Source organism: Tetrao urogallus (genome assembly GCF_951394365.1).
Source record: "Tetrao urogallus genome assembly, chromosome: 9".
Classification (NCBI taxonomy): Eukaryota; Metazoa; Chordata; class Aves; order Galliformes; family Phasianidae; genus Tetrao; species Tetrao urogallus.
In genome coordinates, this window is record NC_136822.1 from 1,305,823 (window position 1) to 1,450,001 (window position 144,179).

Sequence of the window (144,179 nt, forward strand, 5' to 3'; positions counted from 1 at the left end):
ACTCCTACTTGAGTGGATCTCCCTGGAAAGGGATAGGGCAGATTTGGCTAGGAGATCTGTTAAGGGGTGGGTGCTCCATGAACTTAGAAAATAAAGCTTCTTAAAGAGAGGGAAGGAGTCGTTTGGTTGATCTTGAAAAATCTTGGTCATGCAGCCCATTGTGTGAGCACTGAAAGGGTGTAAAAATCAGGAGTTTTAAAAATAGAACTTAATGACTGGAGCTGTCACTTTGAACACATACAAGTTCTGTGGTACACAGGATGTCATAGCAACAAAGTGACTCTAGCTCCTGGGTGCACAGTTGTTCTGCACTGGAGGAGGAACAGAATGAGGGCTGAAGCAGTATGCATTGCTGATTTCTGGATGTTCTGACTTGTGCAGTGATGTACAAAGGTGCAGTTTGGGATGGTACTGTTTGTTGCACCACTTGTGCTCTGCTGCAGCCCCTTACTGCTTAGAACTAGATGTGATTACTGAGAGCTGTATTAGGGCTAGCATTGGGCTGTGGCTTGGCCTAACAAGCCAGGCCCTGCCTCTAATGCTCACCACCCAGGAAGGATGGGAAGTGATTCCTGCTTAGGAGCATTTCTTTTTCAAGTGTTTGTTCTGAATCCTTTCCAGGATTCTAAGTCAGTGCAGACTGGATATTTCAATGAACATCGAACTGCGTTAGAAATGAGGGAGAATTGAGAACAAAGTGCAGAATTGGAAACATGGCAAAGAATACTTTTGTAACGGACATGTTTTTTAACTTCACCAGGTCTATGGCTATGGCTATGGTCAGTACCATGGTGCATATCCCACTGTGGGTCCTCACGTCTTCTATGCCTCCACTGGACAAGCCTACCAGTATCCATACCACGGTAATCACTACCAACCATATTCTCCATGGTGGAGAAACCTGAGTAATTGACACTGGGGGTTGGGTTCAGATACCACGTTTTCAAGTTCCTTTACCATCTGCTGCTCCTGCACAACAGTGATGGAAAGAAACCTGACTTCTAACTGGAACCAAAGCCCCCTCACCCTTTCACAACAAATTGAGCTCAGTCAAATTTGTATTAAGTGTTCTAATGCCCCAGCTGTGATTCCAATATATGTAAATTGCTTTACAAACTCTTTTCAAAGCACACAGAACTCTTTAACTGCAATAGTCAGCACATTTTGTAAGGAAACATAAGAAAGTTAGAGCAAAATTAACTTAGTACTCTATTGGGTGAGATGGAAATTTTGATTCATCTTATTTCAGCAGTGGGCTTAATTTTTACCAACACTCATCTCCAGCTATGACCTCAGAATTAAATGAGGACGTTCCAAAGGTAGCTTTGTTCTCAAGGCATTTTCTGTTTGCTGGGGTTGCTGTAAATGAGTATATTTATATTTAGCCTTGCAGTCTTCTATAGCTCTCAATCTCAATAAAAGAGAAAGAGACAAAGGTTTACGGTATGCTGTTAGCTTAGTTACCTCAATTTAGGTTTATCTTTGCATATTGAACCCGTTCTACAGAATCAGAGGCTTAGTCTAGCATGGATAATTACTAAGTCTGTATGCTCTGGCTCTTTTTTTTTTTCTTTTCACTTTTGAGGGGGATTTTTTAACCATTTGACAGGTTACTTCATTTGCCTTTTCCATTTTTTTTTTGTGACAAGAGAGGTGCACCAGCTGAAAGATTCTACAGCTTTCCTCATCGAAGTTAGTGAAGACCTAAGGAACAGATCACACAAACACACAGAGTTCTGCAGCATTTGCACAACTCTGTTGCAGAGCAGGGGTTAATTGCTGGTTTTTAATAGTCTTAGGTTAGTTCTTCACTGCTGGGCCAGTCTTCATCTGAAAAGGCATGTGGCAGCTGTCACCGTGCCACAGATCAGTGCCTGATGCAAAGGCTGAAGTATTAAGGAGCAATTAGAGCAAATAACTGATACACATTTTCTGGCAAACCACTGGCTTAAAAGCTACTGAAGGACTTCACTATTTGTGTTAATTTCAAAGTTGGCTAAATTTTTAGACCCATGTCTTACATTAAGCCACCAATCCTGACGGAATGATGCAAGTCATTCATAGATTCTTTGCAAATACAGATGCAGACTGTGTTCAGCTTTACATTTGTTATGAGCTTTTCTCTGGGATGTTAACTTTTTATAAGGCTAGGAGTCTTGCTGGCTTCCTGTAATTTTTCTGTAATTATGGAGGCTGAACCCAAAACAGGGATGTTTCTGTGATTTTGTGATTCTGTGCATTCCACCTTTCTAGCTGACATCATCATAGCGTTCAACAGAAGGAAGAGAGGGAAGGAATGGACATGTTTTGAAATCCAAATGCATGGTATTATGATCTACATTCCTTCTGCCCTCCTTCTAATAATCTCTTACTGCCTAGGACCATATGGCCAACCCCCTGCAAACCACATCATCATTCGAGAGCGTTACCGTGACAGTGATGGAGATCTTGCACTGGGCATGCTTGCTGGAGCAGCGACTGGAATGGCTCTGGGATCATTATTCTGGGTCTTCTAGACTTCTCATTCCTTATCTTTGTAGTTCCAAAACCTTTATTGTGTGCAATAATATACTGGCAATGTTGTTTACTGTTAAACTTTCAAAAATGCAATAGTTATTTTCTAGTAGTGACATCTTAATAACTGATTCTTAACTGTCCAAAGGAGAGTTTAAAGGCACCAGTTGGTTGGAAAAGGCATGTGCTGCTCTTCGATCTTTTCTGAGACAGTAGGTTCTGTAGGGGTGAGGATCAATGTGAGCACCAGTGTAACATGGTCAGAGTCAGCAGTAACCTTGTGAACATACTGCTAACATAAACACCAGTGGAAAGAAAGGCGTTGGGTTTTTTGGGGAGGTCTAAAATCCAGTTCAAATAGAAGGTTTATAGAAGACCTGAGTTAGCATACATATACTGCTGGTTACTAAACATCCCCTGGACAAACATCCAGCTCAGCAGAAACCCCTTGGCATTAGGCAGTCTGCCATGCTTAAGGACTTGTGGTTTTTAAGCTTGTCTGCAGATGGTAATGCATTTCCTTAGATAGAATCCTCTGCCTGTCTCTCTCACCATCTAGGCAGAGTTGTCTGAGCACATATGAAGTGAATGGCTGAGAAGCAGCAGTGGTCTTTTCTTACTATCCCAGAAACGTGAATGACCAGTGGCAAGGAAGACCAATATTTATTGTTCCAGTTCCTCCAATCAGGGGAAAGTAAAGGATCCTTACCTTTGCAAGGGATCTTTTTTTTTTTTCTGTAGAAGTCAGACTCCTCAGACACTGTAACCAACTGCGCTGCAGAGGAAGAGGCCATTGTTGGTATCTCTGCTCTTAATGACTGCTGCTGCTCTGCAGAGTCTGCAGGAGAACTAACTTGAAGAACTTTGTCAGAATCCCTCTGCATGCAGTATTAGCCAAGAGACACAAACAGCACTAGCAGACCTTGCAGACAGGAACTTTGAAATCAGCTGCCTTGCTATGGCTGGGGTAGTGTCTGCCTCTTCTCAGCCTCCAAGGTGTCCTGATCCACGTTCATTACCTGCAACTAGGTTCAAGCACAGCTGAGACTGGGTTTATTCCATGCACACTTCCCCCTCACCTCTCACAGGCTTCTTCTTCCCTTTCATGAGTTAGGGAAAACACTCCAGGGAACCTGGCTGGCTCTGCTTTTATGTCTGGTTCCTTACACAACATGCTCCTGCAAGCTGCTGCGTATGGGCTGTAACCCAGAGGGCAGCTGTTGTGTGTGTTGTGGCCTGGTTCATTATCCTGCTGTAATCCATGCTGAGCTGTGCTTGGCAGAGGAAGGAAAGCTGAGAAGAAATGCACGTGGCTTCCTTAATCAGGTAAAAGAGGCAGGGTGCCCAAGATGAGTTCTTTATAGTAAGAGGTCTTATTTTTATACTTCCACTTTCAGCTTCCTGTGATCATACTGTTTTAATGTTAAGGCTTCTTTATATGCTTTCATTCAGAAGGAGATTCATTCCTTTCAGGTTCAGAGGCTTTCAGGTATGTCACAAAAGATGAAAATAAATGAAAATTTGTACCCGCATAAATTTATCGATCAAGCTCTGACCTTTTTCATTTCATCCAAAAGTCGTTGTGGCTGTATCCTACATATTTAAACAATAGAGGTCTTGGACAAGAATGTGGATAGCAGCCAGGCAGAAACGTTAAGTTTTCCTGACTCTTAGGACCATCTCCAACAGACTGAAATAATGGGAAGGAAACAGACATGTTATCTTGGCTATATTACTAAAAGTGAGCCTAATCCAGGGAATGTGAATTTTCTGGAAACGTTGGCTTGGAGCCATCTATCAGTGTCCTTTCAGAGGTGAATAAAGATGCATATGATCTGCCGATGCTGTGCCCTAAAAGGGCTTCACTTGCTGCAGGTTCAAAAAAGGAACTAAAGCAGAAGCTTCCTACTGATAAACACGAAAGGAATGAATGGTGCTCTGCTTAAGTTCTCACAGAGGCCTTGTACCTTTGAGCCCAGAAGGAGGTGGTGACTGCCTGGAACTTTGGCAAAGAAACATTTCTACAACTTTTAAGCCTTGAGATCATTGATTATGTGTCTACACTGCTGCCTAGTTGTGCTTCTATATAATTAGATGCAGAATGCTTCCATCTCCTCCTTCTGTGATATTTAGCTTGTAAGACGGGAAGAAAATAAACATAATTCTGATTCCTTTTGAATTTCATAGTGATTGTTAAAGAACAGCACAAAGTGAATTAGCTAGTAAGTTCAGAGGGTTATTTTTCCTTTTGTTTTGTTTTTAAGAAAAAACAGCTGTTGTGCACAGCAGGAGAACATGTATATTGTGTTTTCAAGAGCTAACTGTATTTGAGAGCCCAGCTTCTTCAAGTGAAGTATTTAAGACAAAGATATTGGTCTGGAGAAGAAGAGGCTCGGGGGAAACCTTATTGCTCCCTACAACTCCCTGAAAGGAGGCTGTGGTGAGGTGGGGGTCGGCCTCTTCTCATAGTGATAGGATGAGAGGGAATGGCCTCGGGTTGCACCAGGGCAGGTTCAGGTTGGATATTAGAAAAGATTTATTCTCTGTAAGAGTGGTCAGGTGCTGGAATGGGCTGCCCAGGGAGGTGGTTGTGTCACCATCCCTGGAGGTGGTGTGTAATGTGGTACTAAGGGACATGGTTTAACTATTGGTAGTAGGTGTATGGTTGGACTGGACGGTCTTGGTGGTCTTTTCTAACCTCATTCTATTCTATGATTCTTGGGTTTAAAATCAAAGCAAGAAATGATCTACTTTTAACGTTCAAAATGAATCAAGTTTCCATTAAAGATACAGCTTTATGAAAGAATTATGAATTTCTCAGTGCAAAGAAAATACAAATCGTTCATTTTCAGAACAGATCACAATTATAGTCCTCAACATGTGCTTTTTTCAGCTTCATGCTGCAGCAGTGCCAGTTTCACCTGTAGAGCACCAGGCATGTACCTTCCTAGCTGGGGCCTAACACCTCTTACAGCCATGAGAACCCCACCTCCACTGCAGTGTCACTCTTCTTCATAATGCATACTATCTGTTAATGACACAATCTGTTCCATAGCAGTTAAAGTCTGTTCAGAATTACATGGCAGGGCTCACAAAGTCTACACATTCGCATAGAGACTCAAAAGCCATGGATGCAGCCAAGCTTTTTGAGAATGAATTGGAAGCTCTCAGCCCTCTTGTATGCCAAACCATCTTAAAGAACTGAAGCAGGGCTGCCTGCAAGATTCTTAGTGACATGTGGAAACATATCAGCTTGTGCTGCTTAAAGGAGAGGGTCTGAGGAGCTAGCCTCTGTGAGAGGGTAAGGGCTTAGGAATAACAATTCAATACGTGAAGATTCAACCAGCCGAGCAAGTTGAATGAAGGCAAGAATACACAGCTGCTTTCATCAAATGTGTCTGTGTCTTTTCCTCCTCATGATATGACCAAGATATATGTATATGTCATGGAGGGTAGCATGCAGGAAGTGCTTTTCCCCCCCACTCTAGATCATTCTTGTTTTTGCACACTACCATAAATGCTGCTTTTCCTATACATCCTTTCTAATTTTTAGCAAAATATCATTAGCAATAAAATTCATATTTAAGTGTGTCTTGTCTTTATGTCTGATTATTCCAACAGTTCTCACGTAGGTAGTTTGTGGATGAGTGCATGTTTTCTTTCCGTAGTCAGCTTACAGGATGTCTCCATTGCAAGGTGGTCAGAAAACAGTGCTGCGATTCATCCCATGCCCCTCCAGTCTCTCCTGAAGGCCTGAGTTACAAAGGCCAGCAAAATGGTAGCAAAATGCAGCTGGAGAGCTGTGGCTGTTGGAGCTGAGCTCAGGCTGACGAACCTTTGCGCTCACCACTCAATAAAGATGATGCGATATCTGCACAGCGACCAAGTAAGTGCACTAACTCCACTATATTGAGATTAGAATTAAGGCCTATTTCTTTTTTAATGGAGTTGAAGGCTTTGCCTCAGAAATGCTTAATCTTGGATATATGCAGAGCTGATCCAGATTTACCATTTGACACCGTTATCAAATCAACAGATTTGTGCTGTTTAGTATGGAAATAAGCAGCTTGAAGCACAGATGTTGCTGTGGGCAAAATGCTACTGTTTGCTCTATTGGTATTTTCTGTTTATAAATTGCTTTTAGTGGAGTTGGGCACAATCAATATGTTTGTGTAGGCAAAGAAATTACATGACCACAGTAAATCCGCTACCTAAAAGCAGAATGGGAACTGAACTTGTGCTTGTTGGAAGGACCACAGCACACTTGAAGCACCACCCTTTCTTTCTGCACATTTTGCTCTTACTGCCTGAGAAGCAGTGTTTTGTTAGCCACTAATCTGGGAATGAAAACAGAACTGCTGTTTCAGCCAGTCGGCTGACAGAGGAGTGTGTCTTGCTTTTCTCCCCAGCTTGCTGTGCTGGCTTTTCTAATTTCACTGGTGCTTGCTTGCATCTGATGTATTCCCCAGCATAAGCACGCTGCATTACATTCACCCTGCCCACCAGAGCAAGGCAGTGAGCTAAATCTGCTGAGCAGGGCTTAGCTGCTCCACGCTGCCACAGACGTACAGCTCAGACAGCAGGCTTTGCCTCTTCTACTGCTTTCCTTTCTACCGCACCTCCTGTCCTGTTTGTGGCCCCTATTTATGACAAAAGTAATTAATCTAAGCTGTATTCCTTCGGGTTCCTCTCACGTGTTGCAGCTGAGATGTGCGGAGCATTGCAGAAGTGGGAGCCGTGCTGCCATGTCTGTGGAATTGAAAGGTTCCTTCATTACGTTGTCAGCACCTATTAGAAATCAGAGCTTGGAACAACAGACTGACATTAATACGCTGGTTTGGAGGCTTCTGGTTACCACAGGCTATCTCATCAGCTTTCGGAGTCTCCGAGGCATTTCCAAAAGACTCCAGACTCACCAGGCAAATAAAGCCTCCAATGTATCTGATAGCAGCCTTGCATTATATGAACGAGAGCTGCGGGAAAGAAGGGGACAGACCCTTTAGCAGAGTCTGCGGTGGTAGAACAAGGGGACTTGGCTTCAAGCCTAAAGAAGGGAGATTTAGGTTGGATATGAGGAAGAAGCCTTTTACAGTGGGGGTGGTGAGGCACCGGCACGGGCCGCCCAGAGCCTGAAGGCGGCGGAACGGCGCCGACACGCACAGCGCCTGCACGCAGCGGCCGCCAGAGGGCGCTGTGTCACCGGCCATGGCGGAGCGGCTCCGCCGCCCGCTTCCCGCCGGCGCCCTGCTGGGCGGCCGCACCCACCGCCCCGCTCCTTCCTACAGAGCGCCTCCCGGGCAGCGCGCTCCAAAAATCGGGAATAGCAGAGCGCACGGGAAATCGCGCCCAGTCCGCGGCTGCCCCACCAGCGCTTCCCCTCGCTGCACTCAGAGCTGCGCGGTCCCACAGCGTTCTCCGTGCCCTCGCGGAGCTCTGCCGCACTCCCGCCTCGCAAATAACAGCCTGGGCCAATGATAACCATCGCGTTCACGCGCAGCAGAACCGGTAGGGCTGCAGCCTCTGCAAGACAACGTTTTCCAGCTCTGCTGCTGCTGAAATGCAGCTTTTCATGGGAATGCTTGCTGACATTATTCTGGAAGGCCGTTTCCATGCCAAATTTCCACGCTCACATCCCTAGCTGCTGCAGCTGATGAGCTGTTTATGATAAAGTCACGGGGTTTTTCTTTTGCTCTGGAGGGATCTGTTCAGAGACTTTTTGTTCTTATCGACGTGAGCATCATCAGCACGTAACTCTGCTTAACATCTCCACACGGCTGCCCGGTTCAGCAGGCGGAGTGTGGCTGCCAGGCCTGTCGGGCCATGCCTGGTAACTGTACACTCGATACACGGACTGAATCACAGCTCTCTAGTCAGTAAATTTGTTTGCTTTTGCCCTGACCGGCTGACTAAGGGAAAACAGAGGCAGAAATTTGTTCTTCAGCTACTCTGGAAAAACTAAAGTAAGCTGTCTCGCTAAAATTCCTCCTGATGCAGAGGTTTGCCATAATGCCATGTGGGCATGGATGGAGGCAGATAATCAGAGGCCTGAAGAAAAGACACAGAGGTGCCCTGTGACTGGCACGTGGCTGTTGGCTTGATTCTGGAACAAATCCTAGTACTGATTTCTCAGCATTTACCAACACCACAAGACATTTTTAATTTCCACGTTCCTCAGCCTGCGGATCTGACCTACCCATCTCCTAGTCTCAGCACAGCAGACACTTTCCTCTTCCCAGACAGGCTCTGAACAATGGCACCTCTTACACCTTACCCCAAAATCAGTGTTCTCAGTATCAGTTTCGGATGGTTGAGAAGTAATAAGGAAAAGTACTCTGGCTTCCTATACCCTGTAGTTTTCTCCAAAAGATATTCAATCACCCCCTGCTGCTTTTCTTTTTTCCTTTCTGAAAACTTCACCATTGTCTCGCTGAGCTAAGAAAGCAAAATTGTGTAAAGACCAGAATAATCCCATCAATCAATAGCTATATTTCTACCTGTTTTAAAACCAGTTGTTTCAGATGTCACTATTCCAAACGGCTTTTTTTTCCTCATCAATATCTCTGTCAGCTGTGCAGATAACCCATCAGTGGAACTAATTGTTAAAGCTGCGTGCCTATGAGTGCTCAGACTGGGATGTGTTGTCCTTCTGTGAGTGCAATAGGAAAGCCGGAAATAAATTCAACCCAGGCAAAATGCAAGTTCTTTCTGGGGTGGGTGTATGTCAATTGAGTTGAACAAACATTTCTGATGTCTTCTTTGTCCTCAGCACAAAAAATAAATGCAGAAATGCTTGCTTATTTCAGCTGTGTCAATAGCCTGGCCCAAGCAGTCAATGTGCTCTACTTTGGGCACGGAAACAGCTCTGTTGACTTGAGTGACACACACACACGTGCATCTTCAAGGTCTTGTGTCACTGGATAGGCCAGCATTTCTGTAAAAAACAAAGCCTGTGAGCATTTGAGGGGAGGTGGATTTCTCTGTATGTGGTGCAAGAAAACAGGCCAAGCTCTGAACCACTGTAAGAGAACACTAGTGAATCCACACGTCAGCTTGCACCCTGTTTTATTGCTAATGAAGGATCTCAAAGTTCCATTTCAAGTAAAGGAAATGCCTGAGCTGGAAACAAAACAGTCTGCTTTTCCTTTCAACTGAAGTTTGACCAAGTGTTTCAGAAGTGACCCCAATATGATCTTTTCCAGAGGCGTCAGCATAGCCCTTTGTGCACAGAATCATCTACAGGTGCTGCACACTGCACTGTATTTTAGTGAGTCTCGGGGAAAAGAAGCTCAGGGCTACATTTGGTTGTTTCTGTTAAAGACCACATGGCAATGTGAGCTGGGAGGTATGGCTGTGGTTTTATTCAAATCCCTGCACACCCCAAGTGAAGGAGACACAGGGATGAGGATGCACTGGGATGAGGCGTTCACCTGTTGGGCTATGAGCAGCAGCAAGTGCACCTGAATTGGGATCTTACCGCAGATAAAAGCAGGCTTTGGTCACTAGAACCACCCATTTTATACACGGGCCAGATGTAGTGAATGATACTCAAAGCTCTCCTGAGGATCTATCCTACATTTCCAAGCACGGTTTTCACTGTTCCACTGACCATTTACAATGAAGGCATAACAATTTCTCTTCCTTCCCCGCCCCGAAAGATCAGCGTTCTGTACAAAATAACAAAGATGGACTTTTTGTGGTATTTCTTACAGGAAAACCATTCTTCTGACCAGCTCTCCTAAAAGCGTTACTTAGACATGCAGGTGGTCCAGAGATGAACACATAACTCCCACCAGCTAAGCTTACTTTCCTATTATCCAGCAAGATTTCTGCCCGGCAGCTTAAGGAGATAACTGTAATACCATGTGGCAAACCCACAGGTTCACTCCCCTGCTGTCACATCTGCTGCCTCCACCTCACTTAACTCTGCTCGGTTCTGTGCTGCGGGAGGCCAGGTGGCAGGCAGGGCTTCTCACAGGACACAAACAAAAGTCAGAAAAAGAGCAATATTTTAGTATGATCGACTCCTGAGGCGAGGTAGAATGAAATCCTTCATCTCCTTCTTACATCTGATCTGCTTTTTTTTCTTCTTTTTTTTTCTTTTCTATGATATTCCTTTAATTAGGCAGCTGTTCTCAGGTGCAAGCCATTTGAAAGCAGCTTCATACCACCGAGTTTGTGATATCTCATTTATCTCCAAAGCCACCTGCTGAGCACCCTGCCAAAGCTAACTTAGTACAGCCTGGTGGGCAGGCCTGCAAGAACACTGCAGCTCACTACATTCTGGTAGTGGGTCCTTACTGCAGCAATTTCCATACCTGAAATAGAGACCCACAGTCTTAGTAAATAAAGTATCTTTCATCATGAATGAAGATCCTTTCTCCAGGACTGTCTTATCATTAGTTCCTTTCCTGACACCACCAAACAACTGGTCTGCATCCACGGGTTGGTTTCATTTCTGCGGTTGCTCACTGAGGTATTGCAGTAGGATATCATGAACAGCACAGTGCTTTACTTGATACAGAACCATTGGTAAGCAGCCACGGTTTGCAAAGCTGCAATTACCTCAACTGTTAAAACTGGGAAGGGAAGTGGAGAGCAAGACTTCACATTAAGTGAAACCAATTCCAGAACATGTACCTGATGCTGAGAAAAGTGACTGTTCTATTTATGTTGTTATATAAGTGAGAGACTGAGCAAGTTCTTCCACTTTGCCTATCTGTTGGGCTCTATCATTTCAGTCTACCCCTTCGGGTGATCTCCAGGGCTTCAACCCGTTCTTATATCCAATACAGTAGCAAGCAATGTTGTAAATACTGTTCAGGCATAACTAGAGGATAGGGACCTTCAAATGCTGCTTTGCGTCATCTGTGTGAACTCGGTGCCACTTTCCCAGGCCTGACTCTGTTCTGAGTGGGACAAGCAAGCTGAGCACCAGCACCCCTCTGTCCCCACAGCCCTAGCTTTGAGCTAGATCTTGCTTTTTCTGTGATTTTTCAAGACCACTGGATACAGGATTTTGATATGGAGGTTTTGAATCCTTTTCTCTGAAGATTATTTGAAGCAGAAGGATGGTTCAAAGAAAGAAATAGAAGCTTACATGCTCAGTTGGTTGCATGCCCAGAGCTGAAATTCCTGTGCACAGGCCAGCAAGTGTTTGCTACTGTCAGCAAGCTTTCTGCAAATTGCTGTGCAGCTCGGCAGGAACAGCTTGGTGCTCAGATTTGCTGTCGTGATCATGCTAGTTCTTTCTAAGCTGGAGCAGGATCTCAAAACAAAGCAGGAGTCCTGCTCTGCAAGCCCTGCTTCAAATACAGCATGGAATGAGAGGCTCCAAGCACCACCAGGTAAGAATTTTTAAACATAAGAGCAATGCCTGCAAATCAGTCCATTTCAGGACAGCGTGATTGATCTACACCTGTTCTGGGATGGCTCTGCTGGATGAAGGAGACACGACGTTGATAGAAAACAAGGTGTAGAGTTAGTGCTCCTTGCAGGTGTGCCACTGAGCACAGGTAAAGGGCACCTGGAGGTGCTGAAGGCAGGCAGGGCATGTGCATGCTGTGCACGTGCTGTCGTGGTGGGGGTGCTCTGCTTGAGCCAGGCCTTATGAATACACATTATTTCCATTGCTTCTTCAGCTCCAGTAGGCACAGCTTTACCTCTCTGCATGACAAATACACACTGGGCAGTGCTTTCTGTTATGAGTTTAGCTTGCTTGACTACCACATGCATCAAGGCCACGACCAGGCATCCCGGGGCTGCCAGTCTGAGCGCTGAACCATGGGAGGTTTTAAGATGAGAAAGGTGGAGGTGGGAAGCGCCTCTGAAGGATGGTAAATCCATAATCGAAATCAGAGAGTAAAGGGCCAAGCAAATAGGAGAGCAAGAACAAAGGGAGAATAGAGACCTGGGCAGAAGTCTTCGGTGGCTCTCAGAAAAACGACCGCCCTGTCGTCAGCCCAACGCAATGAGCGGCCGGGGAAATGAGTCAGTCTTCATTGCACGCAGCTGTGAAAAACTTTCTTGGGCTTTTCTGTGATCTTACCCAGCTCCCCCATGCTGGAAACAATCTAACAATCTTCCTTGGCCTTTTATTTTTGTGCTTTCCACACACGTAAGTAATTAAAAACAAAAAAGCGCTAGGCCTGACTGCGGTGGGTGAAGGAAACAGCTGGCGCACATGTGAAATGGCAGGTCTCTTCTGATCCAGAATGCTTGCACTGCAGGAGAGAACCATAATGGAAGCCACTAATACAGCACTTTAATGAAGACACCCCCGTGCAACATCTGACTGTGAGCAGCCGTGCTTAATGTTGACATGCTTTGGCAATTCTTGTTTATAATCCCACCTACGGGAGAAACGGCGCTGGAAATGTAGCACTGGTGCTTTGGTTACAGACTGGAAAACAAACAAAATCAACATGTATGTAAATTAAGAAGATAATTTCCTTGTTATGTTTTTCTAAGTTGAGGGGAAACGTGTTCTACTCCTGGGCCCTGAACAACAGGAAAAATGCCAGGCCAGGTAACTATGTGATATCTGCTGTAAAGTTCTGGCTCTCCTACAGTGTCCTAATGCTCAAATTGCTAGGGACATCAACGAAGTCAGAACACTCTGTCGCTAGGAATCAAGTCATTACTGCCAGCTGAGAAAGTGCTCTTTAGCAAATGCATTGACATTCTCATAAGATGAGGTTCTTTATCCTCCTCAGACCATCAGAACATGAATAAGCCAACCGGAAGGCTTTCATCTTGTTCCATAAGTCTGGAGGTGCACTTCAAAAAGTCTGTTCTGACACTCAGCCACATACAAAGGGGACGGCACAGCAGAGATGATGCAGAAATGTCAGAGTTCAGGGTGGCAGACCAAAATGACTTTCAGTGCGAGTTCAAACAGTAAAAATACCATAGTGATAAGTGTTCCTTTCCACTAGATTTGCTCTGAAGTGTTAGCTCATTCATCATTCTAGCAGTAGCTACCACGTTTGCCCCGTGGTAAACTACTTTATCAAACATAATGCGTAAAGCCATCAAAATTAAAAGACATCTCACAATAGAAGACAGTCTCCATTGATTTCCTTGTGTAAGACAGCTCAGTTACCTACTCCTGAAGCTAGCTGATAGACTCACCTTTCATTAGCCCCAAGATTTTAATGCTGATGATAGGGAATGCAAATGCTGCTTGTGTTAATTGCAAAAAAATAAATTTGATACAGTAGAAAATGCAAAATAACTTTGCTCTAGGATCAACCAGTGTGGAGGAAACTCAGTGTAGAGTGGGAAAGCACTGGTGCAGTATTTGTTACACCGTCACCTTTCATCATCAGCAGGCACTGCCATATGTTCTCTTGGAACACTGGCCCAGAACACCGTGCTTCTTGGTGTCTCACTCAAAACACAGATTGGTTGATGGTAACATCCCTGCTGGGACCCAATGGCTGCCTCTGTTGGAATGATGAGAGTGCAAAGCTATTTGGCTTACTTCCCTTGTTGGGGATTTTGTAGGTTCCCATGAACAGGGGAAGTTTCAGTAATGACTCCTACACACACACACACACACACACACGACTCCTTTTTGCAGGAGCTATAGGATGAACCAAAGTAGCTAATTTTTATGGTTTGGATGAGAAACAAGATGAAAGCCTGTACCTTCCAATGCATTTCAGACACAGAGTTTAAATCAGCACCCAGGATTGAATGCAGACAAACGCTCAGCAGAAATCTAGGCATGTCTAAAACAGTGCTGTGTATTTAGTCCAAGCTCAGACACTGCACATGCTGCTACAAAGTAAATGAAGTAGAAAATCGTTCTCAGGATTGGTCATGCAAAATTGCACAGCTAGCGTTGCCCTTTGTTTGCAGCAGTTCTCAGCATGAGGCTGAGATCAGCCATGTCAGCTGCATTTCCTGAAAGAAGGGAGATGTCTGTGTTTGTCCAGCCTGGAGCTGGCAAGATGCAGACCCATGCTGCTGTGCAGCTCTTCAGTTGCTCACACCACGCTATTCACAGCGTAACTGAAAGTCCACACACATTCCAGGGGAAGGAAAGCTAGCAGCAAAACGTTCTCTTCAAGTTTGTAGTTCTCAGCCATAACCTGTAAAACATTAGCTTTTTACAGTGAGCCCTTCTGTTTCCTTACAGCCCCAACCATGGGCTGTCACGTACAGTGCGAACTGCCCCGTGTCATCTGGTGGACATTCACCACCATTACTCTGCCAGGAGCTGTGGCAAGAGGAAAAACAGTTGTTATGAAGCAGCTCGTGTCACACAACTTTTGTACCATTTCTTGCCTGCTAATTCAATTCCTGCAAGCTCCTTACTAATCACATTTCCAAAGCAGTTGGGATTGCAGTAAAACTTTTTTTTTTTCTTCTGAATGCTTTTGGTGAGATGTTCTGTAAAATAAATCAACTGATATTTCTAAGCATTGTACAGTTTTCAGAGTTAGGCTTCAACAGAGCACAGGCTGAGCAAGCCACCAGTGCTGTTGGATTGCTTAAATGAAGGTATCCCTTGTGTACCATGCTGGACTCTGGCTCATGCTCTAATCACTCCACCACAAAGGTCATATTCCTAGCATCTGTTCCAATTGCATTCAATGTCTTCTACAGGACAACATGCTTGCAGAGCATACACAGACAGTAAGGTGGTGTTTATTTTTTAACTTAATGGAAAGTAAATATGTTTTAGGAACAAGCTAAGGAAAACATCTCTGGAATCAATGTATTAGGTTCAGTCAACGTCACAGTCCATTAGCAGTCCAGTACCTACTGCTAAGCCATTTCCTCGCTTAAAACTCTCAGCTAAATTTTCCTAATATTCATTTGCAAATAAATCTTATTTGGGACAATCACAGGACAACCCACAACTCCGCCTCTTCTCCATCTCTAATTCAAGTATTTCTGATGATCAGCTGCAGACCGTCCTCCAGTCATTCTTTCCTATCCCTTGCCAGTTCAGCTTTATGATAATCTGACCACATGAAAGGCCAGATGGGAGGTGAACCCATAGACACTGAAATCACTGATTTCCCCCACTCCACTCGCAGCTGTAAGCTTTGTTGCTCTCAGCTTACTCTACAAACTAGTGATTCGCTAAGCTTTGCAGGGTGTGCATGGGCTGAGCTTCAGACAGGATCAGTGCTACCTTGCTACTGCTTCAAGTGATTGTCTGGAAAGACAGCTTTTGACATTGCAGTTGACATATATATAAAGAAGAGCCCCTTTTTTACCTTGCTAACTTACATGAAAGTAGGGTTTGCACACAGGGAAGTTTACAATATTAATCTACTTTTCTCATCAGTACAGAATGTAGCCATTGATTACTATCACCTGGTGTCACTTACAGCTAGAAGTTCATCTTACCATGTGCAGTAGCCCCTGGGGAGTACGTACCACACAGGGTGCTTCCTTCACACCCACTCTGGGATAATTTTCTGCGAGACTTCAGAGAAGAAAACCATTAGGTGTAGATGAAGTATTGAATGTAGATGAAGTACTGAAGGACATGGCTTAGTGGGCAGTAGTGGTGATAAGTGGATGGTTGGACTGGATGATCTTAGAGGTCTTTAGAGGTGATTCTAGGATTCTTTGATTCTATGATTTCTTGCATGAAAGAGGCTTCACTATGAGTGTAAAAACAGTGGGAAACCCTAAAAGGGGAAAATTCATCTTGAAAACCAGCGCAGCGTCCAAGGGAAACAATTTGAAATAGTCTTAAAATAATAATACTCCCACCTGTGTTTTTAATATACATAAAAAGTATCACAAAAGAGAAGGAACACAAGTGAAACAGTAGACATAGATGCTCTCTGGCATGGAGCAGTCCAGTACCTGGAGCAGCCCAGGGGCCTGTACCCAGCCCTACTAGCCAGCCCAGGGCTGATGCTCACAGCAGCCTACCTTGCCCTGTCATCTTCTGCTAGGAGGATGCCTCAAAAACCTGAGGGAGAGTAATTACCAAAATCAGCACTTTTCACAGCTTGCTTCTGGACCAAGATAATAGCACTGGGAGATAATATGCAATATAGTGCTGAAAATGCCACTGAACAGAAACATTCAATCAATGAAAGTGGAGAATGCAGCAAGGAACCAAAGCTGCAATAAACAGAGACATTTCTTTTTTTTTTACTTTCCTTACTGCAGCTTCTTATAAGGGCTGAAAACACAGCCCTTATATAACTGACCTCTGCCTGAATGCAACTGGAAAACTTGAGTCTAATCACTTGCTCCCATCCAGTGGAGCCTTCTGCCTAGCTCAGTATCCCTCCTTTGCCTGTCTGAGGGGCAGCATCTGTTCCCTCTGCCCTAGTGCTGCTCTGCTTGTGATCCAGCTTCACTCAAAGACAATGATCGTCATAAACAACAGCCCTTCTGGATAGGCCTTATGTACATTGGGGGTAAGAGGCAAGGAAGACAGAAACAAAGCAGAAGAGAAAAACACTTCAGATGACAATAACTGAGAAGGAGAGAACGGCACAGCATCCATCTAGCTGCATAAGATCCATCACGCACGGCTTAATCATTTTGTTCTAAATTTTAAAAGTCATCGAGAGTGCTGTTTGAATTCATTGGCTTACAAGATATTTAGCAAGCAGCAAGCTGTTGTTATCACTGCGAGGCACTGAGGGCTGTGGGATGGCAGGCTGTGCAGCCAGGAGCTGTACTGAGTGCCTGCTCCAAGCTGGCCCTGCAGCTGTGGTGGCCGTGGGCTTTGAGGCTTCCCTAGGCTGCATCTCACAGCATGCCTGCTCTCTCAGAAAAGCATCTCGCAGTGCAGATCAAGCACAGCCTGCTGTGCACTGTGACCCAGAGCGTGGCCAACACTTGCCTGAGCACCAGGACGTGCCATGCTGCACAGGAACATGCAAGGACTGGCAGATTTGTTTATTGCCCTGCGGCGCTCCTTGAAGCAGTAAGAAAACCTCAGCAAAGGTATTTAATTAGCTGGAAATCAGAGCTGTGAGCAGAAACGTTACTGCTCATCCTCACCACAAATGGGGTGCGCCGAGGTGGCCAGGAGCAGCGCCCTGCACACAGGACTAGCATTTTGCCAGCAGTGGCACTGCTTCCTGCTCACAGCCGTTTCTTGAGCAGTGAAACCATGCATATCCTTAAGATACTTAAGCTGCATTTTGTGTGATGGTAATAGCTCCCTAATGGCATTCATCTATCACCCATTTTCAATACCCTTGCTCTGCTCACTTGCCTATCTGCAAAGGCTCCACTTCTCATCAGATGCAAATATTTCTGAGATGTTTCAGAGAGGCACATTTTGATAAAAATAAAATATATAATATATGAATGCGTGGGAAGAACTAAAAAGAGAACTTCCTAGGAAGATCTTAGCATATCAGTGGGTCCATGGGTGCAACTGAGTGAAATCAGAGCTGCCTCAGATCTGAGATTTAATGCCTATCCAGTAATCTTGTCACAATGACTTTATTCCCTTCTTACATCCATGGCAAAATCCATAAACAAAAACCAGCACAGAGATTTCAAGACATCTGGTGCTTAGCAAGCATCATGGACAAGTATCACAGTGATTCCTATTCCATTTTATTTGGTCCACCTGCCTCCACTTCTTCAATTCAAAGCTACTGGCATGAAGAAAGACCCCCACAGACTTGAGTGGACTTCGAACCATTTATAGAAGGGGGGGAGGGGGAAGCTGTAGTTAAGCTTTATTTCTTTCACAACATACAAAGAATTTTAGATCTGATTTAGATTTTCGATCCTGCATCTGAAAAGAAGATGCTTGCAATTTTATTTGATTCACAGCACAAGAGAATTATAGGGATTATGTACAACAAAAATCCTCAGCACTCCATAGGATCAAAGCACTATTTGAATATTAATCAACGCTCAGAGAAGATAGCTTCTGTGTTACTATCCTCACTTTTGAGAGTGAGAACAGAATACACGACTTGCCCTTCACCCAACTGCAAATCAGATGAACAGCTGATCTTCAGATGGAAGACCATAGAACCTGCCATGGGGAGCACAGCACTTCTGCCCAAGAGGACTGATGTTGGAAACAGGCTCCTAGCTGCCAAAAGGATCCTCCACCCTCCTGGTACCCAGGCCAGATGCTGTGCTATTAAATGCCTGTGTCATGAAAACCAGGCATCCTCTCTAGACTGTCCCACCTCTGGACATTCAGGTGCACTGAATGGCATCCTTTTAGGTCATTATGCATGCTTGAGGCAGTGCCAGTTCATCTGCTTTGGAAATAAGATACACACAGCACTGCTCAGGAGTCTTAGGTAATGCTGGCAAAGTAAAACCAATAAACATAAGGAAGGAGGAAGAATACGGATGCTGGTCAACCAGCTTTACTGTGTTTGCTTCAGCTGTGAACTTGAATAAACAAGTTCCAGAAAGCAGAAAAACCAGGGAATCCAATCTGTTGGACTGAACTGTGCTACAGACATTAAAAAAAGATAAAAAGAAATACAGCTGAAATCCAAATATGGGTTCCAGTCACTGGAGACCATCTCCAGAAGATGAAATACTCCTTAAATGATGAAAAATAGTAATTCACAAGAATAAGACTGCCGTGAATGATGGGATTTCCCCTTCCAGGAAGTTAGCAGAAATATGATTCTAAAATTTAACCACACTCATTCATCACCAATTCCCCTTAAAATGATTTACGGAAATACCTATGTTTTATTATTATTACTTTTTTTAAAACGCTTTTATAACCCTGAAATTCTGGTTCACCTGTAGATGACACGAGGGAAAAGCCAGGCCTGGTTCAGCAGCCTGGGTCCCAGCGCTGGGGGGCTCCATGTCCTCCCATGCCCACACATCTGCACCAGAACCAACACGTTATGAGCTGGTGGCCAACTACAGGATTTCACAAAATCTCAGTCCAGGGATGTTTCTGTAAATCAAGGACAGGGAGTTGGCTTGGGTAGAAACTGTGTTAATAACAGAAGGGCTGCACAACTTCACGGTTCATTAGGTACATCAGCAATGTTTCCTTTTAAAGCTGTAGATTTGACTTACATTACATCCAATCTCGCTGTGGACTTCTGCCAAAAAAAAAGCCCCACTCCCATCATGTGCTTCAGCAGCTTCCCTTGCCTCAGGTGGTGCAGCTGGGCAATGCCCATGCCCAGTTCACTGAGCTCATAGAAAAGTAACTCACCAAATAAAAACAAACTTTCCTGCCACATCAGCAAGCTGGTCTAACTGGTGAGCAGTCACACAAGAACTGGAAATGGCAGATGCTGAGCACACAGTGGGAAGCTGTGACCAGACGTGAGCAAGGGAAACTCTGATCCTCTTCCACCTTCACTGCAGCCTTTGTTACTGCCTAACGCACAAAAGTTCACGGATCATAGAGATCAAAGCTTCCGTCAGCTACACAGCACTTCAGTTCATAACCTTCACTTTTTATGCACACATGCAGTATTTGTAGAATTCCCTGCTTTTCCTTCCCAATGAATGCTCTTCATGTGTGGACACAAAGATCTCATCAGACAACTGCATCAATACACTGTGCTTTTTGGGCTAGAAGTGCTTAAGTGGTTTAAGACACACACCCTGACAAAAAGCTACGAGCACATCTTTCAGTGTAGGCCAGATAATGTGTCCCTGCTATATTCACCACTGCTTTCTGATGAAAACCTCCATTTCTAGATACGTTGTCAGCTAGAGTTCCCAATCAGCAAGATCTGCTTGGCTGTATGTGTATTGATATTTATGAAGTTTGAGGCCCATGCAAAAAAAAGACCAAGTGTTTAATTTTATTTTTTATTGAATACTGTAACACAAGTTGGCAAGAAAACACACAGAAAAAAAACCAACAAGCTCCCTTAATGTTAAATCAATGATTCATTTACTCTTTTCATGATTAATTGCAAAGTAGTGGGAACTCTAATGACTTTTGTGGATGCAGTATCATTTAATCAAAATGAAAAAGATCTGAATGGAGATAATGGATTTTTTTCCCCCTCCTCCCATGTCAGTAAACAAGGAACTATTTGCCCCACACTCCATGTCCTGGGGAAAGATGATGGAATCAGCATGGAAGCCTGGACACCACAGCACAGGAACACCATGGCTGTTTTTCTTTTAGAAAGATGCATCTGTCCCCTTGCTGCTGTACAAGTAACACCTGGCCAAAGTGATGGACTAACACTAACTGGCTAAAGCTGGCCTCCATCTCAGGCTTTCCAGAGTGAAAGGGAACTGCAGATGCTCAGCTCTTGTGGTATCTAGTTTTAAAAAACAAACAAACAAACAAACAAGCCACAAAACATAACACAACAGATGACAAGGCAGCAGATGCCCCCAGTAGCTCGCAGACCAACATCAAGTTTTAGCATTTCTCTAGCTAAGTGCAAGCTACAGTTGCCCCCTTGAGCCTCCCTGAGAGCTGGACTAACCCTGAGAACAGGGCAAGGGCCACCACGGCCAAACGAGGACACAGCAGACAAAGCTCCCTCAGCTCTCTGAAACGCTGGGGCTGCCTGGGACGCCAGTCAGAGTTGCCTGCTGTGTTCCAATAGGAAATGGTCCCAGCACATGTTGCAGATTGCTTCACAGAGGAAGACAAGAAAGGAGCAACGCTGTTTTTAAATAGGCCTCTCTCATGTTTGCCCACTGCCAGTCCATGCTGGCAGGTGAGAGGAGGAACAAGCGAGGACTTCATCTGCTGGAGCTCAAAGCTGGGAGAGAGGAGAGCGAGGATGCCAGCTTGGCTCTGCACCACGTGGCAATGCGGTGCCACTTGCAGCAACGCGACTGAAAAAATGCCAGGCATCTGTGCCCCCGCTGTGCAAACCACAAGCAAGAAGAGCCAACTATTTCCCTTCCCAGTGAGATCTACAAAAATCCCGTGTTATCTGACACCCAAAGTGACAGCCTGCTGTTGATTATTTTTAACCTAATTTAGCTGATGCTAATTGTTCTGGACCTCTATAATTGTGCACAGAGCTTCGTAGCAGCAGTAGGACACAATTATCACCAGCTTCATAGGGATAACATTATGCCAGTATCACATTTGGTCCACATTTTCAACGTTGTTGAATGTCTTCTGAATATCAGAATATACCAGTATTCATCTCCTGGGAGCCTCAGTTTTCATTTCCTTCCCCTTCCAAGCAGTACTACAGACACTCCCAGCCCACCTTTCAGCTTCACGTCAGACCAGTGTCTCAACACTGTGTCCTCTGTCCCCCCTGAGGAAAGATTCACCTCCACACAGCCTTGACGTAGCTCACCCCATCTCCTCTTTAGATATGTGCAAGAAAGGAAGTGTCATCTTGTACCAGGAGGGCCAAGAAGCCATGGTTCCTTTTCCAGAGAGAGGGGGAGAATCAGTCGCTCCTTGCAGCAAATTCACTGAAAATATCTCAGCAATTTGTGGAGCGTAGCAGTGACATCTCATATACCTCTGCTGGATGCATGATGATGGCATGAGGCAGGAGTCAAACACAGCCCAAACCATTTAGGGATGAACAAAACGAGACTTAAACTCCACTTGGCAACCAAGAGAGAGAAAGCACAGACCAGAGAGCCCTAGTCTAAATGCATCACTTAATAAATGGACAGAAATACTGCACGATAAATGAAGTTTGCAGATAGTGGTCCCAGGTTTGGACTCTGCTATGAGCCACTAAATTATCTAGTGACTCTAGAAACATCAAATGCACAGATAACAGTGCTGCCTTTGAACATTTTGGTACATTTTTCTTTAGTGACAGATGAAAGAACTACCTGCTGTTAGCTATACCTGCTGGTTCCAAAAATATTTTAGATGCTAATATGTCTCTACATTGTAAAGTGGAATAAAAAGCACAGTCTGTTTGCTCTTAGCAGCAGCACAGATACAATCTCTGCCATTTCTCCCAGCAGACTTTCTCAGTTCACCATTTCCTCCTCCCCTCCAAGTCCAATGCAAGGAGAATCTTCTCCCATCAGCCCAAGCAAATGGCCAGCTTGTTCAGCTAAAGCTGAGCTCAAAAAGCTTAAATGGGAGGTACTGTAAGGCCCACAACTTGGTTTCTTGAACTGCAAAGTTAGCAAAGTGGAGAGAGAGAACAGAAAAAGAAGAAAAAAAATAATTTGATATAACTATTTTTTGGACGCTGTAGGCTGGATATTTCTTCCTTTTTATTCTAGTATTTTAAAACACGCCTAACTACTCATTGTAGTCAAATGCATAGAGAAGATGTATGCATTAAGGAAAACCAGGACTTTCTTCACAGAAGAGGCAAAAAAAGCAAAAAAGCGTAGGGAAAGGTCGCACCCCAGACCTACTTGGCTACTTAGTGCATGACCTGGAGAATGCAATAGGTGAGGTGACCTCTTCTTTGTTAGTATAACTGTGTACGGACAGGACTCCTACAAACAGGATCAATTGTGCTTTTAGGTACTTTCTAATTGAGTCTATGAAATCTGAAGAAAGAAATCTTGCTCTGAGCCTGGAACTCACTGGGGTCCTGACAAGCAGTGCGCTCTCTGCAGCTACCTCTACCCAATGGGGGTCTTACCTGGGGCCTCCACTGGCACTGGAGTCAAAAGTCATCACAAGGTCAGAAACCTGTACAGAAAGAATGGCTAGAAGGGAGGAGGCAGGAAGAGATAAAGATGCCCTTTTCCCCATAGTAGTTTCTATTTATTTTCATTTGAAACCACTCCTCAGGATAGAACGTTTCAGGCCACAAAGTACCCGATCTAATCCAGCTCCTTATGGCTCATGGTAGAAGGCTACTGGTGGATGACCTGAAGTCTATGAAGTCAGTACATTCCTTGCCAATGAGCGCAGTGACTGCAGGATGAGCAGCCAATGACTGCATGGTGAACTGTCGAGGCTGAACTAATACTGTGTGCTTCCACAAATAGATTGCTAACGTGTAAGCATGGTTAAATGCCTGCTACATTTATTGCATTTAAGATTTAGAGGAAGAAAACTCAAGAAAAAACATTCTGTTTCAGAAAATAAATGTTAACAATCCACCCATCCACATTCTCATCCATCTCACCGCTTTGGGGCTGGCTTCACATCATCCACTAGGAGTTGTGTCTCCCCTCTTAATTGAAATAAGACCACAAAGGATCATTATAAGGAAAGCAGGGACTGGAGCACTTCACATAAAAAAAAAAAAAAAAAAAAAAAAAAAAAAAAAAAAAAAAACACACAACACATGGACAAAAATACCTTAATTTCATATCAAAGGATAGACTGCTATTCATTTCCCAGTCTCTGCAGAACTGCAAAGAATCACCTTATGGAAAGCGGAATGTAAAAATATGGAATGAAAGAAGTGAAAATCCTGTTGTTAAGGTAATCTCATCTGATACCCCTGTGTTGTAGTTACTGGAAGTAATGCTCGACTTTAAGAACGGTATAAAGGAATTTTAGAGAGAACAAATAGATCAAGTGATGTTTATGCTTGGAATGCATTCCCATAAATTTTTGGAGAAAGTGTAGCAAAGATTAATTGAAATATTAAATCAGTTTTATGGCAATAGAGGAGAATGCAGTTCATCCCTATTTGTCACTGTACTCAATAAAGCACTACAGCTTAAGACTTTGATTTACAAATAGTGGAGGAAAGGACCCGAGCACTAGCATACTGCTGGGAATCCCTAAATTACAGGATCTGTGTGGAAAAAAAAAGTAGTAGTAATTCTTATCTACTGCTACTAGACTGGCACTGCATTATAAATCTAGAATATGTAAATAATAGAAGGACACATTTAGTGAGATTTCATCAGCTCTTGCACACGGCCTGGTTCTGTTCCCTTTGCATTTCTAAGGCATGGAGAGCTACACCATGCTCACCATATTTCCTACACTCATGCTTTATTTTAGAACTGCATGTCTCACGTTTTATCTCCTTCAATGGATGCTCTGCACAATAACCTACAAGGTTAGAAACTACAACCACAGGCCCATGTCCTCCATTATGGAGGACTGCATCATTTTCAGTGAACTGAGAAATTATATATTGGATGTGAAAGCAAGACCCATATTGAACCACAATTCTCATATGTGACAAAATGGTTTGAAAAACAGCTGGGGCACACTCCTTTTTCACCCCACTGTCATCTTGCACCTGCTGGCGTTGCCTCATTAGCACCAGCGCAGTATTTTAAACCATGCTGGTCAAAAGACTTCTGCTTTTCTTCTCTGGTGTGCCTGAAACCTTTTCAAAATCTTCCATTAACCTTAATGGGCTTTGGAGTCAGCCTCCATAGCTGCAGCTAATGTGAGGTCACCCCTGGCTCCTCCCAAACCCAACTTTACTCCACGCTGCTAAGTAATAGGTTGTACATTTAGCAACTGTGCTTTAGCCTCATTGCGGTGCAGGAGATTTCTTGGCACACAAGAGTGCTAGGACCGCCACATTCTATGCCAAAAATAATGTATTCAGCACAAAAGTCTGAGGTTGAAGCTACCCGATATTAGAAATAGCTATTAGCTTTATTCAGTTTGAATGACCTTTAACAAAACACAGCTGATTTTCAGTGCATCACTTGCTCCTCGGTCTACACTGAGCTTTGCCCTGACAGGGCAGCCTGCCACAACAGCACATCAGTACAGCTCTATTGCTTCCAGTCAGAGCAGTGCCCATTTATCACAGCCACGAACCTGCTCCTCTATTCCATCTGTGTGCTGAACTGCAGGTGGCTGAATGAGCAGTCCTGACCACACCAAGAAAGTCAGGGAGAAAAATGTTATGATACAAGATCATTTAACATGGGTGAAAACTACCAGACCTATAAATACAGTTGAAACAAATTATTCCTGTCTCTGTATTTTGTCTCCTATGTCGTGGTCCTATCTAAGTGCATGTGTGAATTAAGCTGGCAGAGCTAAGCACTCTTAGGAGGGGATGATACAAAATGAACAACTCCCATGACAGTGGGCTCGGAGTTCACAGTTCTATTTGTTAGCCAACCTTTGCAGGCAAGTACTGCAGATCAGAAGCATTGGGAAATGTCAGGAGCTGCCACGCATCAGTGATTTTTGTTGAAATACGGGCTAGAAGGGATGCCTAGCCATGTAAGCAGGCACAAAGGGGAACCCGAAGCTTTGGCCACATGCTGATGACCTGCTCAGTCTGCAAGACACCATTAGACAGGATAGGTATCCAAGGTTTTGGTTGCTGAATTCAATAAATTCAATAAAAAGGCAGCTGAAGAGCTAATGTTGTAAAATATCTTCAGATACCTTACTACAGACACCTCTATCCTTCAGTCACACACAGCTCAGCCAAAAGCAGCTTTGAGATGGGAGACAGATCAGACCAACAGCTGTGTGTCCCAGGACCCCTCTTGGTGTATTCATAACAGTGTGTCTGCAAAGGGCCTCTGGTCGTCTGGCCTGAGCTTGTTTGCATCCTGGCTGCCTAACCAGGACCCACAGAACATACTTATTTCAATAAGGTTATCTTCTATATGAGCTGCTAAATCCATAGCAGGAGATTACTTTTTGGCCAAGCAACTTTTGTTTCATGACCTTAAAGCTTTCACACCAGTTTCTAGTCACAGGAGATTTAGAAAAATCACAACTCAGCAATGGGCGCATGGTGTAAAGCTTCCACATGGCTGAAGGATGAGCTCCTGGGGTAAAAGTATTTTCTACCTTTCTTAGGAAAAAGAAAGGCTGGTCAGTATGAGGGGGCTCAGGACTGTTTTGTATCTCTCATAACAGAGAGAAAAAAAAAAAACTGACTGCATTTTGAAATAAAACTCCAGAACTTACTGTCCTATGGGAAACCTCTTGGACAAGGTGGAGGTTTGGTTTCTCTCCTCTTTCCTAGGTGTGTTCCTTAGCAAACAGAGTGCATTATGGAAAGCAAACCTATTGCCAACAAGCTCACAAGCAACAGCAACAGTTAGGAGCAGGCATTTCCACTGAGAAACCCAGAGTGTTTACAAGAGTTAAAAAAGAGTCCCTGGGCAGACAGGTGACTATGGGGAGAGAAAAATGAAGTGTCTCCAAGAGTTTGACGATCAATGCTCAAGAACATTTCTGAATTGCAATAGTGATGCTTAAACAATGCACAAGTCCTGAAAGACAGCTTAGCTGCCGTATGTTGGATACAAGGGATGGAGCCCCTGTGAGAGGGGTCCAACCTAGGTCTAAATTACATTATGTTCTTGCTGATTGTAGGACAAGAAACAGCCTTGAGTTGCAGCAGGGGAGGTTTAGATTGGATATTTGGAAAAATGTATTCCCTAAGAGTCATGAGGCATTGGCGCAGGCTGCCCAGGGAGCAACTGAGTCTCAATACCTGGAGATATTTAAAAGACGTGGATGCAGTGCTTAGGGATGTGGCTTAGTGACAGACCTGGCAAAGCAGGCTAACAGCTGGACATGACAACATTAGAGTCCTTTCCCAACCCAAGTGATTGGAGGATTCTTTCCTGAACTTGAGACCTGACAGCCTCAAGGTGCACAAATGGCATCTTTAAATGGACCCTTCCAGCAAAGCATCCCTTTAGACACCGTACATGTTCAGGAGCATCTTTCAGAAGAGAAGCCTCTATCTATCTCTCCTGTGCTGTAATCCCACCCACCACTGCTACCAGCAGTGCTCTGAAACTGCTGGGAAACTACCCCGCCTGGGAAATAGCCTGTTTTCATTTCAGAAAGCCCTGGGATGAGCTTATAAGTGGAAAAAACCTGTGATATAAGGCATTTTCTGCCAGGGCACTTGTGATTGATTTTTAGCACATTCGTGATTTTTGCCTTAAGCATAACCCACATGCACACCCTAAACTGTGTAATAGCTTTAATTGACTTCGTGAAACTATTCACAGCACAGAAAGTGAAAGCACAGCTCTTCCTTTCCAATGCTTTGGCACTCAACCTAATGATGTTCCATGACTGCACTAGCTACTTGCTGGGTCCAAACCAGCACATCTTTATCACAAAGCGAACGGACTCATTCTCATTCATGCCAAGTGAGATATATTCACTTGAGACAACATTAATGTTAATAAGAATAACAAAACTCTGGGAACAGGACCCACATACAAACATCTATATTTTTTCCTAGTCTTCACATGTTTGCTGAAAACACTATCAAATGTTAACAACGTATGGATGAGAGAGGGGCTTGAAATTTTCATGCAGTCTCCTCAGCATTGCTGGAAAGAAAAATGAGAAACTCTGCACCGTCTTCAGCTTACAGCAGCTCCAACTACATTTTAAAAATAATAGCTTGAGAGGCTCTGCATGGAGGGTACGAGAAATGTTCCACATGAGGTGATCTATCAGAGGGAAACCTTGAAGCCTGAGAAGGAGGGAAAACAATAAATCCCCAGGATAAATTTTAAAAGAGGAGAAAGGAGAGAGATTTCGTTTTGTGGCATCATTTGACATCATGAGCATGCACAGGGGAGAGCATATGTTTCCCACAGGATTGGTTCTGTAAACAAATGGATAGGGGCTAGAAAATCCAAATTCCAAAGAGAAAAGGTCAAGGCAAGACAGAGGTGAATCTCAGACATAGTGGCCACAGCTGATGCCTGGTTCGATTCCTTGCTACATTTTCACTGCTTTATGAATGGGTTATGCAAATTCCACAGGTGCTGGAAATTTGCAAGCAACATCTTAGATTTGCTGTAAAGTGATCCTGACGCAGCAGCAATGCTGTGATTACACTGGAGATCCTGACACTTTTGTTTCAAAGCCCTGTATTCCATCAGTCAGAGTTTTCAAGAGAGGACCTTCCCATTCCTTGCTCTCTATGTCTGCCTGACCTGTTCTGTGGCACGCTGTTCTTGTTTTAATAGCACACAAAGTGGGTTGGCAAAGAGGATCTACCTACGTTCTTTTGACTGTCAAGTGCCAGCCCTCAAATTCAGACGTTTTCACCAAAACGTGGTTAAGTCCCAGAAATGACACATTGAGGATTCTCCAAAGATTGGGTCCCTCTCCTCATCGTAAGGCAGCTTTTAGTGCTACTGCTTCTCCTGCAGCAGCACCTGGAGACAAATCGAATGCCATACACCCTGGTGCAGAGGAATTCTTCCTATGGCACAAAGCACAGTTTACCCTTTCTCAGATTTTCTTCCCTCTATTTTCTCCATTTGTAAGTCACTGTCTTTCACCATTATATTCTATTTAAATGAGAAATTATTTTGAGGAACCTCTCAACCCCATGAAATGCTGAACAGAACAGTGTCACATTCTTACCTAGCATATAGCCACGTCCATAAGAAATGGTGGAGACAAGCATTCACAATGCATCTCTTATGTCACTGTAGGCTTAATTTATACACACTGAAACATCCTATTGGATTCCAGAGAAGTACACATAAGCAATTAAATTTAAATATGTACTCTGGATACCGTATGATCAGAAAGCATGTATACAGATCCAACATTCAGTTCCATCAATTTGATAGAACAAAAGGGAATGGTTTCAAGCTCGAGGAGGGAAGGTTTAGATTGGATTTCAGGGGGGAAGTTCTTTAAAGAGAGAGGTGAGGCGCTGGAACAGCTGCCCAGAGCAGCTGTGAATGCCCCATCCATGGAGGTGTTTGAAGCAAAGTTGGATGGGGCCCTGGGCAGCCTGGTCTTGTGCCAGATCTGGAGTTAGCAGCCCTGCCTCTGGCAGGGAGTTGGAATTTGATGACCTTTGGGGTCCCTTCCAACCCAAGCCATCCCATGATTCTATGATACTGTGATTCAGTGTGTTGTGCTGTGGGCACATCTTAAGCTTCACCACCCAAACCAAAGAGAACAACACCAGCACAGAAATGTTTATAGCAACTATTTTCTCTGGTCCTCTACGTTGCTATTGTAAAAGCTCTAATATATTATATAAATAAAACAGAAAACAAGTAGCATATCTCATCAGAATGCATAAGTTGAGACAGAGCTTTTTCCGTTATTTTGCTAATTTTTCTCTCTTACTCACAGTCATGCATCTCAAAGGACCAGTTGGTTCTGTGCGTGTTATTAATGAAGCTCATCAGGCAGAAGGTACCAGAGCTTTAAATAACCCCTGCTCACAGAGCTGCCTAACTACAAAGTCCTTGCTACGATTTTTCACATAATATTATGTTATGGTCTCATTTTAATTAGGTAGCTGAACGTGGTTTTGAGTGAGAGTGGACTACCTATACCAAAAACCCAAGCAGGGAAATAGCCTTTGCTATTGCTACACTAGTCACATAGAAGTAGACAGTCTTTCAGAGCACTGTCAGGTAACATCAAAGTGCTTCTCTGGGAGATAAAGGATTGATTAAAGTCCCTGCACTCTGGGATATATATCTGCATTCATCTTAGAATTATTTGTCAAACACTCAAGATCCCTGCTCTGATTTGTGGAATATATTCATAAAGTTACCCTTTAAAATGAGTCCTGGTTTATTTTTTTGCATTACTTTTTTTTTTTTGTTATGAAAGCAAACACGGAAGCCACTTCTTTGCCCTGAAATCAAGCCCTGTTATTTTTAAACACAGCCTTGAATTACGTTTAGTGCATGTTGCTGGTCATAAAGAATGCAGCTGGGAAAGCTGGAAGTGGGCATTAATGCACCTTTAAGCAAGTTCATAAAGCACAGCCACTGCTCCAAACAAAGGGTTGCAGCCAAGCTGGCCCTGACAGAACCAGCCAAGCAGAGGGAGCCAGCAAGAGATGAAACAGGACCCACTGGCACAGCATTGCCCAGACAGAGGATGGAAACGGAGAAGCATACGATGTGCTTAATCTTGCCATACTCTTTAAGTAAGAGAAGAGAAATAAGCACATTGCAGTTGTTTTTCCCCAACTTGTCATACCTGATGGTAGTCATTCTTGTTTGCACAGGAGAGGAAGACATCCTGGATAGCCTGGCTGCAGTTCCATAAGCAAGCTGTGGTATATATTCTCATTCGAGACACCAGGATTTTCTGGTTTACCAAGCCCTGCCAGATTAGTCAACAACCTGCATACTGTGAGTGATGGGAAGTTGGAAACAATGGAGATCACAGATAGAGTAGCAGGACCTGCAGGGAGCTGGCTGACTTGCTGGGATGAGGATGTGTTGGCTTCTTGCTTTTGGAAAAGTCAGGTCTCATCAGCAATGTGGAAACATGGGGGAGAGCTACCTTAGCCAGAGGCAATCACCAGTGCACAGCTGAACACAGCCTTCAGCCTGCTATGAAGAAAGCCCAGGCTTGGAACATGAAGCACCAGTTAGGGATCATGCAAACACAAATCCAACCCTGCACAGGAGGTAAGACCGTGCAAGCCTTCCACTAAGGACAAAATACATCCCAGATGAGAAGTGTAGGAAGATCCAGCACAGGGAGATTCAGCTGGGACTACAGGAGAATTTGCATCAGCCGCTATGGCCCCCTTTTCACCTCGGATCAAAGTTCAGTCTGCAGTCAGCTGCCCCAATCTAATTGCAGAAAGGTGAAGGCATACTTGCTTTGTACCTGATCAGTTTGAAGAGCAGCAGTTGTTTGTGATGACAAAAGGCAACACCTGCAGCAGGATTTTAGGGGAGCAGAAGGGGCATCACCCCTTCCCCTCTATGGAGCAATTGTCATGTGAAGACCATGAGCCCTTGCCAGACAGATTTCCTGCAGAAATGCAACTATGCTAAAGAATCTGCGGTCATCTTCTGTAAGGTGGAACAAACAAGAAGCCCTCCACATGACCTTCCTCAGAGACCACCAGGATATCCTTGCATTTCATTTCAGATGGCTGCAAGGACCAGCACTGAGCTCACATCACAGTCTACAAACCAGTGGCTGTTTACAGGCTGGGCTGAGAGGAACTGCTTAACTGCAGAGATAGAAGAGCTCTCTGCAATGCACAAGTCGCCTTCAGTCATTCAGCCTAATGAGCTTAACTAATAAGGCAGTAACTAGACTGCTGGCAGAACATAAATAGTCCTACAGCACAATAATATCCAGTAAAAATAGTATGTCCAAAAGTATTGTAAAAATTGTAAAAGTATAAGAAATCACACTGCTTCACAATAATCATGAGTTTTGCAAGCCATTAAGGAAAAACTACTGTAATTTTTTAAATCATAAGTCTTGGTAATTAAGAAATCATCCATAATTTGTGGTTAGATTCCCCCCCAGAGCAAACAGATACTAATGCAAGTCTACAGCCTTCTTTTTATCTATTGATGATAATTAACTTGCTCTTTTTCTACTAAACTGACTTTGGGCATTTCCTTGGGTTTACAATCTGCCCTGTTGCAGCGATTCAGAGAATTGCTGCTGTGGTATTACCCTGAGTTTAGATCACCATAATGAAGCTTCTCTCTTCAGAGGTGCCCAAAACAATCAAAAATAGTTCAGGATTGATGTACTTACTCCCTCCCCCCATGCTGTGGGGCAAGGTCTCTGCTAACACAGACCTCCCTCCACAGGACATCCCAAGGGCTGGCACTGGAAACACCTTGAATTCCCATAGCTAACACAATAATCTTATGCCATTAAACCTAGCTGCCTCACCATGTATTATTTTCTTTTATCCATTGTGTTTACATAATGCTATGAATTAAATGAGCGATGGGACTCCCTAAGACTTTTTTTTAAGCATTAGCAACCTTGGGTCAAGACCAAGAAGGAATAAAAATCAGAGTTTTCAACACAGCCCTGCTGAAAGAAGTCATCAAGTGTTCTGACACCATTTATACTCAGTGGTTACCGCTAGCATTAAGATACGTCAAGTAGGAGTTCACCATGCTGGGTGCTATACAAGTACACTGACAAGCAGAATTTCAAGGCCTCGTGCTGCAATTTGCTCATGTGAGACATCAACCATATCTTAAACTTTCATTGTAAAGCCACATTCCTGTACATTACTTTAGACTGTTAATATGGTGAGGGGATCCCCCCAAAAGAGAGGAGAAGAGACCTCAACCAATGGCAAATGACTGCAAGTGTCACTGTTGGTGTCCCTGTGCTTCAAGGTACAGGTGAGGCCAGAAGGACAGTGTGACCAGTACCTGCTTGAGCCCACTAATTCCTCACCCACCTGTTACTGATAAGAAAGTATGTGTGAAGTCATCTGATCTGATCTATAGGAACTGCATCAGTATGGAAGAATCAGTGCCCCAAGAAGGAAGGAGATGTTATCTAGACAGTGCTGCAATGCACAGAAAACCTAATTCTATACAACCTCTTTGCAAGTGTCTGATTTATAATTGATACTCTATTGTTTCCTTTGGAGACCTGCATTTATCACTGACACTTGGCTGCATGGAACAGCTGGAACACTTCTACCTCCTCTTCCAATTGCTGGGGCAAACTGTGATGACAAATGAGTCCTGGGAAGGCATGATTTATGGCTCCATTGCTTCAAGGTGCACTAAAGATTCTTTTGTAGAAATTAAACTCTGCTTAAAAGGCCTTAGATACCTGAGGGTGACCTCTCTTCTTCCTTGCCACAATTCCCACTACAAATCACTGAAACTCTCCATGCTCCTTATGAAAACATTATTTTAGCTAAGAGCCTTATCTCCCCATTTATTTTTCCTTCAAAATTGCATTAGTCTTCAGCCACCATCAGCTCAAAGTGGATAGACAACGTCTAGCCAATAACAGCATTACAGAAGGAGAAAAATGCCAGTTTCCTCATATCAAGCATGCCACCAGAAATATTGCACATACACAGCAATGGACCATATCTCATCGCTCCCTTCTTTGCGCAAGCTACTACTTAAAATCACAGCCAGACACATACTGAAAATGATCATCAAAAGGCACACAAGTTGCCAGAACACCTTCTCCCCCCAATACACAAAGTTAACCATTTGTATTGCTGCAACGTGATGGAAAGTACATCAATAACAGCAGGACAGCAAAGTCTTTAGCTACTGCAAATGAGGACAAGTTCAAACATAGCAGCTAGGAAGGAAGGAAGGAAGGAAGGAAGGAAGGAAGAGTCCTGCTTACCTTTAGAAGACTTCAAGCAAACAGGGATCTCCAACAAGATACCCTCACCTCCATTGCCAGCCCTTAAAAGGGGCTGGGAAGGGGTGAATCCTGGTTCCACCCCTTCTAGTCACTCAGGTACATTGCATGCACCTGAGCCCTCCTGGGTTGGCCCTGCCTTCCCACCAGGTGCTCAATCACTACTTCAGGCTGTGACTGAGCATTTCTGCTACACTATTGCAGCATAGTGACCAGCTGCCCAGGCTGTGCCTTAAATGCTGTCCGTAGGCATTAACAGCTGCAGTTGTAGCTGGTGACAAGGATAGCAGTGAGCCCTTGAGTCTGTTTTGGTTTTGGCACTCAATTGCCATTTGACTTTGGCAAGATGATCAAATGAGAAAAGCATAAGGTTTCCCATCTACAAGTTTGCTATTTTGTTCAAGTTCACTACTGTTTCTAAGTTGCCTTGAAGTTTCTCTATAGAAAGTGCTATATAGTAGGAAGTATTTTTATTTGTGTACTGCAGCAGATTTTTATTAGGGAAGGCAAACAGTTCTCTGCAGCAATATGAAGCTCTGCAGCACCACACTGAGCATGGTTCTGACATGGACCTGACTACACCAAGTATAACTGGTGCACGGCATGACATACAGGCACAGGAAGGAACTCATACAGGTACTCTCATAGATGACTGAAGACAGCTTTTGAGTTGTAGGCAGTGCCTACAACTTTCTCCAGGTCAAGTTAAAGGAGTCCCACTTGAGACACCTTAACATGTAAAGAATTGTATACAGTATGAAAACAAAAGGTTAGGTTCAATATGAATTGCTAGCACGTGAAGCCATAGGCAACTGGGGTGCAAGACTGCATTTCTTTTCCAGGAAGGGCTCACACAGGGTTGGGAAGATTCCACGTGTGAAACAGTGGAGGCTGAGAAATGAATTGTAGAGGAGTCACTGAACTTGATGTCCCTGTGAAGTTGCCCTAGCAACACTTGCTTTGTTTTCCTCTCCTAAGATACGTTTCTTTCCCATTAGCGCAGGTTATTGCTGATGAGTAACAAGTGTGAAGGACCTGTTTCGAATCCAAATCCAAAGCAATCCCATTAGCAGGTGCATTTTAGGACACCGGTGAATTATGGGCAGCAGAAGTGTGTAATTAAGCCATGAAGTGTTGTGGGACTCTTCCTGAGGATAAGGTGTTGTACTGCAGTACAGCCCTTGTATTACAGTAATAATACCACTGGAAACGATGGATGTGAAGCGCTTGGAGGCAACCACCAAATTCTCATCTAATTTTTGTTAGATACCTGTGATGTGAGTCATTAGAACAGCTGTGGGCCTACATGCAGCAAGGCAAGAACCTGTACTCTGTGAATGCAGCTGAGGACAGAGAATCCTACGATGAAGGAAGGGCATCATTTCTATGTATGGCTCCATCCTTGTACCGTGCTCAGACTAGGAAGTAAAATGGACAAATGAATAAATGATGACACCTTTCAGTGGACAATATTTGGCATAAATCATGCAGCATTCTAAGCCATAAATGCAGATAAATTTGAATATCTAGCATTGTTTCCCAGGAGCCCACAAGGGATTTTTATGCCAGCACAAGACGTTAACAAACAAAGAAAGGAATGGGATATTTGTATGGATGACAAAGATATTAGATCCCATTTATTTATTTTAGAAAGTATACCATGTGCCACCAGTAAGGGTTAAACTAGTCTCTAATGACAAGCAATTAGGTTGATTTTTTTTTTTTAATATGTTGCTACATGCACCATCACCACTGGGTACAGAATGACTTGTGGCTTTAGCTGCTGCAGGACCTTGGAAGGATGGCTCACACACAGCTACATCTTGCTCTCTGGAGGGATCTGAAGGCAAGTGTGGTGCTCAGCCCTTCCAATTATCGTTCCTTTTTCTGCAGTTTGCACTGTGGCAGCGTTTGGTGCACAGCAAAATGAGTCTTGGGCTTTTGCACAAGGGAATGCATGGAGTCTGGAGGATGTTCTGCAGCAACTGCAGCATCCTCTGCTCAGACCAGGCTGGGGAACTGCAGCAAATGTGGTTATCTGTTGAAATGCAGTGGCTCCACCTGCTTGGATCCAGGCTAAGCAATGTACTGAGAGTAAAACCTGCCATGGCTGATGTGCATCTCTAGTAATAATTTCCAAAATTTCACAGGCTGCTACATGGTTCTTTTTTTCTATCTAATTCTATGTTTGAGAGAATGCAGAGAGTGGGTGGAAAGCACAGATCTGTTCCAAAAGAGCCAGCCCCTTCCATACACCCGACTCCACATCCTCCTCCACATGTCACAGAGCCAGATGCCTGTGGGTTTGAACTGCCAATAGGGCTAAAACTTGGTGCACTGGATAGCTGACAGTGGCTGCGGGGTGTACTTGACCACCTCACTCACCTGGAGTTTTGCTCTTCTCTCTTGGAATGATGTGGTGATAGGAAACTTTTCCTGGGATTAATGGCTGGGGAAAGGAAGATCCAGAGTATAAAGCAGTGAGAGCTCCAAGGTCTCCTTTCATCTTGGACTATTTTTGCAAAAAGAACTGTCAAGATGAATTTCTTGGGTAGTTACATGCACATCATATAGATGTTCACTCGAGCCCCACTGCAATTTGGCATTAGTTAAATGTACCATTAAAGAAAAGCATTAGCTAAAAAGCTCCTTGGTAACTCTCCACCCTTGAAAAGCATTTACTGACATGGTATTATGTTCTGGATTGCCTTCACTGTATTTGCTGCGGTGTTGTCTCTTTAGCTGATTGGAATTCTGAGATAAAAGAAAGCCTAAAAAGAGTTGTGCTTTGACTTCTTTGGAGCGCGACCTTGAGAGTCAAGCTGTTGTACGTCATAAATAATGAAGAATTAGATATATATAGGCTAAAACAGCAAGGAAAGTATTTTGTATGATTTTCAAGGGCTCTAAGTCCAAAAAGAGCTGATGTTGATCAGACCGTTATATAAATAGTCTTGTAATGAGGAAGAGCAGATAAGATCCAAGATATATTTCTGCTTTTTAATGAGATGGGAGAATATATTACTTCAGAATTTAAAGCCTAGTTTTCTTTTGAAAATTCAGATCTGACTTTATGAATATTTTATTTAGAAAACCCAGACGATGGCAATAAGTTTTCTAATGCTAGGACTTTTCCCTCTCACGTGTAAGTACGTTGTTGACAAACCTGATTCTTTCAGAAAAATCACCTCAAAATTACAAATATATATTTTAAAGGAAATTCAATGTCAGTTCATGGACTTTTCCAGCACAGGAGCCTTCAGCCATCGCGAGAAGTTACAAGAAATCACCAGTTGCCCAACAAGAATAATTGTTCCTGTGGTCCCTGCTGGAAACTAGTCAGGAGGACAACCTTGCACCACGACTGTGTTTTTTGAGTGAGCTTGCATTGAAATTCTCACCGGATCTTCTGCAAAGAGGAAGCACTGCCTCATTTAGCAAGTACCCTCAAGTCTGTTCGGTGATTGAGATAATGTTTTATTGCGTTGTCAACTAAGCTTTCACTGAAAACTTATTAGGAAGTATATTTTGTTGCTTTACTGGGAATTCATTTCCAAAGGATTTCTCTGGTTATAGTCAAATTAATAACTGCATCTTGCAAAATATGAAGATATTCTTTTCAGTCGGAAACAGATGAGGTCGCCTCAAGGCTAATTTCAGCTGCAGCCTAAGGAAAATGTTAGAACAAGCAGGCTCTGGATTCAGCAGAATGAAAGACTGATCTGAAAATAATTAGCCATTTCCCCGGATGTGTAAGAGAAAAAAATCATTTTCAAATTGTTTAAATGCTAATTGTAATTACAACTAGCATGTTCTGGCCAGACACCTCCTGGACAGAGTGCTGACAGGAGCTGTGTACTGGCCCCTGTTCAGCCAGCGTTCCCTTGTCTGAACTCAGCAGTTTCTTTCTTCTTAGCCTTGCTTTGCCCATCTACGAAATGGCAATGATTAAAGCAAAGCTGTGAGACTCACTGTGTGACACTAAGAGCTTTATTGTTGCTTTCTCATGTTCTTCTTACTATTTTCTCATGCTCCTTTCTACTTGTTTAGTCACTGACTGAAGCGCATCGCTTTCAGGCCAGTTTTTCACCTTGTGGTACAAATACACCAATCCCCTCTCTGCAACCACAGGAGACTTAAAAACTCCATCAGAAATCCTGGATTTATGTGGTACACCACCACTGCTGTTTTCATCCCTAAGATACGATGCAGGTTGATCAACAGTGGAAGATAAAGAGATCCTGTACTTTAGGCTTTCAACATTGTTGACTGGAGAAATTCAATGCACAGATCACATTCTGTACCCCTGAAAATCTTCACAGAATAAACTTGCACTGTGTTTCAGTTGTACAAGGCATCCCTGTGTCATGGGGAAGCAGGACCAGCCACTGAATGTCCCTTTCTGAGAAGCAGCACTGCCCTGCAAATGCTTGGTTTGGTGGGAAACATTGGTGGTAGGTGGACAGTTGGACCTTGGAGGTCTTTCCCAACCTCGGTGATTCTATCATTCTGTGCTTTCATTTGCACCAGGCTGCTTCTCTATTCCGGTGCTGCACGTCATGCCCAAGAGACTCATACTCCATCATGTGCAATTTGTGTGGCTCGCCTGCACCTCTCCTCAAGCCTTTCTGTACACCCTCCGCTGCCTTCTCCTGCCCAGACAGCCTTGCCTTAAGTCAACAGACCGATGTTTCTCTTCATGAAAAAGTGCTTAATAACATCTGCTCCAAGTCTGCTGTTCTGTAATTTCCACTTGTGCTTCTGGTACTATCATCTGGTAGGCATTATCTACAGCAAATTAAGAATTTATATACTTCAGGAAAATCTTGACTGGAGGCTCATTGCGGGAGGCTGAATAGGAGCTTTCTCATTAAACTTTTTCATTTCGCTTAAAGATTGAAAAATGTATGAAACAGCTTCTCTGGGGAATGAGAAATTTCTAACTCTTTAATAAGCACTATTTATCAAAGACATATAATGCGAACTGTCTGCCAGATGTAGAGTACATGGTCAGGAAATTCTTGTGTATGAGCTGCCTGAAGGCACAGATCTGCCTCTGTTTGCGTGCTGTGTCTGCTGCATTCACCTCTTTGCGACAACCAACAACCCTAGGGAAGCTGTCCGCCCCCATACACATGGCCACAGCCACCACCTTCACCAGCATCTCCCTTTCTGACACCACCAGGACACCCCGGGGTGTCACAACACAGCTGCCATGTTTGTAGAAGCAAACAGGCCCGGTGTGGGAGCGTCATGGCAATGAGAATGTCAGCGTTAGGAGGAGACCATGCAGGAGAAGGCCATGATTAAGAAATCACAGAAATGAGCACTGAAGGAAGTTGTAAATCTAGTTTTCATCGAACTTTTTCTTTCTACCAACCTTATATATCTTTATGGTGGGTATGTTCGTGGAATGGATTTACTATAGAAGAACATGTTCTTACATAGCCATGGGAAGTATTTGTATAGCTCAAATCTGATTGAATTGACCCACAAGAGCTTCATTATATTTCAAGAATTAGGGTCTCGGCATAATGGAAAGCTCCTTCCATTGCTCTCACATTTTACTCAGATTAATTATCTAATCTTCCTCGTTTATCAAGCGTGTCAGAGTTGATCTGCAATGTGCAGGAGCACTTACATCATTTCTGAGTTTCTAGGGAGTTTTATTTCTGCCTCCTCTTCCTCATTTCTTCACTTACTGATTAAATAGGAACAGCGACTGCAGCGCACCGGCTCTGCACAGATATCTAATACATAGTGAAAGGGACTATTAGGCAGATTCACTCTTAAACATCAGTGTCTTTCTTGACATTAAGGTTGGAAAATGGAACAATTATTTTTGCATTAGCAAGTCATACCGGCAAATTCCCTCCGCACCCTCTTACTGTCACACCAAAATGAATCATCAGCATCTTATTAAAGTGCCCAGGCTCTCCTGTAACAGTAATAAAGTGTAAATGTATCCCAATTATTCGTTTACTGACTTCATGAATATTCAGCATTAAGCAGTAACTGAACTCACTACAGTAGGTTACAAAGGACACAGACTGTATATCCCTTATTATTCCCAGGATGATTTAAGGTTTCTTCACGTCTTTCCAATATCCACAAACGATAATTCATTGAGACAACACCAATTCTGTGCCAGGTACAAAGCCTTACAGTTTCAGTGCTCTCATTGGCATATTTCTTGAGAAAGGATTTTATCCATTGGTAAGAACAGATCTCATGGAAAAATCCAACTTCTTTGCCAAAGAAACAGATGCTGGACCAGAATGGCAGAAAGTTGCCTGTTTTTCATCTGTATTTTTAAAGCAGTAGGCACTAAATGCTCTCTCACACCTGCTCAATAGAAGTTAATTATATTTTTGCTTTTGGTAACAAGAGAATTCATTTGCTGTTGTTCATACTTTGCACTCATTTTTGCTATTCCCTTCCTCCTCGCCCTTCCTCCTGCCCAGCCTATGTTAGTGCTGCATGAACTCACAGGATCTCTCCCAGCTGACTTCATAGGATGACGTGTGCTTATGTTATGAGTGTGATTTGGCACAGCAATGTTAGCCAAGGAAATTGCTGCTACCAAACATAGCCTCTTTCTTTAAGAAATGAATTCAATGGGAGCGTGACAGGTAACTCCACTCTGTTCTCAGAACCACATAGCGTCTCATCCAGCCACCACAACATTTTGTTCTACACTTTGTCTTGGCCATCCCTGGGTGCAAAAACTACTCCAGGTCTCCATCTGACTCCAGCTGTTCTGGGATCCCTGCAGTGCTGGGACAGACAGCCTTCCTTAGTGCAAGGCTAACAGAGGAGCTTTGCTAAGCTTAAAATCCAAAGGAAACATTACTGTTCAGAGAACTGGCTGCAGCCCAGAGCAAACCTCAGGTGAGCAAGTGAGCAACTAATCTCCTGACAGAAAACTTAATTGCTATCTTGAGATTAAAAAGTGTGAGAGAAAAGTCTTCTGCAGGGTGAAGCTGCTGTCTTTACAAAAGGGTCTATTACTGCAAACCTCAACACCAAACCAAAGTTGCATTGAAAAAGATGTGGGCAGGGAAGTGTCTTGGTCTACTTAGAGGATAAGGATCAACTCCTAGGAGCCTCTGAATAAGTACGAACCTGAGACAATAATTCATGTGCAGCTCTCACATCATTTAAAACACAGAGAAATTGATTTATATACGTTTGCTTCAAAATGATGGATTCTTGAACGCTTCACCTGAAAGCAGACTGCTGGTTTAACAGGGAAAGGGGACAGTTTCTGAAAAACTTTAGTCAGACAGACAGCTTGAACCTGAAGACTTTAAACCCAAGACAGCCTGCATACTGGGTGAGTAGCTGAAAAGCACAAGACCTTGTACCTGCAGCAAGGTGTGCATGTCGTGTGCCACCAAGACAGCAGTTAGCGAGAATGCAAAGACGAAAAAGCATCTGCAGGACTGATTTGTGATTATTTATTAGGCTGACTTTGCCAAGGGTACGCAAAATCTGTGCCTTCCAAGTGCATAAGTTGTCATCCTGTGAAATTGATGTTGGTTTTGGAAGGGTTGTCCTTGGTTTTCTATTTTACGGTTAAGTGGAGAAAGTGTCACTTTTACCTGGAATGACCCTGCGAGGATGCCCAAGAGCCTCTAAAGCAAGGAGCCTCAGGCAGCAGATGCACTAAGGTTTGGCTCCCTGAGCTTCTACAGAGTTCTCATAACTTGAGACATGCCGAGCAAGAAAATGCTTATTTTTAATTCAGTTAAATCAGTGAAAGAAGGGCTGCCTCTCCCTTACCATTCACATATTTGAGGCACATGGCATTTGTTTTCCATTTTCCTTCTGGAAAAATGATTCGTTTCTCAAAAAAACGATTACTTTTGGCTTATGTATTATACAGTGACCCTAACTAAAAATTCCCTAGTTTGCTTTTGAGGCAATCTAATTCCAGCAAGGTCATATGAACTATATTCCCAGCATGTCTCTTCCACTGAGAAGACCTTTATCAGTGTTTTAAATAGAAAAGGGCAACTATTAACTCTAGTCTGGAAATCATTACCGCAGAGTATTTAGGAATCAAAAGTGCAAATGTGTTCAAATGAGGAAAGTTCATAAATAGGCTAAATTCAAGAAAGTCATCAGCCACCACTAAACACAATAGCCCAACTGCAACCTCGAGCACAAAAACCCCTTGCAGCTCTTTGCTGTCATTGGCCCTATTCAGACTTTGAATATCAATCTGCTGCTATGTGGTTGTTCTTGTGGTGAAAACCAAACGGTGGGGTCGTGTCCCTGCAACATGCTTTGTATCTACAAGTGGAGTTTGATTTCATAGAGTTCATTTCATGCTGAGATCAATGACAGCTTTGTGTTTAGTGGAAGCTGGAAAATCTGATCTAGGCATTTAGACATTTAACTGACACTGTCTTGTTATGCAAATCTGGCTCTTAAATTAAGAGTGAATCATCCTACCTAAATATAGCAATGTAAAAGCAGGCACTTAGTCTAAGTAGGTCTTCAGGTTTATGATATTGTCAGGGAAAGATCCTACCAAACCAAGAACTTGATGGCTTTCCCTGCTCACCGTATTAGTGTCACCTTGGAAAACACATTTTCATCTGCTGATAAACGCATGTATAAATGTGTATATTTGCATTTATGCATTTGTATGTTATAGGTAGAAAGTCTATAAGGACACAATAAAAAGCGTGGTTAAATCTGTGGAAGTCAGCTACTTGGTTGGATGCCCTGACACACTCGCGTTCGGGAGGATGCTTGTTTCCAACCATTCCGGCTGTGTTATATTTTTCTTTTTAAATTATCCTGAAGATTGAGTGTGTCTGTTCTCTGAGGGTGTGCTCTAGTTTTTACGTAGCTGGGATATTTGTCATGAGCAAGCTTAGAAGTCAAAGGTTTGGGGTTTTACTGGGAATATGTTACGGTCCTATGGGCATTTCCTGTAATTTATGTGCAAGTAGCTACAAATACCCTGCTGAGGATGCTGTCTGGGAATAAGCTGAAATGTTATTTCTGAGATGTTGCATCAATGACTTGAGTCTTAACCTATGGGAAGAAGGATGAGGAAAGACCATGATAAAAGCTATGGCTATAATCAGTTTTGACTATACTCCTACTGAAGATAGATATTTCTTCTCTTTTTTGTCACTGCAATCAAGTTGTGTTTACTCCCCACAGCATTTCTGCACAACAGTAAGCAACAGTGTAAAAACTGTAATTCAGGCGAACAAAAATGCTAATTATTGTTCCATCCCAGCAATAAATGGGCATGGCTGGCTTCTGTGCACAAAGGCAAACAGACATCCTGGGGAAAGGGTGGGATGCAGAAGTCAAATGTAGGCATTAGTGAGCTGTGCAACATGATGAAGGCGTGTGCTGGCATGATGACCTTCAACAAGTGGAGATTCACTGCACAGCAATCTGTGAAGAGCAAGGGGACCTGGTTGACCCTTGCAATAAACATTGCGAGAACAACAGGAAAAAGGCAGTAAGTACGAGTCTCACTGAGAGCCAAAAGACTGCAGAACTAATGACAGAAGAACCTCACCAAGTGCACAGTAGTCTGCTCTACCAGAATCATTGAGGTGTTTGTGTTTAAGGTTAAATGTGTTCTTAGGCCCTCTATTGGTTTGAAGAAGTTTTTGAAAGCACAATTCAGGGAAACATTTAGTCCTTAGGAGAGCCTCTTTATCATAAAAGAAGACTGGCTGCTTTCCACCTTTTCCATTATTTTCAGATTCTTTGCTTCCCATAAGCCACTCTATCACCACACCCAGTGGCCTTGGAAAGTTGAGAAATCTATTGTTGGTGGTGTCATTCTAACAGAAACAAGGGATTTATTAGCCACCCTCACTATTTAAACTGACATGTATATCTGCTGAAAGTGTATAGTGCTTCAAAAAGTATCTCCCTTTGCCACTGTCTATATGGCTATGGGGAGTAGGGTTAACTATCCCTTAATAAGGCCCACACAAGGCAGTTAACAAAGATTATGAATGAAAGGAGAAGGAGACCTTTATCCTCCCTATATCCTCTTTTCAATGCCGTATAACCCAACTAACCCACAGGTCTGAAGTTCCAGAGTTTCTGGGCTCGAAGAAAACCACTGAACCTCAATGTTTATCTCAGACAACTGCAGACAAGTAGCACCACATCTGGTGGAAAAACGGAAATCCAGCAAATGTGATGTGATCCTGTGTATCAGCCGTAGGCACATACTCACTGTGGCCCTGCAGATGCCAGGTTTTGGAGGTCAGGTCATAGAAAATTTGAGTTTATTTATGAATCAGGGCTTGGAAGAATTTGTGGCACATTGAACTGAATGCAGCTTTGTTTCTGCCTCAAGTTCCCCAAGCAGGAGTTTCTTCAGTTATTACAGCAAGTTTCAGAAAAATCCATCATCACAAACAGTTCTAATTATTTCCAGCCAAATCCCTGTGACCTTGGCAGAAAAAAAAAACAAGTATTGAGCAGGCTATTGATCTAGTCAGTAAATACACTTATGTCATCAGTAAACCAGAACCCTCCTGGGTATAAAACCAAAAAATCTTAAGGACTGCTAGTTATCTGACATATGATTTTAATTGGGATTTATTGATTAAGGGGGTTTCCAAACAAATGGAATTTCTCGATAAAAGGCCTAGAGCAGAATTTTTGCAAAGTGGAATAATGTTTGACTTGATATATAAAAACCTGTGACCCACATCTTAATTACATCACTAAGGAAGTTTGCTCATTATTTCAACACAACAACTTGTGCAGCATTTACCATAAACCCCGTGAATGTTTGTTCAGTGCAGACTGAGAAGAACTCCACTAATGAAATGGTGCAGGGAGGCGATTCTCAATGCGTGGCCACGCAGTGGCATTCAGAAGATGAAAGAAAAACGCACAAGACCTTCTTCAACGCTAATTCTTCTTAGTAGCTGGACCTAACCACTAACATCCCTTGGAACCCGCTGTAGCTGTTACAGGCCTGCGGTGGGGTTTCAGCACTAGTTTAAGTGCACTCTTGAAGAATCCCAGGGGGGCCAAAGGTCCCAGGGCACAAAGATTGGTTGTATCTCAATTAAGTTCTGGGAGGAAGTCAGTCTGGCATTGATTCTGCGTGCTTAGGGTCAAACTCAGCCACTGCGTGCATTCATTCCTTCTGCTGTGGATAAAACAGAAGCACTTCGGGTACTGAGAACAGTCTGTGGATGAGAAGCTGCATCAGAACAAGTTCCAGATCCTTTACGTGATTTTCCATAAAACCAGTGTTCACATCCAAATTTTCTATTCAAGGCCAACAGAATTCACTCATATTTCTTCACGTTGCAACAACGTGAAGTTATGCAGCTAGGAGTCTGGCCCTATTGCATTAGGACAGTTTTTCACATAGCAAGAAAAAGCCACAGCACCCCCTACTCCCCTCTCCTCAGTCACCTGAGCAACATCTAGCACAATGCAGGTACAGATCTCTTTATCTAAGTAACAGATGCTTAATTTCTTAGGACTAAATTCTAGATAAGAACAAACTGGGGAAGATATTTCCTTTAAATATAATCATTTGTGTCATAATCTTTCCTCCTCTTGAGTCAGAAAGAATTAGCATTGCCTGAGATGCCTGTGGGGAGCTTCATGGCCCTGCCTTTAAACTAAAACTAATCTCTCTTCATTGTACACAGGAAGCATCTGACTGCCCAAATCTCAGTGCTGCTCCGCTTTTGTTTACTCTGGAAAATGCTATTGACATTTGATTTTTTGAGGTATTTAAGAGAAGGAAGAAAGGACAAAAAATCCAAACCCCTCTAGAGGTCTCCTGGTGCTTGAGTGACATAAATGTTCACTAGACCATAGGAGAGCCCAGTCTAGTTTGTTTAAATTCAATTATGTCATTGTCTGCAGTGTAACTCACGTGGGACTAATGAAATGAATGGCATACCTGTGGAAGGGAGAGGAGAGGATGAGAGCCCACTGGCAATGCTGCGCAGCAAGAAAATGGGGCTCTGCGAGCTTTTGTGCTTGGCTGATTGCTTTGCCTTTGCCAAGTGTGACCCCACCTCTACATGTCACCAGGAGATAGGGAAAACTTAAATCCTGTCATTTTAACTTCCTTCCCACCAGGTAATTACAAATGGAAGCCGGAGGCCGCTTTATTGTCTCTTTCTCAGCTCAGCTAAACATTCATGACAGTCCCTCACGCATGTAGCTCTGCTGCACTGCATCTTCTCCGTCACTCAGTACAAGTTCTGGACAAAACCTTGGGTGCTGTGTAGCCATAAACACTGCAGGAAGAAATAGAAAGAATAACTCTACGGGTTTAGAGGAAACCATACAAGGCTTCCTCCAGTGGGGCCAAGAAAACAGTGTGGGGTGAGAACACTGGGTCCTATTTCTTGCTCGCAGTGTGCACAAGGATCTCGATGTCCGTGCCTCTGAAAGCTGCAAAGATGAAACCCTGGTGTCTACCAAAGACACACCACTAGAGTAGTTGGGCATTGGTTTGGTCACTTCGGGAATCTTCTATCTGAATGAAGGAACTTTAGAGATGTGTTGACTGAAGTAGACAGGGGGACTTGCCTAGTGTGGCCATATCTGTGTGTGGGTTTAAGGAGCCACCTACAAACTCCAGTTGTGTCACTTCCTGGCATAGAAGGCAGATGAGGGAAGAAGGCCAAAAGGCTGCCTCACCTACCAGAAGCAGATCTTTGGGGGTAAGGACATAACTTTTGGGTAAGGATGCTGTTCCTGGCCTCCTTATGTTGTTTGCAGTATTCAGAAAGTTTCCTAGAGAAACTAACTTAGGATGGGGAAAGATGAGGCTGATGCCTCCACGGTCTCCTGGCATGTCTTTTTAAAAAATGTAGCTGGAGTTTGCTGGTTTACTATGAGGGACAATAAGAAATTTTATGCAGTGACAACTCTGGGGCTTCAGGCAGCAGAGGAGGCAATGGCAGAGAATCTCATGGTGAATTTCTGCCTTTGTTTTGCCAAGTGGAAAAGGAAATGAGCAGCAACAGAACAGCAACGGCAGCAAAGAGGCTCTGTCCCTCTGTACCAAGGAGCAGAACTGCAGGGCAGCACTGACCCCCACCACAGCTCCCAGGTGTAAGAGGCAGCTGGCTGAAAGAGGGAAGGCCTGGCCAGGTTGCCTTCAGAACAGCAGCAGCAGTAACTGAGAGACAAATCTGCCTGGAGATCTCCAAGACAAACAGCCTCAGTGCAGCAGTGGCAGCTCCCAGCCCATCCAGTGCCTGCTGGCCAGGCATACTGGTGTTGCTGGGAGGGTATTGTACCCACAAGTAGCTGCACCCTTTAAAAGTGACAATAATCTTTGCTGATGCCAATATCTCTTTACTTGCTGGAAGCTAGTGCTTGGGCGCCTAGATAATTTCTCTTGCACGGGTTTGCCCTTTTAAACAATTTATATCTATTTGCTTCAGAGGGAAAACAAACAGCAAATCATGGCGCTGGGGTAATATTTGCTAATTACCCGTGCCAATGAAATACACCTCTGAGTGGTGCAGACTCCCAGGCTGTAACACAAAGCAGCAGCTAACTTATTTATTAGCTCTGAGGAGCTGAGAATCAGAACACAGCCTTCAATCCCCAGAGCCTTCTGCTGTGCAGTTGCTGAAAGACAGTAAGTGCAGTGCTGAGCTACAAATGGAGAATGCAACAGGGACGGAGCGGCCTCACACCCAGCAGGCTAAATGTAGCCCCAGGAATTTGCACAAATCCCCACTCAGCTTCCTTGCAAAGCCCATCAGTGGGAATGGTGCAGCAGAAGGCTGGCAGCACTGCTGTGCCTGCACTTGGGAAGGGGCAGGAGGCACTATGGGCCTTTGAGACACAAGGACAAGCAGACAGAGTTTGGAAAGGCAGTGGTCATTGAGGAAACAAGAGGGAAGAAAGCAGAGAAGCTGAAGGTTGCAAGGGGTTAAGAAAACACATGCATATTAGGGTTCATCTGCCCTAAGCTTTGCCATCATACTGATACGAAAGGATCATAGAATCATAAAGGTTGGAAAAGACCACTGAGATCACCCAGTCCATCAGCCCATCCCCACCATAACGATGTCCATCAGTGCCACGTCTACACGGTTCTTGAACCCCTCCTGGGATGATAAGACCACCTCCCCCTGGGCAGCCTGTGCCAATGCATCACCACTCCTACTGAGAAGAAATTCTTCCCAATAATCCAACCTGAACCTCTCCTGGCACAACTTCCAGAATTTGCAAAATAAGAACTAAAGCTGTATTGCAATGACATAAGCAGACATATAAAATCCCTCCTCCTCTTGGGCTTCTGTTTATTGCAGGAAGCTACAAACATTTTATATGACCTTGCCAAGAAAAACTAAATCAGGTATGACTTTCCAATTCAAAGCTGCTAAGCAGTGTGACCTGGGGAGTGGAAAATGGGACAGAAGATGGCAAAGAAGAGCCAGCTGAGGAATGTGAGTGAGGACAGAGCACAGGATGGCCCAGGTGCAGGGGGTGACGCCGAGCCTGCCCCTCTTGGCACCTTTCTGCACTGCTGTGGGAGAAGACAAAAGTGCTGATGGTGTACAATCTCCTCCTCATGTGCATCCAGCCAAGCTCAGAAGGACCTGCTTCGCTGTGCCATTCATCATATACCCCCAAATCATCACCTACTCCAAAAGGAACTGGAATGCAAAAAGTGACTGTAATGTATCATGTTAAGAGTACAGAACAGGAAGGAAAAAACAAAAGGAGCAATGATTTTTTCCCTTTGATTCTGAAATAAGAACAGAATAGTTCTTTGATTATTAATAGTTCTGGGATTGCTGTTGGAATCATTTCCCTCATCTCTGTTATGGGCAGGAGGCAAGATGATAATAATAATGACAATAAAAAAGCAGTGCAGGCTGATAGAGTCATCTGAAAGCACCAGGCAATCAGATGGCCATCTTTCTGTACAGGTGTGATCAGCAAGAAGAAACTGAATGTCTTTATATTTCTTTTCCCTTTTTCAATTGCAGGAATTTTCCCTTTGTTGAATACTGCATGAGTTTGTTGTTGTTGGTTTTTAATATTGAATACTTAGAGGTTTTTCCCAATAGCTAAAAGATACAGCCCTAAAAAAATAAACTTTGGATGCTCCAACTGATAACACAAGGTTCCAAAAGCTTTGCATTATGAAGAGCCATTAAAAAAACAATTATTTTCCCCTGATGCATTAGAGCATCTTTGTACCAAACTTCTATTCAGTGGTCTTTCTCTAAGTTAAACAACATTATTTACCATTTTCTCACCTTGCTAGCTTTTGGGTTGAATTACAGGATGACAGCTCAGTCAGATTATTTAGCACAAGTGAAAGAGCATGAAGACTGCAGCATAACATCAAGGGCAAGTCTGACGCTGTGTTCAAAATATGAGCTTTATTTTAACACTGCAATAAGGAGATTGTACAGAATTTCTGTTCACAATTAGAATGAGCAAACGTGAAAACTGTGAGCTCAAGTTCACCCCTGAGCAGAGGAGAAGAGCCAACAGCCTGTGATCCACACCAGCCCAGGTTTGGGTGCATACGTGACACTGGAACCATCTACAAGCAACAAACCCCACAAACACACTAATTAGGGACTTAGTGGTCGTTGCGTTGCCTTCTAATGGAATGAAGCTGGATGTGCAGCCATGGTGCCTGACTGAGGGGTGACCTAATGACTGCAGCCCTCTGCCTGAGCAATATGCCTGTGGCCCCAGCTCCCTGAAGGACAGGGATTTACAGAAAAAGTGGAACCCATACAAACAAAAAGTTAAAACACCTTCCCTCTGTACAGTACCACTCTCGCTTGTAGGTGGGTCTGATGGAGACTGTACAAGAACTGCAGAAATATGAAATCCCAGCCTTTTTTTTTTTGTTTTGTACAAATAAAACACTTTGATGTTGGTTAAGCTTTCTATTTGTTTTATGACCTGAAAGTTTGTTCCATCTCCCCACTTGCTGCTTGTTAACCAAGAGCAGCAGTGCTATTTACTTTTACAGCTGCCAATCAAACTGGCCTTAATGACAACCTGCTGTTGTCCTGTCTCCCTTGCATCCGAGGCTGTTCCTTATCAAGTGCACTCTTTCATCAAATGCATTATTGGCTAAAAATAACAAACATACTTAACAGCCTGTTTTCTATAAAACAGGCATCTTTTTCCAATAGATGAAAATTTCCATCCAAGTGGCATCTATTTTCCTCCCAGGCTGCTTGCTTTGTATCCTTCACAAATTTCCTGCTCACATTTGTTGGCCAAGGAACAGGTGTTGCAGCAATGATGTACACAAAGTCCAGCTCATTCCATAAAAGACACAATCTGTTCAGAAGATGCTCTGCTGGCATGCCCACTTGCCAAATGAAAATGCTCCACATGGGTGGTCAGATGGGAGCCCACACGCTGACCTCCAGACCCACACTCATTCAGCTCCATCATGGATGAAGCATCATTGGTGTTCACAACCAAGTGGGACTGTCAGATTGTTCAGCTGGCACTTACACCTGTTTTGGGTTCAGGACCGTGTGTCTTTCACAATGGCAATCAAGACTCCAATGCAGATCCAGAGTCCACCACATCCTCTGGCAAACTGTTCCAACCATTCTCACCTGGAAAGAACCAACTGATTTTTACCTGACTCTATGTTCCAACCCCTATTTTTGCTTTGTTCTTCTCTGCAAGACCAAAGAGTCCATCAGCATCTGGTGTTCTCCCTCTGTCACCATCTTAACTGGGACAATAAGGTCACTCCTCGATTTTCTTTCTGACAAGCTAGATGAAGTGACACATTTCAATCTCACATAGCAGTGATTTTTTTCCTAACCCACTGGCACCTTTACAGGCTTATAGCTACATACATGTAGGAGACTGTCCTGGAAAGATTACCATAGGAAAGATCAGCCATCCCCTGGTGATCCATTCAAGAATAGGAAATAAAACCCATAGAGATCTAAAATGCGACTTCCCTCTGAATTTAACGTGGATTTGTTAAGCTTCCAGAAGTTTTGTACTTGTTTTGTCTCAAAAAGGGTACATGGTCTCATTTCACCCAGACACGTTACTCCACAGATTACTTTGAGTTCAAAAAGAGATTTAAAACAGCTTTCAGCAGTAGAACTTACATAAAATTCTCCCATCCGGTGCTCAAGTAAGGGAAAATACATTCTTGGAGCAATTTTACATTTTTATGCAAAGGGATCTGAGATACATTTTTCAGCTTTCCAGAAGTATGTTCTTCTGCTGCTGCTAATCCTTTCCAATAGACTCAATGCAATTACTTGTTAATAAAAACATGTTTTAATCAGCTGGCAGAAAAACTGATACCATTTCCATTCTCTGCCTTAAAACAAATGAGATGTAGGAAGGAGTGGAGCTCTCTCATTTCTGAAGTAGGAAGCAGATAATTTTTAAAGTTCAGATCATTATGCAGTGTAATTTTCATGTAATAACTTTAGTGCCGACCTTGTGTTACTCCTCTGGTGCTAACTATTTAAGGGAATGCATTACTTATAAAATACAAAAAGAGGAATATCGTTTCAAAATCTTCTTGCCTTCTCACTGATCAAAGTGAACAATATCTCTAGGTCGTCATCACCATGGAATCAATTTGCAAGAAAACAATAAGGTGTGTCTATTGCACTAAGTCTGGGTACTAAGAGAATATGAGCCATGTGGGCTGACTGCATCATTTCTGTTTAGCCAGGCACCAGCCTGGTTTTTATAACAATACAGCCTCCTAAGAAGCAGCTGTATTATTCCACTGTATGAATGCTGAAGCTGTGTTTCTTCATTGCTCACAGCCATTTATCTGTGCTTAATGGGATCAAGCAGACTGCAAATGAGTAGATTGTCAGTCTTCCCCAATGGATCTTATGGGGCAAACTTCTCGAGGACTGGCATTAGCTTGTTTTTCTTTCCCTCTTTTTTCCTCAGTGCAACAGGCCTAATACACTTTAAACAAAAAACAGTCCAGACTGATCTGAAATTTACAATTTTCAGCTACTCTTGAAGGCATTAAACCTAGAAAAGGCTAGTTGCTTCATTGCAGCATCTGTCTCTTCCTTGGACTTGGGAGAGCTAGGTTAAACTCCTGCCCCTGCTTATGATGAAAGGAAGACACATCTACCTGGGAGCTCTCCACCTTTCAGGATTTACGTCTTCCATGAGACTCTCCTCACTAAGGACAGCACTGATACAGGTAAATAAAAGGAAAGATTTTCAAGATTAATGCTAGGTCACAGTACCTTATGGTTTTGTCTTTAGTATGTATCAAATAGGGCAACAAAGCTGGTGAGGAGCCTTTGGCACAAGTCTTATGAGTAGTGACTGAGGGAACTGGGATGGGAGGAGACCACATCTCCTACACACATCACCTCAGTCTACAACTGCCTGAAAGGAGGCTGTAGAAAGATGCAGGCCTCTGCTCCCATGTAACTAGCAATAGGATGAGAGGGAATAGCCTCAACTTTCTCCAGGGGAGATTCAGGTTGGATATCAGGAAAAATTTCTTCTCTGAAGTGAAGTGCTGGAATGGGCTGCGCAGAGAGGCAGTGGTGTCACTGTCCCTGGAGGTGTGCAAGAAATGTTTAAAATGCTGGGACGTGGTTCAGTGTGGAATTGCTGGTGGCAGGTGAATGGTTGGACTGGTTCATCTTGGAGGTCTTTTCCTACTTTGGTGATTCTATGATAATTCATCCAGATTCACTTGCTCATCAAGTAAGGGAAGTGAATTTGGTACGCATGCTTCTGAAGGCAGTGCTTGGGCAAGAGGCCATCTAGAACACCATTTCCAGGCCTGATCACCCCAGATGGGGAAAGACTTACCAAAACTGCAGTGGGTGTGGAGAAGAGTTGTCAGGATAACAGAGGCTCTGGAGGGGTTAGCTGATCAGGGAGGATACCATTAAGGCACGTTTAACATTGCAAAATCAAGACTGAACTTGCTGCCAGTAAATTCAAATTAGAGTGGGGTAAAGAGGGAGGATAAACACAAAGAAATAAGGAGAGCTACTTACACTAAAGGATAGCACTGACAAAGAATAAATAAGTGTGAGTGAGTCAAAAATAAATTCAAGCTTGCAACTAGGTTTTTCAAACTACTTCCTGTGAGATGATGGAATAAAGAAGTAATGGTAACAGTACTGCAAACAGGAACCTCTTTAGTTTGAGGTGAGACCTGATTGACTAGACTATTTGATCAGTTAGGCTATTTGATTATAAATACATGTTCTTACCACGTGTCAGCAGGCTGATCTGAAAGGATAAGCTAGGAGTCACAGGTATCCAATAGTGAGGCCACAGAGCAGTTTCCTCTGAAGCTGGTGCAGTCCATTGTGCCCAGGCAAGAATGGCAGAGTGGGTTGGGTATCAGCAAAAAGGGCCAGTCTAAAGTTCCTTGGGTAGCTGACGAGTCCATTGTGATGAGACAAGTCCAAACTCAGCTGTGCCACATCAGAGCTGATTTTGCATGTGGGCAGCCAAAAACCCCCAGGCAGGCAAAGATACTGCAGAGCCTGGTGGTACACTGATGGCCAAGACAATGGCTTTTATTTTTCTTTCAATAGGACATTAAGGCCTTCAGATGCTTTTTTTTCCCCTTAGGATGGTGAGTGCTTTCCTTAATTCAGCCTTATGGTGGCATTCACAGTAGAAAATAACTGAACAGCAGCAGAAAGGCACTGTATTCTGAAAAAATAAAATCTGTGTGCACTTGTAATGTTTTCATTTCACTTTTAAACATAATCCCTTTTTAAAACTATCTGTAAATTAATATTACAGTGTCTTTTTTTTCAGCCAAGATGACACAATGGCTTTGGTGTTTATAAGAAGAAGAGATGCAAGAAACAAAGTCCTGTTTCCTGCTCACATGTAAAGCCAAAGGAAAGGAAAACATACAACTATAAGAGATGTAGAAACTACTTCAGAGAGATTTCTATGAGAACCACTTGAAAACCCAATCTTCTTTTGTAGTGCAGATATTTCATCACAGTCCAACAATATTAAGCTATTTATTTGCCCTATAAACAGTGAGACAGTAATTTCACAGTCTGTCAGATACAGGAGCAAAAAACCAAACTGTTTGTAGAGCCAATAGAGGAAGGGATTGTGATCATCCCCAGTGATTTTCGGCTTATTTCTTGCGTCTCTGAGTGATCCAAAACTGTTAGATGTTAATATAATTTCTTGCCAAGCTATGGAAGTAAAACACCAGGAGAAATGGAATCAGAGCTCTTATTCTTGTATCTGTGGGCCAGCAGAAAATGCATGCAAGGGTGTTCTCTGCAAAACTGAAACTGAAGTTTACTGAAGTTAATGGGCATCGTTAATTGAACACCACCAAGACCAACCCACTAAAGCTATCTCTAACTCCAGAACAGGGACATGTGCTGGAAATAAGCATGCTAGCTCATTCATATCCATCTCTAGCCAACCCACTGAAACCAATTGTTATTTCTTTTTTAGCACATTTCTGCATTGCTTTCTAACACTCTTTCCTACTGCATGGATCAGATTGACCAGAGATGTGCTGGAAGCCCTATCCCTGGACACATTCAAGGCCAGGCTAGTCTAGACTCTGAGCTCATGACTGAGCTGTAAGCGTTCCTGTTCACTGTAGGGGAACTGGACTAGATGACCATTAAAGATCCCTTCCAACTCTAAGGATTCTGTGATTCTATGAATTTTGAAAGTGTGGGTTAAGATATCCTCAGCTTTTGCAATGATTACTATCCTTTCTGTTTACAGCCACTATAACAATTTTGCATCACATGTGAGCCCTGTGAAGTGTACCTTTCTCCCCAGCACCTTGGCTCCCACAAATGGGTTCATTCTTCTCCTAGCTTCAACTCACCAGAGGCTTGGTAAGGGAAGGGTTAATTTTCCAGGTCTGTATTTTATTTAAAGCAGTTCAGTCAAATGTAGAACTAACCTCTGATAGAATCCGAATAGACTCGTAACGCGTGAAATTTAAAAGAGAAATTTCCCTTAAAAAAAATCCCTTGAGACATGAGAGGTCATTGTTGAAAACCATAACTAATGTAGCAAAATGGAAGAGCGTTGTGGGGAGGGAATGGTCCTTGGCAGCTGTTTAATGGTGCTCCTCAGCTGCAGCACTCAAGGCTGACCAGCATTGATTTGGTTCCTGATCTATCACCCCCTCTAGTCTGTCATGACTCAACTGCTGCCTGCAGCAAAGCTAATTGGGATTCACACCATGGCTCCCAGAACAAAGACCGGAAAGTTCAATTTTGTGAAAGTCTTTGGCCTCAGCAAGGAAGAACCTTGGAGGAAGAACCTTGGAGCACCTCTGTTCCTCCCTTAGCCTCTTTCAAAATGAAAGCCACACAGCAGCCAAGGGTTCATAGTACTTCAGGACACTGAGACCTCCCAGACCCCAGCTCAGCTACATCTGGAACACATCAGCCAGCAACACACAGCCACAGTCAGCCTGCACAGGGCTTCCTACGTCTGGAAGGGTGTGAAGAGATGTATATTACCTGGACTCTTCCTGTTCATTCATATATTAACATCCCTCTTTGTAGCTTTTCCAACCCAGTTCAGAGCCTGTGAGCAGGAGTTGACGTTTGATGGTAAACATGCAGGATGACCTGCAGCCTCAGAAGCCCACGTGTGAGTGAGCACCTGCCAGCTCAAGGCTCGCTCTGTTGGAATGGTTCCTGGGCTTCATCACCACCCTCACTGGTGATTCACCAGTGAGTCCTGTGCCCCTGCCTGCTCCCAGCCTGCAGACCCTGCAGTCTCTCCTCTTCCCAGTCAGGGCCCTCCTTTAGCATTTTACAACAAACAGGCCCCAGGCAGGGAGGACCTGTGTTTCAGTAGGAAGGTGAATAAGTGTTTTCCCATCTTTGTCCTCTACTGCCAAACTCAGAGCCAGCCAACAGCCCAGCTCCCCTCCAAGGTGGAGGATTTTTTGGGCTATCTGAGGCCTTTCAGATCTCCACGGTTGGGTCTGTCATGGTAGACCCACACCAGGAGCACAGCCACAGCTTTGCGACATCCCTCTATCGTCCCTAGGACTATCAGGCTGTCTCACCTCATCTCTTCATCCTGATACCATTTTCACAGCCCATGCTCTGAGAATACTGGCAAAATTGAAAGGGTTTGGGAGAACAAGGTGGTTTCCTTAGTCTAAAACATAATTTGAGCTCATCAGGCTTTAGAATCCAGTCAAAAAAGCAATGAAGCAATGGCACAGGCTGCCCAGGGAAATGGTGGAATCACCATCCCTGGAGGAGTTCAAGGAACATGGAGATGTCACTGAGGGACATGGTTTCTGGGCATGGTGGGGATGGGTCGATGGTTGGACAAATGGTCTTTCCCAGTTTTAGTGATTCTTTGTTTCCAGATCTAGCATAAGAAGAAAAAAATCAGCAAGTGAGAACACTGAGGCTTCCACCACGGACAGAATAGAGAATGCAACAGAATAAGACAAAGAGCACAGACTAAGAAATGCAGATGAGAGGTTTAAGTTTGATGCAGCGAAGAAGGAGGAGATATGAGAGAAATCCACTGAAAGGTGTTCGTGGGATGATGTGGTGTTTGGTAGCTATTGGAAGATGCCGGCAGAGGAGAGGAAATGGGGACAGGCAATAACTCAAGCTTTCAGCAACTGATACAGAGAAAGGAAAAAGTTTCAGTGGAAAAATAGGAGACAGATGCACTGGCACTGAATTTGCTTCCCAGACTGAATAACAGCCTTCAAAGATATTGAGTAAACTTGTATTAATAAAAACATCATAAGCTCTTCTATTTTTATGTTGCCAGTTATATTTTCAGCTCATGAGATCAAAGGTTTTTTTTTAAGGCAATGAAGAACGTTATTAAAGCAATATTTAAAGACAATGAATTCAAAATAAAAGTTTCAAAAACTGGGAAGTAGTTAAGTTTGGATCAGAGCAACCTTTCAGTTGGGTTTGGATTACAGCAAGCAATTTCTTTTAGCTGTGAATTGGGATTTTTGCCAGCTCAGACCTGGGCTTTGCTTTGCAAAAGAGAACACACCTTGCCAGCAGCACTCTTGCAAGGAGTTTGGCAACTGGCCACATTACATGAATCTGAGAACAAAATCACTGCTTGTGTACTGTTATATTTTAGCTTTTATCACCACTACAAAAGCTCATGAGTGTAACTTCCCTTATCAGCAAACTCCAGTCCTTCTCATCAAGAACCGTGCCTTTGAACAGACTTTGTCACTCTTGTTTGTTAGTACCTTAATGCACACTGGATGTTTCCCTGAGTTGTTTTACTCAACGCAAATATCAGAATCTGGTCCTAAATCAAACAGCTGCACATCACAACGTACAAATTGTCACTGCTCAGTCAGCTGCCTTTATTTCTTTTAATAAACTGTGCTTTAAAACCTAGATACTATGAGTCATTCTCCTGTCTCCATTGCTTCACTGGAAATGGAGTTTTCATACTATTAGAGCCATACTCCTCACCAATCTTTGCTTCATATACTTGTATCATCTTAAAATGACCGTGAATGCTAATCTGCTTTGTGGTATATATTCGCTTGTCATTTCCATCTCTTTATGCTTGTTTGTAAAACCTAGCATCTCTCATTAAACTCAATGGCACCCAATATCCACTCCAAACACAAGGTGTTCTGGTGCAACAGTTTGTCCAGAGTCCTGTAGGAGCTAGTTTAAATACTGTGCCCAAAGAGACTGCACATGCTTTTTGTTGCTAAAACTGACCTGATTCAAATGACATTTGTAGTTCTACTCATACTGTTAGTCGCGTTAACCCATGCTAAGGTGGTGCAGGCTGAGCACACACAAACACACGCTCAATGAGGGCTCGGGATGAATGAGATGTCAGGAGAACCTTCGGGGCTAAGGTTGCACAGCAAACTATAATGCATTAGCAGTTTACAAAGCAACTTCAATTTTGCCAGTAGAAAAAAGGAGGTCCTTTAAGACCTCTAAGATTAACCAGTTCAATCATCCACCTACCGCCAATATTTCCCCACTTAATGACGTCCCTCAGTATAGCACTACACATTTCTTGAACACCTCCAGGGATGGTGACTCCAGCACCTCCCTGGGCTGCCATTTGAGCATATGACCACTCGTTTGGAGATGAAATTGTTCCTAATATCCAACCTGAATCTCACCTGGTGCAACTTGAGGCTGTTCCCTCTCATCCTATTGCTAGTTACCCAAAGGGGCCAACTCCCACCTCGCCACAACCTCCTTTCAGGCAGTTGAAGAGAGAGATGTGGTCTCCTCTGAGCCTCCTCTTTTCCAGACTGAACATCCCAATTCCCTCAGCTGCTCCGTAAGACTTATGCTCAGACCCCTCACCAGCTTTGTTGCCCTTCTCTGGATACACTCCAGGGCCTTGATGTCCTTCTTGTAGCGAGGGGCCCAAAACTGAACACAGCACTGAGGTGCGCCTCACCGGAGCTGAGCACAGAGGACGATCACCTCCTGCTGGCTGCATTACTTCTAATACAAGCCAGGATGCCCTTGGCCTGGGCACACTGCTGGTTCAGGTTCAGGTGAGCATCAACCAGCACACTCAGGTCCTTTTCTTTCACGCAGTCTTCCAGCCACTCTGCCCCAAGCCTGTAGCGTTGCTTAGGGTTGTTGTGGCCAAGTGCAGGACCTGGCATTTGGTCTTGTTGAACTTCATCGCATTGGCCTCAGCCCAGCAATCAGCCTGCCCAGATCCATCCATAGGGCCTTCCTACCCCCAGGCAGATCAACACCTCCTCCCAACTTGGCGTCATCTGCAAACTTACTGAGGATGCACTCAATTTCCTCATTTAGGACATTGATAAAGATATTAAACAAGACAGGCCCCAGTACTGGCTGCTGGGGAACATCACTTGTGTCTGGTCACCAGCTGAATTCAATTCCTTCCACCACCACTCTCTGGGTTTGGATCTCCAGCCAGTTCTTTGCCCAGCAAAGAGTGCATACTTGCATCTATATAGCAGAGTAATTGTGTATGTCAGAAGTGTTCAGCTCATCCTGCAAAGCAGCCTGAGCAGCTGCACGGACCCTGCAGCCTCTTTATGCAGCTGTGCTTAAGATGCCATCTCAGGAGAGACAGATTCAGGGGAGTGAAAAAAAGTACAAACAGAGATTTTACTTGTCCGAAAGGTTCCCTGTATGACAGCATACAGTGGAACACCTTGGCATGTCTGAGCACACAGAAAATCTGCTATAGTCTGACATCATCTTTTTTTTTTTCTTTTTTTTTTTTTCAAGGCTTATGCAGCTTTCTGGGAACTAGCTCACTTGTAGGGTAGAATACACCAGTTTTGGATTATTTCTTCTTCCTGTGGTACTCAATTACTCATAGCTTCTTTACCTACTATGTCTGCAAGCTTCTGTTTTACCTCACCTGCAAAGAATACACTGTCTCTTCATAAAATCTCCAGTGGCCTAAGTGCTAATCCTGCTCTCTGCCTCCATTATGGATGTGGGGTTTTGTTTCCTGCCCCTTGGCACTGCAGCACTTGCTCACTCCATGCTAAGCCCTGCTGCGTATCTTCTAGAATGTGCCTGGGTTGCCCCTCGTGTTTTATTCATGGCTTCTGGAAAGCTTGATGCAGAAATGCAGTCAACAGAGCTATTAATACACAAAGGTAGATGGCCAGATTGAAAGCTGGTCCGAATGTATCAAAGCAGAAAGTGAAACCAAAAGATTTCCCAGAATAATGCCACCAACATTTCTATTAAAAGGGGGGAATGAAGTCCAGGTCTGACATTTAAAATTAATGCCACCTGTTTAAAACCTACCGCTCATTTTTTACAGGCGGTGGGAAAGCTTCAAGGCAACAACTCTCCTCCCTCCGCTAACTGTGCAGCCTTTCATCACAAACGATTGACTTCTTTCTGCTTTTTCCCTTTCTTCACAATGGGTACAGAAGAGCAGCTGTGCACAAGGCAATGCTTCAAGAATTAGGTGAGTTGAAGAGATCTCAACACAGGTAGCAGAGCATCACGTTTAATTCCTCTGGTGCTTACTTTAATAAGATTTATCGCAATGCACTCTTCAGTCATTACAGAGCATGAAATATGCAATGCTGTGCTTTGCCATTTAACATACCATTTATCTCCTCATTGCTGTGATGAGGACATCATTATTTTTTTAATAACTTCTTATCAGGCAGGTTCAGCCACATACTGTTGGTTTTATTTCAAAACTCCACACAGCAGTCATGACCATGAGCTGATGTCTAATTTCTTTCGCTACTACAAGAAAATAACACAGCTACACTTCAGAGTCACCATCAGCACAGTTATGTGCGGGTAGAAGGCAGGAAAAGGAGACCTCATGTAGCAAAGAACTTGTTCTCAGGCTTTTTTTTTTTATCTCCTCATATGGCTGAATTCTTTACCGATTTGCAGAGTAGAAGAGCAGGGATATTTCTTTAGTGGGGGCACTCCCCTGCCACTCTGTGTAACAAGCCATAGAACTTCGCCCCATCATTTCTGCCTCAGATCAATCCATCTGTGATCCAACTGCTCTGTGCTGTTTAACCAGACACCCTGATCTTTCTGAGCATGTACTGCATCTTGACCTGCAGTATTTACTTCAGCCCTAAATGAATGGCTAATTTCTCTCATCGTGAAAGCAGCACAAGTATCAGCCTTTGCTGCGCTTTTATTTCCAGCCACAGGATTCTGGAGAGGTGGAACAAAGTCTTCTTTCAGAAGTCTCCTTGTGCATGGGTACCTGCAAGACTCCTGCCTCTAAGCCTACTTGGTAAGTGACAGATGTCATTGAATCACAGAATCACCAAAGTTGGAAAAGACCTTCAAGATCATCCTATCCAACTGTCCACGCACCACCAATATTTCCCCATTAAACCATGTCCCTTAATACAGCATCTAAACGTTTCTTCAATACCTCCAGGGTTGGTGATTCCACCACCTCCCTGGGCAACCCATTCCAGAGCCTGACTGCTCTGTCAGAGAAAAAATTGTTCCTAATGTCCAACCTGAACCTCCCCTTGTGCAACTTGGGGCCATTCCCTTTCGTCCTCTCACCACTTACATGGGACGTCCTTCAGTGCCTCACTGAAAAGTTTGTTTGGAAGTCCTCTGCAGAGGAGAGCGGAGGGCTCTGCTAAATGTTTCTTAAAGCACTGTAATCTCAAGATCAGTTTTTTAATATTGCTTTTAGTGTGACTCACCCAAGATGAGTACCTAATATGGTAGAAAAAGATCTGTGCCTCAGCAAGCTTTCCATCCACTTACACAGGAGAAAGCAGTGGTGGCAGCAAGAAACAACCCAACCAGAAAATAAAAGATGAGCGGCAGTCACAGCTCATCAGCTGCTTCAGCTTCAAGCATTTTGTAGGAATTGTAACAGAGGTGAGATTTAAGAAGTGCAACAACCACAAACAGAAGTTTAGAGCGTTATTATCAGCACAATTGTTCACAGAGTGCTTCCTTCTTAATTTCTGATGCTCAGTTTTGCAACAAAGTACAGGCTGAAAAGAATGGCATGAACAACGCAAGCACGCTGGCACATCTCGCACTGGGCTTGGGGCTGTGATCAGTGGGCACTGGCAGTTACAGAAACGTGTAATGCATGTGATAAATAGTCAATAAACACAGCCAAAATTGTCACCATGCACTTCACATGATTCAGCTGCCCAGCTGCACCTCTGAATATTCATTTGCATGATGGAAACTAGGAAGTGCCTTGAGGACAAGGAGCCAAAGCCTGCCTGCAAAGGATCAGGGTAAGTGGGTCCAGACTAGACTAGACAGAATGGGGTTCCTCTCTATACCTTCATAAGGTTTTAAGGAATTTTGACATGGCACCTACTTTGAAAGTGAGAAGAAAGCTCTTCTTTATTTCAGCTACCCTGATCTGAGGCCCAAGCATACAGATTTTGATAAGACAGGCAATTTGCTATATGAACCAAAATACGTCACCCTGTTGTTCTCTATTGTTAATTCGTTAAATGCAATTTAAAGGGCTTACTTTGTGCATCAGAGCTGAATTGCAGGACTGGAGAAACTACATTCATCTATTGGCTTACCCCACTGTTCAGGAGTTGATCAGCTTTCAACCCCTCCCATCAGACCAATATTTGAGAAATAGCAATTTTGCTTATAACTTCTTCTATTGGCAACTAAGTGGCTGAAAAAATAAATCTCCAATATTAGTTTCTTTCTTGCACACTTGTTCTCACTCAAGGGTACTTAGGAACTATTCTATTTGTCACAGTACAGTAACCCGGCACTCTGGGAATCATAATGTATCCTCTCATAGCTGTGGTGGATAAATAGCTATAATTTTCATTAGTCCTCCTTGAGTAAGCTTTCCCATTGAAACAAGAGGCAAGGCAGACAGCAAGGTACTCCGTCACTAAAACCATGGCTTCGAATCACTAACTGGTAACATATGACGAAGCGACAGAGATGATAATAAAGCAAATCAACACACTGCCCTGCATGCACAGCGTGCACAGTGTAGGGCTTCATTTATAGCAGCTGCTGATGGCGACCTGGTGGCACATTCCACCAACTGCTCTCTGGAGGTAAGGGCTGAAAAAGCAGAGCCCCACTATGGCCCGTGGGGCTAACATGCAAACTGCTGCCCCAAGGAGACATGGCCTGTCCCACGGCTGCTGCAGGAGGAGCTGTGCCTTCACTGCAGGGTTGCTGCTGACAAGGGGTGTCATAGGGCACAGTTACACAAGAAAAGAGTCTCAGCTGCAGAAATGAGCAATGAACGTGGTGAGTCCCTCTTGGTCAAAGGCCTGCTGCTGTTTAAAATACTATCAGAGGTGGGAAGTTTTGCTGTCTCTGTGGCAGGAACTACTTAAGCATCTTTGTATGACAAGGAGTCCATTTGCTACTTCCCATTGGCAGACAGGACACTGTTTATACAGCTTTAGTATGAGGAAGCACTGCTTTCATGGCACAGGAAGACCAGAGGACCTTCATGTATACCTTCTAGCCCACAGCTACTCCATGACTCTCTGAACCAGCATCAGAGATTGACATATATATGTATCTAGAAGGGAGCATATAAACAGGAGGGGGAAGAGCTATCCAAGGGTGGATAGTGACAGGAAAGGGGGAATGGTTTTAAAGTGAGACAGGGGAGGTTTAGGTTGGATATTAGGAGGAATTTTTTCACCCAGAGGGTGAAAAACTCAATGACCTCTGGAGGTCCCTTCCAACCCCTACAATTCTGTGATTCTGTGGTGAGGCACTGGAACAGGTTGCCCAAGGAGGCTGTGGATGCCCCATCCCTGGAGGCATTCAAGGCCAGGCTGGATGTGGCTCTGGGCAGCCTGGGCTGCTGGTTGGTGACCCTGCACACAGCAGGGGGTTGGAAGTAGGTGATCATTGTGGTCCTTTTCAACCCAGGCCCTTCTATAATTCTATGATACAAATATTTCCCACAAATCCTCCGCCAGCCCAGAAAACATCCCCTTATGCCTACAGCACAGTGGTAACACCTAGCAGCCATCTGCTAGCCCTGATGCTGCAAACAACCCAAGCCTGAAAAACCCAGCAAACATGAAAACAATTGTTCAGTAAAGACATCTTCTTTCCAGACACGTGTCAAAGCACAGAAAATGGATCCTTTCCCCAGCTGGAGCAGATTTCAACTCAAGCATTAGACATCTGATAGCAAGCTGTAATTGACAAATTATTATGGAATAATTTTTACCACTAAATATATCTTTATGGATTTCTCAAGTCTTGCTGTGTTTCTAAGGGCATTAATGCAATTTCTTAACATCTCAGTTATCTATAAACAGAAGCCAGAGGCCCCTGATTAAGTAATTAGTTGTCAGTAGGCAGAAATCAACAGTAAAACCTTACCTTCCTTTGGGATAAAGGAAACAAAAAAATGCCAGAATTCTAGCGGAAAAAAAATAATCATAGAATCTGTTCATCATACAGCAGAGTTCACCCTGGCACTGAGCAGGGCACTTGGCCAACAGCCCTGTGCTGGCTGTCCCAGGGACACAGCCCAAACCCTCTGTTCCTACAGCGGGAAACGTCCTGGACATTGGTGAGGTTGTGTGGTTGTGTTTACCCAATTAACTTCTCTGTGGCGATAAGGGAAGACGTGGTCTCGCCTCAAAACCTGTTAGAAATTCCCAGCAGAGAAACAGAACCCAGAAAATGCATTGATCTTTCTGATCACATTCACCAAGTGGGGCATCATTGAATGTTTCCTTCTGCTAAGGAATTCACTTAGAAGAAATACAGCTAACCTTTGTGGGTCTTTTTTTTTTTTCCTCTTTTTTTCCCGTTCACTTATAAAAAGCCCAATAACCACATCTTAAGGGCGGAATGACTGTGAGAGCAATCTTGGAACTAGTAACTTGAGAGCTGGTATTGATGAGAGCAGGGCAGCGATGCAGCTGCTGTTCCATAAGCACAGCACACCACTCCACCTCCTTGCAGGCCACAGAAGATGCTCGGGGTGGTGTACATTCCAACAGCTTCAAATTAGAACAAGGTTGCATTGGTTTACAATTAGTTTTCTGCTTTTGAATGATTACTGCATCATACCCCCCCGTATCTGAAGTCAGCTCTCTGCGCAGGAACATCTGATCGTTTGCTGCAGATTATTTTCCCTTCTCTTGCACTGTGAAAGCAGCACATATTTGCAGCAGCAGATCTCTCCCTTCCCGCTGTGTGCTTTTCCTACCTGGCACTGCACTGGCTATGGTGGTGCTGCCTCTCAATGCCTGCACACCATTCAGCCCCTGCACGTGTTGTGCTTTAACACGGCTGCTTCTATGCAAACCTTAGATAAACCTGCACAGTAGGTTATGTCCAGCATGGAAAGGATCTGTGCTTTGCCAGTGCTGTTTTGTAGCCAGAGAAAATCTGCTTACTGTTAGCATGACATAAAGCTGGGCATCAAACAGTTTTGGAGCTCTGATCCTATTCCTTATACAACATCATAGTATGGTTTGGGTTGGAAGGGACCTTTCAGATCTCCTGGTTCCAACCCCTGCTGCAGGCAGGGACACCTCCCATAGCCCAGGTTGCTCACAGCCCCATCCAGCCTGGCCTGGAGTGCTCCCAGGGAGGAGCCACAGCCTCACTGGGCAACCTGTTCCAGGGTCTCACTACTCTCACAGGAAAGAACGTCTTCCTAATACCTAGTCTAAATCTACCGTCTTCCAGTTTAAAGCCATTTCCCCTCATCCTCTCACTACCTGCCTTTATTAAAAGTCCCTCCCTAGCTTTCCTGTAGGACCCTTTGGGTCTTGGAAGGCCGCTGTAAGGTCACCCCAGAGCCTTCTCCAGGCTGAAGAGCCCCAGCTCTCTTAGTCTGTCCTCACGGGGAGCTGCTGCAGCCCTTTGATCATCTTTGTGTCCCTTCTCTGGACTGCTCCAGCAGCTCCATGTCCTCATGGTGTTGGTGGCCCAGTACTGGATGCAGTGCTCCAGGTGGGGTCTCACGAGAGCAGAGCAGAATCTCATCTCTCGCCCTACTGGGCACGCTTCTCTTGATGCGATCCAGGATATGGTTGGCTTTCTGGGCTGCAAGTGCACATTGCCAGCTCACATTGAATCTTTCATCAACCAACATTCCTAAAGCCTTCTCCTAACAACTGCTCTCAAGCCACTCTCTGCTCAACCTGTATCTCTGCTTGGAATTGCCCCAACCCAGGTGCTCCTCATGCTTGGCCTTGTTGAACTCGATGAGGTTGGCATGGGCCCACTTCCCAGACCTGTCCAGGTCTCTCTCATTAAGGAGAAAGCAATATAACATAGACAAGCATGCCTATCCAAAACCCAGAGATGCTGGGAGAGCTCAGGGCCAACAATACACTCCATGCTCAGGTAAGCCTCTGCTGCCCAACTTGATGAGGAGCCCTGTGCCATGGGAGGAGGTCAGAATGAGATAATACTGTCTTCATCCGGCCTCAATCCCTCACACTGTGTGAGTGCTTCACACCCTTGTAGCAGGCAAGGTGAGGCATTCAAGAGTAACATGGATTCTGGAAAGACACCCATGTACCTACAGGTCATCAATGCAGTACAACAGGGCTGAAATAAGTGCTTGTATATGTCCCACATATATTTTCATTGCAGCTGCAGGAAAAGCTTTAGAATCTATTTCAAAGGAACTTAAAATGGCTTTGTAATTACAAAAAAGATTTGGAATGATTGAAGTCAAGTGCATTTGCTGAAAAACATCCTAAAAATGTCTTGGCATTATAGAGCCTTGGATGCTTGTTTCATGCTCTTTCTCAGGAGCAGATAACATCTGCCTTTTTTTTTTTTTACCCCCCCCAGACATTAATACATTAATGTTTGCTATAAAGCACAAGGAGAAGGCTAGCTTGGATGCAGTGAGGGAAGTGTCCTTATGTTCACAAAACACATTCTGAGCAGTTGTGGCTGGGCAGGTGAGAGGCAGCAGGTGCATAGAAGCACGGCCCCAGGATTTGGAAGACAAAGCAGCAACCCCTTTGCTCTGCAGCCCTTGTGCAGCAGGCCTGGTTTGGTCATTTTCCCCACTCCTGCAGTGCATCTTCACTCTTCTATGAATTCTTGCCTTCCTCTGGCCACTCTGAAAGTACCTGCAGTGCTCATGTCCAAGTGGGCTGAACTGAATTCCCTCAGCCAGCAGTCAGGACGGCAAGGAAAGCCCTCACCCTGTGTCATAAAACATTTCCCTCTGGCTCAGGGCAGACAGCCGTGCATAGATCTCGGTGATTGTATGAGTCAGACTCTGGGGGGCACTAAGACATCATAATGAAAGATGGGAGAGAATCACCGCAGTTTCCCACACTCGTGTTTGCAGCTATTCGGATTCTGATCCTAAAAGCAGGGCCAACAGCGATTAAGTTGCAGATGAACCTCATTGTGCTTCTGTATTCCCTTTCTTCAACCTTTGTAAGCTCTCCGTAGATCTCTACAGCTGGGGAACGGGCTTGGAGATATCAGGAGAAAATGCTTATCTTCAGCTCTTAAACCGAATGTGAAACATAATGCCACGGCGTGCTCTGACATGTTAGATATTCCGAATGTACTGCACCCTCAGCTGGACGAGCAGGAGCACAGACACAGGCTGACGTGCCAACTCTCACTGCTGGTCCCTTGGCACTGCTTTTCTATTCCCCCCGCCCTTCCTGGCATATTAATTCAACTCCAGGTGCCTAACGAACACAGAGGATGCAGGGGAACAAGGAGGGTGCTGCTCTTTCCCATGGCTTCAGCTCAGAAGTGACTTTTTTCTGCTCAGAAGCACAAGGTGAGGTTGACGTTTTCTCATAGTCTATGTCTTCCTCTTCTCCCTTGTTATCTCAGCTGACGAGGACAAACTATCCAAAGCAATTAATTGCAGTGAGAAAATTGCTCCTAAAGAGAAGTTAAGATGATAATGGCAGGAAAAGTATGCTCTGAGGCAGTGGCAGGGATGCTTCCAAGGATGTCAGCTGCCTGGAACTCCCACACAGCCCTCACCCTGACACAGCAGGAACTAGAAGGCACTTCTGCACAACCAGCAACAGTACAGCTCCCAAATCCGCATTTCAGCCTGTTACATATCTGAACTGTACGACACCATTTCTCCTTCCTCTGTCTTATATCGTCAGCCACCAAGGCAAGGGTGGCAAATACTATCAGCAGGGATATGTCTTACAATGAAGCCATGAATCCTCAAACAAAAACACCAAAGGACTTACAGAATTTCCTATGCACTGACTGCTTCAAATGGCAATTCCTGCTAGCAGCCTCGAGACCAAGCGAATGCCCTCAGAATGGTTAAGTAAACCACTCTTCTCCTGAAGTGTACACATTTACAAAGAAAACTGAAGACCAGGAAAATCTCCTCAAATTAATCACTGCAAATTACTCAGTCAGTTATAATTCTGGGCATCTGTGCTTCAGAGAATCAAAGGCATGCAGTTTATTTGTCTGACTCTCCCCAAGTGTCCACCCTTTCCTTTAAGCTCTCTTTTTGCTTTGCTTTATGGAGACTGTTCAACAGCTCTGCAGAAGAGCACTAACACAAATCAGGCTTCCCCACGTGCACTAAGCAGAACAGGAAAGTCTATGTGAAACCCTCAAGAGGGAATATTGTCTGGCATGTCTGATAATTGCAGTCCCTACTGTCTTGAATTTCTAGATTTGAAGCAGAAGGAGGCGGAGCAAGATCTTTTTTCACGTTTTCATCTGGGGACATTATCTAACTATAATTTATGCTCTAGAGCACTCCAAAGGGAGCTGATATTTTTTATAGATGTCTGAACTCTCAGAACCTGTACAGTTGCCAGCTATTAATACTCAGGAGAAATAGAAATTCAGTTCTTCAAGACCAAAAAGAAGCAAAGCCAAAACTCCAGTGTACAAAGCTTGCAGAGAGAATTCTAATTTGACCTTTATCTGTAATCCAAAGTCAAAAACTGTTTGCCTAATGAAGTGCTAATTGCATGACTCAATTTAAGCCCACCCAAGGTCTGAGGAAGCACATGCATCTGAACCAAGGGCAGACAAAAATGGTGCACAGACACCAACCATAACCAGCTCCACCACAGCCTTCAGCTTTGGAAGGAACCAACAGTTTGTATTTCTTTTGTAACTGTGCAAAGGAACAACCAGAACATGTGCATGTTAATGCACGTCTACAGAGCCTCTATCACCAAAAAGGGTTTCAAAGCACATTACTCAACTTCTGCTTTTGATATACAAGCTGTCTCTCTTGTTGTCACTTCCGCATGGTGGCCTCTCAAGTTATTTTGATGGGACTTGAACTAAATTGTCTCAGAAGCTGTATCAGGAGCCAGGCTTCACCTCCCATCACTTCCCTGGATAGTACAGCCCACCCAGAGTCCTTGTACAAACAGAAGCAGTTACTTCAGGTGCAAATTATTAGTCAGTATGGGAAAGAGTGGCAGTGCTTGGTCTACAGAGGGAATGTGACACTGTGCATTGAGGCTGTTTTGGTGGGAAAGGCCTTGTCCCATAGCACGTTCAAGTGCTCTGTGCTGCCCAGATACAGACAACTTTTGCAAGGCTTGGCCTCTGGCACATAAGATCTCTGCATTGGTGCTGTACTCTTTGTGAGACCAGCCTATACTCCAGGCTACTCAACCTATACTGGTCTTGGAGAAACCACCTCATAAAGGAGCTAACGTAAGCCAACTTCTCTACCTATAGGCCCCTACTTGGTCCACATTGTTCTGAGCCCTCCTGCTCCCTCCTCTACAGACACAAAGACAAGCATCGTATCTACCTTGAAACCTTTCAGCTCAATGCTTCTATTCTCTTACAAACGTGTTAGGAAAAAGTCTTTCCCACAACCAAACGGCACCACTCTTCTGCGCATCCACGCGCGACCCTGATCTCAGCACTTGGAGGCAGCCTGCAGAACCAGCAGGCAGGTCCAACACAGAGCGTGAGGAGCCCCATCTGACCGGCTGCTTATTCTCCCTTGCTGCAGCTGCTGAGCAGCAGACTGGCAGCCACGGAATTACAGCTTTAATCACCATTTTGTTCACTCTCCATGGAAAAGTAATAAAAGATTCAACTCTGGGTGGGGTAGAATTATCGCAACTCGTCGTACCCACCAGCCATACATCTGGCCCTTAATTACCCTACGGTATTTATATAATCAAAAAAATATTCAACTTGTATGACTGATCGTGTTGGAGTAGTGGAACGCATTAGCAAATAAATAGCAAAACACACAAATTTGTCAACAGATGGATTACAACCCGATGTAATTAAATGCAAAATAGTTCTGCTTTTAAAGCAATTGCTCATAAATTAGCCTGTCAGCAAATGTATGCAACTAATTGCATGAAAAAAATTAGGCCATAAGACAATATTATCTGCACACAGTCTTTCCAAACAATGTAGAAATGATTGGGTGCATTATTAATTGAAAAGAAGTCAAACTACATTAGTTTAATTGCTCTTTTTTTGTGCAAACCTATTAAAATAATTTATACCATATTTACTCCTTTTTACATTTGATGATAGGTATTTAAGCCTTGTTTGTAGACTAACAATAATGATTTCACCTTTTCCTTGACATGATAACTGCAGTCAGCAAGAATGCTGTGTTTGGTCGTGGCAGTGGAGAACTGAGACTGCACCTCACGAAGGTTTTATTGGGATGGGAACTGAGGCTTCAGACCTCCATTCCTCTCCAGGTGACCAAAAAGCCATGGTGGAAATCAAAGGATGCAAGGAAATCTCAGTCTGCTTGACTGCAGGAAGGAAAGACTGAAGAACTGGAAATGCATTCTAAAAAATACACGTGAACACAATGATATGGGCAACCCTGAGCAAAGTAGATCCCAAGCAGTTGTTCAAGGTTAAGTCCAGTGGTTTTCAGCCCATGATCTACTATGGCTGTATGGGCTACTATTAAAGAACCCATGAAAGGCCACTCAGAAAAGCAAGCTTGTGTTTGCCATGAAGCGTGAGGCACTCTGCAAAAACAGCAGAACTCCCCAAACGCCAGGCAGCCACTCACAGCCCAAGGCTGGTAGACACCAACCCAAAGATCACACTGATCACAGGGAGCGTCCCATAAGGTCTCTGATCAGAACAGGTATGAACTGGATGAAATGTGGACCCTCTGCTGATCTAAGTGTGGGGAACCTTGCTGGCAACAGAGGAATTGCATCAAAAGGAAGATCACGGCTCTGGCATCTCATGTACCTAATCAAAACATCTGCAGTTTGTGCACGGGTAACAAACTGCTGGCAGACAATCGGCAAGCTAAGAATCATCCATGTAAATTATTCAGTGACTAATTTTGACTAATGAATTCATTTGAGAAAAAATGAAATCTATTTACTTTACATATATTAGGCTCTTTTCCCCTCCCCTTTCTCTGTATGAATTGAAACTGCCAGAATTATATGCAGAAAGGATCACCTTGGTGGCAGAGATATGCATCCCTCCAAAAAGCTTACCATCATGCCCACTTGTCAGGTAAACTAAAAGGGAAATGCTGGTGGTCCAAGAGCAGCTCCTGCCCTCCTGCGCTGAGTACTTCAGCAAAGCAGTGGGTGTGGGCACTTCAGGGAATGGAGCCCAGGGACGAGAAGAGCTTGGACCCAAAAGCATCACCTTGTTCAGCACTGAGAGTGAATGTGCTTATCATCAGAATAGCCAGTCAAAAAGATAATCAATTCTCTTACTGACAAAGTTTCCTTTTATCGGAAGTAACTGCAAACTTATTGGGTGAGAAAGGAAGAGGAAGGGAGAACGCTTTTGTTATAACGTTGGATTCAGTCTGCACCATTCCCCAAAATAGGGTTTGCAGCATATCCATACGTGGGTTAGAAGCCGCTTACTTTCATACACAAAGGGATATTCAGTTGCCAGACCTGAGGGAATCACTTGATGCAATAGAGGCACCGAAAATGCAGCTCCTGCTTTGGATAAGCAGGCACCATGGGGTCCCCAAAGATACTTTAAGCTCCTACATCCTCACCTGGGATTGAACAGAAGCTGTTCTTACACTGCCTAAGAAGATTCATGGGGATCTGCAAAAGTTACAAAACCAGTTACAGCCCTCTAACTGATATTCTAAAATTCTGCTGATTTGTCACAGAGGAGACTTCAGATAAAATGGGAGGAAGAAAATGGGGTTCAGATTTTTTCTTCCTTTCTACTGTTCTACTTTGAAATGTATCACTTTACCACGATCTGTCAACATCACATTCATAAACAGGACAGTAAACTCAGCAAGGCTTTGGTACTGCCAAGATTGTTGTCACTTTTCTCACATTGCATTTACTGATCAGTTTTGGAAAGAGAGAGAAAAAAAAAAAAATAAAAATCAAAGCTACCAAGTAAAATTCCTGGAATTGGTAAAGGCAAAGAGAACAAAGAAACAGGCAAAAGAAGCACAGAATAAGGGTAGCAAATCTGAGATCTCAATTTCTAGTCTCACTAACTGACAGAATTATTATTGACAGCACTACTCTTGGCACAGGATTCACCTTCATAATCCTCATTTCATTCTGCTGGAGTAACAGTTTTCTCCAAGCGAAAGTTTTCTCTTGAGAAATCTGCACGATGTGGGGTTTGGGAACGTGATGAGGAATTCAACAAAGTGTCAGCTGCTCTTTCAGTCATTTCCTGCTCCCCCAGACCTGCAGGATCAGGCAGACCAGGAGCAGTGCCCAGCGGCCTTCTGCCTTCAGCACCTCAGGGGGAAGTGTGAGGCATAGGGACCATCTCTGAGAAGGAAGCTCCTAGAAATGCTCTGGCCTTGCCACTGAAGATACTGCTAAGAAGGGGAAAAAGTAAGAAAAATGCACTGAAACGCACTGGAGAGAAGCTTCCGTGAGCACTTAGATAAAATTTATAAGTCTTCTGCACGTGGCATATTCTGTTGTGGAGCAGGTTTTCTGATGTCCCAATAGAAGCACTGGGGCTCTTTCCAGAAGCTCCCAATCCTACATGGGTGCTCTTGAATACAGGAGACCCCTAACTGAGCCTGAACCTTAGGAAAGCCTAAGGTTCCCAAAACAGAAAGAGGATTTCCCAAAACAGAAAGAGGATTTTTTCCATCTCACCTTGGATCCAACGGTCAGAAATGAGCACGGAGTCACTTCCCACAGTCAGCTTCATAACAAGCGCCTCCAGTGCCTGGTGAGCAGGAAAGGCAAGCAGCAGACAGCCAGCTCCATGAGCCTCGGGAAACCTCAGCACAGGAATGGGAGCAGGAAAATTCCATGAGGCATGAGCTACCTGCTGAGGTGAGGGAGGCCCTAAAAACCAACCAACAGCTGAACTAAATCCAAAAGGAGCCAGGAGAACACACTGTGAGCACTGAACACCTGAGCCAGATGACGACCTCTGGTTAAGCACTATGGCTGGCTGTGGGAAGGAGCCCCTGAAATGCCAAAGGCAATGCTGTGGGAGTTCAGCTGGTGAAATTCCGTGGAGAGTGAGGGGTGTAGCAGAAGGGTGCCATGCTTCAGGTTGGAGTATGAATCAGCTGTAGCTTAGACACTGAAGTTTAGAGAAAAGATGGACAGGGGGTGTCCAAATGATAGACCAGGGAGATAGACATTCAGGGAGGGCACTGGCTGTTCTCATCTTGAGTGCCAAAAAAGAAACGGGAAAGCGCTTTCATTATTCTTAGTGTGATGCTCCCTTTCTGTGCTTTAAGGCAAGTAATCTGGATGCACGCCCTCCAAAAAGAAAAAAAAAAGAGAAAAAAAGAATAAAAAAAAAAATCTAGAGTTGCCAAGGTGGGTGGATAAACCTGTCATTATTAAAATGAATCCATTAACTAAGATGCTTTATAAACTCCGGATGATCTCTCTCCTATTATCCCGTAAGGAGATTAAATTTTTTCATTGTTGCTTTTATGCAATTTCTTTGGAAAGGGAAATAGCTCAAGGTTAAATTTAAAAGCCTTTTCCATCCAATAAAGAATCCATATTAATTTTGCTTCATCTTAGAAAAAGCATATGGCCTTATGAGCTATAAAAGCTGCAAGTGTGCTTCCTTCCAGTCTCTGTGATGAGATTTAATGATGGAACGATGTCTTACTGGCCACAGGCCTTCTTGCACCACTCTGATAGGGAGTGAGGCTGCCATGATGCTTCCAATTGGGTAAATTCCATCTGTACAGAATAACAGTCTACAAAATACGTTTAAAAACCTGGAAACAAAAGATTCAGGCCTCTCCTGCAAATTAGGGGCTCAAGAACTCCGACCTTCCCTTTAATTTATTGCCTCTAAGAAAAGAAAAGAGTAACTTTTCACTCCTGGAAGAAGTTTACAGTGAGAATAAGTGGTTTGTGCCTCCATAGTACAACTAGCAGTCATGGCAGCAGGTTAAATTTTGGCCTCTTGTGCTCAAGCCCCACACTGGGTTTTAGCATACACATGTATACTCATGCACACGGCTGCATACTTACACATACAACTTCCAACCTAAGGGTACAGCTGAAACTAGAAATCTTGACAAGTTCCTCCAGGTCAGCGAGCTGTTGTGGCTCAACCTTGACCTGGGCAACCTAACCTGGCTCTTATCAATCCTCAAAAGCCTCCCTGAGAAGATTTCTGTATTGGAACGATGGAACTTAGAAAGATCTGTACGCCCAACAGTCCTCAGCATTGGTGAGCTCAGCAGTTGAGGTGCTGAACTCCACCAGCACGTTTCAGGAGGATCTGGGACATGCATGGAACACTCCAAGGGAAGACACAGCCTCCACAGCCATTTGTGCAGCTCCGAGGCAGGCTCACCCCACTGAGCTGCTCCAGCCCTGCTGCACATGCCTGAAGAGTTATTTCCAAACTGCTCCTGGTAGCTATAAAGCGTGTGAACAGAAGGGGAGAGCACATCCTCTGTGTGCAGTGCATTAATGGCCCATGGTGTCACCAGGGACAAATTACTCCCACTGCTTTCAGTGGGATGATTAGAGTTTATGTTGGAATGCAAGTTTCCATTAACAACCAAGGTAAGTGAACATCAGGAAATTATACGAAGCATCGGTTTTATGAGCTGAAAGATTTGTTACTTCTACCCACACAACTGAAGACATTATTTTAAGGAAGTATTTAAATCCTTCTTAAACCTTATTCTTGACACATCAAAAGAAAGAATCAAACCAGAACCTCTCCACCCTCAATTCTAAAATGAACCCAACTCCCCAAGGTGCTTTTACAGGTTTTTGATGGATAGCTTAACTCCTAATTGTCTGTTCAAAGCCTCTACTGTTCCTTAAAGCTCACTCTCAACATAGACGTGTTCTGTTGCCTGGGACGAAGCCTACACCCAGGAGCCCCAAGCTTTTGATGGTATTTGGAAAGTCATGGCAGGCAGGTGAAATCCCTGGTTTCTGGAAAAAAGGCAATGTTGCACCCATTTTTAAGAAGGATAGAAAGGATGACCCAGGGAACTGCTGCCCTGTCAGCCTCACCTCTGTGCCAGGGAAGATGATGGGGCAGATCCTCCTGGAAGCTATGCTAAGGCACGTGGAGGACAGAGAGGTGATACAGGATAACCAGCATGGCTTCACCAAGGGCAGGTCCTGCCTGACCAACCTTGTGACGTTCTGTGATGGCATAACTGCATCACAGAAACGATTCAAAGGATGGAACACTTCCCCTGCAAGGACAGGATGAGAGAGCTGGGGTGGTTCAGCCTGGAGACCTGACAGCAGCATTTCAGTATCTAAAGGGGAGTAAAGGAAAGAAGGGGACAGACTCCTTAGCAGGGTCTGTTGTGACAGGACAAGGGGAAATGATTTCAGACTAAAAAAGGAGAGATTTAGATTGGACGTAAGGAGGGCTTTTTCAGTAAGGTTGCTCAGACAGGTGGTGTCACCCCATCCTTAGAGACACCCAAAGTCAGGCTGGATGGGTCTCTGAGCACTGATGGAGCTGTGGGTGTCCCTGTGTGTTGCAGGGGGGTTCAGTGAGATGACTTTTAACAGTCCCAACTCAAACGATTCTCTGTTTGCATGGAACACTGGCATGCTTCTGATTCCATGTGTGCTCCCTTCTCCCCCTCTGTTACAACTACTTATGCTTCTGGAGCCCACAGTTTCAAAACAGAAAACAAGCAAAATTACAGCACATCTGAGGGAAAGAAGGAACTTTGCCAATCTAGAATAAAAACCTTAATCTGCAGCACGGTCAACACGCTCCTTCATCTCAGTAAAGTTTCAGTGCATCCTTCAATATCCCAGGGCTTTTTCAATGCTGATCTTTTAAGATATTGTTCCGCAGTTTCTTCTGGTGAGTCCAAAGGAGGCGGATGAAGCTGGCCCAGCAGCCTGCCTGAGCACACTGAGCTACAAGAACAGGAGTTTGGTGCTTGCCTGCCACAAGTAAAATTAAGTCTTCAATCTTCTTTCGCAATTTGAAACTGAAAACCCAAATCAATAAACCTCTCAGTCCTCCTTGAGCTACAACCTAAGAGCACAGGCCAAAAACTCTATGTTATTTATTTATTTTCCCCTTCTTCCCTGTAGAAATGCTTCTAAAAATTCAATCTAGCAGTTCAAGCTTAATTGCTCGCTTTGAGACAACTCCAAACTTGGAGCCTCATCTGACTGAAGGGTTTGAAGGAACTCTGATGCTTTTATAGCATCAATGCTCAGAAGAGAATTTTTAAAAAATTACCCAGACTCTGTCTCTTCATATGCAAACAACTGGATGTTAATAAATTAGCAGCAAAATTTAAGACATTCACGTAGTTTAGAAAATAATGAGGCCTATATAATCTATTTCTCTATAACTCTTTAGACTTGAAGGATTCGGATATAAAATCAACCTTAATTGTCCAGAACCAGCCATCAATTGGCTTTGGGAATACATCATTCCAATTGATTGCAACTACAGACACACAGCAGGTGACAAATATCCCTGCCAAGACTATTGGTTCTGCTCCCAAACCCTGTCTCCCTTTCTAACTACAGGCCTAATTGCTGCCATTGCCTAGTGCCCCATTCAGGCTCAGTCCTTCCCACTGGGAACCACTGCCCAGAGCCACAAAGGATACAGGTGACCAAGCCTCGACTGTTGGCATCTGTTCAAGCCAAAGCTTCACTCTCTGAAAAATGCTATTGGGCTGCAGCCAACTCCTGCACTAACAACATCTCTATCTCCTAAACGTCCGCCCTGCAGACAGCTCTCTGATGATGCTGCAAAGCAATTAGGAATATCCTGTAGAGTCTGGGCTAATTCTATTTCTTGGAATGTTCAGACTGCTGAACTGTGATGGGGTGGAAGTTCAGCTCTATCACTAGCTGTGTACAAAAGACAACTGACCTATTTTACCCCCCACTCTGTTTCATAATGAGGGCATGAAGAATTCATTCCAGGGAAAGATGCAAGGCTAGAAGTCTTCCTGCAAGAAGGATAATTCAGTTCCCAGAGGAATACATCCATTACCCAACATTTTCTACAGCTGGCTTGCTCAATTCCTCCCTTGTTTCTGTGATATCAGGGAAACCAGTGCCTATAGAGCCTGAAGTCTTTACTTAGGACTGTGGATTCCTCTGTGACAGCAAGAGTCCTTAAGACAGATCATATAATACTAATCAAAAGGCTTCTATCTTTTGAATATTTATCCCAAATTGTTTTGGCAAGCAGAGAGAGGATGTACTCTGAAAGTCAGGCATGTGCTTCAGCGCACAACAAACAGAGCTATTTAAGTTTGAAATAAGGCATTTTGCAAAGTTCTGATCCAGAAAACCTACTTGAAGGCTTGGAGAACAAATGCTGCACAGCTCAGAGAATCACACCTGACTGTGGCTCTGACATTTCCTAATGCTGCTCTGTGCATCCCATTCATTTCCTTTGCCATCAGTCATTTGCACACTGGCTTTCCCCCTCACAAAATCACGTGGAGAGGTTTTTGTTTTCATCACCCCTCTCTGGCTTGAGATGGGGGTTCTCACCAGATGACTGAAAGAATTCAGGAGCAGTTTTATGATACGGTTGAAGATTGGGCATTCCAGCACCTACGAGAGATCTCCATCAGAAAACACAACACAGATTGTTACTTATACCCTACTGCATCAACACCTTGTAAAAAGCTACTTCTCAATATAAATAATACAGCCTCACTTGATTTTTCCCTTTCCTCTCACTTTTGCAAACACCTTTTGTACTTAAGTACCATTTCCTAGGAATACACACCATCCCACAGAGCTCTGCCATGCTGAGACTAACTATAGCAGCTGGCCTAGGAAAGCGGTCAGGTGGATGCATTAGCACTCCTGATGAAAACTGTCTGTTTGTTTTCCCCTCTGTTCTCTTCAGATTTGTGGTTTTGTTTATTTTTTTTCTTTTATTTTTTATTTTTTCCAAGTCTGATCAGAGGCTTTGCTGAAATGAGCACAAGCAATAGTATTTAAGATTGCAGACATGGTTAATGCCAGCATTGGCTTCTGCTTAACTTCTTTTCGTTTTTAACAGCCCTTGCCCTGCAGGTATAAAAAGGGAATTAGAGCCATAAGGCACAGCTTCAGATTTGTTCTCTTAATTAGTTCCTGCCATGGTGGATTAATTCCATCCGCAATGTGTTGCCATCTCTGCAGAAGTTTATCGTAGTGGAATGGGGGATTAATGAGGAGAGTGGATGCCGAGACACCCCAGCTGTCTGTAAGCCAGCCATAATGGGATCAGCACAGATGGTACCAATGCTCTCCTTAAGTATCACTGAAGGTGAGCAGTTTTTTCCTATAAACCTGACACGTGCAGTTACTCATCTGCTGCAAAGAATAAAATGACAGAGCTGCAGCTCTTGACTCAAAAAGAGCAGCTGGAGGAGATGGTTGTCTCAAGAGTCTCTCTCCCTTTCTTGAAGACATAGTGGGTTATTAGCTATAGCATTTTAAGCTAATTTTCTTCTCTTCTGTCTGCTACAACTAAATGCAAACGCGTGTGTGGACTGGAGGATTTCCTTTAAAGCTGGGGATACTGTTGTTGGGCACCCTGCAATCCATCAGCGAACTCTGCACTGAGATCCTATCCCTAATTGCACAGGCCTCTAGGATGGGCTGTTGGGGTAGGGTACCTCTTTCCCTTCGTATACTTGAAAACTGAAGGAGTTCCAGTCCAGCCAGGAAGTACCAGAGGAGTAAAACTGGTGAAAGGACAACTGAGCCCCTTCCTGTTTTAGTTTTAAGTTGCCCTTTTATAACTATTTAAAAATAATTTAAAAATATTTATTTGCCTTTGATGGTCTGTTCCCATAGAAATAAAATGACAACATCCCCATAAAGTAATATCTGAACATACTTTTGTCTCTCAGTACCTGCCTGGAGCATGATGGGGACTCCAGAGATAGGGGTTCAGTGACTGACACCATTACAGATTCACTGTACGACCCCAGGAAACTCGATTCATCCCATGGCCCTACCTATAATTGGAGATAATAGGGCTTCCAGTGCTTGTTTCATCTATTTTAGACAGCCAGCTACTTGGGGCAGGTGCTGCCTTTCTCCGTGCTCATTTAGTGCCTCACATAATAGAGTTCCAATCTCTGTTGATGCCTCTGTGCATTATTAAAATACAAAGGATGTCAAACAGAAAGAGACATTTAAGTGCTCAAGTGCCGTGGGAACAATACCAGCACGCAGGCATTTTTCTTCATCCTTACAAACCTGCTGCTAAATACAAAGAGCTGTCTGTAGCTGTTCTGCTACCCCTACATAAAGCAGAGGCACATCAGACAGAGTTACGTTGCTGGGTAATGCGTGCTGGGTGCCATCCAGAAGAGCTGTCATGAAGTGACAGAAGTACATCTGACTCCAAGACACTGAAGGACAATAGCAATTTGAAGCATCACTGCTCTCCTGTGCGGCATCCAGGAGGTTTTTGGATGCACCAAATGAAGTTATTCTGCCCCTACGGATTTACTGTTTCTTACCCCCTACCAATGTCTCATTCCAGCTTCAGGATCCATAACACTATGTAAAAATCTCTCCCGTATAATGACAATTGAAAGGAGGGAGAGAGGAATCCAGGGATGCTGAAATACTTCAAAAGAAATTTGGAAGTCCTATTGCTGCCCTAGCTTTGTGAGATAGAGCTGGAGAGAGAAGGCTGCAGTGAGAGCTGCTGCTTTGAGGAGAGCACCCCAGGCCACAGGGCTGCAGGGTGAACACAAGGAGAATCGGTTCTAGGTCAGGCTGAGGGCTGCTTTGGAAAAAGTGGGAGAACGGTCACAGAGTAGGTTGAAGAAAACATGTGGCATCTTGCTTCTTTGCACCCAGAACACAGTGGGATGGAGCACACGACACGGAGCCTTGCTGTGCTGCCCTGGGATCAGCACAGGGACAGAATGACAGGAGCTGATCATGTTAGCTTTATGATACAGATACCTGGAGAAGCCTCTCTGGGCTGCAGTTATGTCTCATTTGTTCAGATCCCTGCAACTGCACAGAAAATGTCACCTGTGCTCCAGATCTGACTGTGAAAGGATGAGACAGCCCTGGTTACACCAGCCTGTTGGGCTGTAGGTACAAGACGTGCAGCTGGTGTGTACAGACATGCAGTCACCCTGGGAGCAGGTGTGGGAGTGCCGGGGGTTACCTCACATTCCTGGAGCTGGGTGAAATGCAGACAGAGCATAGCAGAAGGGCAGGAGCTGCCCCAACTCCCCAAGCTGCCCACTGTGTCCCCGCGGTATCCCTGCTGGGCATCTGTGCAGAGAGGGAAAGGCACAGTAGGATGCTTTTCTGTGTTACAGACTCTATCATATACTGTAACATCCTTTTAAGTCAGGCTTGCTCTTTAGCTTCCTGATTTTTCTCTTTTTTTTCAGCATAAAAGGCAACAGTTAAACGTGATTGTGGTATTCAGAGAGTCAAAGAAAGGAAGGTTTGAAGGAAGAGTTGGCTGTAGCAGTGAGTCTGGTTTTGTCAGATGTACTGTCACTTGCTTAGCAAACATTCCCTTCTCTTTATTGAGTAAGGTAGTAATACCTGGCCACTGAGAAATTGCTTTTGGGCCTTGGCCCCAAGTGGGGAGCTGAGCTCTGCCTCCATCAGAAAGCCCCACATTTACAAGATGCTGGAGCCAGAGGAAATAGGTGAGAGCCATATTATGTCAAGCCAAGATGAGCAGAGCAGAGGGAGCAGGATCCCACCGTGGCATTCCTCCTGCCTGAGATTTTACCCACTACACCATGCTGTTTGTATTGCACGGTGCTACATCTTATAATTAAAAGGATTGTGCTCACAGTGGGGGTGTGTGTGTGGCAGTAAACATCTCTGGGTGATTAAACATCAAAGCAATGTTGAGGAGTTTGAGAACCCCCAAACTGTTTATTCTGCATGCGTCCTCCAAGGCTACCAATATTGACTCTGCTTCATGACAAGGAGAGAAAGAAACAATAAACCATAATAAAGCAAAAGATTACGCTTCATGCATTGCCTCCTAATATTGCATCGTGTTCCAACAAAGGTGAAGTTTTACAGAGTAAAAATACTGAACATCCCAATGCAGTGCTCAGCCCAAAACTTCTGCTTGGCAAGGGTGGCCACTGCTTTTCAAGTGGAAAACTCTCTGACTAATTGCAAATTTTCCCTTTTTTTGTTTCTCCCTCCTCTATGTAGAAAGAGACCAATAGAAACAAACAAAAAAAAGGATAACAAAGTGAAAAGTTTCAGTGAAGTGAAATAAATATGCTACAATTCTAAAACAGCCCATTGGTAGTGCAAGGGCTGTCATTCCAATGCAAGGGCATTGGAACTCAGTTGAGTTCCAGTCAGAACACCCCATTCACTACCATGGGGCTCCTGAATCAAGAGCATAGTGGGGAGGAATGAACATTGCAGGAAACGTGTGAGCAGCTTGGAGATGAGCTGAGAGCTTCATCTTACTGTACCCTGAGAAGGTTCGAGTTCTTTAATTTTAGTGAGATTAAGATGTCCATTTTAATGCAGCAAGGTTTCGTGATGGCCCTTTTTTTTTAACGTGTAATACTTATTATAATAATGCAGGGAATGAAAAGGAATAGTTTAAATCAAGTCCTGTCACTAAGGTGAAGAGTAATTGTTCTCAAGTTGAGAGAGGTTAAATTCAATTTGGTCATTAAGAAAAACTGACAGAAAAGTTTGATCAAGAATAGTCTCTTTAATGAGGTGGTTGTAGCTAATTCATTAGAGAATATGAAGGCAGAAATAGGGATCCTGCACTTTTCATGCACTTATCAGTGTTCCCTCTGAGGAGCTCTGCAGCTGACCCTCTCCTACAGGCTTTGAGAACCCTACACCGATACAAAGACTCATAGAATTCTATATACCCACCCAAATAAAAGGCTGTTTGAAAGATTATACCACTTCTGTTCTACTCATCTGCTTCATCTATAGCAATAGGTGACCATTGCTTGGGGCAACCCAGGAGATCTGCCTTGAGCAACTGAGCCTGCATGAAAACCCCGCAACTCCTCTGGGGAGGCACCAAATGCATCTTTAGAACTCTATTTATTTATCTTCATGAAACAAGAGCCAACGCTCAACCACCAAAAGAACTGAAAGAAATTCCCCAAGCTAGAGAACAATAAATTTGCTTGAATGTAATAATCTCTCTTTCCCTCAGTCCTACAAATTACATGACAATAAACTCCGCAATAATAAATTGTTCGCTTTGCAATTGCACATTAATCTTTGCTAGAACTCACAAACAAATTTTAAGTCAACAGGCTTGAGTTTAATTAAAAAATTTCCAACTCTACTATTTTACTACCCTCTCTTCGATCAGGCAATAAGCCACGGGGTTTATACAGTTTTATGAGAAGCAGTTTTTGTGCTTTTTTTCCTGAAATGCCTCAGGTGTAGGGTACCTTCCTTGCAGCAATTGTTCTTTCTTACAGCCCCACATCCATCAGTGCACTGCTGGAGCCTATTTCTGTCCTTCCAGGTAAAACAGAGCAGACTGGATTTGATCAGAGATGGAAGAAGGAGAAGCAAATAAAAGCATCTATTAGTACCTGAGGCATTATTTGAAATGTATCTGGTTCATTGGTTCTAAACCTATGGCTCTCAGATCCGTGGAAGGCCATTTCCAGCGCCTCATGAACAGCTGTGGCAACTGACAGTTGTTGGAACTGGGGAAGTAGTTTGACCAGAGAGACATAAAACACTCTTCTGTTGGTTCTGCGTTTGATTTTAATATCACACAGCTCATATCTGTGCCCAAGTATCAATTTTTACCTGGAGAAGAAAAGGTCCCTACCTCTCAGGTCTGTCTGCAGGAACTGCCTCTCAATCTCTGCAAAGTAATGGGGCATCTCCATTTACATTTAAATTGGGATGCTTTCAGGTGACTTGAAAGGGACAAACTGCAGCTCAACACAGGCCCTAGTAACAGTGAACTTCTGTATTTCTGATGTGCAGCCCTGATTCGATCTGGGAACAAAAAAGCCACCTCCAGAGGAATGCCTGCTATATTCACACCTGCAGCCTAATAACCATCATCCTCCAGAGAGACACACACTGTAATTGTATGGCACCAAAATGCCAGCATTCCTTCATTATTTTTAATATATGCTTCCCTTCTGTAAGCCAACATATCAGAATTAAGAGCAATACTTAATTTCCAAATGAGTTTTCCTTAAGCTAAGCGTGCATCAAGTCGCATTTGTGTGTTTTGGTTATTTTTGAAAGCTTAGGCTGGAGCCAGGTCCAGCTGCAAAGAGTAGGAAGAATACTTCTCTTTTTTATGTATAATTTGTCTGGTTTTGAGCTGTTTGAAGACATTAGAGCCCAGCTCCCTGGCAGCTGGCTGGCCTTTTCACCACAAGCCTTCCCCCCTATATCAGCAGTGGCAAATGTGCTTTTAACTCACACCAGTTGACCACCAGCAAATGTTGTAAATCCAGAATATTAAAAGCACAGGCGATGGCAGAAGGAAACCTGATGCTGGAAGGAGATAAATTCTGAGCTTACCTTGGTATGAAGAGGAGCCAGATGGGATGGGATAATTGCAGGTGCCATTAAACTTCAGCATTAACCATGGGAAGTAGAACTGATAATGGAAGCACTACCATGTTAAATGGAAGTGAGGAAGCAGTTCACGTTCATGTCAGCAAATGCCATCACGACGTGTAGAGGTAAGGTGATTTTGCATTCTTAGGTCTGCAGAAGAGATTCTGCCCCATGGAGAGGGTATGCAAATGTCTTGCCCCTGTGGGGATAGCACTGGAATGGGCTCCCTGGGGAGGTGGTTGAGTCACCATCCCTGGATGTGTTTAAAAACCATTTGGATGCTCAGGGACACAATTTAGTGGAGGGCTGTTAGAGGTAGGGTAGGATGGTCAGGTTGTGGTTGGACTTGATGATCTTTAAGGTCTTTTCCAACCTGAGCAATTCTGTGATTCCATGATTCTGCATCAGCTCCATGCACACTAGGTGAAAGAACCCAGATTTTGGGACACTGATTGAGCTGTTAAAGAGACTGAGGGGCGAATTAAAGTCACAGCACCACAAAGCTCTGGGAAGACAGCCAGGAGGAGCAGAAAAAGAAGCAAAACTGCTCTTTCATAAGAAGCTCTAAAGCTAAAGCATATCCAGGGGACTGGGGACTGGAACCACTCTGAGCTTTCCTCTGGGAAGAACCCACTGAAGCTCCTACTCCATTGCACCACCCCTCCATTGCACACAGAGGCACGAAATCTAACAGATTTAGGGAAGTCCCGTTCATAAGCATAGCTTTACAAATGTGTTTCAGCACTTTGATTTGGGCGAGAAGAAAGTTTCAGAGGCAAAGCTGTTGGTCATCCTTGCTTGCTCTGCTTTGGCACCACACAGCCATGCAAACGGGTACACTTCATGTTCCTCTGCGGGGAGATTAACAGAGCTGCTGGCAGACTGCACAGTATTTGCTGCACCAGTGCCTCGAAACATGCTGTCAGGAACTGGGCCCCTTTCATTTAATGTCTCCAAGAAATGCAGTTAAATGCTAAAGGCCGAGCTCTCACTGTCACATTCTGCAGACTGTTCCTATAAAGATGAACAGTGGCCCTCTAACAACAGCTTTCTGCTTTCCCTGTTGGAATACAGGGAATCTGCTTTCCCTCTTGAGTTTTAGAACTCAACAGAATGCACAATCATAGAGTGATAGAATGGTTTGGGTTGGAAGGGAGCTTTAAGATCACCTTGTTCCAACCCCCTGCTATAGGCAGGGACCCCAGGTTGCTCACAGCCCCATCCAGCCTGGCCTTGAACATCTGAAGGGCTCAGGGCATTCAGCTCAGGCCAGGCAGGGCTAGTTCTGTGCTGCTAGCCCTGTGCTGTCCCAGCTCAATGACAGCACACCCACTATCTCACAAGCCACTTTTGAAAAGCAGCATTGCTTCTCATATTTAAGTTGAACAGCCTGCATAACTGAAACTTGCAACCCAGCTTTCAGGAATCTGCTGTCATTTTGCATTACGTTATTATGCTAAAATTGCTTTTTAAGGGTCAGCTAGCTTGGAAAACTGCAAAATGTACTTTTACTTCTGATTTCCTTACAAAATGATTTGATTCCCACAGCCACAGGATATGTGCTACATCGCTAATGCTGACACATAGCAACCCTGCGTGGCCAAGGCTGCTTCTACCTGGTGGCACAGCAGCACTGTGTTGGCATTGGCTGGCTGTGTTTTTTTTACAAATTCTATTCAGATGGAAGAACTGACACAAAGAACATCCATTTCATTAGAGAATTGGGCTAGTGATGAGTGACTGGGACACACTGGGCTCCCCATGGAAGGGACATCTGTGCTATAATGCACAGAGCTACCCAGTGGTTCCTTACATCCCTTTCTCCCAGGTTGCTCTGGGGTGCTTTGTTGTATGGGAGAAGATACAAGCGTGGTGCTTTGTGGATGACTCTGATGCTTCTTTCTGCATCCCAAGATCAGCCTGGCCCACTGGTGGCACTCCAGCAGGGGCTGCCTGGGGTGATGCTGGGGGACCTGGAGGCACCCCCAGTGCCACCACTGCCCACCCAGGGCATGCTTCTGGGAACAAATGGCTAATGGCTTGCCATGAGGCAAGAGTAAAGGTAAAACCTCAGTCTTACTGAATGAAACTCCCAGAAGAATTGGCTTTTCTTGTGCCAAAGGAAAGGAGCAGGCTAGGACTTCAATGAGAAGAATTTTGGGGGCTTATAAACGAAGAAGCAGAGTAGTACTTGTGTAGCCTTTTACAATATTAGCTGCAAAAAATAGCTACAAAAAGAAAGAAAGAACTCAAGCTTAGGAAAAGATTCTTTACTCAGAGGGCAGAGAGGCACTGCACTGCTGCCCGGAGTTGTGCCCCGTTGCTGGAGGTGTCCAAGGCTGGGTTGGATGGGATCCACGGCTGCCTGATCTGGCCATAGCAGGGGGTTGGAACTGTGTGCTCTTTACAGTCCCTTTCAACCCAAGCTATTCTACAATTCAAAGTTTCACAGTTTGGATTTTCTGTGAAAAAATGAAATGCATTTTATAGGAAAGACACTGGGAGAAAAAACATTGTTAGGAGCAACCTGGGAGGCAGTTTTGTCAGAGGATGCTCACAGGCAAACCACAGTGAAGAACCTAAAGAGTGGAACCTATGCAAGAAGGAATCCTGAAGTAGCTCTGAAGGAAGAACAGAAGAAACAAGTGACTGCAGATCCAGTTCCTTCCAACCTTGCTGTTGTAGCCCCACGACCAAAGAGAAACGTAGTGAGACCAGGGACAACCTATTTGGTTTCTAAGCTCAACAGTGGGCTGGGCTTTGCCCATTGGATGTTAATGAAGAATGTGACCCACTGAAAGATCAAATGAGAGTTTACTGCCTAACCTTGTAACCTTAGTAACTGTAGTTAAGTGGCAGCCTGGGACAGTCCATTAGCAGTACCCTGCTAACCCAAAGCAGAAACTTAAATGTTTAAACAGATGATTACAATTGTCATAGCTCTCTAATCTTCATTCATCTTGGTAATTCAAACCAGTACTTACAACTGGTTTGCCAACTTGTGTTGGCTACCGGAGCAGTACAATGGCCATACACAGCAGGGTATGTGCCATCATGTTATTTTTGCTAATGCTAATTCAAAAGAGAAGGCAGAGAGAGACAATTTGAAAAGGACAATCCTTTGGAATGATAATGGCTTTGTGTAATGCTTAATTTTAATCAACATATGGGCCAAGGCAAGGATCCTCCTCACAAAGGATGACAGAAAGGGATCAGTGACTCCTGCCCAGGACAAAACCGCACAGAGACATGTTAATTACATTTTGGAATTGTTTCTTCTGTAAGCAAGATTATAAAATTCAAATGAGCCAAAGAGATAGAGGCGGAGAAGGGAGCAACTTTATATTGTCTATTATTTTTAAGATGCAAATTTAAGATGCAAATTGAGGGATTTAATTTAATAACGTTAATCTTGAGCACCAGAAAGGATAAAGTCTTCAGAAAGTTATGTTTCTCTTAATAGAAGATGATCTGATTATTTACACTGAACAATTTCAATACTTCCCCCCTCACCCTCCCTGAGTTTGAGTCTCAAGGGTCCATGTTTCAAGTTTCCAACCATGCAATGACAGCCAGACTTCTTAAAGTGAAAGCTGGGCCACTCTGTGATGGATGTGATTCCGGGAATGGGAATGCTAAGCAAAAATGGGTCAGATGTGCAAGGGAAGTGATGACATTGTCCAACACACTGGCTGCATGGCAAAGAAGAAGCTATGAGACCAGAGACAGCAACAAGCAGATAGAGAACGCTTTCCAAGGTTTTGAATTTGCTGTAAATGGGAAAAACAGTATTTGAAACAAATCCTTTTGGGATGGGGGGGAGGGGAGGGCACATTCTGCCCTCAGTTCTTCATTATCGTTTACAAATCAAGTCACACTAATTGATTAATTGGTTATCTGCATAAGGAATCCATCCAGTCCTCCATCTCTAGGATAGGTTTCATCTTCAAGGGCTTTTCCTTCTCTGGTCTCTGTTCTGCTTGGTACATCTTTATCCAAAGCCAAAGGGGTTAACAGGCATTGATCATCAGCAGCCAGGAGGTTATGCTGGATGCTCACCATCCAAATCCTCTGCTCTTACAGGAAGAAAGAGGAAAATCCAACAGCAACTTTCAGCAGTATGAAACACCTTCCCAAGCACATGTTGCTGATATGCCTGGAGTCCAGGCGCAAGATATGACACCTCAGAAGAGCAAGGTGGCCTGAACCTTGCAATTCTAACACACAGCTACTTCTGCAGATGGGGAGCAGTCTGAAAGAAGGTATTTTATATCATCCTTTATGGAAAGTATCTGTCGCATCCTATCGTGGATGCTATAATTGCTTCTCTTGTTCCAGCGCACATCTCCTCACCTTCTTGCTTCTTTTCAGTATTTTGATGCTCTCTCCCTCTTTCCTGCTCTGCTGCCCTGCTGCCTCTGTTCTCACGCCGCACTCCCAATCCGAAGAAGAAGGGTATAATTTCTTCGTTTCCCGTTTTCTCAATTATGCCACTGGTGAATCATCCTAATTGCGAAGAACATCATACTCCCCATCATTTATGAATTTGGTTTACAAATCTGATTGAGTGATAGGAATAAATATTACACAAAATGAATGTGTAGAAATTAGCGAGCCACTAAGCACAACGCTAAGGCTGTTCACACAGATTAAGAATATCCGGTAGGAAATCACAGGCTAGACATCCTGGTGTACTGTTTCATAATGTCAGTCGTGGTTTACAGCCAAGCTGTAATTTGTTTCTACACATAACTATTAAAATTGTCTGCTTTTTCTGCAAATGCAAATACGAAAGTCGTAACAGATCTATCAAGCATTTAGCAGAAACTGCAGTCATGACAAATAGGAGACAGAAGTGATGTATGCCAGTGAAATTCTTTCATAATTACGAGTAAGGTTTCAGTAAGAACATCTTTCTTACACATCAACTTGTAAAACAAGTATCAAAGAAGCAACATATTGAATGGTAAATAGGGATGTGCATTGGACATGAACTTGGGAAAGCTGCAGTTTGAGAGTGGTAGCATGGCTGGTTCAGATTTCAACATCCCAGCTCCATCCACACGCTGATACAATAGGCAAAATGCCATTTGCTGTTCCTTCCAGGAATACTGTTAATTAATTAGTTCTTAATTAAGTTTGCAAAATACAAATATCCTTGATTGAAAGACACTGTAAAGAGGAAATTATTGTTAGGACGATCAGAACTTTTGCCTTGGGAAAACCTTTGGGTGTGTTTCCTCATTAATGCTAATGGAAATTAACAGCTTAATGCAAGCCAAGCTGAAAATAAGATAATTCATGTTTGCATCTTAACTACATTTGCTTCATTACATATTTAGGATCTCTGATACGTGTAGGAAGATGAGCTTCAGCACTTTGAGCTACTGTTTTTAATTGGTCCTATGTGTACAAATACACCTGAGTTAAGAAAAAAAAACACATCTGAAATATTTATGATAGTACTTCCCCTACAGCAATACATATGGCAGATTGCAAGAATGTGCTTTTCTAAGCAGGCACCTCAATCTAGCCAGATCCAAACTTAGAGACTGCTCAGAAATAAAAAAAGAGAGGCGCATCAGTCCCCTACATTTAAATGTAATTACTGAGTAAAAACATTCCAGCAGGATTACATCTTCAGCCACTGATTGGCTGTGTTACCTGTAGGGTATTTTGCATTCTCTCTTCATTTCAAAGGCAAAAATTATTCAAAAGAGGAATCAGAGGAATTTAGAAGATTTTGTGTTCTCTTTGCTCAATAACTTCTGGAGATTGTTAATGTTTTCTGCATTTTCAATTATCACAATAAAAGTTGCAGCATATACTAAGATACCATTCTGAGAAATTCACATCTTTGCAATAGAATCATAGAATCATAGAATCACCAAGGACATAAAGACCATAAGATCATCCAGTCCAACAGTTCAGTTATCACCAACATTTCCCACTAAACCCTGTCTCTCAGTACAATACCTAAGCATTTCTTGAACACCTCCAGTGACGGTGACTCAACCACCTCCTTGGGCAGCCCATTCCAGCACCTGACCACTCTGTTAAAGAATAAACTGCTTCTAATGTCCAACCTGAACCTTCCCTGGCGCAGCTTGAGGCCATTCCCTCTTCCTATTGCTAGTTACATAGGAGCAGAGGCTGACCTCCACCTCACCTGAAATAAGAAAGCTGGTTGGTCACCAGGAAACCTGGGGCTCTTCTTGTGTCAGCTCTCTGACTGCTTCCACTGCCAGCCAGCTCTGTACGCCTGGTACCTATCATGGCATAACATGGAAAAGGAACGAGGAGTGATTTTTGTTTGCTTTCATCTTTCACACCTCTCCAAAACTCCAGGCTGCAGTACTTGCGATCTGGGAGAGCACAACCCCATCCATATCCCTGGATGTGGAAGAAAGAAAGAGGAAGAATTCCCACAAGCATCGCTGGGTGCCAGGCTGGAGCCCCCATAAGCAACCACTTCCACATGACAAACTGATGTGGTCTCTTGATATACTGCTACTGGGATTTGTCCTGTCCCCAATGCCTTCCTGCAGCAGCAAGCAGCTGCAGAACTGTAAGCAGAGTGAAAAATAATCTGTCATCGTGCTGACCTTTCAGTGCCTGCTCTCTTTCTTGCATTAAGTCACGCTCTGCAATCTTGTCCAGATTCTTTTGGGAAGCATTTTTATTTGTAAGCTGGGTCATGAGTTCACTTCCCACGCTGGGACAGAGTCTCATATCCCGTGACGACACTGCAGTGAAACAGAGTTTCATGTGAGATTTTCAAACCCTATTGTCCATTGGTGCCCAAACAGGTGGAAAATGCAATCTGGGTTGTGCAAACAGACTGCCACAAAGCCGTACTGACTTCTGCCACTTGAAAATCTGTCACTTTATTCCTCTCTGAGGAGCACGAGTGTTGTCAATATACAGGTAAAGCTTCCTCCTCTTGTAGAAACAAGCTATTACCATATTCAGAGAACCATTACTGCTTTTCTATTTACATTATTCTTCATCTACAGTGTGATTTTACAGACTGCTGTGGTGCAGGTGTGAAACTCTTAGACTCAAAACAAATATTCCCTGCTATCCTAAATCTGTCAAAGACGCTCTTATCAACTCTAGTTATTTTAAATCTTCGGCACATTAAACCTCAAATTGGTCTCGAGGAAATACGTGGGACAAGAAGAAATTTACCATGAAGATGATGGGAGTTAAAAGACCATTACTTGTATGAAGCTATTCAAGTTTACGTTCCATACCATAAACAAAAATATACAAATATATGTGCAATCGAAGGACCAGACAAATAAGGATTTACTTTGCCAAGCCACAGTTTCATTTCACGTGTTGAAATAACTGCTTCTGCTATATATTAAAAAATTAAATAAAAATAACAATAACAAAGCTCTCAAAAATCAGAACCAACAAAACAAAAACCCATGGCTTTCCAAGGCCAAGGATTAGCTACCTGCCTACAGTCATTTACGATGACTGTACTCACTCTCTCCACTCAAGTGAGTTTCTTTCTCTGCCTTTCCTCCCTCCCTATTGCTATTAGGGGACCCAGCTGGCACAGAGCCTATTTCCAGGATGAATTCCTGCAGCTGTGTCCCACCTGGGGGGCACTACCTCAAATCTTGATCTGGACTTCACCAGCTGCTGAGAGATGGCACCTCATGAAGAGCAGAATCCTGCTGGATGTGGAGAAGCGTTGCACAGCTGGGTGCCTTCCCTGCAACCATGGGACACAACCAAAAATCAATGGAGAAACTCACCTGCACAAGGAGGTAAAGAGCAGATTCTGAGTCCCCTCCTGAGAGCACAGAGCAGAGGTGCTGAACCAAGAGCAGCTGCTGCTGGGCACACAAAGGGACAACCTGCTGGTGCACAAAGACTGCTGTCTGTATGAACCAGTCTGGAAGTCACAGAATGGTTTGGGTTGGAAGGACCTTTCAGATCTCCTGGTTCCAACCCCTGCTGTAGGCAGGGACACCTCCCATAGCCCAGGTTGCTCACAGCCCCATCCAGCCTGGCCTGGAGTGCTCCCAGGGAGGAGCCACAGCCTCACTGGGCAACCTGTTCCAGGGTCTCACCACCCTCACAGGAAAGAATTTCTCCCTAATATTTTAAACCTACCCTCATCCAATTTAAAGCCACTTCCCTTCACCCTGCTGCTACCTGCCCTTATAAAAAGTCCCTCCCCAGTTTCCTGTAGTCTTCCTTCTCTCAGTCCTTCTCTTTTGGGAAAGAAAGGAGCAAAATTCAGAACAAATAGAGGCAATCATTTTAAGGGAATCACTGACGATACAGTGAAGATAAAGAAAATTCATCCCATGCCATAAAAGCAACTCAAAATACAATCAAGAAACTACAAAAGTGGCCCTCCCTGTTCCCTAGCATCTTATTACAAACCAAAGAAAGCAGCCAAAATGTATAGATGTGAAACTAGAAGTGATCTTAAACAGATTTTTCCCACCTCTACATCCCAGGAGCATCAGCAGCAGGCTATTCAGTGAGGGGAGAAAGGCTGGGAGCCAAGGGAGGCAGCAAGGCTGGCAGAGGGCACAGAGAGTCGAGCAAGGCCAGCAGCAGCCCACAGCCTGCAGGGAGAAAGCAGAGCACACACTGCCTGTCCCATCTCCCAGCAGGCAGCCTGCCTGCTCCCTGCTCAGCACCCAGTCCCAATTCTCATGAAGGCTCAGCATAAGGTTTGGAAAGGGTTCACAAAACGAATGAGTATTTTAAGAAGGATCATCTGTTACGAGTTCTGCAGCTTGCTCAGCAGGTAACCCCCTATACCTCTTTTTGATGACCTTATGACTGTCTATGAACACACACTTGTCGTGTTATAAAAACAGGTTTTGTTTTTCATTTGTTAACTTACTACAATTTTTGCATAAAAAGGATCTCTGTACATGTGATGTTCACTTTGATTTTTTAACCACCACTCATATTGATGATAGGAACACTACCTGCTTTGCCTCACATCTTTTGCATATTGGACAATGTTCAGGCACATCCTTCTTCCTTCCTGTTCAGGGCTAAGAGGCAGGACAGAGCACGGAACATCAGTGATGGCACTTGCTGGGGGAATTCTCTTTTCCACTGCTGGAGAGAAAGCAGCAGGTCATAAGGCTGGGCTGGGAGGCAGCTGAGAATCCGCTGAGGAGTGCTGTGCCTTGCAGGCTGCAAAACCTCCATTAAAATTAGTAGCCCTGCAGATACTCTGTGGTGAAATGCCCTCCCTCACTTTACTTCCACCCTTCTAACCGGGCTCCTTAAAAAACATTGCTTTCCTTGATAAATAAAGATGGCCTTCCTTGGTATCATTAGCAGTAAAAGCATGCCAAGACAAGAGGTTCCCCTGCACGGCCCTAACTCTGACTGAGTAGAATTTCTGGGCAATAGTTCTTTCCATCACATTCATCCCTGTCTTTACACATTCTCTCACATCTAGCTTTTAAAAATCCAGTATTTCTGTGCTGCTGCCTTTGATCATCTCCTCACAAGTATCTCAAACACATCTGATGGTATAATGACCACCTTTTGTCACTGAGTGCTCGTTTCCAACCACTACAGCTTCTGATCTTATTGATTGCTTAAGCAAAAGCAGGAGGAAAGCAACCCTGAAATAGCCACTAGAAACACTCATCCTTCCCAGTCATTTTGTAATTCTTACTCTAGTCAATAGCAGAGGCACTGAGACCTTTTGGCAAGCTCTGCAGAAACCTGCAGAAACACCAGCTGCTGTGCCCTCACATCCCACCCTGCACCTCTGGTACAATCTCCCATTATCTTTTTCCATTCTTTTTATTCTCTTTTTCCAGTTCCCTTTATTGTTAGAGCAGCCTAGTCTGCCTAACTTTTTTTTGCTTCAGACCTGCACTGAGCTCACCCACTATCACCTTTCTGAAGGGTGATAGTACTGAATATTTTCTTTTCCACAGGCTCAGGTTTGGAAACCGAGTGCAGGACAGTGGCTGGGGTGACCGTGACCTCCACATGTGTAGGGAATGCCACAGAATCACAGAATCGCAGGAGTTGGAAGGGACCTCAAGAGATCATCGACTCCAACCCCCCTGCTAAAGTAGTTTCCCACAGTAGGTCACAGAGGTAGATACCTAGATATGTCTTGAGTATCTCCATAGATGGAGACTCCACAACCTCTCCAGGCAGCCTGTTCCCATGCTCCATCACCCTTACCATTCTTCCACATGTTAGTACAGAACTTCCTGTGTTTTTTGCCTTTGCTCCCTGTCCTATTGCAACACAGCACCATTGGCCTGGCCTCATCTTTTTGCCTCCCAATTTCCCTTAGATATTTATAAGCATTTATCAGATCCTCTCTCAGACTTCTCCTCCTCAGGCTGAACAGGCCCAGGGTTCTCAGCCTTTCCTCATATGGGAGATGCTCCAGGACCTTAATCATCTTTGCAACCCTCCTCTGGTCTCCTTCTAGGAGATCTCTATCTTTTTCCAACTGGAGAGCCCAGAACTGGACACAGTATTGTTAACGTGGCCTCATCAGGACAGAATGGAGGGAGAGGATCACCTCCCTCACCCTGCTGGCCACGCTCTGTGCAATGCATCTCAGGATAACATTGGCCTTCTTGGCCATAAGGGCACACTGCTGGCTCATGGCCAACGTGTCATCTATCAGGTCCTTCTCTGCAGAGCTCCTTTCCAGCAGGTCAGCTCCCAACCTGTTCTGGTGCATGTGGTTATTCCCCCCCAGCTGCAGTACTCTACACTTGCTTTTGTTTCATCTTTTGTTTTCATCACCTGCCCATCAGGTTTCCCTCTGCCCAACTTTCCTGTCTGTCCAAGTCTTGTTGAGTGGCAGCACAGCCTTCTGGTGCATCTGCCAATCCTCCCAAATTTATTTGCTGGATTGCTTTCCCTCCAGTTGCAAACACTAAAATTACCACCAGGATCTTGACAAATCATGTCATGTTAATTTATCATGTTAAGAAGGAAAACATTTGAAATGCTTATTGAAGAAATGTACAGTTTGGAAGGTCAGTTTTGCTCTGAAACTGGAGCAGTACTTGTGGTTACTCACAGAAAGCATCTAGGGAATGAACACCTGGCCATCCAGTTTTGTGTAAGGCTGAAGGAAACTTGCAGCATGACCTAAACTACTTTCAAGCACATCAAGTCGTTAACACCTGAGGTCTGATACGTTTACACACACCATGGAGTATCCTTCCAGGAAAACGACCTCTGCTGACACCCCAGACAGTACTCGAAGGGCAAACTGGTACTTGAGGGCAGTATGCCCATCATATTTGGGCTCGCTGATCAATTTCTGAAAATTTTTGCATTGCTTTTTCTTGCATTTAAGATATAATATGCTGAAAATAGTAAGCCTTGAATATATTTACTCTTTGTGAGAAAGATGCATGCAAATTTCAGGTTAACGATTAGGATTCATAACTATTTTCTGTTACAGAAAAATCAGACTATTTTCTTATCTTCAGAGATGAAGTTTAAATTGCTTTAATAATGAAATCTGCTTTTCATTTGTATTCTGTTTCTCCTGCGTTCTCATTAAGAATTCATAATTTAAGGATTGGGAGTGATTAATGTCTGGCTCCACCACAAAATGCTTTTAAGGAACAATGGTGCGATTCAGAAGATTGAGGCTCCTCTTATTCTGTTACATACATTAATGTGCACTGAAACCAATCTGATCCATTCACATGGGGGAAAAGGCAGCATGTGGCCCTGAAGCCCTACTGGAAGTTAGGTGAACTTACCAGATGAAGAGCCAAGCAAATATTGTAAAAGAAAAGAGAAAAAAGGAAGGAAATAAGGGTTATTATGTACATATTCAGTAACCAAACATATTGCAAGTGTCACTGCTTGCACTGTATGCAGCTTTGCATGAGCAGAGATTCCACATCCTTTGTTGGGCTTACCAGGTTGTTTCTACTGTCTGCCATCCTTAAAAGACTCCAGATAATTCCTTATCCCCTTACTTTCAAGCACACATAGAAGTGCTCTCCTCTCTCCCTGTTAACCAAACTACATATAAGCTTCCCAAGGGCACACACCAAACTTGAGAGGTTCCTACACTTCCTTCCCACTAAGAGCAAGCCCACATGAAGGGTGAAAGGTGGCAGGCCACAGCTGAACCCAGTGCTGAACTGAAATAATGCACTGAAGATCCTTAATCTCCTTGACTGGGAAAATACTGCTGGTGACTGTCAACACTAGAAGTTACCAATGACCCCAAACTACTTATACCTTGTTGGGGATTTACAGAGCCAAGAAACTCAAGTAGAGTGGTAACAGCTGCAAAAGCTGATCTCAGGGGGAGGTTTGCTTCACTGCTTTGGATCACCAGATGGTAAGCAGTGACTAAGTTCTTTGCTCAGGAGACATTTGATTCATTTTTTGTTAATTTAATTTTCTGGGAGTCAAAAAAGAAGGACGAATTCCTTATTTAGTCTTCATGTAGCTCCCTCAGGAGCTGATGTTCTACTGCTACTTTTTCTGGAAGAGGGGAGACAGCTGTCTATAAGATCTACTGTGGTGTACTACGTGTTGACCTGAAGTGTGCCTCACCACCTCCCCAGAAAAAGAAGAGAAATTACGTGTTGAAGTATTGCCTTAGTGCCTCCTTAAGAGTGCTGCAGGCTGGGAGATGAAAAGACAACTTGATTAGCATCCCTCGAGATTCTGCAAATAGGCCCACAGTACATCAGACACGCTGATGAAGATGAGCCAAGCTGGAGTGTCATCACATTGAGAATCATCCTATCCTCATAATTCGAGTGGGTAAAGGAGACTCATTCAGATGATCAGCTCATTTACTACTGCATCTGCATCAGTACCCTTCACATCAGAGGTTATGCAGCCTGGGAGTAGCTGCAATCACTGGGATGTCCTCCCGTAGCTCAGGCCCCACTACGTGCTCAAACCTTGACTGAGCACCGGGACCAGTTCATACTTTGGACTAAAGAAGTCAGCCTTAATCTTCAAATTGCCAGTGCTGAAGAGTCCCAGCGTAGTTTTAGAAAGATTTCTCTGGATATGAATTATCCTTACTGCTAGACACTTGTCTGCTGTTTTTAACTTTGACATTTTTAATGTGCTCCCATCCACTAAATCTCAGGCCTTCTCAATACGCTTAGTGGTCAGAATGAGTTCTGCTACCTAGACCAGGTCCTTACATGGCCACAAAGAAAGGCTAAATACTTTTCCTCATTTTTCACTCAAGATCTCTGCTTTCCAGAGAGACAATATAGCTGCACCATTTCCAATCCTTTCAGTGGGGAAAAAAAATCCATTACCAGTATTCTTCCAAGGGATTTCTCTGTCCTACGGTACCTGGCACTCCTTTTGCTAATGACCTATGGATTCACACCCTAAAGTCAACACCAACCTTTACCCCTGGCCAGAATGACCTTTGTGCAACAGACACCTGCTGCCCAGCCCCTGTACCAAGAATTCCCGTGGCCCTGCGACAGGAATTCCAAAGGTACCGAGCTGAGCTGTCTCTAATTACTAAGACGCACTGTGACTCCAGCTGCAAGCAGGGGTAATGGTGGGATCAGATGACATTTGAACCAAACCAGGCTTGAAAACATCCAGAAATAGTGATGGCACTCCTTGTACAACCTGGTCTAATGCCTGATTGTCATTCCTGGGGTAAAGATTCTCCCCCTATGGAGAGGAACCCTCTTGACCCAACACAGGCCTGCACCTTATCTGCCACACATGGCTCAGTTGACGTGTGCATGTCTACCCTGCTCAAGGAGAGATGGGGAAGGGAAGAAGAAGCTTTCCAGACATACCCAGCATTCAATTTTTCACTTTGACACTACACTTTGTAACCCTCTTCCGGGATTACCATGCACATGCGGACACCCCTTTACAACTGCACCACTGCTCAGGAGTCAGTGTGGCACGCAGCCCCATCCTGGCACAGCCAGTCCTGGTGCTGGGAGCAGCAGGAAGCAGCCCTCAGCTCCACAGGGCATGGCTGCACTGTGCAATATGACAAAGTGGTGGCAGACAGTCCCTTTAAAGTCACATTTAACATTTTAATTAGCTTTACCTCAGGTGGCAAATGCTCACTTACATTATTCATACAGTCAAATTTAAAGAGGGATGACAAAACCAGGGTGAAAAATGGGCTTTGCACTGTAAGATGAAAGGACAGCTATAACACCGCCTGGCAGGGCTCCTGCTTCTCCTGCCCCACAGCCTGAGGCCCAGAGCTATGGGGTGCCAGCAAGGCTCTGATGGGGAGCAGCATGGAGCTGCCCTGCAGCCAGTGGGCTCCTCAGCACACCAGCTCTGGTCACTCCATGCTGTGGTGGGGATCAGAGGGCCCAGTGCCCAAATTGGCCAAGGCACATGGTTCAGCTCTGCAGCATGTCTCAGGCTGCGTGCCACTGCAGCGTTCTACCATGTACTTCAGTTGCTGCTACCAGTACCTGTGACCCACTCTTTAAAGATTATTATGAACCTTGGGTCCAGCCTGGCCCTACAGCTCTCTGTTGACTGGAGACCCCATTGCTTTCTTATGCATCCTACTGCGTGTTCTGCTCAGTGCTTTCTCCTAGCTCCCTCCCGCATTCCATTCCCTCTCCTAGGACAGTCAATCCCTGCCCAGTCAATATGAAGCACAATAATTATCCTCTGCATCTGGAACCTTTACATATATGAAGATCAGTGGCTTCCTTCAGTTCTATCTTTCATGGATTTTCAAATCCCGAATCTACACTCGTCAGCTTATTGCAGCTTTGCTTTGTTGGCTCTCTCCAAAATAGCTTCAGTGGTCATAGCCTGACCTGCAAGGGAGAGAAGTGTCCTCCCCCAAACCAACATGCTCAGCAGAGGCAGAGGGCATCCTGTCACTTCCTCCTGCTGAGCTGCAGAGTTTTTGGAGTACTGAAAGAGGCTGACACGTGTAGGTAATGGGAAATTACCCCAAAATTCAATTATTACTCTGCGCCACAGCACTTCATAGACCTGCTGGCTAAGCACCTCACCAGCAGTCAGGATGAAATGTCTGATAACGTGATTCACTGGCATTACACTTGTTGTTGTATCGAAAATTATTAATCAAATGACATTTTATTGGGATAATATTCATAAACACAGATCATCTTCATGATGATTTCTCCTGTCTTAATTAGTTTCTTCTGTGTTTTGTCCCAAAGGTACCGAGCTGAGCTGTCTCTAATTACTAAGAAGCGCACTACAAGCACTCTGCTAAGCATCACCTAAGCTACACATACATTTTATTACAATGGTACAGCAAAGTATGTTTGAAAAAAAGTTACTTCGGAAAAGAAGAACAAACACAATCTAAGAGAACAATATTCTGTAGATTATGAAAATATGTTTGACTGTACAAACCCAGCTGAAAGCTATCAAGCCCTGCCAACACACCCAAACTAATTACTGATAAAGCTATTATGAAGTATGGATTAGTAAGAACTTGAAGAATCCACCCTGGCATGAAAGCTCTCCTCACTCTCTTTCAAAGCTTGCCAAGCAAATGAACCCATAGAGATGCAATTAAAGGCAACAGACAAAAAAAATCTTCTAGGAAAAAAACAATCGTCCAACCAAACATGAAGCCATACTTAAATTTGTTTCATCAAAATTTTACAAAGCCATTTTCCCTCTCCTTCCTCCAGGCTGGTCTCATAGATAAACAATTGAAATGAACGTAGCAGTATCAGAAGTTTTTCAGACTTCTATTTCATTTCAGGTCTGAAAGACAAAAGGGTTCACAAGAGTTTCTGCACCCGAAAACGCTCACCAATTTGCTTCCTTCACAAAGAGCCTCGAGAATCTCTTCAGCAGTCCCCATACACTTAATAGCTCACAATTTAATTCTGCATTAGGAAGTGACCATAGAGAAAACCCTAAAATCTCTCTGTACAACAAATCCAGATGTTTGTCTGGCAGATACGAACGTAGAGACTGTTCTTTTAATACCTGCTGAAGAATAAATGCCCATATTTTGTGGCATCTGAAACATTAGGATCCCAGACTAACATAATGCGCTCTCAATCTAGCAGTGTAGGACTTAGTAGCTGATAATTTATTGTGTGAATTATGGCAGGGGGAAGGGAGGACAAGAACAACCATAATGTTCTGGTGATCAAATCTGTCTTTTTTATTATTATTATTATTATTTTACTTTTTTAAATTACAGACAGCTGTGGAAATACCGACGGATTTGCACAAAACTTTTGGGATGATAGTACTGTGTAAGATGCTGGTCCTAACAGGTTTCCTCAATGGTAAAACTGCAGTTGGATGGCCAAGAGGGTCCAACACACGCTCCTTTAATTTTGATTTTCTGCAAGAGGGGGTGTGTAGAAGTTACTGATAACAATGACAGCTCCTTGTGACTCTTATCGAAATATTAAGGAATATTATGGATGTTACATATCACAAAGGTGATATCCCACTGAAGTTACATGGCTGAAGTTCATGATTAGACAAGCTCTTTTCTTGTATAAGAAAAAGCAAATGTAATATAAGCAAATATCTGGACACCTGTGGTCCACTCACCAGATTCTTGACTAGTTGGGCCAAGCTGTGTCCATTCCATTTACCGAGATGAAGCACCCCAATTTCTATTATCATTCAGAACCTGAGTGTGAAAAAGGAGAGGGCCAAGCCAGAGGAAGAGCAAATCCAATACAGTGCCTGAGAATTTATCTGCTTCTGTTGGAGTATAAAGGCATGACTAAGTAATACTTCCCATCCCCAGACAGCATCATAGTATGAATAGATACACTGTAAAGCACAAGGAGCCAAGATGCTGCCAACAACCAGGTGACCATGCCATGTCATGCAGTCCTGGAAAGCTCCAGCAACAGAAAACCTATGGGCTCACACCCTGACACCCTTCTCTCCAGAAGGGCCATTGCATCGCTGCATTCAGTGCAGCTCAAGGACTGCCAGCCCCCATCCTCAGGGGCAGATTTCCCATCAAGTGCAGCTTCCACATCAGCCCCCGCACGCACTGCTAGCAGCAATGAGACAACCTGGTTTGCAGGGACTGGAGGAAGGTCGGCACAGAGCAGGTGGGGCTGGCTCTCTGCAATCAAGGGACCTGGTTTCCCTGTGATTGCTGGCAACAAAGTGCTGGCTATAGGACTGCGGCCCTGTTTTACCTGATAACAGACTCTATGGGTTTCCTCAGCAGGAGCCATTAGAGCAAGCTTAGTGAGCTATTGAACATCAGTGTTAGCTGCCTCGCCTGCTGTGTGCCTAATGGAGAGCAGTCCAAATCAGCTAATTTTTACAAACATCTGTCTGTTGAATACTTTATACACAGCATGGTACCTCTGGAACAGATGCAAATTCTGTCTGCAGCAGGCAAATGCAAATAGAGTGCTGGAGAGGATACCCAGAATGCGTGAACATACTGCAGCTTGGCTGCCTTCTTCTCCAGCAAACAACACACGTGCCTTGCTGCTGCTTGTGGCAGTTAGTTTGGTGCTGCAGGATGGTGGGGAGCAGTGCAGAGGCAGCACACATGGATACAACCGCACACATTGCAAGAGGGGAAGAGACAGAAGGCAAGGGACTGCTTGAACAAGCCTGCATGGAGCTGCAGGTTCATCTCCCATTTGCTCACTTACAGAACAGGTGGAACAGTGCAGCTGCACATCAACCTGCATTCAGTATCTAAGCCCACCTCAAACACCACTGGCAAAGTGCTGTCTGCATAAAAACCCTCAGTGTAAACGGTGGGATGGAAGTGGGATGCTTCCTGCAAGGAGCTGTCTTGTTAATTACAGCCAGCTTAATTCAAGTTGTGTCATCAGGAGCTGGGAGGGCTCTTCAGGTGAAAGCTGTCATTCTTTTTGGCCTTTGCAATTGTAGAACCATTTCCAGGACTCTAAAAGAATACTGATCCTTTAGAAAGCAGGAGGAAATTATATCTGTCACCTTGTAATTGTAAACATTCCTTAACTAGGAAATGTTTAAAGATCTACTCAAGTGCCCAGATGCCACAGGACTAAATGCAGTCTCTTTGTTCTGGTTTAAATAGTGAAGGAGAAAAAAAACATTAAGTGTCTGCTTTTATTTCAAAATACTCCTATGACCCATCAGCATGAATGTCAAGCAGACATACATCAGCGAAGCAGCTGAAGAATGTTTCAATGAGCATAAATTTTCCAGAGAAATAAACAGATTTTAACTTCGCATTGTGGTTTGGATTTGCTTTCTAGTAAAATTTAGATTTCTGATCTAATAAATGTTTTTAAATTCAATTTCAATATTTTTACACAGGCCCAATGTTCAGTTTTGAATTGCTGTAAAGAAAAAATAGTTGGAGGTCAAACTCAACATTAATAGCTTTCATTAAAATGAACCGTTTTATCCTCCTTCCTTCTCAGATTGTCAACGCATTAGAAATCCAATCAAGACTGACAGGAGAAGCTGTCATTAGGGATTGTGCACAGAACATTCACCTGTGGGTGCCAATGAGGAGGGAGCAGCAGGCAGGTAACTTCAGCTGAACGCAGCCCTGCTTTAGTCCTTGCTCAGCAAGCACTTCAGACAGCTAATCACTTACTCAATTTAGGCAAGTGCTTCTGTGCTTTGTTGAGGAGAGAGATATGAGCACACACTGAAGGTTAATCATGTTCTTCACGTGCTTAGCTGAATTTATTCGTGTGGGTCTGATCCAAATACTTTGATGCCAACAGGAATTTTTCTCAGTGAATTTGTATCTCAGACTTTAGAAGCGGTAACAGATTTTGCTCTCATCACAAGTATTTCCTTTCCTCTACAGAGAATAGTTTAAAACTGCCTGGTACCAGCTATCATTGCAGTACAAAATATTAGCATAGTAATTATTATGTTTAAAAAGGAATACAATATCACTCCTTCATATTTTTCATGTTAGGTATCTGTTGGCTTTTTTAATTAAGATTATCTGTACTCAGAACGTCCATAGAGGATAAGGAGCAATTGAGTCAAAATGATAATTTAGGAAATGTAAATTTTAATTAAAAAATCGCTCTGTTCACAAAAACAGCCAAGTAATTACGTAACGTGGCCTATCTGCTATTTAGCCACTGTGTTACGTGTTGGACCCCCACAGCCTTCCCAGACTGCACAGAAACCATCACACGGCCATCTGGAAAAGAGTCACAGCACATGGAATGGGACTATGAAACACAGCTTCAGTCTGGAAAGGGCTCTGATGGCCACGTTTCATTACCCATGTTCTCCATACCACATCATTACACCTGGCAGATGTAATAAACCCTCTTGGTGACGAAATGAGCAAAGGCAGCCAGCTGTACAAAGCTGTCACAGAAGGTGTATCTGGACAACAGGCATCACAGTGACCTTGCTGCATCTAGGAGTACTCTTCAGGCTATTGCATCCAGTAAACTCTAGTGAAAAAGGAACATAAGAACCATTTTGCATACTTCAAGATGCTTTAGGAAAAGCCATTTAAATGAACTTTTAAACTGTGAAAGCTGAATACACAGTCTTAGACCAACAGTGGACTAAGAAACTTCTACAGACACGTATGAGCAAATGTGAGGGACATTGCTACAGCGACACGACCAGCACAAGGAATGTAGGAATGATCTGCTAGAGGAACAGATTCACTTGTGTAGACCTCTTCGCTCTGCAGGTGGTGTAGTTTTTTCAACCAGGAGAGTTCAAACGCCCTGTTGCTTACAGAACACATTCAAGCAAGCACCTCGCTCAGCAGTGGTTTGACTCTGTGCACCCACAAGGCAGCTGCTGACCTACTTCAACTATTTCAGTCAACACAAAGAGCTTGGAAAGTATTGGCTCCAAGGAAGAAAACTCTGGGAAATTTAGTTCAGGTGAGAAACTGATCTGAAACACAGAATAAAATACCTACAAGTGCCATACGAGCAAGTTTACACTGACGCCGTAACTCAGATTGTCAGGCTTCTTCTCTGCGGTTGCACTGGGGATGGATAAACCAACAGAATTCCCTGCTGCAGGAAACAGAACTGAATACAGACTCAGAAAACAAGGCAAGATTGCATGGCTCAGGAATCCTAAAAGCCCTAGGTAATGCCATAAGGATAATAAATTAAATAGATTTGAAATCCAGAAAAGGACCGTGGGATACCTAACCTGTCCCTCAAAACAAGCCATAAAGATTTACTAGTGAGATTTTAACACTATCAAATGATATATTCCTGAATTTACACCACCTACTGGTGACCACTCAGAAACATCTGGTTTGATATACAAGCGTCAAATGGATTTTGCAGCAACTGATCCTCAGTCCCTAGGAGACCATAAACAGATACAGAGGGGATGCAAGGCACTGTAGGTCTGGCCCTAGTCTCATCTCCAGGGGAAAGCAGTAAAAGGATATGAGTGCTAAATGGTACATTGAAATACCAGCACCACAAACCTGTCAGTCACTCTTCACTTAACCATGAGAACAGAGCAAACACAGAACCTTACAGTACGGGAGTTCTTAGGGATGCTTTTCACACAGTTTCCTGTCTGAAAGATTAGAATCTTTTTACTTGTACTTTTTGGGTGCTTCAGAGCACTAAAGTGCACACAGCTGCTTTCTACATCTTTTTTTTTTTCCCTATCTCTTCAGAGCACCAAGGGCAAATACCGTCATGCATCTTCCAACCCATTCACCACTGCTGAACCTCAGTACTACCCAGCCACAGGCAGACAGCAGGGACAGCTCAAACCATCACTCTTCCGTCAAATTTCAAATTCCTGGAAATTACTTAAAAGCCATTTGACAGACAGGAGTGGAGAATTAAAGTGCTGTATGATAATAATTGTTAGGAGTGCAACCTAAGTACTGCTGCAAGGATCTTAATGGTACCACTAATTTCTAGCAACTTGCCTTAATGATTGATTGAGGAAGCCCATGTCCTCCTTGAATGAATCCACCCAAGCTCAGGAAGCCCAAATCAGCCACGTTTGAATGGAGAACTGTTCGTACTGGAAGTCTTTGAATGATATTTCTGATTTTATTATTATTATTATTTTCCCTACATACACAAAATAAATACACAGGTAAGAGAAAAACTTAAACGATTTTCATTCATACAATTTGATAAACTGAGTTTGTGATCTCTAGGAATATGGGCTCAATAAAGAGCAGAGTGAGGACCTTGAACCTTGAGCTTCAGGAGAGCAAAATTCCATCTGTTTAAGTAATAATCAGACGAGATCCCTCTCGTGGGAAGCTGTCCTCAGAGAGAAAGGAAAGGAACAGAGCTGGCAGCTCTTTAGGGTTATCTTTCTGAGAGCACAAATGTTCTCCATTCCCCAGCATAAGAAATCAGAGGAGGCAGAAAACCAGCGTGTCTGAGCAAGGACCTGGTGGTTAAATTGATGAGTTAGAAGGAAATGTACAGGCAGTGGAAGCAGGGATGTGTGGCCTGGGAGGAATACAGGGAAGCTGGATGGGCAGAGATTGGATGAGGAAAGTCAAGGGATGGATAGAACTGAGCCTGGCGGAGGATGTGAAAAATAACAAGAAGAGGTCGGTCCTAAGGTACTTTGGTCAGAAGAGATGGGTCATGGGGAGTAACTCGAGTAATCACAGGTCACTGATAAATGAGAAGGAAGATCTGGCTGCAATAGACCGAAGAAGGCTTTGATACTCAGTGAGTTCTTTGCCTCAGTCTTCACTGGCAGTCAGACTTCCAAATCTTTAATGTCCCTGACCTAGGCTGAGGTTGGAGGAGCAGAACCCCTTTCACTGCAGCAATCAGCAAGTTCAAGAACACTTGATGAGACTGAATTTGTACAAGGCTATGGGGCTGGGTGATGTGCAACCAAAGGTCCTGAAGGGACTGGCTGATGTAGTTGCCAAGCCAATTTCCCTCACATTCAACAAGTCTTGGCTGTCAGATGAAGTCTCCTGTGATTGGAAGAAAGGAACCATCTCTCTCATTTTTAAGAAAGAGATAAAGGAAGACTTGGAGAACTACCAACGAGTCTCACATCTGTGCCTGGGAAGAACATGGAGCAGATCCTCCTGGAAGCTATATTAAGGCATGTGCAAGACAAGAAGGTGATCTATGACAACCAGCGTGGCTTCACCAAGGGCTGATTGTGCCTGACCAGTCTGGTGGCTTTCTACAATAGAGTGATGGCATCAGTAGATGAAGATGTCATCTACCTGGACTTCTGCAAGGCCTTTGATACAGTCCCACATCACATTCACGTCTCTAAATTGAAAATATATGGATTTGAAGTGTGAACTATTCAGTGGATTGGGAGTTGGTTGGCTGGTTGTAGACAGAGAGTTCTGTGAAAACTGGGATTTTATTAGAAAATAATCAGAGAATAATACATTATTCCACGTATGTGTCTTCCAATTCCAAGTATTTCAGCTTGCATTTGTAGCTGTGATGGTCAGAGATCTGAGCAGTGCTGTGTGTCACGTTAATACTTCTCACTGGGAGGCTGCTGGAGGGGAAATGTGGCAATAAGGATAACCAGTGTGCCATAAACCCCACATCTCTATTTAATGCACAAATTTTAGTACCTTCTTGACTCAAGGATTTTATCCTTCACCTTCTCTTCAGAGAGTACTTTACTGTTCTCTCAGTAGTACTGGGACTGATAGAACAGATAGAAGTGTTGCTTTGTTTGATCTTTTTCCCACTTGGTAGCTATGATTTCTATGTTTTATTGTCTACCTTGGCAAGATCTCGTGCCCACGAGCCATCTTGCTCATTCACTATTACACAAGGTTTCTCCACTCTCATTCTACCATCACATCTCACAACAGTGTTAAGGTACTTTTACCGTAAAGAAGAGAGATAAAACTTAGTAAAACCACTTAACTCCTATTACAGAAAGGAAAGAGCTCTAGCATGCAATTTTCTATAGTAATAACAGATTTGAGAAGTCAGTAAGTTCTTTTATTATAAACCTACCTCACTGTACTGCAAGCCAAACAATAAATGTTTTGCAGTGTCTTCTCAGCATCTAATTTCTACCAAGTGGACTTTCTCCAAAGGCTAAACTCAGTGAGAGGGGACTATTCACTGAATTGTGGTTGGGCACTCAGCATTCTGGGACTGAATGAATACTACAAGAAAAAAACATTTTGAGATCAAGAAACTTTAAATGTGAAAATTAAACACGAAGTAGAAGCAGGTGCACAGTTGCACTCAGAGGAAACAGAAAGTGCAAATTTACAAAGTTATGAAGAATCAGTATTTACAACTTAGCAAAACACAAGCTTTCATTTAAGGCTACATAGATTTACAAGACCACTGACACAATTTTACATCTTCATTCTCTCTCTGTTGTAAACAGCTCTTATAAATAGACCAAAAAAGAACAACAGAAAAGAGATCTGCTTACTCTGCCATAACTGAGACCCTTCTCAGCATAAATCATTTCTGCCTCAAAAAGTAATCCTGATCACAGAGACTAAAATAGAGCACACTATCCTGCTGCTCTTCCTCCGCAATATCCAAAATTAATGCAATGCTAATGAACAACACAGCATCTCCTTCAGGACTACTTATTACTCTCAGATCTAGAAAAGGATTTTAAGGATGATGTGCAACAGATTCATTTGGTGAGTTCTGCTGAAGCAATATAGAATTTTGCAACACCTCTAATGTCCTTTTTATTACGGCATTTTGAGTTGCATTTAATTTAGAATGAAAACTTTGCCCCACAGAGATTAGAGCCATAAATACCAACAGCTTACAGTGAGATGCAAATTGGTGTTCTATGTTAGAAGATAGAAGCGGTCATTAACTAATTCCTTCCCCAGCTTTAAAACTGCTTTTATTTCATTCAGACTCAGGTATCATCGTTTAATGAAACACAGGCTGCCCACAGATGAAAGACAAAATGGAAAACTAAAATAAATAAATGCTACTCTTTGATACTTCACATCTTGAGCACCTCTAAAATCCCCAAAGCAGAATTCTGCTCTCTCATCTCCCAATCTAACCATCCCCTCACGGCCAAGGGATGCCAGGATCCCTGCTCCCAGCCCCCCTCCAAATAACCAGCACAGACCATGCTCAGAGATTCTAAGAGAAGGGAACAAGTGGGCTACAGGTTTTGCTCTGTGCTCCTGTCTGGTCGTGCTTTGAAGGCAGACGAGCTGCTAGTTTTCAGTGGACTTGCTGCAGTAGGAAGAAAAAATTATTTCGGCACCAGAAGATTCAGAATTGCTCCACAGATAGTAATTCAAAACTGCTGCCTGCCCAGACGAATGCTTAGGAGAAATAAAATTAAGCTCTGAGCTCACAGGTAATCACATTATACATTACCAGAAAGCTGTTGCTTGCTTGGATTTCAGTCAAACCCACTAGTTTCACTCTCATGATTTATGGATCTGCAGAAATCTCCACAGATTTTATTTTTTCTCCTTTTAACCCTCTGGTTTAAATATAACACAGCAAGTTAAGAGCAGAGAAACTAGGAAAGCAATTTACTTTGGTAATATTAAACAAAGGAAAAAATCAATTTTTTTGTGTGCCTTGGGAGAAAAAAGAAAATTGAACTCTACTTGCATCTTAAATGCCAACTGAAAGCATGCCTTACAGGTAGAAACTACTGCTAGGATCAGTGTAAGTTTTTGAGCTGACTTTGGAGAAGTTGAATCACTGTCATTCAGAGATAGTCTGGCAGAAATAACAAAGTGTAGATACACGATGATTTTATAGGAAAAGTCTAACTTAATAGGCTTTCATTTTGTATGGAAAGTCCATAGAAAGAAACCTCTGCAATGACAAAAGTCGCCGGTTACAGGGAAGAAAGCTGCTTAGGAAAGTTCATCCTGCCTATCCCGTAAAGGGTTTGCCTTTCATGGTACCTTCCATCATGACATCGGTGAAAACATTTCCCACAACAAGCACAAGTGTTCACCAGTGCTTGCTGTGAACTTCTGAGGATGAGAAAGCATCTGATCCTGGAGGTGTTCAAGAAACACAGGTGTTGCACAGAGGGATGTGGTTTAGTGAGAAACATTGGTGGTAGGTGGATGGTTGGGCTGGATAATGTTGGAGATCTTTATCCAACCGTGGTGATTCTGTGAATCTATGATGCTCTCTTGGTGTCAGGATACTGACTGAGTTCCTACACAACAACAGGCTGGAAAGGTTCGCCATGTAGCAAAGAACTGATAACAGGAACCAGAAATTACCTCTTGCATCATGTTAAGGGAAATGTAGTTGTGACTAGACACAACATTTCCCAACCATCAGACATGCCCAAGCACACTATGGCCCTGGGTACATAACGCATTTCCTGCTGCCATGCAAAAATGATTCCTGTTTCAGAAGCAAAAGCAGCAGCTCATCATTGGGAACGTCCCAGGAGAGCACAGCAATGACCATGGGCTGAAGCACCTCGCTGTGATGCCTCAGAGCACCACACCTGCTGGGAAGGCATTGCTGGAGTTTTAAGGGCCTGTCACAGAATTCTGATGCGATCATCAATCTAGCTTTACATTTTCCAGTGCACTCTGTGCCATTTGCTGTACCATTGCCTGGAAAATGAAGCCAGCATTGTGTGCTTGCTGGAACCTGCAATCCTTGCCTGATGGATGCAGCCCTAGGACAGACATACCTGGTAATGACCAGAGACCCTGCAGACACACAGAGCTGGTGACAAGGTGCTTGCAGGTGGCATTTCTCTTCTTGCTGTTCTTTCACATGTTCACCTGTCACTGCATTCAGATGCTGAACTGTGTACATCTGGACTTTTCCACTGTAACAGAACATGACCTCATGTTTTGACCAATTGCATGAGAAGTTTTGCATACTGTAAAGATGGGACAAACTGTAGGCAAGCCCACTTTGTGAATGCATTGTTACCACTTCTTGAAAATCTTTTCTTATTTGTCATTTTCATATTGTCACCCCCTGGATCCTTACTAGGATTCCATGGCCATAAAAACAGAACCTACCTCACCTCATGCAAGCTTAGCACAGAATTGCTGATCACAACGTACAGAGCTCAGAAGCTCCCATACAGAGGCAAGGCTGTGTATGGACAACCCCAAAGTGTGTGTACTTCAGGGGCTGCTCTTCCCTTCCGAGCACATGGCATACTGTATGCAAAACCTAGGTCTCACCAGCTGAGTGGATAAGCAAAGTTTGCTCCTGATGTATCCCTAATACGAGCTAATTACTCATTTCTTCAAAAATGAGTAAAACACTGCAAAGGGTTATGCTTTTCCACTTGATTTTGTTTTCACTAGATTCTATTTATCAGTTGTACTGCTATTTTTTGATGGAGTCACACCAACGCTTTCCAGGAATTCATTAGAAATCAACAGGCCAGATTCACAGCTGATGTAAAATCTGCCCACCTATTTCTGCTTTATTCTGTTTTACAGGAGGTTGCCTATATGAAGCAGAAGAGGACAGGTACACACACAAACTCTTTTCCAGGCTCTGCACCCTGACATCAGCACTATGCCATCTGGCACCCCATGCCCCTTACTGCCATGTGAGGAAGGGACCCAAGCTCATGCACCATGCCCCTCATCCTGAGCTATGCAGCATCCAGCTGCAATTCCAGCACCCTAGCACTACTTTCTGTCCAGCCTTCTAGGTATTACAAAAAAGGGTTTGATGTCACAGCTGTCAATGCCATGTTAAGCTAGTTGGCTACTCCTCTGTCTTTATTCACTGGACGTTTTCTGGAGGAAATCCTCAACTACTAGACCTGAAGAACATGCTGTCTCTGTTTGAACTTTGCTGTTTTCCATTCACTGAAGATTTGGCCCATACAAAATTGTAGCCTGCTATTAACTTATCTCACCTGCCCAGCCATTCAATACCTTATAAAATTATGAGGGCTTCTTCAGAAAGTAAACGTGGAAAAGATAATTCCAAGCAGTTTTTCCCACTACTCCAGTACCTTCCAATTAACCATCTGCTCTTTACACACGTGGAAGACAGAAGTTCATTTCATGCACTCGACTCAAATACTAGCTTCAATGGCAGAACTCAATGGGATTTGTTTCCAGTGCCTTCACTGTCAGCAGCCCATCATCATTTCTGTCACAAACACAGTTTGGCTCCACTCTGTAACTTGGAGGCAACAAAAAAAAACTGCTGGTGTGTTCAGCAGCATGCACTACTTTCTGTTGATATCAAGGATTTTTCAAGCCATGTTTACTTGCTTATTTTTAATCATAATAAAAATTGCCTTCATTATTCATTCGACTTTTCTTTGGTGTACGCATGAAATTGATTCACCTTCTCTGCACTCTTGTGGCATCTTTCCAAAAAACAGAAGGTTTACCTCAACCATTAATTTGAAGCAGAACCCCAAAGAAAGGACAGAGCAATACTGCTGCAACACTCAGCAAGCAGGGAATTGATCTGTGAGGCGAGGCATTGCTATTTGGCTTCTGGTCCATTGCCTCTTCCATCCCAGGCAAGGGTGGATGCCTGCCCTACTCCCTGTGCACTGTTGCATCCTCCCGGATATGCTCCAGCTGCTCTGGCTTCTATGCTAAGGGAGGACGAGCCAGGGATGTACCCAGAGCAGGAGAACAGCCATCATGCAGAAACAGAGAGGATGCAAGGTGCACCTCTCTTTTCCCTTCCATCACAAACAGACTCACTGAAATCAATCAGGATAGGCACAACCAAATTAGCTGAGTAAGAGACAGACAACATCTTTCTTTCTCCTATGCTATTTCATATTTTGTAATCATGGTGTCATTTTTATGAGTGCTACAATGCACTGCTAGTTAGTCACTTATTTCAGCAGAACACATTCTCCTTGATTTTAGGTGACTGGGTACCTTCCCTTTCTACCCCATGGCTTTTATCACATGGACACGTAGTTCAGGCTGATGGGGCTGTGGGACTTTCTGTCCAGACTCGGAGTTTATGCACCATGCACAGAGCAAGCAGCTGTGCTCTGCAGTGCTCTCCCCACACCTGCATTACATTTCTTCCTCCCAGTCTCATGCTCCCTCTTTGCTCCAAAAAAGAGCCATGGACCATGAGTGGTAACGCTTATAAGAGCAGTAAAAGAAAAATAAGTCAAATAGACATTAGGGAAGTGGGAAGCTGATTATGTAAACTCCCAGGAAAAAAAAGAAAAGAACAAGAATAAGAAATCTGTACTGTCAGCTGAGGTACAGGTTCTTCAGAAAGAGCCATTCCTTTGTAAGCAGAGTAGGCACTCCTTTCTTATCTCAGCAACCTATGAACATAAGGACTTGTTACAAAGAGTTTGAATTAAGAAAATAGTGAATTCCTAATGCAAGCTTCTGAGATGGAACTGAATCCTAAACTAGACAAGCACACAAGATACACAACTCCGAGCTAACAGGCACACTAAGCACAAGTGCCCAAACCTGGTACAATCAGCAGCCTGCAGACATTAAGACAACTTTTGTAATTTCTTAAAATAGCCTTATAATCATTTAGCTGCAACTTCAAAAAGAGAACAGCCCACTCCATTCAAACCCTCCAAAGTGCTAAGCTCACACCACTGCACACGACAAAGGTGAGAGCCCACCCTCCCAGGAGCCACGGTGAGGACGGCTTGCAGCAAATGGCGCCCTTTCAAGGGATCAGCAAGTATTAGAAAGACCAAGCCTTAAAAAAAGTCAGTGCACCATCTGTAAGGTATAACACAATCCCACGTGGAGGAAAAAATATTCAAAAGAAATACAGAGGCGGAAAAAACCCACTGCCTTCAAAAATTAGCAGCTCTACTTGCTACGTCTCCTGCTCTTCTGTCTTTCAACCTATTGCTGGAGAACTCCAAAGTTCTTGCCTGTTGACTACAAATAGCACGAATGTTAGAGTTTAAAACAGTACTTAAGGCAGGTGTCAGGAGGGCAATAAAATGTACTGCCTGCAACTGTGAAGGAATGTGATTTCTTTTTTAAGCCTTGATGGAGTAATTCATATTACTTAAGACCATTGGAAAAAAAGAAGGAATTTTGTAAATCCTGACTACAAAATTTCTTTGGTGAGGTCCCTCATACACAAATGTAAACAGCTTATTTTAGTCTATTTAAAAATGAACCACAGTGCAAGTGTTGTGCTGAAATCATTGACCTGACACCCCGGGTTATAGGACACAGAGCCCATAAAAACCTCAGCACTGACAATATGGTCATTGGGCTCTTTCCTGAAACAAGAGCATTTGTAGAGGATCCATCTGAAGATTTCCATTCATCAGGCAAGGATTATTATATTTGATGCACTGTATTTTAAGTCTCTGGTTTGCATGCCAATGAGATAGTTTAAGAGTTGGTATAAAAAGTATTTTAATTCTGTGAAATCTGGCAGCCTACTGAATTATTTATACGATGTCATTTACTTACTGCTTTTGAGTTTGACAATTCTAGATTTAGTATCACACATGAACTATCCTTTCTGATACAATACTAGCATCTTGGCTTTGCTAAGCACTTCTAAGAACTCCAGATGGAGAAAGGTTTGGGTTAGCAAAGCTGGAGTGCTATAGCCACACAGTATCACCTGATAATTTTGTCACCTGATAAAAGCTTGGTGCAGATCCCAGTTTGTACCACTTCCACACTGATGTGTGCTGGCCTGCACTGCAGTTGTTCAGCCACTGCATCCAAGTGACCTGGAGAGAGCTACAGCCCTTGTCTTCATAAAGTCAAATAAGTAAATAAAAGCCCACCAAACCAAGCCCTTCCAAAACCATAAAGCCCACATCCAATCTTATGTTTTTTAGTGATAACAGTCTGATGAAACTGCACTGACATTCAACACAGGAGCTCCAGACTTTAAATTCTAATTGCTATCTCAAGCACAGGAGGCATCAGGGAAAGAGAAGACACAACATCACTGAATGTAGAAAGTAGAACACCAACCCTAAGTCACTTCTTGGTGTCAGCGATGTGGTTAGTGCTAGCCTTGCTACCTTGGAGAAAAGTATCTGTTAATATACTCATGCAAAATTTAAACATGGTTTTACGTGCAATTCTGAGTTTAGCCTTACAGAACTGTAGGAACAGGGAGGGGGTCCCACCAGCCTTGCCTCTTAACAACTGTATTAAATGCGAGCACAGACATACAGCCAAGCTGTCGCTCCATCAGATTCTGTGAATTATCATAAAACAAGAAAAGGAGGTCCCACAAGGGCTTGGAAAACATTTGAAATAACTTAATTTCATCCCTTGAGATATATGGGTAATTTTCCAAATGCAGCCCTACATGCAGAGCAGGTTCTAAACCAAAATTAAACAAGATAATTATTAACTACATTTCTAATTCAGCCTCCTGACACCGGTGGCCTCCAATGCTCTACACAGTCTGTGCTGCCTTGTTCTTCTTTTCTGATGAGAAGAGCCCTGTAACTAGCCAACAAGACAGAGAATTCCATGCAGTCTCTTCAGAGCAAGTCCATCATAGAGATCACAGCCTAGTGTATGCCTGCAGTCTGATCTGTGGTGTTGGATTTGAAAATCAAATCACTTAAGAGCGTTACGCATACGTATAAAAGCAGAATTTGTATGTGGACAGAAATTACAACCCCTAAAAGCCCCAAATCAATTCTGCAGTGAACACATGGTTCATAAACAGCTTCAAAACTACTTATTATGTAGTTTAATGTAACATTTAGAATACAATTAAATAGGGTGCCAAATGACTTTTCATAATTTTCTTCCATGTTTCTGTCATGAATACTTCTTTCCCAGCATTGGAATGCCATTAAGGCTATCTGCCATCTTGATATCCAATGGTTGTTTCAACAGGGACATATGGAACTACACTGAGCTTGTGCTTTCCAGGTGTGACTGACATTTTTCTGCTATCAAATGCATCGTGAATGAGCTGAAAAACTAAACTTCTTAGGAATGGGAAATACTATTTAGCTCACAAGAAACAACTAGCAGTGTAACTACACAGCATAACAGCTCTGGGACCTGGAGGGAGCATTAGCACACGAGGATTCCACCAAATGCAGATGCATCTGAGCAGTCTGAAATTCTATCTGTTTTTGGCTTCTTTCATATCGTTTTTTGAAATCAGACCCTGAATAAGCTTTACCTTTCCTATTCAAAATAAAGAGACCAAATTTGCATCACAGAGTTCTTTTGAATATATGTATCTGCTCTCAGTTTTAGAATATGCAGCTCAGTTTTCTTAGCAGTGAGACAAGAGTGCAACTTAACATAGGAATGGAGCTTATACTGCATATTCTCCCTGCGTATATTCAAACCTAAACATCTGGAAGGACCTGCTCCAAAGCTGTTCTAAATTGGCAGAAATATTTTCCCAGCAACAGAGTTTGGCCTAAGTTGTATAAAAGAACACACATAAATTAATTGGGTGCAATCTGGAAATGCTGCCTAGCAGACAATGTACTAATGTGAAGGAATCACCATGAATAAGAAACTGATTGTAAGCATTATTCACTGCTCTTACTCTAACTTTCATTTATTTTTCTCTTCTTGAGATTCGCTGTTCCTTCTTCAAAACTGAGAATAACTTCTGGCATAGTGGGGCTGTGAGCAGCCTGGGCTATGGGAGGTGTCCCTGCCTATAGCAGGGGGTTGGAACCAGGTGATCTGAAAGGTCTCTTCCAACCCAAACCATTCTGCCATTCTATGATTCTATGATAATGTATCTTTAAAATTATGCATTTTCATCCAAACTCTTAAAATTCGAATCAGTTCCAATCTACACATAATAGGGAAAGGCTGCTGCAGTGAGTGATATCCAAATGGGCACCAGCTCTGGGAAAAAATGGTGTTGACACATTAGCTATAAAACACTACAAAGTTGAAAGAGCAGAGTTGCTTCTCCTGCAGATCCATGGGACAGGACAGCCAGCTCAAAGGAGGCAAATGCACACTTCAGCAGTCCTTTTTCATGGCTCTCATGGTGTTTCTTAAGATATCCATACTAGATTCCCCAGTAGGATGCAGCTTAAAGACCAAAATATTTTCAGTTTTGAAAGGTTGTAGGTTGATGCTTGCTTCCTCAAGTATACTCTTCAAGATCTTAATATCTAAGCAGTCCATGCTACAAGATTTAAATCAGAGTTTTTAAAAATATGTGCCATCAGCTTGACACCAAACAAAGTAATATGCCATTGAGTCGCATCTGCTTCTACAACGATTTAATCCTTTGATTACCATCGGTTTTTAATCTGCCAATGGTTATACTGTAAACAACTAGTGAAGCTGAAAGACATGCCAAAAGAAAGACAACACGTAAACAAATAATAAACGTGGGTGCACCTTTGGGTACAGAGTTATCTGTGATACTGCAGTAGGAAAGCAAGCACTGAACTAAAGACAGAAAGGTGATTTGTTAAGTAGGATTCTGCTTTTCAGGAGGAAGATTTCTTTACAGCTTTCAAGATGAACATCTTTATGGACTACTGCAGTGCTTGTGGCCCTTTCCATGGGCTGGAGATGGCACAGCTTGTTTCCTTATTAAAAAAGCTGTAAAAACCACTTGCACAAGCGAAAGCTTTCTGTCCAGCTTGTCACTAGCATGCTGTATGCTGTCCTCTCTGCTGGGATCTATATTAACAGTGTTTTTCAGCTCTGTACTTAATGCAGAGACAGCTGAAAAGATCAATTAGAAGAATGCATCCTAACATCAAACTCCATTCTGTAAAAATCACTCATTCATAAAAAAAAGAATGAAAGAGGACGATCGCTAATTATAGATGGGATGTTCAGCTCTTTGTAAACACACAGTTGTCAGCTGGCTTTGCAAAAAGACTTCTGCAGGAAGAGGGGTGAAGGTGCCAGAGGGACACATATAGCTCAGAGCACACCTTCCTTCATTCTTTCCAGGCTGGTGGACAGGCACTTGTTTGTCACAGTGCCGCTCCCAAACCCTGTACCAGGAAATCTCTGCCCTTCTGGGGCACACCGTGCAGCATCACCCTCTTCTAACTTGAAGACATCCAATTCTGCAGTACTTTGGAGACAGGATGTCCCCTCATCCTGTGTAGCCACCTTCTTGTAGCTTCTTTTTTTTTAGATATTTGCATTTTTAAATGCTTCTCAGAGCCCAGCACTCAAAACATTTCCAAAGACTTCTGGATGCAAGTCGAAATCAGAGCTGGCAATCTTTCAGATTTCTGTACCTGGTGCTTCCTGATAACTGGCATCAGCTCGGCAGTTTTTGCACTTAAAAAATAACACCAACATCAGAAGGACAGTGTAATACACTTCAAAAAGACCTGGAGATAAAAGAAAAGAGTAATGAGAAAGTTTCTGCGACTTTCAGGGAGTTTCAGGATAAAGTGATGGAGTGCCCAAGTTGCTGTGAGGGTTGGCGCAAGGTGAGCCAGACAAGGACCCCCAGCTAGGGAAGCACCTCATTCGGCCAATGCTTCAACAAGCCAAGCCTATTTTTTTTTAAATCAGTACTTCAACACCCAAGGAAATAAAACATGCAGCACAGGGGCACGCTCTATGGGACACAGAGTGAAGGAGCCCAAGCCACCCTGCAAGGTGAGCCACGGACCAGGACTCACTGGGAGCCCTGCTATGAGAAGGTGCCCTGTGGGAGTGGGGCTGGGCTCAGCAGTTACGAGGGAAACAAACCACTGGATAGACTCTATAAATAAAAAATGGGCTTGAAGTCACATCGCCATTTTTTTTGAGATAAAATTGATAGTCTTCCTTCCCAAGATCAATTGTTTGGGATAAGCATTTCATTAATTAAGTTAATTAAAAGTGTATGTAATCAGGGAGAAAAAGTAATTCTGGCTGCATTTGCAATTTATAAATAATTTATAATTTGTTAAATTATGAAAATTGTTTAAGCGCTTTCTTGCATTTCCTTACCTACTTATTGTCCATGAAATAAGTTACACATTAAAATTACAAACAGAATGATACAGTTGAGATATATTACACTGACCTATGAAATTTATTAAAGAAGTTTACAAATGTTGCTCTCCCATCCAGAATCCAACCCATCTATACACATTCCTCTGCCTTAAACATCCAACATATCCAGTACATGTCGACAGATAAGCCTGCACTAAATAGAAACATGTGGGCAAATGCTTGCTGGAATGGAGCAAGAGAAGTTTCACAGACAAAAATATATATATATTTAAGCTACAGATGGAATGTATAAACTTACCCTTACTTCCAGAGCAAACTACAGAGAAGTACTGTTATTGTCTTGAACACTAGATAACGAGTTGTTTCCATATTTATTTCTATTGCCTGCAGTCAGTTCCTAGTTTTGCAATGGGGAGGGTTTTCTTCTCCCTATCTATGTCTGTTCTACCTCCATTAGCAGGAGCCTGAAGGAGAACCAGCCACCAGCACTGGTTGTTTGAGCCACCTCCAGGTTCTGGAGGTTCTGTAAGAAGGATCTGGCACAAAGCTGAAGCAGCTGCCCATGGCAGAGTGGTAAATATCTTCTCTGCTTTGCCTGGCCAAGAGCTGAAATACAGGTGGTCCACAAAATCCATTTGTCAATAACAATCTCAGAATAATTGGAAGTCCATATTCATCCCATATTTTCTGTGGAATCCTTACAGCTGTTCAAGCTTAAATAAAGTCACAGAATCTCAGAAACCTTTTTCTTTATCAGCATTTTCATCTAATCCTAAGGATTTCTACAGTTTTAAAGATTTGGGGTGTATTTGAGAGCTGTCCAACTTGGTAACTGTGATTATTAGACTAGCAGGAAAAAAAAAGAAAAAAAAAACAGATGGCACTCCTTTGCCTCTTCTGTGTTTTGCACAGAGCTGACTGTGGTTGCAATTCTTCATCTACAGAAGATGGGGGGAAATAAAGGATGATGTTGATTCAGGCAGTATCAACAGTTCACCTGACACTTCAACTGCTGAACGTAGCAACAGGAGCAGCCTCAGAATCACCAGGAACATTTTTCCATCCCCGAAGTCTTCCTCACAGTTGCAATTCAAACAGCCACATACAATTATACGGGTGAGGATTTCAGAGTTCTCTGCTATTAACTTGCCTTTGCATGTATGTATTTTGTGATGGAGGAGCTGAAAAGGAAAAAATATTGCTGCTGCAAAGAAATGGCACCTTAATAGAGTAATGGATGAATGAAAGCATGTCACAAGGGGAGTGGATCCAGTGAGTAAATATTAAGCCATCACTGCCAAATTATATGAAGGCTTGCTTTGGTTTTGGTTTGGTACAGGAGGATTACATAGTACAGAGCATCTGCTTTGGAATAAGAAGATCACTGCTTCCCTGGGACTCCTGTAAGCTTAGAAGCAAGTGCATGACTAACTCAGCACAAGTCTTGTTGCAGAAACCCTGTCACCTCACTGGTGTGAGGCTCTAGCTCCACAAGCACTGTCTGTGGCTGCCTGCCTCCCTCCTACTCCTGAGAGCTGCATCCCTTACAGAGCAGCTCCCAGAACACACACCCAGCTCCCAGGAAGGGAAACACTACAGAGATGGGATTTGATCTTTAGCAATTACAAGGAAATAAAACATGGTATCACACAGAGTAACATACGAACACAAGAAAAACAAGGCTGCCCTCTGTGGCATTTTACAGCATCAATACAGGTGCAAAGTAAAGAGTTCTCCAGCAAGGACCTCAGGCATGGGCTGCTCCTGCTCTCTTTCATTTCCAACTACCTGCATGCAGCACACTTGCTTGATCCTCACGGATCAGACAAAACCCCACATCTGTTTGTACAAGTACAGACAAGCTTTCCAGAGCACACATTTCCTGCATGCAGATAGCTTGTGGCGTGCTTGCATTTTGCATGCATAATTTGAATCTCCCTGCTTGCTGTTTTGTGCTCTTGGAAGTCAGATCACAGAGCAATGACAAAGTGGGCCTACAAGGCACAGGGAACAAGCAGTCTTCCAGGTGGTCAGGGCCACTCTTTGCCCCTAAGGAGCCTTGGGCTTTAACTCGTCACTGCCTTCCTCAGTGTTCCTTTCCACCACAGAGGCCAGTTTCCATCCCCTCTCACCCACCTCCTTCCACAGACTTCAAAGCAAAGCTGCTTGCCAGAATCCCCTCTCTTGGAGTCCTTCTGCTCTAAAGAAGCTTAGCAGTCCTTTCTGCTGAACTGAGTACAGCTTCTTATACTCACGCTTCATGAAACAGCCAGGCCTTTCAGCAGTTTGGCTGCCAGGTCAATTGTGTATGTGATTACTCTTTCCTATCAGATAATGAGGGGGAATCTATTAATTACTGTCTCCACGTATTTCAGTTTTACAGATCTGCCGTCTTTTCAGACAATACTTCTGTTCAGCTTTCACACTTTTTCCTCTCTGTTTAGGGGTCAGCCATTTGCAGCTTTCCAAAAGAAAGTTGTGTGTGGCAGGTAACGAGGGAAAATTGATTTGAATGAGCATGATTTGCTTCTCCCTGTGCTCCATCAGAAATTCAGCCATCCAATGCCATTCCTAAACAACGTGCCTCACCTGTCCTCAGTGACACCCATCGATTTCAAGTCCGTATTATCTAACAGTTTAAATATATTTACCATCAAAAATTGCTTTTCCTTGCAATATCTGTAAATGTTTCTATAGTCAATGGACACTAAAAATAATTTACTCTGTTTTGTCTGTGTGTGTGTTTCCATTAGGTTTGCTCTTAGTGTTTAAACAAGCAAATTTAATTTACTCTTCTCTCACAGATCCCATTTTCTCATTTAGACTGAGAAATGACTCCCATCCCCAAATCCAATTAGCACTTTACCAAATACCTTTAAAGTCAGCAACACATCAGTCGTTCAGAACAGCACAAAGTTTGGAGAGCTCTGGTACTTCTGCTTCTTTCCAAGACATAACTGCACAAAAGCATACACATGCTAGAGGACACCGGGACATGCCAGTCACAAGCATGTGAGAAGGGACAACTTTAATGTTCCATTCTTCCCTGTGTTTCTATTTCCACATGAGATCTCTGCTGCTCCAGGTTTCAGGCTTGCTCATGCCATCCTAGTCTCCAGCAAATTCATAGAATAGAATCACAGGATCCTTAGAGCTGGAAGGGACCTTCAAAGTGCAAGGTTTTACATTTGCATTTGGGCCGGAAGAACCCCAGGCACCCGTACAGGCTGGGAGGTGTGGTCCTTGAGAGCAGCTCGGCAGAGAAGGACCTGGGGGTCCTGATGGACGAGAGACTTAACATGAGCCAGCAGAGCGCTCTGGCAGCTCGAAAGGCAAATGGGATCCTGGGCTCCATCAGGAGAGGGGTGGTCAGCAGGGACAGGGAGGTGATTGCCCCTCTCTACTTGGCTCTTGTGAGGCCCCATCTGGAGTACTGTGTCCAGGTGTGGAGCCCTCAGTACAAGAAAGACATGGAGATTTTGGAAAGGGTCCAGAGGAGGTTGACTAAGATGATCAGGGGGCTGGAGCACCTCCCCTATGAGGACAGGCTGAGGGAGTTGGGCTTGTTCAGCATGGAGAAGAGAAGGCTGCGGGGTGACCTCAGTGCAGCCTATCAATACCTGAAGGGAACCTACACCCAGGAGGGGAGTAAACTCTTCAAAAGGGCCGACAATAGCAGGACTAGGGGAAATGGATCCAAGTTGAAGGACGGAAGATTTAGGTTGGATGTTAGGGGGAAGTTCTTTACAAGGAGAGTGGTTAGGCCCTGGAACGGGCTGCCCAGGGAGGTTGTGGATGCCCCGTCCTTGGACGTGTTCAAGGCCAGGTTGGACAGGGTCCTGGGCAACCTGATCTAAATGTGTATGTTTGGTGGCCCTGCTAGGCAGGGGGGTTGGAACTACATGATCCTTGAGGTCCCGTCCAACCCGGGTGATTCTGTGATTCTGTGATTCTGTGACCTTTGAAGGCCACGCAGTCCAACTGCCCGCAGTGCACAGGGACACCACAGCTGGATCAGGTTGCCCAGGGCCTGATCAGCCTGGCCTTGAAAGTCTCCATGGATGGGGCACCCACCACATCTCTGGGCAGCTTGTGCCGGTGCCTCACCACCCTCACTGTGAAAGACTTCTTTATATCTAACCTAAATTTTCCCCCTTAATGCTTCAAGCCACTTCCCCTTGTCCTGTCACCACAGACCCTGCTAAAGAGTCTGTCCCCTTCTTTCCTGTCGCTCCCCTTTAGATGCTGACAGGCTGCCCTCAGCTCTCCCCCTGCCTTCTCTTCTCCATCTGCACAGCCCCAGCTCTCTCAGCCTGTCCTGTAGGAGAGCTGTTCCATCCCTGGCATCATTTCCATGGCCCTCCTCTGAATGCGCTCACACAGGTCTGTGTATCTCAATTCAATCCCAGACTATCTCATGCTATACTCCTGGTACTGAAGATACCTGCTTATCAGTTTTCCTCTCTGCTCTTGGTAAATCATAACCTGGAAACGACCAGCCATTTCTTCTGAGTGCCAAGAAAACAGCTTCAGCAGAAAAATTGCTCAATTCACTTTGTCAAGCTGAATTTGCCAGCATGCTGCCCTGCTGGTGCCTGTTCAATATCTGAGGCTGAGCTATCTGCACAGTTCAGTTCAGTTTTTATGGCAGCTGGCCTTCCCTACTGCTTTCCCTACTGCTTCTCCTTTCTCCTGAGCTCATCCTAAGAAAACCTACAGAGCCACAGAAGGGCCCTTTGGGCAGCCATGGCACGCTGTAACAACAGGGCAGCTCATGTAAAGGTGAACAACTGTGGTTTGGGATCAAACCTTCATTTCAGTTACTGGAAAATACCCATATTCACAATTAGAGCACTGGTTCTTGCTACTTTATAAAATCTGCATTCTAGAATATGCTGAAAATGGAGTCCTTAGATGAACAGGAAGTGAATGCCAAACAATTTTTATTTAACAGAACAGTTAACTGCAGGAAATTCATTGTAAATGAATTACAAAGATATTCTCTGGTCAAAACAATGTAAGTCTAGTAAAAAGCCTACAGTTGCACCAAATTGCTTGCAATAAGAAATCACTGCTGTCATCCAATGTGATGCAGTAATTGTCAATGATACTGTCTTTTCCATAGCAAGGACTGAAGTTCATGTTTGTACTTTGACTCACAGCTGAACTTGTGTTGTATAAAACAGACAGGGAAACTCTTGGGGAACTTTCCTTCCCAGCTTTCTGAAGCTAGAAATAAACTGGAAAAGGTTGAGCTGGCAGCATGGTTCTGTGCAATACTAAAACCACAGAGTGAAAAGCAGACATCTCTTTTCAAAGCAGGAGGCAAAGATTGCCAGATGGAGGCTATACAGTTGGCATCAACACTCGTAGTATTTCTGCTGGTTTTAAAGTGCCTTTTTCTGAGCCCAGTGAGAACAGTTCTTGCCTCAAGCAGGCAGGCAGTCATACCTCTAGTTTTGCTATAAGTGCTTATAATAACAGTAGCTCTGCCACAGTTATTTAGGGGAAGGGCTCTGCAATTATTACAGAGAGCATTAGCACTGGACCTTCGAGAGGACTGATGCTTAAACACAGCTCTGAGAGCTACCAGCAGACACTGTGGCTGTCAATGACTCCAAAGGACAGAGTACTTAGAGCAGAGGTAACGTGGTGCAAAATGAAGGGTCCACAGAAAGAACAACCCAAGGTCACAGACAGTGACTGCAGCTGTCAGAGCTGTCATACCAAGCATTATTCATTCAAGATTTTGAATCTCAACTAAAAAAAAAATTATATAAAAAATCTTGAAATTTTCTGGAAAATCACCTCCATAACATTTTCAGACACTTATTTTGGCTACTGAAGAACAGAAGGGGAGAGAACTACACAGCACTTGCAGTGTGTGGCATGATGAATACGTAACAGTCAAACGTACATCAGAGACATTTACGGAAATATCTGAGATAGAGATACGTGGCTGAGGGAACACAAGACTGTTTAGAACAGAAAATAGTGTGTTAGAGATGAATTGAGTTAGATGTTGCAGAAAACTTAAAAACAACACCCAGCAGGGACTCCTGGTGAACACAGCAGATGTTGGGCACGTTTTGCATTTCAGAAATGTTATTCTGGTGCTTCAGGTACTTCGTATGAAGGACAGAGAGGAAATTTTACCATATTAAGGTTAAGAAAGAGTCCAAGACCCAGAAGAGCTGAGCTTGCAACTCACACTGTCCTCAGAGCAAGAAATTATACAGTTTCTATCAGAAATAAATACTCCACCACAGAAGCAAACAAAAAGATGAAGAAGAAAGATCTCATCTCACAACACTGGCATCTTACTTTAGAACCTCTGACGTAGTCAACATTGGGCTTTCTTCAGTAATGTGGTCAGGTGCCTGTGTCCAGTCCAGCTCCTGGATAAAATGTCAGCATACCTTTGGCACAGGCATGGGGGAGGACAGACCCAAGTCTGTTTTCAAAGACCCCATTCCAAACCACAAATGTATCAGGGTTATACTCACAGTTAAGACAAATCACAGCGGCCATGGCGGTCTTGGATAAACAGATCCTCATGGTGGTCTAAAGGCAGCAGAGCCCACGGAATAAGCTCATTATTAGGATAACACAAAAACAGCTTCATATCATCCAATTGTCCTTGTCCCTGCTGGTTGACAGATCCATGTGATCCTTTTTGAAGTGCCTTACATAATCTCATCCATAATTCTCTGGACAATTTATTAGCAGAGTCCTGAGGATACAGCCTGACAGGTTAGCATAAAAGAACCTGCACTGAATCCTCCCTGAGCTGTCTATCTCAGCCATCACTGGAAGCAGAGTGAAATTTGAAATCGATTTGCTTTTCTAAATGGGAAAAGCACCAGCTTACTCCTCATTGCTTTTAATGCTGAAAACAGTGCTTTTAGGGCCTTGGTAGAAACGCTCTGTCAAGTGCTCCTGTCAAAACGCAAGTTAGTGCTAGCATATAAACCATGAGCATGGCCTTGGTGGCAAAGATTAATTGGTGTGGTTTCTTTGGAAATACGGCCCTGTGCAAAGTGTAATCCAGCAGAGGCATCCGGCAGCCCAAAGCAGCCAGGCAAAGCACACAGAAGAGAGTCCCAAGAAAACTCAGTTTTGAATGAATCAAGCAGGAAAGACAAAGGATTGTAATGTGCGAGTTCACACTACAGCTACAGCTGTTTCCCTGGGTCCGAACACTCACAAGTGTGCTTCACTCCACTATCAGCTTCATTCCTTAGCTGGGAAGTCTTCCAGCCAAATCCCACATTCTGACAATGAACAGCTCTCTTCTGTGAGCCTCAGTTAGGTTCATTCATAAGCTGCTCTTAAAATGAGTTCTTCACGTAGTCAAAAGGATTATCATCTTTAGGAGCCCGTGACCAATCTTAGAAACCTACGTTGGTTGTAAGTCACCTCCAGTGCACAGGGCACTGTTCAGACCTGCATCCAGCCCTCCTGGTACCACTAGAACATATTCAGCAAGCCACTGGGGCCTCAGTGCCATGTCTCTGTACAGTGATGGCAGATTTATCTTCTCAGTTCAGCGCTTGAAGAACTGATGAAAATCGACGCGTAAGAGATTGGTATCATCAACATTTGTTCACAGTCAAGAATGGGTTAAGAGCAGAACTGTATGGCTCTTCCTGTCAAAAGTCTCTTTTCAGCCACGCTACTCACAATGCAAAAAGACAAAAGAACACCTCCCACAAGAGTCTGCACAGAGATGAACACTGGCATTATAACACGAGGTCCCAGAATAACGCAAAGCCAACTCAGTCGATTCAAAAGTCACAAGCAACACTGAAACAATACCTTTCTGGTATGCTATTCATTAGTGTTATAATCCTACTTAGGAGCATGACTGATTCTTGGGAGGGTACCTAATGCTACCCTCCCAAAGCTGTTGTTGGAGGTACAGTTACAGAGCGGGACTGGCTCTGCCCTTGGGATCCGCTCCTGAAAGCACATGGATTGCTGTAACAGCCTCTTGCTGCTAGTCACAGCCTGGCTAAGAACAGGCTGGGTGTTCCCCTGGGAAAGCAGGTGGATTAATTACCTTCGAAAAGTCAATTAATGAAATTTGATTTCACTTTCCCCCACCTATGGATTGCAAGAGGAAATAAGAATTTTCTAAAATGATACTGCAGCATGCCCTTCTTGAATCACCATCCACACTCCACTCCCAGACTTAAATTTTACTGATATTAAGAAAATAATAGACAGTGAAACTGATTTTTGCAAACAGCAGTACACACTGTCCTGTTATTTCAGTTCATAGCTTCACAGGTTGTTAGTGGGTTCGATGATGTATTCCAACACAGCGGTCTCCATTTCCCCAAACTGCCTAATTCTTCTCATGAAACAGGGAGCTTTTACACTCTGGGGAAAAAAAAAAAAAAAAGGAAAAAAAAAATAGATCATGGCAGTTCAGCTTCACTTTTTAGCATATTTTTCCTTCTTACAATGTATGTCAGAAAACCAGCCATGCTGCCCTAGTCCTTAGAATAACAATTAATATGTGCATATATATTTAGAGATAAAGCAAAACTACTGCAGAATGCATCTAGGTGCCCAGTGAAAGCACACACCTTGCAAAATACTGGGCTTTCTTTTGCATTATCTATTATGTGGTCAAACCACGAAGATATGTTGATGGGAAAGGTACTACCATATACCCTGGGCCTGAAAATCCATCTGATATCTACTGTCTCCTTTTTAAATGATATCTTGGCATCCACTCTTTGACAGGGTTGATAACTGCAGGACAAGGGGAAATGGTTTTAGGTTGAGGGAGGGGTGATTTAGTTTGGATGTCAGAAGGAAGTTCTTTGCTATGAGAGTGGTGAGGTGCTGGAACAGCTGCCCAGAGAGGCTGTGATGCCCCGTCCATCCCTGGAGGTGTTCAAGGCCAGGTTGGACGGGGCCCTGGGCAGCCTGGTCCAGTGTCAAATGGGGAGGTTGGTGGCCCTGCACGTAGCAGGGGGTTGGAGATTCGTGATCCTTGAGGTTCCTTCCAACCCTGGCCATTCTGTGATTCTGTGATTTTTGGCACTTTCTTGATCCTCTACTCCGTCAGACATATGGTGTACAGAATGCCACGGGAGAGGTTAGAGAAGTCATCAAGTCTGTCTTCTGTTCAACCTCTCGCTGCATCTCACAGTAAGCTGCTCAGTTGCTCTTACCATAGACAAAAATGGCAGTGAAGCTCACACTGTCTTCTCACTTGCAAAGGGCTGTTTACTGTGAGATGATGACTGTATAGAAATACAGTTTTAGTAGAACAATCTGTGGCCACAAGAGAAAGTTACATAGAACGATTTCATGAAATTCTCAATAAATATATACAGCAGCAGTGAAATGGCAGGAGGATCAGCGAAGAACAGCAATCTGGAGAAGCTAAGCCTCGCCTGATATGTTACACTGTCACTCAGCACAACTCAGAGCAACTACGTGGTGACAGCTCTGTCACAGAAAGGGGCAAAGAGTGTGCAACAAGGGAGCACACCCACCTCCTCCCCAGGCAATGAGCTGACAAAAAAAGCAACCCTCAGTCAGCTGTGGGTGTGAGGGGAACTATTCAAGGAATTCCACCTTCAGTGTATTAAACACACCCATCAGCATCTAACTTCCTCAACGGTTTCCCATTCAATAATCTCTCTGTACGACTAATTCAGCAGCTTTTCTTGGAAACAAGTTTCTTCATCTCACAGAATATCTTGGCTTAACCCTTGCTTTCAAGAAGGTCAGCTGCAATATTCAGAGTGCTCTGAGTGAAATGCTTTGTGCCAAAGATAGCAGTGTGATGCGTTGTGGTTACAAAGGCCATGCTCAGTGTGAAGTGCTTATTAGTTGGGATCTATAGGCAACCTGTCAGTAGTGCAAACCACTCAAAATAGCAAAAGGCATATGCTTGAGGGTAAAAGGATATGGCTCACTGGTAAATTTAAATTTCAAATTTCTCATCAACAGGTTGTCATTTAACTTTAAACACTGATTTTGGCTAAGCAGAACAACTCTGACAGCTTAAAATTTTCCTGTTTTGTGTCAGAAAAACACAGAAACTTGACTGAAAATCAAGAGTGTCACAGACTTATGTCATAAAACAACACAGTTGGATTCCTGCTTTGTCAGGCTAAGTAGAGGGTAAAATCCCCCTCAAATTTATGCTGGATAAATACTCCAGACAGATGGGCCAGAAAGTCCTGCATGGAACACCCAGTATTCCCAGCTCAGTAGATGCAAAGGAACTGAACAGAAAAAACTTATGTGTTTCCAAGTGCCAGGAAACCCCACAGTAATGTAAATCAAGAAGGGCTACTGAGCTCGCTAGTACTGCACCTGAAGGGTAAATGCACAGATGGGCTCCTGACCAGCTTCCAGGCTTTAGCAGCTGCTGCCACAGAAGTAAGAGTAGAGGAAGAACAGAAATAACATCTAGAGAAGTTTCCTGGCAAAGGATTGTGAGGATTCAGACAGCCACCCCCCCAGTCTGCCAACTAAGATAATTTGCACAGGTCATCCAGTGAACTTGTCCTGTGATGCAACAGGGGAGGAAAAGAATCCTCCTTCCTTCCTCTTCCACTGAAAAGGACTCCTCTCCCTACCATCATGGTTGATTCTTCCAGCAGCAACTCATTACTGGAGAGCATAACAGCCCCATACTGCGTGAGCACACAATGAACCAATCTGACGCACCGTGTGTTAGCATCAGGGATTTCTAACCTCACATTGCTGAGCAGTGGGAAAGGGCATGGAAGGGATTTCTCACAGTTGAGATTCTGCTCCAAAAGTATTAAAAAAAAAAATAAAAATACCAGCTCTCCTATTCTGAGTTCCACTGAGAAATCTCAAAAGGAGTGGGAAAAGATATTCTGACATCCACATTCCACCCAGACATCTCTGCATGGAATTATTCAGTGCAGAAGTGCTGCTTGAAGCCACACAAAACAAAAACACAGCAATTTGACTGTTTTCCCATGCTAAGAATGAAGGATGGCCTTATCTGTTCTAAGGGTATCAGTCCCCAAGGGTATCAAGATCTCTTTAAGATTATCAGGAGTTTAACTGTGCATCAAACTGAAAACAGGCTTTGAAATTTAGAATAAATTACTCCCAAATGTGACAGAACTAACTCTCCTATCAAACCAGCCTTACTGGCATCTTGGCATGGTTAAAAACCGGGACAGTTTAGAATTACTGCTGTTTTCTTTATTATTTAGAAATGCACTTCTAAATAATAGAGAGAACTTCTCCATAAGAAGAATGGATTTTACTGTATATGACTGTACTGAATTTCATGTTGAACTGCTTTTTTACAATGCAATTGCTCACTGTTCTTAATGATAATTTGCTAACAACCTTCCGCTGCACTGATAGAAGGAGAGAGAAGAAGGAAGGGGATAAAAAGTACATTAAAATAGCTTGATAGATGATCATAAGCAATAAGTAACCTGAGTTCAAACTTCAGTAGCTGGAGGGTGTTGAAACAACAGCTTAGGATTCCTAAGTATGCCAGTATTATTCAAAAATAATATGCCTGGATCTTTTGAATTTAGCGTGTGAAAATCCTGTAGGATAACCAGAAGTTTGAGAATAACTGCTATAATTGGGTACTATAATTGAAATTTTTAGTTTGTGATGACCTTCAGTGTCTCTGCTGAGCACCCCCTAATTGCAGCAGAACAAAAACTGTATTTGCAGTGTCACTCTGCTGCCTGTCTCACATTTCTGACGGAGGCAGAACACAGATCTGTAGTCAATGAAGAGTACTTAGGAGTCTGCAGTTCACAGCCTGGTCTCCAACACTACTCAGGTCAGTTACTCATGCTGTACATCATCACCAGCTGATGTTACAGCCTCACAGGAAAAACAAACACAACAGTCCTCTTCAGGTAACTCCTTAGGTAGAGGGCACGGGTTAAAAACAATAATTTGACCATAGGAATAAGATTGGCCAGTAGAGTTGCGTATCACAGATATTATGTACAAGCATCAGTTTATAAGCACATGTTTTGCGAGGCAGCTTTTCACTGAAAACTGCATTACTCAGTTCTGTGTGGGAGACCCACAATTAAAGTGACTTTCAATATCCCATGGTTTTCACTAGCTCTGACTTTTGAAAGATTAACAGCACTGTGAGCTACACCTGCTCTGAAACAGCCCTACTTCTGCAGTGCAGTATTGTCCATAGGTGGAACTTGGGTTGGGTGAAACCCCACACCAATTCTTTTGTAAAATATGCACGTACATTACTACTTGTCTGAGCACTATTAATGCCTCTTCCATACTTAGATCCCTAACCAGAGGCCTAGCTACAGCACCATACAGCAATACAGATTGTAAACAGCTGCCAAGAAAAAAAAAACAAAAAACAACCCAAAAGTCCACCTGAAAAATCAAAGGGGAGTAAGCCCAAACACTACAGCACTTTATCTCTTTTCCCTGTGGATTCCCAAGGGGAAGTTACACACCACTCTGCCTTCAAAAGTAATTGATGCAACTTGAAGTTTTCTGCTCCCAGCCGTCCTTTCCAATAGCAAGCTGCAGGAGGGCAAGATACTGCTGTACATCAAGATTGAAATCCGTGCATCCAAGTTATGGCAGTTTTATCCTGACTGACAGAAGAATGTAAATCCAGATCCCATGAATGACAGAAATGGACTGATGCCAGGGCACAGCTCCTCATCATTTCTAAATCCTAACTAATGAATAAGTAATACAACACAAATCCTGCTGTGGTATCTTGCAATGCATTGTTTGTGTTGTCTGAAATACACTGAATAGGATTATTTGACTCTTGCTTTCCTCAGTCTCTCACAAAAATTATGTTTCTCAAGGGGGTCCTTCAAATGGTCACATTTCCAATAATGCACTCAGGAGCCCTCCAGAACAAAATAAGATGAAGCCACAAAGCTTCCCCACAAATGGCCACCAATATCCCTGCTGTTCCGTCAGATATCAATACAAAGGATTTATGAACAAATTCTGTCTGAACTGATGCCCCTCCTCGCCTTGATTCAGCCAGGTAAAAGCAGAGAGGCAGTTACATTTGCTCACTGCTGCAAAGCCTTGTATCTTTCCTTTTAAAAATCAAACCTCAAGTGTTAGAGATGCTCAGTCAGCTACTGAAAAACACTGCTCTAACCTATGCCTACCAGCAGCTGATGTCTCTTGCAGACACTAATAATTAGCATGAACATAGATGAAAACACTTCACAAGGTGAAAAATACTGTCTTGAGATCCCAGCACAAGGTTCATTACCTTATCATTACAGCTACTGAGATTTATCATCATTACAGCTACTGAGATTTTCAGATCCTCATGCAACTGTGCAGCTGGTGCAGAATGCATGGCAATGTCATGCCCAGCTGATTCCTGGTGATTAGACCCTTGCAGTGGTCCTGTTGCTTCCTCAGCAGCAGCCTGTTTCCTCTACCTGTCCTGCCACAACATTCTAGAAGACATTCCCAGTTACAGACTGAGGAAGGAATGAGCTTTTCAGGAAATCAAAGGAATATTTGGCATTGTCCTGATTCAGAAGGTGGGAAGGAAATTTACAGTTAGGATGGCGGTCAAACAACTCCAAACTACATGTTAAAACTGAGGAAAATTAAACTTTCATGTGAAAACATCCATTGTAGATACACACTTCCCCACAGCTCTTTCTGAATAGCTTATCTTAGTACCCTAGCATGACCACCACAATGACACACAGCTCAGGGCCCAAATGCTTGTGGTTCAGCCACTGATGGTAATCCCTGCTTCCCAATTACTGCCAAGCACTGGCAGCAAGGCTACACCAAACACTTTTCTGGAAATAGCTTAGCCAGTCTCTGCAGTTTTTACAGGCAGATGAGAGAACTGTGAGGAAGCAGAGAGGAAGGCTGCCAGGTCACAGCTTAGGAGTGAGCCATCCAATTGCTGTGCACATTGGATAAGGCTTTTCCCTGTCAGAAGTTTGCACTGCTCAATCACTTTCTGATCTCGCTTTGCTTTAAAAATGGAGTGTTTCCCTACAACTGGAAACAAGAAAATTAATGAACACAGCATGATCCAGTTGTGATCCTTCTAGCTTAATCACAAAGCTATTCTTAATAAACAGATTCCTTTTTCACCACTGACTCAGAGAGGGGCTTTGGCATGGCTCTTGGGGAGCAAGGACCCCATGGGTGCCCTGGAAAGCCTTTTCTTCCATTACTGATCCTATGGCACATTGCAAGTTGCCCTTTCATTCTGAGATGAGTAGTACTGCATAGTGAGGATGACTGCCTTAAGTTCTTGCAAAAAGAAGCAGCTAATCTAGTTTCAAACCCAGAGGAGACAGATTGCAGTAAAATGGGAGACAAGGGAAACCAAACCCTTGTCTATGCTTGGAGCTGAAGGAATTGTCCACCTCTTGCTCTCAATGTACACAAGGCTCTAGGGCTGGAAAAAGGAGAGGGCGTGAGTAACCCAAAACCCAGGAAGGACAACCACAAGTTGGCTCACCCAACCACCTGATTTAGACTTTATCAGTACTTAAAGGGAGCATGTAAGTAGGAGAGAGACTCACTTTCTATGTAGCCTGACAGTGATAGGATGAGGGGGAATAGTTTTAAACTCAAGGAGGGGAGATTTAGGTTAAATGTTAGAAGAAAATTCTTCACTCAGAAAGTAAGGAGTCGCTGGCACAGACTGCCTGGGGAAGCTGTAGATGTACCACTCCTAGAGGTGCTCAGGACCAGGCAAAAAGAGAAAGTGCAAGGGTATCTTGTCAATGTCTATTAGTGCCAATAAATTACGAGAAGGTCCCTTCCACCCCAAGCCATTCTATGATCCTATCAATCTATGAATAGCCCCCTGCAGATTACACTGATCTCTGAAATTAGTAACAAGCCTCTATTGCTAAAATTAGGAGCAGAGACTCTTATTACTGTAACATACTTTGTCAATAGCCCTGAGAAGGGATGTATTTTTAGCTGTGCATTTCAGGCAACTCTTGTTGCAACTTGATTGTGCCCCCTTTACCATTCCATTATGACCCCATAAGAGTTCCAAAGTGAGCCCATAGAGCTCCATAGTGACCCCAGGTACCCCATAACAGATCCATTATGACCATAAGAGCTCCTTAGTGACCCCTTAACAGTCCTGTTGTGACCCCACAGAGCACCAAAGTGACCCCACAGAGCTCCATAGTGACACCATAAAAGCTCCATAGTGATCCCATAACAGTTCCATTATGACCTCTTAGAGCTCCATAGTGACCCCATAACAATTCCTTAGAGCTCCACAGTGACTCCATAACATCTCCATTGTGACTCCATAGAGCTCCACCCATAATGACCCCTGAACAGTTCCATTATGACCACATAAAACTTTATGTGACCCCATAATAGCTCCAATATGACCCCATAATAGCTCCATAGTAACACCATAGAGATCTATTATGACCCCATAGAGCTCCTTTGTGACCCCCTTTACAGCTCCATTATGACCCCATAAGAGCTCCAAAGGGACCTCATAGAGCTCCATAGTGACTCCACAACATTGCCATAGACACCCCATAGAGCTCCATTGTCGCCCCGTAACAGTTCCATTATGGCCACATAGAATTTTATGCGACCCCATAACAGCTCCAATATGACCCTATGATAGCTCCATAGTAACCCCATAGAGCTCCATAGTAACCCCATAGAGCTCCATAGTGACCCCATAATAGTTCCTTTGTGACCCCAGAGAGCTTCATAGTGACCTCATAACTATTCCACAGTGACCCCATAACAGTTCAATTATGACCCCATTGGGCTTTATGATGACCCCATAACAATTCCATTCTGACCCCATAGAGTTGGATAGTGATCCAGTAACAGCTGCATAGTGACACCAAAAGAGCTTCATAGTGACCCTGTAACAGTTCCATTATGACCCCATAAGAACTCCATAGTGATCCCTTAGAGCTCCATTGTGACCCCATAAAAGTTCCACTGTTACCCCATAACAGCTCCATTATGACCATAAGAGCTCCAAAGTGACCTCATAGAGCGCTATAGTGACCACATAACAACTGACCCCATAGAGCTCCATAGTGACCCCATAGAGCTTCATAGTGACCCCTTATCAGTTCCCTTGTGACCCCAAAGAGCTTCTTAGGGACCTCAAAACAGTTCCATAGAGACCGCGTGGAGCTCCATAGTGAACCCATAGTGTTCCAGAGTGACCCCATAATAGTAACATTATGACCACATAGCAGCTCCATGGTGACCCCATAAAGCTCCGTGATGACCCTATAACATTTCCATTATGACCCCATCATAGCTCCATAGTGACCTCATAGAATTCCATAGTGACCCCATAACAGTTTTATTATGACCCCATAGAGTTTTACAGTGACCCCTGAACAGTTCCATTATGACCCCATCAGAGCTCCTGAGTGACCCCATAAGAGTTCCATAGTGACCCCATAGAGCTCCATAACGACCCCTGAACAGTTCCATTACGATCCCATCAGAGCTCCATAGTGACCCCATAGAGCCTCCATAATGATCCCTGAACAGTTCCATTATGACCGCATAGAACTTTATAGTGACCCCATAACAGCTCCATTATGAAGAAAGGCTGAGTGAACTGGGTCTGTTGAGCCTTGAGAAAAGAAGACTGAGAGGGGACCTGATCCAGGTCTGTAAGTATCTGAGGTGTGGGGGGCAGAGTGGTGAGGCCGGGCTGTTTTCAGTGGTGAGTGGAGACAGGATGAGGGGGAATGGCCAGAAACTGCAGCATAGGAAGTTCCGCACCAATGTGCGCAAGAACTTCTGTACAGTGAGGTGACGGAGCACTGGAACAGGCTGCCCAGGGAGGTGGGGGAGTCTCCTTCTCTGGAGATGTTCAAGACCTGCCTGGACACCTACTTGTGCCACCTGGTGTAGGGAACCTGCTCTGACAGGACCTGGACTCGATGATCTCTGGAGGTCCCTTTCAACCCCTACAGTTCTGTGATTCTGTGATTTAAAACAAAATTGTCAAGCATGCATGCTAACATTTAATCAGTGAACAAAATATGTGACACAATAGTGTCCTGCATTTGAAGCTTACAGGAAGATACTTTTTGACTTAGTTAAAATGTGTAAAAGGTTATTCAAGAAACAGATCTGCTGCATACAAACATGTATTTTTCTGTCACTAGTGTTTAAAGATGAAGACTGTAGTAAGTACACAAATCCTAACACACAAAGAATCTGGTGCCCACCTCCAGTACAGGCAGGTCTTACATCTCTGAAGAGACACTATCCCAGTAGTCCTGTCTCCTGTCTAGAGGTAATAGAAATCCTCCAAGCAAAAGAAAATATACATTTGCTACCTTGAAAACAGACTTAATAGTGTAACATGTTAACACCAGGACTTTTGGCATCATCATCACCGCTTCAACACATCCATGACCTCATTAAGCTTGCAGCTTCTTGTCTGAGAACGAGCCTACTCGAGGTGAAGGACCTGCTTGGTATATGTTGGTACTTGGGAGAGAGGAGCAGAGCCATGGGATCTCTCTTGAGCCATTCCCTAGGCTATCCCTACCCAAACATGAGAGTTTCTGCCTCCCACAAAACCCCTTGTCGCAGGTACCCTAATTCCATGTACTTTTGTTATCCTACCTTGCATTCACCCAGTCCTCCTTGGTGACATCAGCAATTTGGTATTCATCACTTCTCACTTGCTGGTTCTCTTCAGGATACAGCGTGCTGTCAGCCTGAGGCATGTACTGTTCAGGATATTTGAGTGACTTGGAAGAAATGAGTGGATAATGGTAAAGCTTCAAAGCTATCTGGGATATTCAAAATAAAGGCCAAGTGTTGTGAAAGGACCTTCCAAGGCCGAAGAAAAATAAGAAAAAAAACCCAGAAACTAAATTACATATAAGGAAATGTGAAGTTGTATGTATGGCAAAAGGCAAACCTAACTTTACACACATGATCAAGGACCAGTATCGTATCACCTCTTGGTACCATTAAGATCAAATTAGCAAAGGCAAACTCAAAACTAAACAAACCTTCCACACTTCTTCTTCCCGCTGTCAACTAACGAATTCCCTTCTACAGGACATTGCAGATGCCATAAATATCTATGAAAAAACGACACACAGTGGATTATAAAACGCAGAAATATCACTTCTAGACCCACGTGGGTGAGGCACACCTTGGCCCAACCTCTTACAACCGCTCATCTCTTTTCACCCAGTAACCCTTATGAACAAACCCAACACTCCTCCACACTCTTCCTTCCTGTATTTCTTCTCCACGACATTCCCAGTTAAAGCCACACTGGTACATATCGGACAGGAATTCTTTGCAGACCCTAACCAACACAAAACATTAACTGTGGGAGGTTCTTCTGCAGCCCTCTCTGCATTTCATACGAGGTTTTGAAAAGCGTCTGTAAAGCCACCTTTCCTATTTTGCTTACATGCACAAAGAATGTACAGCAATCTTTCATTTTCATTTCTCAATTATCTATTTTCTGCAGCCTGTAAATGACTACATTAAGACACATTCAGCCAAGAACATCTAGCTAATGCATGGATTCAAGTTGTAAAATTGGCACTGCTGCAAACGTTATTTCACAAGTACTGTTCAGCCAGCAGAGCCATACAAAAAGAGCAGGCTTACCCTTTTCTTGATGATGCAGATATAATTTAAAGAAAATAATTTGAACACTTAAAAATAAGTGTTATTTTTCAAAAGATAACCCTGAGATAGCAGAAGGCAAGTTCTTAAAGGAGTTTGTAGAGAGTTAGCTGTGCATTTCCTGCTGTTATTAGCACAAATCACATGGTTGAATCTCTGCATAATGCTTTGAAATTACAGCTGTTAATGTGCTCCTACAGAAAAGATGTGATGATGGAAGGGGATCTCATAGCCAGCTGTCACATCTCTGCAAGACTGAGGGAGGACTGTGGCTCCATCCTGAGCCACAAAAGCAGGTAGAAAATTGTGACTCTTATCTTAGCAGATCTAGAAGAATTTTTGAGGCCAACCATTTTGCTTTTAATAGCCAAATCAGAGCTACAGTTCCTAAGAAGAGCTGCATCAGACTAAGGAAACTGTATGGATTAGGGCTAAGGAATGGTCTTTATATTCCAGCACCAGTGAGGGGTCTTGGCAGAAGCAATCTCTTAGGAGTACGCATCTCTAACTCACTGTTACACCCTGCAGAAGGATCACTTCAAGGCCTCGTGATTTCAGTCAACAGGAGTTACTCTGCACTGCACCCCTTTTAGTAGGCTAGTGATGAACAGCAGATCTGAAATCACCTGTCTCATTGGTGAGGAAATTCAGAAGAAACTGATAAAATAGTTTGTGCAGACAGCGAAAACAAAATATTTCTGCAAGCAACCCTTGAACTTCCATTGTGTCTGCTGCAGGAATAACCTGTGATATAAATAAGACAAGCCTACCATGCTCCAAGTGCTCTGGCATGTTAAAACACAACAATCCCTTCCAGTGCATAATAATTGAGAACAAGCTTGACAGCCATAGCAATTGATAGAACAGGGATGCCCATTCTCCTATGCTCAGTTAGCTCTCAAGAGGAAGAAATATCATGAAGTACATTTGAAACTACTGAAAATGTGTTTAATGGGATAACCTAAATTATTGTACAGACATTTTCAGTAATACCATTGGAAATTCAAACCAAACAGAAATAAACATAGCTAGTTAAGCTTTGTCCTGCTGAAAACCTAGGGCAGGAATACAAATCATGCAGCAAACATAAGAATAGGTGCTCAGGGTCCAACTACAGATTTATCTAACCTTGTGTTTTACTTTCAGGATTAATCATAAATTTTACTTACTCTTTTCTTAAGTAGAACTATAGAATGTTTATTTGCCTGATACACAGTCCTAGAATCAGTTGCCAAAGGATTTCTAGAAGCTGTATCTGGACCCTCAGGCTTCTTGTTACTGACAGAAACTCTCCCCCTGAACCTGTCAGTTTCTTTTTTAAATCCATTTCCAGCCTCCACAACAGCCTCTGGCAAGATTCTGCAATTATTATTATGAGATGTGTGAAAAAATCACCTCTTTTTCGTCTGTTTCAAGCACATTCATATTATTGCATCGGTGACATCTTCCAGTCTCTTTACTGTAGGAAGTGGCAGATCACCTCCCCACTCACCTCCACAGCAGTGGTGACACTGCACACCTCTGCCCTAACTTCATCCCCACACTCCTTCAGCTGTCTTGTTCTGTATAAACTCTACTGCAACATACCATCTTCCATGTTTCTGATGAGGTCTTTGCAATACTCTGAGCTCTCACTCCCCCGTACCCTGTTCTCTCTTCACTATTCATGTTATTAATGAACCAAGCATTGCATTTCCTTCATTTGAGCATGAAACTTAGCTTCTCAGTCTCAATAAACCATTCCTGATAGCTGAGAGAAGACAGTTTACTCCCAAAGCCTGACCCACAGAGCAGCACTGAAAAGCTTTAGGGGCACAAATTCATTCTAGGAAGGGGAACAGATGAAATCTGTTCCTTGCCTTTTCCCAAGAGATAAGGGGAGATAAGGTGGTCATCCCACCCTGCTACAGAATGGTGTGATTTCAGAGGAGCTGTACTTCAGTCATATGGGCTACCATCAGTACTCAAGAGCTCTTACAAAAAATATCCAAGGAATGTAATTTTTTTTCCAGCAATTCTCCAATTACTGTTTTACCCCTGAGTAAAGAGGCTGGTGACCTCAGGAGGCAACACTGCAATCAAACTCAGAAAAGGTTAGGCTGTACTTGTTTCCTCAAATTAGACAGTGCTTGTTAGACAAGGTTTGATACAAGGCTTAAAGACAAACTTGTTCTAAGCAATCAGGTGAACATTAACTCACCTAAAGGCCGTAGCCAACCGGTTGGGTGGCGGGCAGTGAGAGCAGTCAAGCTGCTGATCTCTGAAGCAAAACTGAAGCAGAAGAGCTCCCTTTTATTTGAATGACTGCAGGAAGGTCTGCTGAAGCATCATTTAGTACAGGATCAGGACTCGCTTACCACCTAGGAAAAGGAGGCAGCCTAATAATAAGAAACAATTTTGCTTCTGCATTTAACGTAAGTCAGAAGCAATTCTATCAAAATTAATGTGTAGGTTCTTTAATAAATTGTTTGAAGGGCCTGTACAGTTACCTGTAAAGGAAGTTTCTAAGAACAATTTAGAAATGGAAATAATGGAAAAATAAAAATCTTTGCATTCAAGCAGACACCTTGGCTTCACTGTTCCTAATTTCCCAGAATCAGGGAGATGATATTTGAACATCTGACAAATGGACAGCGGACAAATGGACAAATCTAACAGTGGACAAGATTTTTCCAGCTCCATGATTCTGAAGCATAGAGAAATTATAGGCAACTATAATGAGTGAACCCATGACAGTTCTGGCGTTGTACTTAGAGTATTATTTAGGTGACAACATGCTTCTTGAATAGTCAGCGTCTATCACGTGGTAAATGTAAAATACTAAATATCAATACACTGTGATCAAGTCATGCAAGAAATGTTCCTATTATTTGCAAAGCACCAGCATCTTTTACTGTGCTACTGATTCATACAGGTCATGCAAAAATATAGAAAGATAAAGCACAGTACTTAACACATTAGTAGTCAAGTGACAAACTGGTGTCTTAATAGAAATGTAAAACCTTAAAAATGATCGCTCACATTTAATGGTAGATTTTTTAACATCATAAGTCACTGACAGGAAAGCACGGGAAAAGGAAAATGCAAAATTTCACTTGGCATCTCAGCTCAGCCACGGTTCCTCCGCTGATTGAAACAGAAGGCTGTCATGGCCAGCTAGAGTTTTATGGAAAATTGGCCCAGCATTATTTCTTCAAGAGCAGGAGCTTCAAAGAAAATAACCAAAGGCATCACATTCAAGTGCAGCAACTGTCATTTCTCTCCCCACAAAAAGCACTCAAACAAATAGCAATATTAGCTGCAGTAAGTTTCAGATGCGTACATAATAAGAGCATAGAAGATGAATGTTGTTTACATATAGTATAGTAAAGAATTCATCAATGCAAATTGCACGTAGATCATTTTACTAATACAGTCAAACTTTAATATTTACCAGTGCAAACAGCTCCACAACAGCCAGATGGATCTGCAAGGCAGCTGCTTCAAGGAAATAATACCTGCAGTTTGTGAGTCCTCCTCAGTTTATATATATATGAATATAAATTCATACAGGGTGAATATGGCAAGTTCCAGTGGTTACTTTAATCTGCATGTGCAGGGCTTCTGCCTTACCTCTGATATATTCATGGGCTAAGTAGACAAGCTGAGCTAGTCTAACAGCAGCTGGAGGAGAATCATACCTACCTTATAGCATATACCTACAGGCTTTGTGTTTTTAAGTACAAAGCACTCTTCATTCAGGCTTTGCACTGCCGAGGGGGACACATATAATATTTCCTTCAGTTTCTGTGTACATGTATAAACTCAAAAAGGTGAGGCACAACGTGTGCCCATTTCACAGCTGATGCTGAAGCCATTCTTACCAAGCACAGTTCAGAAAGATGACTTAAAAAGCATCCTGATCCCTAGATGGTGCTATTTACTGCAGTAATCACCGCTTATTGCCAGCACTGCCAGCATGTCAGGGACAAAGAGTATTTCTTTGTTCAAAATTGTATAACTTGAATACAGATAGAAATAATGTTTTTCAGTTTATTTATATTTGCCACACGGCTTGAACTTGAGGCCCATCTCATTTGCTGCCCATAAGAGAAGCAATAATCTTGGTACTGCAGTGGTGCAAATGAAACCACTGGCATGGCATTTGAAGTAGCTTCCATCCTGGCAGCTTGAGTTTGCTGCATCTCATCCATAAGGTCAACATCATTGTAAGAGAGGCCAGGGAAACAGCACTGAAGGAAGATGCATTGGAACTGGCTTGCTTTCTGGCTTTCTTACAGGGCATGAATGAGTGATTCTGGACAACCCGTGAACTCTCTCAGAGCAGGACACAAAATTCACCAGGGTTGGAAGGAGTTCTTCAGTGAGTTTGAAAAGAGTTCTGTAGGTTCTGCTGGCTTCTGCTCTTTCTCCTTAAGATGGAAATGTGCTCATTCCTTGATGCACAAAAACAGCATTTTTCACTTCCTCAGATACTGTAGTAAATAAATAGAATGGTGCAAATAAATGATTAAACATTTATTATGCTTTTTCTGAGTCTCTGCCTTTGTAAAATGGTGGCTATAGCTGCCTGATTGCTTAAGCACTGGGGTTCCCATAAATGCAGCATTTGAGCATCTCCCAAACATCAGTGTTTTTCTGGAACTACCTGTTTGGGTTTCTTTTTTTCTTTTTTTCTTTTTTTTTTATGGCTTCCGAAAGCGATTAGATTGACAGCACAGACTAGTAACTGTCTTACTACAGACAGATGCACTGCACATATCTTTTCCAATACACTTCACATCAGATGCTCCAGGCATGAATTTCTTAAATAGAAAAAGGCAACTGTGATGATCTGTCGACAAAATTTTAGGTAATGTTGTGATAAACAACTGCCCACTGGAGACTAACTGCCAAGCTGGCAATCTTAATTTTAAAACTAACCATACATAAATTCTTTAAGCCGCTGGACTATATAAAGAGGTTTCACAGATCTCTGTTCTGGCCTTTTCTCAGACATGCAATTTGTCTTTGCACATTGGCATTTCCTAAGAATCTAGCCTGACATTTTGAAAACCTCCTGAAGGTTTCTCACTGGAGATGAGAACCCCCACATTCTGCAAGCACGTTTGAAAACTTCAGGTTAAGTTTTAAACTTGTCACGATGTATAAAACTCTTGATGAGAGCCATTTAAAATCTTCTGAAGGAAAAGATGTCAATGCTAAGCCCATGAGATGCCAAAGGACTGAATTTGAGGAGAGAGAATACCATGTTAGAAGGTAGATGCGAGGATGATCTTTGCAAGGAAGAAAGAGGGAGTCTTCATGGGAAGTATATAGGTTTTCTCCAGAGAAAAGCTCAGAGAGAAGTCACAGATGATCGTCCATTTATTGCCTCCTGGCTTGTGCAGTGTGTTTGGGACAAGTGATGGACAGAGGCTAACAAAAGCCTTGTTACCTGGTTGGCACATCACAAGCCTCACTAATCAACAAACAAACAAACAAACAAACAAAAATAAACCACAAAAGGGATCAGCTAATTTAAATTTCAGGAGGAAATTAAATGGCACGTCTCTGACCCAATGATTAACCCCCAACAAATTTCAATTTCCTGCCACAGAGAGTCAGGGCACGAGGCCTCCCCGAAGGAAAAGGCACCAGAGTTTTAGCAGGGGTGAACATTTTGAGTCTCAGCTTCACTCTTAATTAAGGTGGAGTTTTTCTGGCTCTGCGCATAAAAATAAAGACAAATTCTGCTCCCACTTCCCCAGACAGTCAGCAAGATTCTCTCTCTCGATGGCCCAAGTCATGGAAAAAATGATCACAGAAAATAAGAACTCATCACTGGAAGCCTTCGGCAACGTTATCAGATGCTGTTGTCAGCTGTCCCAGAGAAAGTCACAGGCTGGAGCCATTTGCACCTGGACACACACACAACTCACAGCAATTCTGAGACCTCTGAGGAGCCAGGAACAACACAACAATATTTGCACACTGAGAAGACTTATTAAATATTGTGATAGTGATTAACGCTCAACAGTAAGAGAGAATTTAAACATAACCAGGTCACCAAGGAGCCCAAATTTTAAATAGAACACTGTATCAGATAGCCTTCTCGCAAGTTGTATCGGCAAAGAAGCTGAAAATACAAGAGAGCTATTTCTGATGAAAAGAAGTAACTACACTTTTCAGTTTGATCCTTTAGGAGCTATTTTGGATGCTGTTCTCCACATCTTTGGGTGAAATCCTGGACTTTAAAGAAATGCTGTGATTATTCATTGCTAAATGACAACGGAATTCCTCCGTAATTGCACATTACATGCATCCACATTAATAGAAGATAATGTCATTAAGGCTGTTATTGTAATGAATAACAAATACAGAACGTGGGTCCAGAGATCATTTCCCTAATCAGAAGTATCAGACCCCAGGAACTTTCAGAGAACAGGGCTATTAAAATGTAAATAGTTTCTTTGAAATTTAAATTACCATTTTCAAAAAGCAGATGTTCTCCTTGATCATTCCCTGCACAGATTGCCAAAAATTGTACTCACGACTGCAAACTGAAACTCAACTGGGTATCAGCCTCAGAAACTCTTCTCACTTTAAATGAACTGTCTCATTAGAATACACTGCTACATTTTATCAGCTTGCAAATGGCAATATTAGAGTTGGTCACTTTTGATGAGGCAGCTTAAAACTGAAATACAAGAAGTTAGATTGTAATGCATGCCTGCTTCTCCAGACCAGGCTGAACCCACATGCTGAGATGGCTGAAGCCGCTCTGGAAAACCAGACAGAATGTCACACGTACCTGAGAGCAGTAAACATCCCTTTGAAGCCAATGGAGTTGAAAGCTGCACAACACTGACATTATTCTTCATCTCTTCAGCTAGATTCTAGATGTCAAGAAGAAAATTTTCTATTGCCAGAAGAGAAAGTAGGTTCAAGTTAAGGTCAGTGTGGTTAGAAAGAAGTCCTAGCAGCAAAAGTTGCATCGCGTATGACTGGGACACATGTAACACAGCTCAGTGGACAAGCAGGTGTACTCAAGCTGAAGAGGCTACAAGTTGGGAGCAGTGCTTGCTGTGTTCTCTGAGTACAAACAGTTGATGCTGAAAATCCTGTTCAAGGAGCTTTAATTTTATAAAGTGTCTGAAGACCTGCTAAAACGTGGCACACAGATTCTGAAGGTCGCACCAAGACATGACTATGGTTTCCTGCTACTTTTAGTTAATTCTCTGTGTTTAGTATAATCTGTTCAGCTATAGTCTTCTTTCAAGTTTTCCTTCCATTAAGTGCTGCCTTTCCTCAGACATCACTAATTACCACGTTCTGAGGAACTCCATCAGCACTGCTTAGCTTTCCAATGGAGCTCCGGGTGACCTCTGGTGCAATCAACATTCCTGCTCCTTGCAGCACAGACGTTTCTGTCCTACACATCATGTTTGCTTTACAGGAGATAGGTCTGACATGGGTCCACAAACACCACGTTCTTGTGCCCTAAAAATAACTTGGACCCCAGTCTCCATGGTAACAGATACCACCAGTAAGCCCTAGCAAGTCTTGGTTATTTTTACTGACAAGATGAAGAGGAAAACCATACGGCTTTTATGAAATCTCTCATTACTGCCAGTCTTACAGCTCCTTTAATCCCCAGTTAATGGTATGCAGTAAAGGGTGTTTAAATACCAAGATCCTTCCTGTGCTTTCATATTATAATGCTGGAAATGCAAAGAACAATTCCGTTATATGTTTCTTGCCATTAAAAACTGAGGCACGCATCTGACTTGACTCTGCATGTAGGCTCACTTCATAGCTCAGCATAAAAGTCTCCAACTTGTTATACCTGAGACCAGCTTGCTGTTCAAGGTGCAGTGCCTCATGAAGGTCATTGGCCATAAGACAGACTAATGCTACCCCCCAAAAAAACTCCCTTCAAATTTTTTTTTTCTGCTGTTGATCCCCCCCAGGGCTGAATCATTCATTCCCTCCAACACAAGCTTGCCATTTCCTTAGCCCCTCTGAATGCCTGTCAGCAAAGCTCTGTGATTTCAGAGGTGAGGCAATGCCCTGACTGTCCCCTAACAAACACAGAAGCTCACTGCACCCCCACGTTCTCACCCACCACGTAACACCCACCACGTTCTCAACCACTGGGCAGCAGCACATCTCACAGGTCGGATGTTATGCCAGCACGATAAAGGTGAAGAGCTTCAACCCACTCACACCATGAAGTCTTGGCCAATGCAATTTGGATGTGCTGGGTACAGCTCACTGCTGGATACTGCGACGCTTCCCTTCTGCTTTAAAGCACGCTCCTCTCAGACAGCAGCACAAATGGCATCTGCTACTCAGTTACACGTTGCCCAGGCAGCATCCCTGCAATGTCAGCCTCCTTTGGAGGCATCTCCTCCAGAATGGCCTATGGTAACGTTGCTGAGGGCAGGAGAAGGCATGGGATCAATCTAGCCATACAACATTTGCCTTCGGAAAGAAACATAACGATCCAAACACTGAGGAGCCATTAATTCCTAATTTTAGATCTCCAGCTCAAGTTTAATAAAGGACCTCAGGCCACGCTACATAATCTATATGGCATTCACAGGCCTCTGCGTAAAGTTCTCTTCAGCTTTAAAGGTACAGCAATGAACCCTGAGCTAAGAGTCACTGAGAACAACTATTTGGGGCCTCTCTGGACTTCCTGAAGAACTGAAAATCCAAAGATCTTTGAAGAGTTGATAAAGAAAGAAAACTGAAAGAAAATTGAAAATTGCCTTTTTTTTAAAAAAAAAACAAAAACGTGACTCAGTTGTGCATGAGAACAGCGAAACAGAACAACTCACAAACAACATAAAACGACCTACAAGATTTTGTCCGCCTCTCTTTGTTTTGTCTGTTGCATTTATTTAGGCTATAAATTCCAAACAGTA

The 144,179-nt window shown here is 43.5% G+C and overlaps 1 protein-coding gene across 1 annotated transcript in view; it reads left to right on the forward strand.

Annotated features, from left to right (window-relative positions):
* Positions 1–2,516, forward strand: part of PLEKHB2 (pleckstrin homology domain containing B2) — a gene marked incomplete at both ends in the record, with an annotated part of 7,690 nt that extends 5,174 nt beyond the window's left edge. The window contains 2 exons of the mRNA XM_079539718.1: positions 761–863; positions 2,380–2,516. Coding sequence (XP_079395844.1) covers positions 761–863; positions 2,380–2,516 — 240 coding nt within the window. The remainder of the gene's footprint in view (positions 1–760; positions 864–2,379) is intronic.
* Between the last annotated feature and the right edge of the window lie 141,663 nt (positions 2,517–144,179).